Below are 144179 nucleotides of genomic sequence, written 5' to 3'. Positions count from 1 at the left end.
TCCAGTGTCTTTAAACCTTTGGAGCCAAAGAGCGCTCTAGGACCATTTTTAATCATAATACATATTTCTGACAGTGCCCTACATCAATTGATAAAGCATCTGACTTCGAGTTCTTACTAAGCTGACTGATTTTGTTTTGCACAGAGGAATTTAAGAATTAAATTTCTCTTTAAAGGGAACAAAGATTAAAAAAAAAAAAAAAGTATAAAGGGGAGAAGAGGACAGACAGACCTGTAGTTTATAGTGCTTTATACCTTCTTTTTACACTGCTGGATAAAAATATTACCCAAATTCCTTTTGTTGTACAGCATCATCCTAGCATTTTCTGTGAATGTAGTAAAGTATCCTTTGTCAGAATGCCTTCAGTAATTTACCTTGGTAAAACTGGGCTTATAGGAAGATGTAACATGTTCAATTGGCTAGCTGTTAATAGTCTTAACAGGCTGTTTCAGTGGTAACTGAAATAGCAAACTTTTGGGGACTCAGGTGCACACTTCTCCCTCAAAATATGTGTGCTGCAAGTATGTTCCTCCCCCCAACATTGTCATTTTTTCATAAAAGACATTCTCTCAGAAATTATGTCTTGTGTATACTGTTAGGTCAAATAGAGCTACTGCATTTCTAGCCTATCTTTATACTTTGCTTAACCTCCCAGTCTTCCTCATTTTTTTTCTAAATGTTTTTCTTACTTGTTATTTGCTTAGTTCAATAATCTATTCTGATCACATGGTAAATCCCCTAGCCACCTCCTTTTTTTTCCCTTTTGGCAATTTCAGCAATGTCCATGGCTATGGTCTGTTCTCAAATTCACAGCTGCATTGTCTTCAGACAGCCCCTATTCACATGTAAATTGTAAAATGCATGCATTATGTTTTCTGGCTCCTAATCAGACTGCAGTAAGAATGCCAGAATATAGGTAGGCAAATGTAGTTTTGAAGAGGACGTGTACAGCACTGACATTTCTTATTTAAGATATAAACTATTAGTTAAGCTTCTGGGAAGTGAAGGAAACTGTATTATTTTTTTTTTTTTAGACGGTCTAAACTTTTCAGACATCCTACTGCCGTTGTATTCTAATTAGTGATTCTCTGACCATAGTCAATATCCAAAATCCCTCAACACTCTGAAACAGTATGCCTACAGTGAAAGTGGTGTGCTCTTTTTCCAGTGTAGGTATTGTTTTGTAGGCAGTTGGTTTCTCTCAGTTTTGCTGTTTCCCTTATCATGCAATGTTAAGCTAATTCTTTCAGATGCTCTCTTTTGAATATGATAAAATCCCCAACTATGGGGAAATAAAATTGGATATTTCAAGTGCAGCTGATGGCAGTGATCATCTCTGCATTTTCAGCCCCATTGTTGCATAAACTACATCAGCCCTGGCATGTTTTACTAGAAGACTGGTGGGTCAGCACTACTTACAAAGATGATGTAGCTCTATCCAAAGTGATACAGCATCAGAGAAATGCATTGATAAGAAGCAAAAGAAAGGAAGCACACACTCATTTGGCCTGCTTTCTTATAGCTAAGTGGGTTAAAGATCTTTCATTTTCAAAAAGTACTTAGGAGTATTTTGGTGTTATTTGAGAGCATATTGGTCTACACTGCAGACTGCAGCATAGAACTTAGAGATATCACAGACAATTTCAAATATCCTACCTTTAGTACCAGGAAGAACCTTGCCATGACAGCAAAAGTTAAATGTAGGTCAGAGAACCATTTCAGGTGACAGAATGCCATACTAAATTATGAGAAATAGCGTAGGTAAATGCAGCATAACTCATCTGGGTGGTGGAAGCACAGCCAGAAGAGAACACAGCACAGCACAGCATGCCCAAAAAGCAATGTGAGGAGGTGGCTCACCAGAACTAAACTGCATGATGCTAAATCCATACCGTTGGCAGAAATTAAACTTGTTTGTACTTGAAACTAGATGAGGTCAACAAAAACTTAAAGATGACAATCAGTGACCCTAGTATTTGTATATCTTTAACTTTCACAGTGCACAAATATGGTTTGAAAATGATATTATCCTTTAAGTCTGTTGGGTTCATTCAAAAACTCTAACCAGCAACATCGGCTCAGATACTGTTAATACCAGTGGTCCTAGAAATGAAAAAAAAGTCTTTCTGAGGACAACTACATAAAATATGTGCTCAAATCAAGGAAATTATTTAGTCTTGCTATTATATTCATGCTTTATTGACTTACTCTTATTAAATGGAGATAATGAACTCCCTTATATAAGACAGTGCTCTCCAATAAAGGTGGCTAGTTGAAACTTTAATTCAGGAAAGCTCTTAATTACACACTTAGGTTCATTTTTGCTCATGATTTCTCGTAAAGCTGCAAAACCAAGCAGATTTCTTGATTTACTGAATTTCTAAAACAATATCCAAAATTTTTAGGTATTTTATTAGGCTATTTTTTAAAGGAATATTTAGTTTTAAAATGAAAAAAAATTTGTCAAGATGGACTGCATTTAACTTAGCACAAAATTCAACTTATCTTTCTAAGAAGTTACAAGAAATTATAAGTTAAAAGTTACTGCAAAAAAGAAAACCAAAGTGAAACATGATTTTTTTTCACAATTTTACCAACTCCCTACAACTAATAAAACCTCATAAACATCATTATCATTTATTGGCAGCAAGTATTTTAACCACTGCATTCATGTTATTTGATTAAAAAGTAAAAATCTACAGTTTATGCCTAAATCACCTTGGAAGTTGTTGTGTAATTTCACTAAAAGCAATATAAGAAGTTTCTACTCCCTATCCTCCTGCTGAATATTCTTGTCTCTTCTTGATGTCATCAAGAGGTTACATGTCTGTGCTATAAAGCAGAATGGATCTCCTCCTACCACCCAGTTTTACATTTATTTATTTATTTATTTAGTTACTTACTTACTTTAAACATGATGTGGTTAGTGAGGGATCACTCAAACTCTTAACCTGTCAAACTCTTAACCTGTCAAAACACGTTGGGCTTTACCCTACAGTATAGTGAGGAACGCTTCAGACCGTAGCAATGATTACAATCTGTGTTTTTACAACAGCGTATTTGAACTGTATTGTAACTGCATTTTAATAATATTATATTTTTTTACAGTGACAGTCAAAGTTGCAACTACCTCCCCAGCCTTATGTCTGCGAAATAAGAAAAAAAAAAAAAAAAAAGCAGATGGATTTGTCTGTAATATTGAAATAGTTATTAAACTAAGCACATAATTTTTTAAGAACTCTCATGTCTAGTACATACAGTATTAGTATATATCAGTATGCTTACAATAGTAAAAGATTTTGGGATATATTTTCAATGCTATTTTTTTCAAGTTCCTATTTCTAATCTTATTCTGACTATAAGACCTTAATCTTATTCTGACTCTGCTTAAAAGTAAAGTACTGTCTTGGTAATAAATCAAGTAAAATAAGAGAAGGAAACATATGAAATTGCAACCTCTGTTTCATTCCATGTGATGTATTAAGAACTACCTTGCCAAATATACCTGGTGAACTGGTACTTAAGGCTCTCATTCTTATCAATGATCAACAACCTGTAACCAGACCATTTCTTTTTATAGGTTTGGGGTTTTAAGAAGTATGTTGTCATGTCGATGAATATAGAATCATCCACTATGCGTACATGTCAAAACAACTCTGCAGAAACATAGAAACTTGTTCCGAATGGGAGGTTTGCCCAGAGGAGCACTTTACTTTGGATCCCAGAATAGAATTTGCTTCTGGGACTCATGTATTTTACATGAATAGGTAGTTTCAGGAATGATACATTAAATAAAGTCTATTCATTTTTTAGCATGTATTCCTTTTCTCTTTCGGTTATATGAAGAAAGTCATTTGATGATTTTATGTTTTAAACATTATTTGCTCAGGAGTCATTTTCTGTGGCCTTCAGAGCCTGAGAAGAAACTGAAAATGATGGGATTCTTAAGAAAACAAGTTTTGTGACCTAGTTCAACCTTTGTTTTCAAGCAGTGCCACATTTCCATGTTCTCCATGGACACAAGATAAGAATTGCCAGTAGCACCACTATTTTTTTTTTATTCAAAGATATGTGAAATGTCCTTATAGAACACCTCAGAACAAAAGGGCAATTAAACAGCAATGATTGATAGGATACCCTGGCATATAAAAAAGAAGAATATTTAGGTTATCAATACATCAGAGTAAATTTGGCAAGGATACTGAGAAAACATAGGAGGCAGCACAAATTATATTAAAATACATATATTTCTGCCTCCATGAAGTCCTGAAACATTGTCTCATAAAAACATCATGTTTTCATACCACAGAAAAAGTCTTTTAGCCCATACTTTTAAACATTATGTACTATATGCCTCTATATTATCATATGCTTTACACACAGAGACAACTTTATTGAATTTATTTAAGCATATTCTGATAAGATTACTGACATAGTTACACAAACCTGTAAGATCATTGGTGGATGAGATTTCAGTACATTTCATAGTTGCTAAAAAATGAGGTTATAAAAACTGAAAATTACTTGCATTTTCCAAAGTTTTAAATCAAAAAGTGAAACAGATCTAAGATGTATCCCTCTACTTCCACCGACAACCCACCTTTTGTCCTTTCTCTGCCAGGTGTCTCAAAATCCTTGCAGGGGTAATCTGGTGGCACTGTTGCTGTGCCTAAGAGTTATTATAAACTCTGTGTGTCATTGAATCTACAGACCATGAAAATTAACTGTGCCATGTGTTAGCTAGTGGAGATGTCACTCCACTTCTGAAGAACAATTATGTCAAATTAGCAACCTAAAAGTAGAAGTCTTCCTTCCAGTTTTGTTAGAGTAGATAAACTCTTTTTTTTTTTTTTTTTTTTTTTTTTTTTTTTGGCATCATGTAATCTATAATCTATTGGCATTTACAGTTTTAGAGGATTAGCTAGAATTAAGAAATGTCTTTTAAATTGCAGGGAGAAAAAGACATAGCTGTGGAAGTTAGCAGCTTCCTTTACTTGTATTAGTTCGCATTTGTACTGCAGCAGGCACAGCGAATTATTTTTGCAGCCCACTTTTTGCTGCTTACTTTTGTGGTGATTCCACAGCAGTTTATTCAAATACAGTCACCCCTGCCCAGTAACATGGCAAGCGTATGCTCAGGCAAGGTATGCATGAATGCCTGCTCAGGTGGTGGGTGCGTCTGCAATGTGCTCATGAGACAGGGACAGATTTGTGATATGTGACCAAAGCATTCTGGTGGCAGAGCATTTTGCTGCTACTCCTGTCTCACGACAGAGACCACAACATTGGTTGTCGTGGGATGGGTATGTGACTGAGAAGACTGGCAGTACATGACCTTCAAAATCCTCCATAAGAGGCTGCGTAGCACACCTCTGAAGAAAGTTTAGTGCCATAGGGTATTAAAGGATTCTTCACATGTCATCCTGGGTGATCTGCAGCTTGCAGATGCAATTTATCCAGCTGGTTTCCCCTGCCTGAAGATTCTTTACCCCCAAAGATCCTGAAGGGATTAAGGACTAATGAGAAGTAGGTGAATTGCTTCTGGTCACTGCTTACTCCAGGGGCATTTCAGCTCATCTCTTGTCATACCAGGCTTACTGATCATGCATTATACAGCAGAGGTGCACTGCTAAATCCTTTTCCACTCCCCAGGAAATTTGTATTTGGCTGTCAGATGCCACCACCACAGCAATTCATCTATTCCCTTGCTTCTCTTGAATGTGTCTAAAAAAAAAAAGGCTGCTAAGAACAGGTTGCATGAGGTTTTTCTCTCTGTGCAAGCTAGCTGCCAAACTGCACTCTTTTGTTACGAGGAACAAATCAGGAGACATCTGTGTACATGCACAATAAACCCCATGCTTTCGGGAGCCTTCAGCACACATGCAGAACAACCTTGCTGACTGGGCACAAAAGGTATGTTGTTGAGGAAGAGGAAGGCTGGAGAATATGTCCTTCCCTAATGAAAAGAACTAGGTAGAGTACCTAACGAGAAGGGCTGGGCAATGCTGATATGTTGCATCACAACTAGCATTTCTGCAGGGAGTTAAAAAAGATGAGGCAAACAGTAATTAATTAAGTCAAATACCAGATGATAAGCGTAGGTTTCCCTTGTTGAAAATAAGATCACAATGATCCTGTAGATAAGGACAGGATTCAAGCATCTCCTTTTGGAAGCATATGATCAAAACATTCTAGTTTCCCAGCTTTAGAAGTTCACTATATCATGAAACATTAATGATACAGATAGAAGAAAAATCATTAAAAATTCTTCTTCCATGCCTGTTAATGACATAAATAACCAACAGAAAAGATCACTTGTTATAGCACATTGAAAATGGGCAAAATCACAGTTGTTATGTGTCAAATGAAGGGGAGAATATTCTGTTCTTTTCCCCATTTTCATTTAGTTGTTCTCATTTTTTTTTTACCAACTTTGTAAAATATATACCAATATATTTCCATTAAAAAGAAAAAACTATAAGAATGGCTTGCATTTGCTTGAGCCCAAAGCTTGCAAACATTTACTTGCTTGTTTAACCCTACTGCTGTTAAAACAGGACTACACATACTTGTTAAGGCCATAAATCACTGCAGCATCATGCTTTTACCTAGAGAATGGTGTAAGAAAATTGAGAATTTAAAGTGTATTGTGTCTCATGTAGTCATGCATCTATCTCCACAATCTTACTTTAAAATATTTATATTGTAGAGTAAGGAAAACAAATTATGTGCATCCCACACATAAAGAGCAGAAGAGTCCCTCAGTATTTTTTATATTTAAGATTTCTCTAGTTAGCCTATTTGCTATAACAGTGATCCTGGACAACATAGAAATACAGCTCTGCAGGGAAAGAAAGAAGCCAGATAAGGTCAGAAAAGCTATTTTCTGGTGAATCTCATCTTTATTTAATCTCTTATCCATCCCCTTTAGTAAAGGTGATGCATCATGTTCCAGTCCTTTTCTAACATGGCATTAAGAAGCTTTTATACAAGGTTTTATACAATAGTTTTTTCTTTAGCAGTAGTTTAAAAACTATGTAGGGAATTATAACATAAGTTTACCAACCACCCTCAGGAAGAGGTAGACAAGGGTGAAGAACTCATAAGGTTAAACAAGCTTGCAGAATATAAGCTTGTGAAATCCTGACATGGCTCTGAAGATTTCTGTCTACTTTCTATAATATCCTCTAGAGCAAGACCAAGCAGTATGCCCAAAGCAAAGTGAAACTGGTGAAGTATGGTACCTCTTCAGGAGAAAAGGACCTTAACTCATATTCTTGAGTATCAGATTGGTCAAGACACAGTCTTTCAGGTTAGCCTATATCCATGGCATACACTTTTATGGTAACAGAAATTAGTGTCCTGAAGAAGTTCCAATGTGACTTTGTTTAATTCTTATCCTGAAGAAAACATGGTCTTTTCAGCTTTGGAGAAGCTATTTGTAGCAGAAGTTCTCAGTTTGATTTATACCCCTCCTTATCACAGTGTTGGATCTGTCTGCAAGAGATGGAAAGGTTGTAAGTATCTGCTTTCATCTTTATACACTGTCCCAGGCTAAGAAGCAGTCAGAATCTTAACAGATTTAGCCTACAACTATGTAAGTGTAAGATATCCCATAGCTGGATTGTTTTAGTAGATCTTTAATGAACTTAGGCAAACTTTTAACTATTTGGAACTGAGAATTCCCTGTCTTTGATGCAAAATTTTGTGAAGCACATGCTTTGTACTGTGTTTTAAATAATAAGAAAAAAACCCAACAAAAAACCGAAGAAAAAACCCCCACTGCTGTTCCCTTGTATCTTGCCTGTGTTTCAGAGTGAGCCAAAGATTAACAAGAGAACCTCTTGGTGTTAAGGACATCTCTGTTCTTATGGAAAATGAAGCAAGTTGGCTAAATTATAAGGATCTGAAAAATCTATGTTTACCCATCATCAGGACTGAGCTAAGAACTTGGCAATCAAATTCTCCAAATATGCCGTCTGCAGTCTAGGCCTGTAGGTGCTGAGCTGCTTTCTGCTGTGGACGACTTGGTCCTGGCTATCAGTATGAAGAACAGAGAAGTTGCCTCATTAAAGTGCTCAGTGTCCCTTTGCTGACACCCAGGCTGCATGGGAGACAAAGTAGGGAAATGAGAGGTAGACCTCTCAGAGAGGGGTGAGATAGTGGTGGGAAAAAACCCAGAAGGTATAATTAGGACTGAAAATTCATAGGAAAGAAGGGAGATACTGGGATGAGTGTCTGTGGTGGAGAGATTTGAATGTGAGAGGAGAACAGAGAATAGGAACGGAATAAGAAGCAGTAGAGAGAAGAACCAGGTAACTAAGAAAAGGACAGACTGAAAAGAATAAGGACAAAGAGAATGTTGAAGAACAAAGGACAAAGAGAGTGTTGAAGAACAGAAGTATTTATTATTACTATGTCCCAAGCTCCTCCACAGTTGTGAGTAATTCAAAATTAATGAGTCTCAGCTTTTCTTTTTCTAAGGAAGCCTCCCTGAAACCTCTGTCTTGCTTATCTCAGAATTTTGCTGTACCTGTGCAGGACTTACACAGCCAGCCATAACAGGCTGTCCGTAGGAAATAAAGGAATGCCATCAACATCACACTATCATCAGTTTCTCAGCTGTAAACATCAGCTGGGAAATATCTGTGATAAAGATCTTCAAAATTCCAGTCTTGCAAATATGATTCCACTTGGCATTCAGTTTTAAATATTTATTTTTAAATAATAATACTCCCATACTACATTGACCTTCAAACAGAATTACAAAAAGTAACAAAATTGCCGCAATTAAAGTTTCAACCTCAATTTCTCCTCTTTACATTTTTTTTAGAGTGATAACCTTTAATAGTAGTAAGAGTAATAACTTTCCTTATTCCTTCTTGCCTGGCTTTTAGAAATAGATTACAAGAGGCAGTCCTTAGATGTTTGAAGAGGAGAAAACACATAAAAAGGAAGAACAGCTAAGAGTAGCCAACCCCCCCGCCCCAAAACAAAACCAAACCGAAAAAAACCCCAGAAACAAGCTTTCATATCTAAATATATGCTAAGGACTAAATATCAAGCTCTGCAATTCCTGGAGTTAATTCTTAATGAAAATACTGAATCTAGAAAAAAAATTGTGACACTATGTAATCAGGAATGAACCCTCAGTCCAACAGGAAAAAAACAAAGCTAATTAGAATCTTTTCAGGATCATCTAACAAACAAATGTTTTATATGTTTGTATTTTTCCCTAAAGTGTTAATAATTTTTATTTTATACAGTATCCTCAGACTGCTGAAATGTGAAGCTCATTTTCCCATGGGAAGTTATACTTTTAATGTCAAATGTAATTATGTATAAAGAAAAGAAGCCAAGAGAAAGTGTGTATTCAGAGAACTAGGGCAGGCAGACTACTATAACTCTAACAGAAAAAAGTTCAATAAATGGATACTTTAACCAGCTGTGAAATACTGTCTGTATGTGCGTGTCTGAAGACATATTTACTGTGTCTTTAGTTAGTAGGGGTTTTTTGGTTATCAGAAAACAGGCAGCACTTTTGTGCAAAAATGACCCTTCAGTTTCATAACTGAAATCTACCTAAGAAGTAATACATGCCATAATTAGATCTGATTCCAATAATATGTTGGAAAAATCATCCTGACATATTTTAAAATAATGGATTTTAAATATATAGTCTCAATAAACAACTATTAATTATAATCTAAGCCACTGTACTCTTTAAGGCTAAACCCCAGTGTTTTTCTTCAAATATCTAATTATATATTTCATGAAAGTAAGTGATACATGCCTTTTTATCAATAGTACAGATCTTGTTTTTTTAATATACATGATGATTTGCTCAAAAAGTGAGCAAAGGAGAATTCAAATAAATTATGATTTAATAAAAGTCAGCTTTAAAAAGTATGCCTAGTTGCATATGCATCCAAAAGACCAGTTTGAGAGACTAGCTTCAGATAAATAATACAATACTTGTAGCATCTTCCATGAAAGATTTACTTTAAGGAAACCACCAAGGAAATTAAATACTTTAAACTATGTTTAAGTACCATGAAGGATCTGACAGGCTGGAAAAAAAAAAGCTCAAACCCTTGAAAACACATAGTTAGGATTGTCCTTAACTAACTCTCCTGTTCATAGCAATGATGTGAGCTAGGGCGTGTCTTCCTTAACATGAAACTCCTTGATTTTGTTAATTTAAGTCACATTCTTTCTGATGTTTACACAGAGTTTTGGGGTATGTAATATTTATATATGGACTCAATTCCCACATGCTCAGCAGTTTTCTGTAACAGCTGAAGCATTGTCAAGCTTTTACCTCTGCAAATGTCGGCTTTACTCTGTTTTGAGGGCATGGTACTGTGAAATCTGAGTTTTCTGGGGCATTAAATTGATGTGGTATTTCATAATGCACATCTCTCAAATACATAATTCTGTTGTCTGAATCAAATGGTGGAAATGGTCACGCTACTACAATGTAGTAAGTTGGAACGATGCTAGAAAGTGGTACATATGACAAGCTCCATTGCTAGGGAAAGGAAAAAGATTGACTAGGCCCATATTTAGCAATCCCTGAAGATGCCAATTAAGAGCACAGAGAAAGTTAAAGCTGTTTAGGCTAGGTGGTTTGCCTTTAGGACAGGGAAGAAAGAAGTGAAGAAAATGTTCAGTTGGAACATAACAGTTAACTCTTCAGAGATCTGAAAATGCTCCACTGTAGATTTCATTTTAGATCACTCACCTTAATTGAGATAGAAAAAAGCCATAAAAAATGCCTCAAAACCCAAAGACTTCAGCATGCTCTCTGCTCAATAACATTTGAAAGACAGAATCATTAATTCAAACCAGAAACTTAATTCACTGCGCCAACAGAGTACAAAGTGGGGGAATGGTTTTAACCTAACCATACATTCAAAATTAACGTTAGTCCACGACACTAAGTTGTAGAAGAAAAGACAACACGAAATCTTAGAGCTGGAAATTCCTATACCACAGGTCTCTGTTTTCTTGAGTATCACTGCAGCCACAGTTCCATAAACGTCACTTTATCTCAGCCTCCTCCTTTTTAAATTTGTAGTTCTGCTCTCCATGTTTCATTTCCATTTATAAGTATGGTAATAAGTGATTCCTGGATAATTTAAAAATCAGCCAAATAACTCTTACAGAGAAAAGGGATAGTTTGTAATAGTTCATTTTCTTGACTGACCTCTATTATTACAGAGTCTGAGAGATTTTATTTTTAATATATTTATCCTACCAATTTCAAATTGCAGAATGTTGCTGTTATTCAGTCTTTTCCTGTAGAAAGCCAACACACAGATGACTAAATTGACAGTTCTACTGCTTAGCAGAGTCATAGCTATAGCTGTTGAACCACTGGCTCCCATTCAGCATTAGATATGAATATGGGTTCGTGAACTTACTTACCCATATTTCTGATTAGCCAGACAACCCATATTAATCTACTGAGTATGGAGAATAAAGTGACAGTAAAAATACAAAAGTCAACAACTGTCAAATGCCCACTACCTCATCTCACAGTTCAGTAAAGCCAAATTGACAGCAGATATCACGATCTGGGAGGGATGCCCAGCCTGAGCTTTTGCGTGTGGCCCATGCCATCTGTGGGTCATAGATACAGATGCTTAGCTCTCAAGAGGTTGCCTCATGCAACAGAATTGCTCATAGGACGTATATGCTTGTTGGTTGCATATCCCACATCTTGCCAACATATATGGGTTCTGCACCGAGGGGAAGGAGCTTCTCTCTCATGTCCTGTAAGCCACTGTGGAGTACCACAGGAATTTTATCACTGTTGCCATCTGGTCCAAGTGGTCTGCCAGAGAGCATGATCCTAGCATTTTTCATGTATCATTGCTGTGTAAAGCCAGTAGCACAACCATGTTGCAATGGCTGGCAATCTCTCCTGCTCATTGATGGCCTGGCTGACGAATCTGAGCATGGAGCATGACACTCTGGCTCACAAAGCCTTGACTAATGCCAGGTGTCCTTCAGCAACTTCCACAGCAGCTGCAGAGCAGGCGTTGACTGTGCTTCTTGTTGTTGACAGCTCTTTCCATGAGAACTGCATTTCCTGACCAGGTTGATGTTTACCAATTGGATACTGTGTATTGCCTAAAAAGTGGAAACCCAGACTTACTTGCATATTGGAAGGATCATCTCCATGCCTGTCTGTATTTACATCTACAAGGATGAAAGGTTTTGTGTAGGAAGAAACATTAAGCAGGTCCTGGTGAGGCAGTGGATATAAAGAAAAGGGCAATCAAAATGGCAGTTATAGTGAGCTCTGTACCACAGTGCTAGGATACTCTTTGCACTTGTGTCAGACTGCACAGATGAGTCCAAAGCAGTGCTCCTTTTTGTTCTGTCTGAGAACAAGGACCTGGCATCTCAGAAATTGCTTTATTGACTTATTTGATTTTGATGTATCTTCCTCTACTTTTTTTTCCTGTTCAAGACAGTCCACATTTTTTCTGAGTACTCTTCCTTGATCCTGTCATCTGGGGTTGAGATCTAAGGGCAGATACTTACAATTTTAAAATAAAACATATGACTTTAATACATTTATTCTTTGTCTACCTATAATGTCATCATAAATTACTATTTGCACTTGTTACCTATTAAAGTGTTTTGTGAGAACTGTAGTAAAAGAATGAGCCATTTTGTTTCATTAATCTGCTAACAAAATTTCCATACCTGGTTATTGTTTCACTGTTCTTTTATAGAAGAACTATGCATCTGTGTCTGTACATACTTTCTTAAGATTATGGCTATGTTGTCCAGGAAGAAAAATGGACTGCATTGCACTTTTCTGCATAGTGATCAAGGATGTGATGAAGAAGAAAGAAATTGCTTCAGTAGGAGGAAAGCACTGGAAAGGGAGAAATTGTTTCTTTTCAGACAGGTTTGCTGACAGGTAAAGGAAGAATTTTGCTGCTGTTAGAGGAGTCACCACTGACATGATGTTTGCTCCATCCCATTGTCTACAGGGCTTTTGATTGAAGATTTTTGAAGAAGGAAAGAATCAAGAAAACTCATCCACAATGTGACTTTCTGCCAAATGTTTCAGCCAGGCATAATCCCTTACCAGCTTCTTTCTTGAAAGTGGCAAAAAGATTGTTCTGGGCAATTCACATAGGAAAGTAAACTCCAGTGCAGAAATGCAGATGATAACAAGTATTTCTGAAATCCTGTGAGTAATCCTGTGACCTGACTCTTCTAGGTTTGCCCTGTCTACATCCACTATTTCACTGTTGTTGTTGAACAAGAAGTGTTAAATGACCTCAGATGAAAGGGGTACCCAAGTTCTTTTTGAACAGGTTCCACTGATGATGCCAAGAATATAATACAACTCTTGGAAATGGGTTTGCCTTATTTTTGGAACAGTTTTGTTGTCCTTTAACCTTCTTTGAAATGACCTGCAAGGCATTTCACAAGATCACATGAATACATCCTCTGGTGAAGGCGGGGAATCCTAGGCTTAGAGACACGTTTAGGAAAAAGTCAAGAGATGGCCCAGTCAAACAAATGTGTAAATGGTCAGAGGGTTGAAAGCAAAGCAGGCTCCTGGGCCAGGTTTAGAGAAATTAATGAAAGATTACCCAGCACTTGTTCTAATAAAGTAGATTAGAACAAGACTCAAGCCTCAGGCTGTCGATAAACCAACTGGCAATTAAACTTGTGGGAAGCCCTGAATCTGGAATGATGGAGAGAGAAAGAGTGAAGGAGAACTGCAGCTTGTGAGATAGTCATCTGCTATGGTGATGCTATGGTGTTGCAGGGTGTCCTTGGAACAAATGACACAAATCTTGAACAGCCACAAATCTCCAAATCAGACTGTTGGCATGTTCAGATTTGAACTGTCAAAGGTAATTTCTGCTTAATCGTTAACATTTTTATGCGGAAAGTTTTCAGTTTGTTTCATTATTTATATCATCTTGCTTTTCTATGGACATAGGGGTTTAAGTAGAATTAGGGAATAAACTGGGATTTTCAGAATCAAATTGATACCTAAAGTGAAATACCACTGTCCCTTGAAGATTTGGGTTAAAGTGTGGAGGTCTCTTATTTGACATATGCAAAACCATTGCTCAGCTGACACCTAAACCAGGTACATACCTTTTTTTTTTTTACAGCTTTGCTCTTTCATTTTTAATGTTTACTTTATACGCTGGTTCATTTAACTTAGAAGCATCATTGTATACTAAAGATAGAGAAATCTAATTTTAAAAAATGTCATTCCATAGGCATGTATGTATGTATGTACACAATAACATATGCTTTTAAATTACACGAAATATGAAAGAAAAATCCTGTGTGTAATTTAACAGGTGATACTAGTAATAGACTGCTAAAAATTTCAGATAATTGTCATTAATAACAACTTTTATTCTATTTAAATATATACAGGATATGCAGTATTAAATGAACATTATTTATTTATTATGGCAGATTGATTTATTAAAGTACTGAATCGTACTTTAATAAACTTAGGGACTGGGGTCCAAAGCTGTGAGAATTGTGCACTCACAAGCATCAGGGTGAATAAATGCACCTACCGAGGTAGAGAGGAATGCACTCCAAGTCTTCAAAAAGGTTCTGACAAAAGGCAAGACAGTTGATGTTCTACCAGAAGCAATTCTACACCAATGTGTACAGCATGGGTAACAAACAGGAAGAGCTGGAAGCCACCATTGCAGTTGGAAACCTATTATCTGATGGTTATGACTGAAACTCGTTGGGATGAATCACATGATTGGAATGCTGCAGTTGATGGCTGTAAACTGTTCAGGAGGGACAGGTGGGAGGGGTTGCCCTCTATGTTCAGGAGGAACAAGGAAGGAAAGGTGTTAGGGTTGCCCTCTATGTAAAAGAAGGTATTGAATGCCCTCTATGTAAGAAAAAAGCTGTCATTGAAAAACAATGATGCATATAGCTAGAGCTTATGGCTGAAAATTAGATGCCAAACCAACAAAGGAAGCCTTATGGTGGATGTTTACTAAAGGCTACCTCATCAAGGAGATGATGCCAGTGAAGCATTCTTTTTCACTACATAAAGCATCCTGTTCACAGGCCTTTAACCTGACACGGAATTTTAGAATCATAGAATGGTTTGAGTTGGAAGGGACCTCAAAGATCATCTAGTTCCAACCCCCCTGCCATGGGCAGGGACACCCTCCACTAGACCAGGTTGCCCAAAGCCCCATCCAACCTGGCCTTGAACACTTCCAGGGATGGGGCATCCACAGCTCCTCTGGCCAACCTCTTCCAGCCTCACCACCCTCACAGTAAAGATTTTCTTCCTCATATCTAGTCTATATCTACTCTTCTTCAGCTTAAAGCCATTATTTATAATTTTTTAAGATATATTTGATATTTGGAAAAAAATATAAGGAAAGAGAGAGAGACAATAAAGATCTGTGTTACCCTCTTTGTAAATAAGAAAATCTTATTGTAGTAAAGTTCACTTATTGATATATTTGACTCTTGACAATTTCTTATCTGATAGTCCTTTCTCAAATGAGATATTTTTGTTATGTACAGAGCAGTCTATGAAGACGCCTTGTCAAAGCTGTCAGCTTGCTCATGACAAACCTATAGTAATTTTTACTAAAAAGCTAGTCTACTCACTAGAATCCCCCTCTCCCTAAAGAATTAAACAAACATTTCTTTTCTAGCCTAAAAAAGTATGCATGAGAGATGAAGAAATCATTGCTTAAAGCACAGAGAATTCCTGAGTTTTCTGGGAAATTTTGTTTAGGATTTATTTTAAATGTTTATGGAAGCATCAGGAGAAAAATGTTACCTCTGTCAAGTATTTTGTTTAGAAATGAATTTTTATAAAAATGTAAACCCCCTCCCATCCCTACATAAAAACATGCTAATTTTGCATTTATATTTACAAAATTAATTTATCAAGGTATTTAAAATAATTGCTTTAAAGAAATCTAACCAACTTTCTTTAGCACCACTTACGTTCTTTAAATCTTAATTTCTGTGTACAAGTAGTTAATTCATGCCCTGGAAAAAGAGAACTTAAATGTGTCAGAAACTGGTATTTTGTAAAGTCTGCAAAGACCAGAAGTATAACCATTCATCTAAAACCACCACCACCAAGAAAAAAAAATCTAATGTGAACTGGGCATTGTTGTGCAGTTCTTTGGTCATTAATGAGGAGTTGACTAAATAAAGTGTGTTAAGTGAATTCACATCATTATTCATTAACATTGCATCACAGAAATTCCTTCATGGTAATTTTATGGGTATTAGTATTTTGTGTACAACCAGAACTGAAGACCCCTTGCTTCAGATTAAATTCTATTTTGTGGAGGGTAAAATGGGACAACTATGCAGTTTGCTTGAACACTAGAAGGAGTGCTACTCAGATGTTTCTGTGGCAAACAGCAGCACATCACATGGTAAAAACATATAGCAAAGATTTGAAGCAGGTCCCAGATTGCTAATTGTCTTGACAGATCAAAGCTGCAACAAAAAGCTCTAAGGGAGATGAAGTAATTTACAGAGGATTATTAGATGGCTGCAGGTTCCTAAGGAAACACGAAGAAACAAAAATAATATTGTTGGCAATTACAAACCCTACTTGCCAGAAAGTGTGTTTATATATAAGCCACTGCATCCACCTACATAAACAAGTACTGTGTGAGAGGAGCACTGCTCTTTGCCCTTCTCCATTACAGAATGCCAGACTAGCAACTACGGAACTTGTGAATAAAACACCAGCAATACAGAATTTCAGAATAGAGAATGTACTGTATCGAAAATGGATTTTAAGAGTTCGTCTAATACATGAGCTTTATTCACCAGAATGCAATTTTGTCTTCTGTTTTTAATTCAAATTCATCTTTTACACTGTTTATTGTAACAGTGCTTTTGTACTGCCTGGTCACTTGCATTTAGTACGACAGCACAATTGACACAAAGGCATTGTAGTGCTAAGTCCCTGAGATTTTCATTCAGGGAATGCCCCAAACCTGTAACAATATAGCTTCTGTAACAATATAGCTTCAGAAGGACAAGACCTTGAAGTGGATCTTACCCAGATGCCTATAAAGATCAGCATGAGGACAGAAACCGGCTCAGACTTTGGCCACCAAATCCCTATTTTGGTTTCTCCAGTTGCCTGCCAATATGGCAATACAATTCAGAATTACTGAGTATAACTAATGACAACAACCAACACTCAGTCAGAAATATTATTCTATATGTGATTTTCATATATTAATAAAAATTTAAAAAGTAAATAAACTATTATTTTTACAGTAGTGCATGACAAGAAATTTCATAGTAAGCAATATTTTGGTTTTGCACATCTTTTAGATATTTATCTGCCTGGCATAAGAATAAACAAAAAGAGTATGTATGATGTCTAAACTTCAAAGTGTTGTTGAAAATGTATACCTCTGATTAACAGTTTATTCCAGTATTTTTTCTATTTTAATTAAATGGAATCTTGTGGAGCAAAAAAGTCTCATAACAGTATTATTAGCATCAGGAAGTAGCATATATTTTTTTCCACTCTTAAATCTGCATAGTTTATCCTCAGATCTATTTTAATGGTATTTACTAGGAGGAAAAAAGAATCATTAACCTCTCCATATTCTCATATTGTAATATGTCTGTAAATAGCAAATTCCAGAAGCTAAACAAACACACTGGAGGTAATTCGTGCCCTTTCTTTCTTCCCTCATTAAAAAGGTAATTTGGGATTAACACAACTACAATGGAAATGTTTTCTATAAACCTCAGTATTAATATAAATGCTGATAGTTACTGAGAGAAATATGGTGTGCAATCATTTTTTGTCTTGTGCTCTTCCTTCTGAAAAATTTTACACAATACTATCATTTGTGTATACTGTACATATTGACAGATACAAAACAGGACCAAAGTTACTATTAGACAACCCTTCTGCTGAAAAAGTATTTTAACCATTATTATCTGTGTCAGTATTTAGGGGAGTGGGATAAGGAGCAAAATATTCAAATTTTGCGTTGCACATCCTCACTTCCTTTCCAAAGGTTAGCAAAAAGGAACCAATCATTGAAGTTTTCCTTTGACCATTTCAGTAATAAAACCTTCTGTTCTCTCTGCTTCCCCCTTCTCCAGGGAATATCCACTTTATGAAAGTTTGGAACAGCAGACCCTGGACCAGAATAGCTATGCTATAGATGGGAACCTAGTTTGACAGGACTTTTGAACACATAAATCAAAGTCTCTGTGCTTAACAAGCATGAATAGGAACAATTGGATCTAACCCACCTAAAATCCCTGTATTAAAGGTAGAAATCTACCAATTTAGTTAGCTAAAATAAGAACCAGAATGTACCCCTTTCAAAGATTGTTTCTCACACAATGATTTCTGGATTGGAAGTGTTCGAATATACTCCCTCTAGGTATGCAACCAGTGGAAAAGAGAGGGAGAGAACTCAGAACTAATGAAAACCTCTGCACCAGGGGACAGTGAGACTTTGTACAGACATAGCTGTCTACCTAAGAAAAAGAATACCCGTATTAAAGGATTCAAGGTGATGACTGTTATTACTTTTTAAAGACAGCTTCTGCCATGACCTGTAAGTGCAGCTTCAGCTGAAACTGATGACTACAAAACAGTCATTTTTATTCTGTCTATTTATTTAGACAATGAAAGGCTTTCAAAGTCTGGGACATAAACCCTGCATTTGTTTCAGTGAAGCATGCTACAGCCTTACTGGGTGCACTGGGCATGTGTGAACAGATGCAGGAAAGACACGGTAGTGTTTAGTACTTATGGGGCTGAGTACTAGGAATAAGCCCATACTTGTAATAAGTGCTGATTCTTTTGAATTTTGTGTATTTATACAAGGCCAAAGCTTTGTTGTTTGGGGGGTGTGTGTGTTTTGGGGTTGGTTTTGTTTGTTTGTTTGTTTGTTTTTATCTTCATCTTCTCCTTTCGTCTCCTGAAAAGGAACTTTGAAGAAAAATGTGAGAAGAAAATGTTATCCATTTGAAAAATTTATTGATTTAAACAAAACATCCTCTCCCACTGTTTCTAATCCATTAATTTTGTTCTCAGTTGACACAAAATGATTTCTGCCGCAAGTTTTTCACTTTGGTGATTCCAGGAAAATTAAATAACACAATTCATATGGTTTTAATGACTTATATAGTACTTAAAGGCTCAGAAAATTACTGGATCTAATGAAAGAGTAAGTAATAGAATATAACTCCTTGATTCTTGATAGAACCAAAAGTAGAAAAGCTGAAAGACTGCTAGAAAGAGAGATGACCTTTGATTTTAAAAACACGTAACTCTGTTTGTTTAAAAAGAATACAAATGCATCATTTTTCACTTATGGGTATTTATCTTGCCCTTTAAAGGCCAGCTAGTAAGTGGAACTAAAGTTCATTCCTAAAATGAAATCTAAGTATCCAATACAAACCACAGTTTTCCCTTAGCATTGATTTTGAACCAGAAAAGATTAGGAAGTAACATCAACAAAACCCCATCTGTAACTATTCCCAGTAAAGGGAAAAAAAGAGCTCACAGTATGTACACATGTGCACACGCACACATATTTGATAGGCAGTAGATGTAGAGTCCAAATTTCTGACTACTTCCTGAATCCCACAAAAGGTAATTAGAAGAGTAAGTACCAAAATGGTCTGCAGATAAATAACAGTATTGAAAAGCTAGCTGGTAGTTCCCATCTGGTTTCTAAGGAATTGTCATGGAGAACATAGAAAACTATATTTTTTTTCCTCCTCTTGCCACCCATCTCAAGACAGATCTGCCATAACAAGCTGTAGTCTTTCAAGCAAAAGCAGTTTTAGAAATATGTCAATCCCAATTTCTAAACAAAAAAGATAAACTTTCTGTATACTCTCACAAACATAGATACTTGTTAGTTAATATATTATTAGAAAAACACAAGCATGTTTTTGAGGAAGACAGACAGTTTCCCTTCTGGAGCTCAACAGACTGTAGTCACAACTTGGCTTTCTGCTTTCAGATATAAGAGATATAGATATTTCCCAATATACTGCTTTTGTAAGAATAACTATTTTAAAAATGTTCTTTGAAGCAGAATTTCTGTCAAATATTAGTTTAGGAAAAATATTCTGGCAGATTTTTTACATTTAATCTTTAAAATGTGCTTAATTCTTTTATTTCATTAAACATTTTTTAAATACTAGTAGGAATAATAACATGTTATGTACTCCCAGGAAGAAATAATACGTTGATGTATTTTAAACTGGAATATACATATCTTAAAATTAATAGTAGCTTCTGCTGAATACTCAAAGAAACAATTTCTTTAGAAGGTGAAATTGCTTTCTGCAGGTCAGTTATGAGACACAGTGCTGATATGAACTACCAAATTTTTTAAAAAGGATATAAAAATAGTAATTCTGAAAAGAATTTTTGATTTTTTTAATGAAATTATAATTTAAAAATACTTTTAGGCAGGGAATATCATCCACATATACATGAATAAGCGAAGGTTATGCAATTTTAAATTTCCATCTAGTTCTACAAACTATTTAACTGTTTGGACATGGGAAAAACTCACAGGCCAAAAATCATTTATACATCATTTCAGGCTATGCCAAAGTCAGTGCTTATTTAATTTGGTGTCTGTACCAAGTGCCAACGAACATTTTAATGCAATGTTGAGATATCATTTCTGCTGTGGTATAGCATTTATTAAGCACTAGCACAAGGAGCCTTTTCTCCTGTAAGAATGTGACTGCCCACACTATAGCAATCAAGACACCTGCATCCACTTCACCCATCCTAATGTGATGATAGCAGCACCAGGGAGCATGGGAGCTGCACAGAAGCCAACTCTCATCTAGAAGGAGTATGCCTCAGCTAGCAAGGCACAGCCTGTAAGCTAATAAACCCTGGCACTTTTCAGAGCTCAATAGCTCAGGGGCAACACTGCATGAACACGCTATTCTGCTTCTAGAGCCAAACAAGTTCACCTGTACATCTCTGCACCATGCCCCATGGACTTCCTGGTGAATGTTTCTGCCAGTGCAGGCATCTCTGGCACTGTGACCCACTGGGCACTGTAAACATGCTTACCTCTTTTTTTTGGTTTCACTATTAAATGCTTGCCTGTTTATTTGAAGATGGCTGACTTTTTACCTCTTTCAAGAAAGAGGTGTGTTTTATAATCAGAAACACTGACATTCAAGGCTTTTATTCGTATATACTGACACTGGCAGATATCTACTGTTCAGCTATTATAACTAAGTTCAAAGGACTATTTTTACCATCATCTTATATCCTCTCTTCTAAACCAACGTGTGCATGCCAGGTGGAATACCCGTGATGAAGGTGAGACATTCAATATAAAGAAATTCTTAAAATTAAGGTCTTGTTTTCTCAAACCCTTGCACCAAAGTTATGTTTGCTGAGAACTGCGGAGGTTCCACTTAACTATTATATAAACTTCTTATTGCTAAATGTTTTTAAAGTAATGCAAGATATGGGGGAAAAAAAACATCTTAAAGTATTGAACAATTCTTTTATGGAAGATATTTTACAGAAAATCTACTTAAGATCCAGGCTGGATTCAAACTGTATCCCTTGAGAGTTAAAAAAAAAGAAAAAGTCTGATCCACTGAGTTTATCACTTATGTGTATAATTATAAATTAGATACGCTTTGCTCTCAGACATACTTTAATCAGTCTTTTAATGAATGATTAAAACAATACAGATTTTTTTTAACTTCAAGAAAGTCTTTCTGACATGCTAACATCAGTAATTATAGAAGGTCAGAGCACAGGAAATATTCCATTTGACAAGACGACATGAATAATCTATAATGCAACACTACCATAGATCAGGGTCCTTATACACTCCTCCAGATTCTGTGTGGATGATAACCGTGTTATGCCTGTATGGCCCTCTTATTGCTAATATTAATATTGCAATTATTTAGGAATTTTATGTTATGTTTATATTCACAAATGAGTGATTGTCTTCTAATCACAACTGTGAATTGCTCCTTTGTTTTCCATGCAAGTAGAAAGCCTTTAGCTGAAATGTAAAATCATAATGAGAGCCAGAGATAAGACTTGGCAGTGATACCATCTTGCTAATTTTGAGCCTCAAAAAAAAAAAAAAAAAAACAAAAAAAAAACCCAAACAAAAAAACTTGAGTCATATATACGGAACTGAATGCCTAGCCACTTCCCTACAGAGACCAATACTTAACCTAGATTTTAAAATGACTAACAGAAAACAAGTAAACAAAAATCCCATGTGCATCAGAAACAAAATATTAGTGTTACTGCCTTTAGCGGAAGCAATGTAGGTCTTCAGTGACAACGATGTGTGTGTGTAATGAAATAGTGTCTATGTAAGTAATAAGAATGTAGCTGTGAAAAGAAAGGGAAGGCATAGGCAATGACAGAAAAAGCTGTCTGTAAATGTATCTCAAACCTAGTCCACACTTTTTGCTGTGGTTCATAATTCAGTTTCAGGCAGCTTTCCCAACAGTAATGCCAAACAGGTCGTGGTTCTGAGTGGCACCAGGAGAACAACCATCCTGACATCATGAAATTGCTGCTGCTTTGATTGTTCTTCTTCAATTCACTAAAAGGCTAATACCCTCAAGCCTCAAAGCGAAGCTGTGCAACACGAGGCATGTGGAAGCCAGCATCTTTCTCACCCCTCCTCTCAAGCACTGAAACTAAGGAGCACGAGATTAATACAGCATAGCACGTCAAAATTCTTCTTAATTATTTCTGAAGTAATGCAAGATGTGAGACAATCAATTGTCCTCCCTTTTCCCTCTTGAGGAGCCTAACAAACCCAATTTCTGAAGTTTCACACCATCAACCTGAATGTTCCTACTCCTGTCAGTCAGTCCGTCAGCCAGTCAGTCAAAGATTTACTGAAATCTGTCTTGAAACTGTGTTGGTTCTTCCCTGTCACTATCTGGGTGGCTGTTCCAGGACTTCACACATCTGACAGTTAAAAAGAAAAACACAAACACTAAACCAAATACCTACTAATTTTTGTTCTTTATTCTAATTCAATCTGTTAATCTCTGCTTCATTTTATATCAGGATTATAGCTTGTAAATTAGTTTTTCCTAGTTGGCATCGATCTCCTACATACATTTATAATAAGTACATTTATTCAGTGTATTTATACTGCATTTATTTAGCCTCTCAGCTCTTATTTACTAAGTTTAACAAGTCAGTACCTTTTAGGCTGTACTGAAGAGAGAAAAGGTCTCAGTTTTCCTAATTGTCTTAGAGACTTTTTAACACCTCCATCTATTTACTTTCTTTAATCCACATATCCGTGTCATAATGGATATAAAATATTGGCAGAAAATTGCAGTTTGAGATAAATGCTGTTTTGTCTGAGTTATGTCATCTCTGTAGGATAACTAATCTTCATCCAAATAAAGGGGCATGTTTGAGCTACCTTGTGGTAAAATACTCCAAAACATGTTTAGGGATGGAGTGTAGGGGCAGAGATTGATGAGAAGAAATGGGACATTGGATTGCCAAATAGGGGATTCTAGTAGTGAAACTTTTTCAGTTGAAATTGTCCCATAGGAGCACTTCACACAATTTTTCTCACATTCAGAGTCACGTAGCACTCCAACTGGAGTTTCTGCAAGGCACTCTTAATGGTTTAAATACTTCTTTGCTTCTTCTGAAAACGTCACCTGATCCATACTAGCAACTCATTAGCCTTTTCACGTTACAGCGTTTCAGAGTACACTCTGTTTATGACCAAACATAAATTCCTGCCCTCTTCTTCAATTAATTAGATGCCAGGACTGTTGTGGTTTAATCCCAGCTGGTAACTATGCACCACGCAGCCGCTTGCTCACTATCCTCCACCCCCACAGTGGGATGGGGAGAAAAATGGAAAAAAACCCTTGTGGGCTGAGATAAAGACAGCTTAATAGCACAGAAAAAGAAGACAATAATATATATATATGTATAAATATAAAAATAATAATAACTAGTATATCTATAAAAAACAAATGATGCACAAATGGAATTACTCACCACATGAAAAGGAAAGAAAAAAAAACAATCCGATGCCCAGCCTGTTTCCAAGCAGCGATCCCACCTCCTAGCTAGCTTCCCCAATTATACGTGGAGCATGATGTTATGCGTTATGGAATACCCCTTTGGCCAGTTGAGTTAACTGTCCTGTCTGTGCCCCCTCCCAACTCCTTGTGCACCCCCAGCCTACTGCTGGTGGGGTGGTGTGAGAAGCAGCAAAGGCCTCGGCTCTGTGTAAGCACTGCTCAGCAGTAACAGAAACATCCCTGTGTTATCAACAGTTTTCAGCACAAAGCCAAAACATAGCCTCATACTAGCTACTATGAAGAAAATTAGCTTTATCCCTGCCAAAATGAGCACACGTCCAGAACACAAACAAGACCTTAAAAAGAGTGAATAAGTCTTCTTCTCTTTTTACTAGGTTTCATATTATAGGTCTGATAACTCTGCTCTCTTAAATAATATGCTGTTTAATGGTCATAAAGAAATATTTAGTAATGTACTGCTCTTGAATCACAGATAGCTTCCTTCAGTGAACATTTTGTTTTACACAAAACTGGGACAAAGTGGTGAAGGAAGGAAGAAGAATAGCTCTCTCCATGAACAAATAGTAAAATAAACATTAAAATATATTATTAAGCAGTCTAATAATAATCAGTTTGATTGCTGAGAAGAAGTCAGATGAACTACTGCCTGTGATTACAGCAGGATAAAAAAAATAATCCAATAGCAGCATCCAACCAAGGGAAAGAATAAGCTAAAACTTTAAACATGTTATTAAGATACACAGTGCCCACAGCAAGAGAACAGGACTCGCAACATTAATTGCTGGTGTGTAGACCATAATTTGTTTTTTAGTCCCCACAAGTTTAATCCATCCAAAAAAAGAAAATAGCATATTAATGACAGGTTTAATCAAACTCGCATGGAATCAGTCCCAACCATGTTTAGATTCACAGCTTCAGCTAATTTCCTGTCTTGTAAACACAAAGGTAACATGTCAGTTTAATTCAGAACCACTGGAACCCATGGATTATGTCTTGCAATTACACAGTCAGTGCTGAAAGAGTCCTTAAACAGAGTAAATGTTCAGCTGGTACCCATTTAAGGCATCTCCAGATCTACTTTAGTACTTTTATCCAGTTAAAAAATTGTAGAACTCAAATCTAGATATTCACTGTAATAAAAGTTATACATTCATACATGAAAGAAAATTAGAAAAATTCCTATCCCACTAGGAATTCAATTCTACTTCCACGCATAGGGAAAGAGTTTACAGTGAGCTTAAATGTGTGTAAGGAGTGCAATCTTTCCCTCGGCTGTATGATCATATATTCAGAACTCAGTAATGAGAGTTAAAATGGCTGAAGAAACAGATTCTTGGTGCCTTTATGCAAATTTAGACATGAAGAGGTTTTAATTATGTAAATGGTGATGCACTACAGGCAATATAGTGTAATGAGCTTATCAATAACATGAGAAAGGGAACAACTTGTTATTTGTTTTCATTCTTGTGTGCTTATTCCTATTTTAATTGACTTAATGGTCTTTTCCAAGTGATTTCTAACATGATAAATCACTAGCCATGCCTTTTTAATAAATTAATCTGAAGTGGTTTCTTTCTCAATTTCCAATTGATAAAACAATCTCCCTCTGTGAATTTCAAGAGAAAAGACAGCTAACATCCCTACTGTAGGATGGTGGTACAGTTTACAGTTTTTTTCAATACTAGATTTCCATTAACCGTTTAGCTGAAGACAGAGGAAATAAAATACTGTACATTTAAGGTTTATAAAATCTTACTGTATTATTTCAAAATAATAATGATAACTAGAATCTTATTATTACAGTAGTCATTGATGAAATGTTTTATCTGTTCATTCTTGGGTAGTCAAAGTACTTCAAATTATGGAAAACAATGATGTAAGAATATCTCCAAAAGATTAAGGTTCATAATTCCAACTTATTTTATAAAAAGATGTTTATAGTGTTTTTATATGTAAAGGTAATCCACTGAGAAAATTTCGTATAGTTAGAAAAAGACTAATGTATTTATGAAATTTAAGCACACTCCTGCAAATCTTTTTATCTCGACTGGAAAGATACTCTTCCTTGGCTTTCCCACCTGGTGGTGTTTTTTGTTTGTTTTTGGTTTTGTTTTGTTTTGTGGTGGGTTTTTTTTTTTTTTTAACAACATCAAAAATAAGTTACTTGTTCTGCTCCAGTAGAATTAAAATTAAAAAAAAATTAAAAATTTCTGAGTGGGACATAGTCATTACTTATCATCCCACAAATTTTTAAGCCATCTTTGAAAACTGTCCCTATAAAGCAAAAAAATCCCACACTGAACTCTTGCAATTCCAGGAGTGCATTATATAAAATTACAGAAACTATGTGAAGAGTTCTTCCTCTTTCACAACTGCCAGGTAACTCAGTGCTGTAATCCTGGCAGCCTAATAACTTCTCTAATAGAAATTAACAACTATGTCTATGAACTTGGTTAATGAAGTTCTTGATGTGAAAATACTAAGTAAATAATATCAAATGATAAGACATTCTATTTTCTGAAATATCTTATGACAAGTTTATGTCCCAGTGAGTTATCTTACGACAACCTCTAACCTTTTCCAACAAATGATCATATTTTCAAGCCAAAAAGGGCATATGACTCATCAAGGTTGAAGAAGTCATGCTCATTTCCTTTATTGCTGTCCAGAGGTGTAATATGCTTTTAACTGCAATTCTCCTAAATACAGTTCCTGAGTATATCTTTTCCAATAATAGTTTCATTTAATAGCCTTCCATTAAATTATAAAATAAAAAGGATTTAATCTACAGGAAATAAGATCAACATTACTTTGTTGTTTATTCTATTAATATTTGTTGTTTGTTAGACATACTACAGTACTGAATAGTAGTTTTCTACTGAATATTGTTGATATACTATGGCAACAAATAATGATTTAGATTAATAGGGAGTTTGGATGTGTTTTCAATTCCAGTTTTTCAGTGGTTTACTTTATGTATGTGACAGCATTTTATGCATGTGGCAGTTTTGTTTGAAGTTATTATCAGTCATTTTATGGTTAAATATTCTTCTTGTTTTCATTGCAGACTTAGTCCCAGTTAGTAGTGGTAGAAGGAAGTTTGCATTAAAAGTTTTGATCAGAAAGCTGGCTATTTCTAAGAACCTTAACTCAAGAAATAATCAAAGAAATTTAGTCTTGATCAGTAAGCTACTGAATATGTTTCATTTATAATGTCTTCTCAAGATAAATAACCAAGGCGGCTAGAAGAATTGTATTTTTATGATTACATTTACTTTGAAACCCTGATAGTTTATGTTTTGATTAACACTGAAGTTTCTGATATATTAATTATTTATGCTGCTTGTCTTTCCCTCACTCCTTTTACCTTATTTTTTCATAGTGGATATTAACAGCTATTAATTTGCTCTGGAACAGTTAGAATTTTTGCAATTAAAAATAGTAGAATAATTTGCTTAGCAAAAAAGTCCATGTTAAAATCACTGTCCTTGTTTGCTAATTCATGTACAGGCCAGACTTCCTATGATGTTCCTATGATTTATATTTTTTTCTTGACAAAACTTGGGCACTTAAGTGTCTAAATCTAAATCTCAACCAGACAGGAGAGAGTTCTTCTCATCCTACCCTTTGCATAATGCTTCATACTAGGCTAGAGAAAAGAAAAAAAATGTACTATAAATCTGTCAAATTTTTCAATATCCATATCTTTCATGAAGATTCAATGTTTTAAGTGACCTCATTGCTGCAACAGAAGTATGAACAGTTTCATGTGTATCAGGGAAATAGAAACACATTACTTACTTAGAGAATCAAAGTTCCCTGAGATTTCAATAATTCTTTGTGAAGAAATTTGAGACGTGCTTTAGACAGATTGAATATTTTTGTCATGGAGGATCACAAACTAAATGATATCGTAGGGGTTATTTTTTTTTTTTTTTTTTAAATAGGTAACTAGACAATGAGATTTCAGTAGATAAATATAGCTGCATGTAGATTATGTTAATTTTAGATACATTTGCTAAGTCATCTTAGCAAATGTATCTAAAGTATTGGAAATATCAGTACTGTTGTAGCACATATTGGTTTCCCTATCCTCTGTAGAAATCAGACTTTGAGTATTCTCTCACTGTAAAATTTTTTATCATAAGGCTGTTAGATAATCAAAGGCTGCTGCACTTTAGACATCTCACTGTCCTTTGATCTCTATAATCAGCTTCTTCCTACACAATATGCGCTTTACTATAATAAGTAAATTGCAAGCTCTCAAGATCAGCCACAGAGAAGAAATAACTACTGCTGGAGTTAAAAGAGGGCCTTACAGAATAAACAGAAAGTTGGTCCACAGTCATCATGACACTGAGCTTAAGTTTGCTGCAGTGGTAGAAGCATTGTTCAAAATTTGTTCAGTAATGTTGTTTGATTGGGCTTAAAAAATAGTGTTATTTGTAAATATGTGTCCTTTTAATATTAAGCCACAGACATCTTTCACTGTAATTCTTGCTATTGTAAAAACATGTTGTCCTACATTGCCCTGCAGACTATTTAATAATCAGGCTTCTGTTAAAGGCTATAAATGTTTCTAAGCAACCACAACCCACTTTAAATATGCTAGTCAATTAGCTCTAGACACCATCTTCCAGTGTTTGTCTCTATTGTTTCTTTCTGACTTTAAACATAAAGAGACAGAGAGACAGAGGAAATTTTAAAATAATGCCTTGTACTGATCAAGTTTGATGCTATTAAGTAGCACCTTGTGCAGATGAACACAGCCCTCGGACAGCCCCTGTCCAAGAGTCAGTGATGTGTGTGCTCATCAATCCCTTATCAACATATAAGCCAGAGAGACAGAAACTTATCTAGCTAGTGCCAATATGGAAATTAAAAATAAAAAGCAAGAGAGGTATTGGTGTTTGTGAGAAGAATAGCTTCTCCCATTTTGCTCAGTGTTTTCATACTATGATTTTTAATAATTCCACAGAAAAACAAATAAAAAGAATATCCCCATAAAATAAACCCAATCGTTACATACTATTTAAAAAGAAGTCTCCAAAGAATGATTTTTCTATTCCAAAGTTAAATATTACTTGATTACAGAGGGATGTCTTAGTTAGATAGCTTATTCCTTTTAAGCTATCATTTTAATTTTCTTTCTCTCATGTTCATAAGCCCCATTTTATTCCTAGAGTCACAACAACCTTTCTTACTTGGTGTGGTCAGTTTTCCTTCTTATCTGTAAGAGTTTCCCCACTGTGTTATTGTATGTAGACATCTCAGTGAGGAATGTCTGAGAAGAAAATACTGGCATTTCATTAAGTTTCTTATCGCTTAGAATAGCTCCCTCCACTGAGGCCTGTACAAAACATTGCATTTGCTGTGAATACCCAGCACAATTTAACTAAGCAAGGATGAATTTTGCTGGAACGTGATACTTAACAGCAGGCCTTTTCTGATCTTCTGGTGTTGCCACTGCAATTTTACATAGGGATGAGAGTGACTTAAAGTATAATATTACATCAAAACAGGGAGGGTAGAAAGAGACTAAAGTATGTGTCTGGTAACTTGTTTAACTCACTAGATATATTTCTATGTGTTACTTTCCTGTGGATAGCATATTTTATAAGCTGTACCGTAAAAGCAAGAATGGCCAAAGATCTTTGTAACATAATAGCTTCCCTGGGATCTTGAGTGGCTAATAATGGAAATTTTGGGAAATGTAAGAACAGCACAAATATATAGTGATACTGCCCCTGGTCATGTATCCACACAATTGCACCTTAGGGACTTTGTGAAGCCAGAGGGAGTATCAGTGTATTTAGAGCTTTATGGGATTTTTATTCCATATTTTTTTCTGGATTTCCCTTGAGTCTGTGGAAAATATTGAATCCCCAATAACTTTTTACAAGGAGTTTCACATTTTCCCTGTAAAGCGGTATTTATTCTGAACCTTGTACTTGTTACTTTCAGTGTTCGGAATATAGTTTTTGTACCGGAAGAAAAAATGAATGATGGTCCCTTCTTTTATTTTCTACACACCAGACATGATTTTATAAACCTCTGCCTAGTGTTTCCTCAGTTTATCTCTGTTCCAGGTTGAAGAATGCTAGGTATATGCTCATTACTCATACAAAAACTGTCTTATTATTTTGATCATCCTTTTTGTCCTGCTTCCCATCTTGCCCAACATTGCTGTATTTACTTTTGAGATTAACTGTCTAACTCTGAATGGAAATTAACCACCTTTAAATTGTGAGTGCTTGTGATATTATGACTGTTTTTCTCAGGGACCATCATTTCACGTTTACTGCGTGCTGAATTTCATCTGGCAATTTATTGTCCATTCACTCAATCATCTTAGGATTCTTCTGTCTTTCTCTACAACGAAGTCAGCATTTTTACTTCTCTAAATAGCTTAATAACTTCAGAAAAATATGTGATATTATTTCTCACCACCTTTTTCACCTTTACTATCAATGTGTTAAACATAATGATTTAATGTATGAAACTTGAATACTGCCTTTGAATACAGAAATAATTTAGCTGTTTCATAACATGATCAATAACCCCAAATTTCTTATACATTATCATACATATATTATATCGTGTATATAGAGTGTATTACAAATTTCCAAACTGTCTGTACACATATAAAATAATTACAAATTTTGCTGTTATGCTTTACTAGCCATAAAGTTTTTTCTCACTAGGGACTGATCTACTTCATAGCCAGGTCAATGAATACCCTGCCTTATTCATCAAAAAGAGATAGGTCAGATCATACGTGCCTAACTGTCATATTACCTTATACAAAGTAGGTAGAAAGAATATTAAAGGTTTGATGTATATTTTTCTTACAGCTGTAGGTACAAGTGTTCAGTAGCCTTCATTGTTACTCCTGTTACTCATTCAATGCATTCCCTAAATTTCCATTTAATTTATAGCAGGCCTATGAATCACACCATAGGAGTAAGACTTTCTTGTATTCCAACACCACTGCAAAATCTCAACTATAATCTCACTCCTGCACCTTAGGAGTGATATATGCAAGAGTTTATTACACAATCTACTGATCCAAGCATTGTGCTCTGCTTCCTGACCAAAAGAACCTCTTGGAATTTCAAAAGGAATACACTTTCTAAGATGCACTAAATATTGCCAAGTAGGAAGAAGTTTGTGGTTTATCACAGAAAACCCAAGCCAAAAGAAGTCATAGACCTTTTAGAAAAACAAGCAAATGAAAACACAAACAAAAAACCCCCCAAAACAAAAAAACAGCCCCCCCAAAACCCAAAACTAACATTGCAAAAATCTGTAACAATGAACATAGAAAGTGAGTGCATGTGAAATCTTACTTTGAATCTTTGTAGATTTTGCTCCTGTCCACTGAATTTCTCACCTAAGAAAAAAGAAAGGCAAAATCAAACTTTGTGAAATGCATAATATATTATTGCATTAGAGAATTTAAGTTAAAAAGCTTCACAAGCAAGATTCATTTTTACTTTTTAATTTTGAATCCAAGTGAAGGAAATATCCTGTGTATTGAGTATTCAATCTCTAATAGCAAAGAGACAATTACAATTTATATAATAAATTTACAATTTATATTACAATTTATATAACAAATTTATATAATAAATTGTAATAATACAATTGTGATAATACAATTTAACAGGACAAATACTTGCTCTGGTTTCAATATATGCAACAGTAAATCCATATAACACAAACGACAACATAATCCTCATAATACAAACGACAAAAAAAAAATATTCTTCAAGTTAAGACTGATAAAAACATAAACTCAACCTTTTTCAGTGTATAGAAATGGATATTCAGTATCATTGTTGGAAGAGAAATATTTTTTATACATTTGATGGTTAGAACGCATCATGTACTACACTTGTTCTTTGCATACAATCAATAAATATTTTCAATTTCAAATTGAGAAAATGCAATTATAAGCATAGATGTAGAATAGACAATGTGATCCAACACTCAGATAAGGTAGTGAAAAATCTTACAGAGACTCCCTCTAATGAACTCTGGAGGCAGCTCTGAAGAGGGGTGGGTTACTCTTAAAAGGTGCTGCGCCTTTCTATTAAGTAGATATATTTGTTTCCAAAGGATCTTAGAATGACAGAGGATTTATCAGGTTCAAGACATAGAGGCAGAATGTCTTCAGTTTAAATTTGTGTTCTGAACTGTAGTTGAAAGTTTTAAAATGAGTACCCTTTTGTTTATTTAATTGAAAGACAATTACAGAACTATTTTTCCATAATTTTTCGTAGAGAAACAGAGAAAGGACTTTTGGGTGGTTTTGTAAACAGCACAGAGAAGGACTTATGCTGGTTAGAAATCTTTCCTTGATTATGTTTTCCACAGCTGAAGATTTACTTAGCTTCAATTTTCTACCACAGGTTTTAGTGTTTTCCTAGTGAAACTTAAAAGACGATTGGGAACAGAGCTGTTACTTTAATGTTATACTGTAGCTGGTCATAGTTATGGGTCAATAACCTTTGGCTGAACAACTCCTCTACTTCATACATTTACGAAGAAACAAGCAGACAGTTACAATTTTCCTTAGTAAACACCAATATATTTTAAATTCTAAAAATTAAAGTCATGTAATGGAAACCTGGTCAGTGAATCTTAAAAGCCTGTGCAAAGAAATGGAACTTCTCTTGCTTTTATTCTTGCAGAAGGCCTCAGATACTTGTAGGTTTATGTCCAACAGAGGGCAATCAGGTCCTCTTGCCTTCCTTGACTGTTTTCACTCTCCCATTGTACAGGAGTGGAGGATGGACTGGCTTGGATATACCTCATCCTGCTGGACCTTGGACTGGAAACTTGCCCATAGCTGGGAAAGAGAGGATATATCCTATGTGCACCATGCTGCCTTCTCCCATATTCTGCCCATGTTGCTGGCCGAAGAAGAAGAATGAACAGAAGAGATACGGCTAAAGCCAATTTTCATTCAGTTTATGGAACCACAGCAGCAAACACAGAAATGGAAGAAGGTAATTGAGAGGAGCAAATCCAAGCATCTTTCTCTGTGCAGCAGTTCCCCAGGGCCCGAGAGGGGACACCGCAACCATAAACATACCTTTCTCCTCCTTTTTTTTTTTTTTTTGTTCTTTTGTTTTTGTTTTTGTTTTGTTTGGTTTGGTTGGTGGGTTTTTTTTGGTTTTTTTTTTTTTTTTTTTTTTTTTTTCTGTTTTGTTCATAGTTTCATTCTTGATGGAAGCTTCTGTGCCAGGCCAAGCTCAAAAAACAGCTTCACTGCTTGTTCATTTTAATGTGGCCCGGGACCTAGATCTTGTTCATAGATACTGAAGAGAATCTGATTTTATGTCTTCACAGTAGACTTCTACTGTATTATTGAAGACATCTAGGGGAACAATATTCTAAACTGGTTTTAACAATTTATTGTGATATATTTTGCCAGATGTCTTATACTTGGTTTTCTTTTTTTGATGAAACGGCATTAAGAGGTGCACGAAATTCTTAAAGAGAGAGCATGTAAAAGTTGCTCTTCATAGAAATATTGCATTGATACTTGCCAGAGGAAAAAAAAAATTAAGGAATGGTGAATTCATACAAAAGAGAAGAGTCAAAAAGTTAACACCACATCTCAGTATTATTTTTTTTTTTATATTATCTGTTCAGGAAGCATATTAACATGGCTCTTGATTTTATTTCAGTTTCAACCCTCTCGCCACATGCTTCCAGATGTTTTAGCGAAATGTGTAACAAATAGTAGTTCCCATTTAAAGACAAAAAAAGTGCTTTTTACTACTCTAGCTGTTCCTTCCATCAGTAAGTTAAATAAAAGAGAGAAAAAAGTCGACCCCTAAAATAACTCCCACCCCCTAACCTAAAGGGAAGATTTTGAAAATACTTAGATGAATGAGTAATTTGTCACATGTGAATAGCCAAAGTGAAGCTCTACTGACAGGGTAAGAGATATAAATTATACATTGTTTAGCTCCTTCAGTAAGCATGCAATACAAGTGACCAGCTGAGTGTTAAATATATTGAGCAAAGGAATGTCACTGATCTCTAAGGCAATTTAGGATATGTATTTCCAAAAACATAAAAATAATTAATACAAGCATATTTAAAAAATAGTTCAGTGTAAAGGCGTATTTTTAGAAAAGTAAATTAAATATGTTGCCATTGCATAAATAAAATATCTAATGGGTAAACAGCGGGTACAGCCTTTATTGTACTCGGGAGCCAAAATGTAATTAAGATAAATGAAGAATTCTCTCTCTTCTCCCAGAGAATTTTCTTTTCTGCTTGTCAGAATAGTTTCAAAGCACCCGCTCAACTCTTCTTGGAGACCTCCACTGCTGAAGAAGTTCAGTCAGAATTTGCCCTTTGGATGTTTACTTCATATGAAGTTCTTCCAGTAAAAATGATGTAATGTGTTCTCTTTTTCATTCATCAGTCTTTGCTCTCTCTCTTCATCTCATATTTCAACAGTTCTCTCCCTCTGTCTAGTCATGGCAACTACCATTTTAAAAATATTAATTGGAACAGCTCAGTCTTTCTGTTCTTTTTCTTTTCTCCCACTCTCAGTGCCCTGGTTTCAGCTGAGAGGATTGATTTTCTTCATAGTGGCTAGTGTGGGGATACGTTTTGGATTTGTGCTGGAGACAGCATTGATAATATAGAGATGTTTTTGTTCTATGGATCTATTGTTGAGCAGTGTTCACACGGGGCCAAGGCCTTTTCTGCTTCTTGCACTGCCCTGCCAGCGGGATGGCTGGGGGTGCACAAGAAGTTGGGAGGAGACACAGACAGGACAGGTGACCCAAACTGACCAAAGGGATATTCCATACTATATGACGTCATGCTCAGTTTATAAGGAGCTTGGGGGAAGGGGGGGGGGGGGGGGGCAGTGGCGTTCGGAGCAATGGCATTTGTCTTCCCAAGTAACCGTTACACGTGACAGAGCCCTGCTGTCCTGGAGATGGCTGAACACCTGCCTGCCCATGGGAAGTGGTGAATGAATTCCTTGCTTTGCTTTGCTTTGCTTGTGCATGCGGCTTTTGCTTTACCTATTAAACTGTCTTTATCTCAACCCACGAGTTTTCTCACTTTACCTTTTCCAATTCTCTCCCCCATCCCGATGGGGGGGGAGTGAACGAGAGGCTGCGTGGTGCTCAGCTGCCAGCTGGGGTAAAACCACGACACTCAGTAAAGTACTCTTTCCTTTCAATTTCTTTCTTTTTTTTAAAAGAAAAAAAACAGATTCTGTCTTCAGCATCAAGGTATCTGTCCTCTTTACCAGGGTCTCTAACCCACTTTTCTCTTTCAGGCTTTCCATAAAAGCTGATACTCCAAAATTTTCTGATAATCTTTATTATTTTTATTATATTTATTATTGGAAAAACCTAAAGATGCAGTTTCTCTTCAAGCAATAATTTACTCAAAAGCACTGAACCAAATTCTGCTGTTGTAGTCTAGTACTAATTACAACTAGTACCAGCTACAACTCCACTAATTTCAATGATATTGCACTTAACATGTTGGTCCACTTATTGTCAGTAAAATAGTTCCTCTGAGTCAAAAGTAAGGACTGTAGGATAATATGTATTTCATAATACATATTAATTATGGAGTCAAGCAATTTTTTTGTATTTCTGCATAACAAAGTTTACTTAATGCAAATGCACCATTGCACTGAGGGCCAGTACAAGATAAATGCACCACACATTTAGAACACAGTCTTTCTCAACAGTTATGTTCAGAAATGTTATAAAACATTTATGAACACTGAAGTCTATATACATCAGCAAGCCTGCTAAAAATTGAAAAGAGCTCCTTACTCATGCAAAAATAAGCAGATGCTTAAGTGTTCGCAGGAACAAGTTTTAATTTCTGTCCATGGGTACTGGACAGGTACTCTTCACAGGGATGAATTTCAGTCAGTAAAATTATTAACAACAGCAGCACACACTGCAGGAAAGCATATCCACTCCAGGATATGAGTTGAACTCATGTTAGTGGCAGTCTGATTAGTGACATGCAAAAATTTAAATCTCTTGGGGTATATTGCATTATAGAACAATGTCTGTAAGCATTTTACAGCAACCAGTTGTTTTCATGACTTGTGTAGAATGTGGCAAGACTTTCCTCTTAATAAAAGGTTACTATTTCAGTTCATTTCCCCTAATAATGTATTGCCCATGTTTCCCATTTAAAACATGTTTTCAGTCATCTAAAAGTTTTATATACTTCTGCACCTTCTTATTGTGATATTTTGTCTAACTAATTTACAGTGTGATGATCCTCCTCAAATTTGGCTATAATCAAGAGAAATAGCAGAAATATTTTTGAATACTCTCTCCTAATTTGGGAAATTATTCATAACTGCAGATACATACATAAATAAACCTCTGTTACCTGACTTAATATTCTATCTTGACATCACCATATTAATGATATCAGCATTTTAATCTTTAATTTTCCTTTTCAAACTCATTAACTGCTTTTTAAAATCTGAGTTACAATATTCAGCATTTTTCTGTTGTGGTAGAGATGTCATAGGATTGGTTCCAAAATTTACTGAATGCAATGGATAAATTTCCCTAGGCCTCAACAGAGAGTTTGTATCAGACCTTTAATTAACACCAGAAATTCATTTTAGACCACTTTTCTATTTCAGAGCCATGCCAGAAATCTCTATCCAAATAGTAGTTTTCCAATTCTTCCATTATTAAAGCCTAAACCCATTGTACCTGTTTTCCCCAAAGTGATAAACTAATTCTCATTCAATATAATTTCTCTCTAATATTTTCTTCAAAGATAAATTTATCAGAATAAATTTTTAATGTGGCATCTCATTTCTCTAAGTGGTGCCAGAACACCTCTGCCATTTTGCAGCAATTGCAGATTTACCTATTTCTTTTGATAAAATACCATTTAATTGTGTCTTAACCTGCCTTTATATCCAGAGAATGGATTACATGATATTCTTTCCTTTATTCTCATTAAAATTTGATATGCAAAATTTGTAATTTTGGTATTCTGAAATGTGAAGTGCTTACAGAGAATAGAGGAAATAGCAGGTTATATGGTGATAAGATATTAAACTCTGACTTCTACTTCTTCATGAGCAATTCCCGAGGTCAGATTTCACAATGTATTGACTGATTCTCCTGATTATCTAAAAGTTGTGTGTATCTGAGAATATATTCATATTTCTGTATAATTGTATGGGTTGATATGCAAGGTTGTTTCATCTGAAAAAGTGACTTCATGTGATAGCACGAACATAGGACATAACCAGATGTATTAACACTGTTTACATATACAGGACTGTCATACAAGAAATTACATTCTTGTCTGATACACTAACAGAATTTCTGTATCTCATAAAGAACAGCACACAAAGACAACATGAGTCACTGAAGGATAATAATATTGATAATAAATAATTTATTTCACCATATTTTGTCATATATTTTCTTATTCAAACAAATGTGCTACTTTTAATTAAGAAAGAATTTGGTTGTTTTTTTTTTGTTGGTTTTTTTTTTTTTTTTTTTTTTTTTTTTAAGTGCTGTAGCTTATTGTTGCTATGAGGCTATTTTATGATCAGGAGGACCTTGTTTTTAATAAGCTGAAATTGAGTCTATTTAAGTGGAAATGACTGTGGGAAATGGAGACATTTCAAAGCACGCCCATGATAACAATAAGCAATGCCCTCTGTGTCTGGTTGATGATGCAGAAAGGATATGTAGAAATGACTGCATATGCAGAAAAGGATTGTATACCTTTTCAATGTGTACAGTGTATAAAAGAAGATCATTTGTAGATAGAATTTGGAAACAGATTAGTGCTGCATGGTAAGGTAAGAGGAGTAATATTACTCAGTGTGTAGGCAAGTCCAAAATCACAGAATTAAAGACTGCATTACAAAACATGCTGAAAAGTTACTGTGCTTGTAGGTCAGATTACTTTTTTCTTTCAAGTCACTTAGCAGTGACACAGTATTTTGCTTTCTTACCAGCACACATACAGTGAGTGTGTAAAATTATTTTGTTGTTTAAAAAAAACATATGAAGACTATCAAGGCTGTGCAAGCAAAATTCAGCACTGAAAACTGAAAAAAAGGACAGAGTTCATATGCAATGCAGACCATTAACTGTACCCCTTTATACATACATACACACACACACACACACACACACACACACAGAGTTTCTTATTGCAATGGAATAAAGAAACAGATAACAACCAGGACACAAACGGAATAACAAGCTCTGGGATCATTCACATTGCTTTTAATTTTCCTCTTCCCTTTTCTTGTTTGAATTCTGTGGTACACACTAATATGTTTTAACACGATGTCAATTACTCTCTCTTAAGAATGCAATGTGGGATCATATTTCTTTAAATATTCAAATAGAGAATCCAGAAGGCTCTTTAAACAGAAAAAGAGAAATGTGATAGTTTCAATATAGTGAGATAGTGGTAGAAATTGAAAATTATTTAATATACTAATGCACTGAAGAACCACTGCTAGATGAATATTCACCACAAGATAAGTATCTGCCACACTACAAAAAAATTGCTGAGAACTAGCTATAATCAAAGGGGATGTTCGTCATAAGAGACTTACTGTATGATTTTGGCTGATACTTCTGTACCAATGGATAAGTAGATGGGACACATATGAATGGCAATAAAATAGCAGTGTGGACTTACTACTTCCTTCAGGGAGAAGGTATTTTCTCCTCAAAGATTACAGTAGAAGAATATGTAGGTCTTTGTTATCAAACGATATAAAAGCTTGCTCTGGCAGGATGCAAGAAGCTTGATGGCTGAAATCAATGACTTTTGTACATGTATAACACTCAGAAAAATTTGTGAAATAGCAGCTATATGTAAGTATGTATAAGGAAGTAGAAGAATAACACTAAAGTACAGCTCTACCATCTTACTTTTCGTAACTCTTAAGGCATAGATCTAGAGCACTACTGTACAATATTGAATTCTACCATTTATCCTAAACTAGGAAACAGTGTGAAACACTGAATTTCATTAAACCTAACAAGGGAATCCTCATAGTTGTTCCCAAGAGGTAATTTTGAACAGGAAAAAAACCCTGAGTTTATATTCAGATTTTCTAGGGAATTAAATGAGACTGTTGCTAAGGCAAAATAATACCTGAAAATTCCTGACATACGTTGTCCAAAGGTTTCTATAGTCTGATCTTCTATTTTGGCTCAGTGTTACTAGTGACCTGAATAAACACACACTGTTGCTAAGGGCTGATGCTGTTGCCAGGTGAAAATGGCCCATATTACCCTGCCACGAATATCTGAATATGTTGATAGAAGTGTGCTGTTAAGAGATAGGAGAAACATGTCTTGGAAAATTGGATGATCTATTATTTCTGATCCACCATATAGCAGCGAAGTGATTTTACTTACTATTTGCGTACATGAACTCTAACCCATAAAAGTAGCAACAAAGTACCTTAGTAACTACGGTACTATTAAATGAACATTGTGTTCTATAGAATATAAATCTTAATCAGATATTCAATAGTACCTATCAAACTGTTACTCAGGGAATATAACTGAAGTCAGCTGATAGCCCTGTGTGTAGTTCAGACTAGCAAAGATACATGGCCATTGCTCTTTTACCTTTAAAATGGATTCTTTCAGGCTGTTCTTTCTTCTTTACAGTTACGAAATTTGAGTACCATTAACTCAAAAGCAACTAAGAATATGCTTCAAATAAAATAATGAAATACATATTTCAAATGCAGATGAAGAGGTTCTTTAATTGCTGTGTGTCACATATATAACATTCTTTCTTAGGTGCTTGTTAAATTGCATTCTAATGCCTTTCTGGCAATTTACATAGTATTGCCAGTACTACTTTGTAGTATAATCTTGATTGCAAAATCTTGTAATTCTGAGTCATTTCAGGAAGCAGCTCCTTGCTTATAAATCAGATAGAGAAAGGAGACCAGTAGAAGCCATTAGATGACAATATCCACACAAGAGTGTTTGAAAAACAGTTGCAGCATCCTGACTTGATAAAGTCTATTAGAATAGCCAGCATATAATTCTTGCTTTCATTTGTCAGTGTTGAGTACAAAGCATTGACCTACACTATGCTACAGAAAAATCGATTATATTCACATGAAATTATAAATTTGAAGAAAATTAGTTTACACAAGGGAATTGAATGGCCAAGTTACAGTGCTCAGCTGCAAAGGTTTTCCCCTCCTTAGGACCCTTTCCTGAAGCTATTCTACCATCTCTTATGCCTTCCAAGGCAGCTTTGTTCTTGCTTTGTTCTTGCCAGGCTTTAAGAGAGACTTGTAAAGAGTCACTTCAGAGTATGCCCTCTAGGAAACATCTGTCTGTTGTTCTACCCAGACTCAGAAGAAACTGTTGAAGTCACAAAAGCTAAGAAAGCACATGACTGCTCTTGTGTTGTGGAAGCTTATGTCTGTATGCTTAGCTTTGATTGACACATTATTTCTTCTGTGTACCCCAATCTATTTTCTGCCTCAGTAAGCTTACAAAACTCTGCATAAATTTTCCTTCTCAGCTTGTTCTGTAATCCTATGAACACACAGTCTTCCTGTTCATTCCTTCAGCCAGTAAGTGCAGCTGTTGGGTCCTGGAAACAATTTTATTTATGTGAAGAAAAAAAGTGGGGGAAAAAAAGAAAAAAAGTAGTTGATCAGAAAGCTGTGAAAACAATGAAAACCTTGTGACTGTGCTGAAATATTTGAGTCAGAGTGTTTGACTCAAGTAAAAGAAATTATTATGGTTTCCATCAATCAACTCACAAACCAACTTAGACTAGGTAAGTTTTCCATGGAAAGATAAAACTGAGTGTTTTCGGTCTATAAACTAATCAATTTTTGATTGTTCTGTTATGCATGAAACAGAGGTCATTCTGAGAGATGAAAAAAACCTGAAATGAACATAAATTAATTATCTTAATATATTCTGCCATATTGCATCCGTCAAAAATGTCCTCATTTTTAACGGGAAACATGCAACACCCCATGCATGCCCTCTTCGTATTTTTACAAGTTATAAAACGTGTTTGCATTTTCAAAACCCAGAATGGAAGTATTTAAAATATTTCAGCAGAAATCCATTAATATGTGCATATATGATTAACAGTGAGTAACTATTTGTATGAATTACAGAAGGCAGTGCCTCCACAGAGTGGCAGAGAAGCTGTTTTTTAGAGATGCACTGGGAGGGTGGTTCACCTTCACATGGATCTGCGGTCCCTGCTGCAGAACTTGAAGTTATATGAACACCTATGATACAGAAGGGAATGACACTACTGGGTAGCAGTGGATGAAAGTCCTGTCTTGCTCATGAGGCATATATTCCTTATCGCTTCCTGGCAGTAAGAGACACACAGCAATTCTCACTGACATACGCAGTAGCAATGGTATCTCCTGTCAAAAGTCTCGATTAAGGTTTTGTATAGGTTAAGGAAGTATCAAAAATGGTAGCTTTCTTAGAGAGTCTACCATGTACCTGTTTGGGCAAGAAACAAATTGCTGACAGTACTTCCTTGTACAAAAGGTGTCATCTTTCGCATTCAACACTGCTTGGTATTCCCAAGTAACAAGTCCAAAGTGCGTAAGAGTGGTCTATACCTCACCTCACCATGTGTTGTCCAACCCCTGCTATCTGGTGACGGGAGTGAAGAAAACATGTTGGCCTTTTATAATCATAGGATATGAAACCTCAGCATTCATCCCTGTCAGTATTTCCACTTGACCTGTTGCTATTTATCAAGACGAGAGACATGTAGCAGATTTACTAAGGCTTAAAGAGTAGCCTTATTCTTGAGAAGACAGATCCACTTTTTCCTCACTAGTTTTCTTGGAAACAGCTGATGTCTGAGCAAAGAACAGAAATGGTGTGTGCAGCTAAGGAGCCTGGAGAATCCAGAAGGACTTTTGAATTGTTAGGAAGATATGTGTACTTCTTTTGAAGACTTATATAGTCACACATGTCCAAACAGAAAAGTCACTTTTACAGTGCCACGTGCCAACAGTTCCACAGCTGGTTCCTGGACCACTCCAGGTAACATCTTGAAATTCTTGTAACCTCTGGAGTCTGGAGACATGTGATTGTTATTTTATTTTCCAATCCATAGTGTTTAATGGTAACCGCCTACCTATTTCTCTTGCTTTCAGAAATTATGTTCCCCAAGGGAAAAACAGTTGGGAAGAATAACATAGCCCTTTTGTGTTGGCTTGTAGACATTAATGGGCTACTAATAGGTAAGGGAGAAATGCTGGTTTAAATTCAAAATTGCTATAGCTTACCATCAGAAAATAAGAATATAGCATTCCTGTTGTATTCCTCTGTCTTTAATCTGTGTGCCATGATACATTACGCCTTTGTGATATGTAAAAGAACAGGAGGCTGTTTATTTGTGTGGCTGTTTATTGCACTAACAGTAACATTGTAATATAACAGCTCTGAATAACAATATTACAATGAATTCAGAAGTCTGTTGAAGAAAAGTACCAGAGATCCAAACAGATAGAGTACAATGATAAAACACCTGAAATAATCTTATATTATGAATAATTTTAGTATTTGTGTGGAAAAAATAAAGTATTTACTATTGTGGATATATATTATTATTCATAAGTAATTTTAGTATAATTTTAGAATTTGCTGAGTAGAGGCAGAAACTATTCAGTGAAAAACTTGGCAAGAGGGAGAGCTGCTAACTAACCAAATGCCTTTCACATCTGTTTTGTTTTCTTACTAGCAAGGCTTGGGTGATGTGATACAAAAAGATAGTAAAGCCTAAACATTCATTCAACCTTTGGCCTCTGGGAAAGGCTAAAAGGGCTCATCCAGGTAGTCAAAATCAACATGTACTGCCACAAGTACTGAGCTAATTAGGAAACCTCAGGCTTTGTTATAAGAAGTAAACCAGGTCTTCTAGACAGACCAGTCTGGTTTTCCATGGTTTCTGGAACTGTGAACCTTATCTTCAAGATGCATGTGCAAATATGGAAACTTCCTTTTATTGCTGCTCTGCACAGTTGTTTTTCAAGCTTCTTGCTTTATTCTTGAGTGTCCTTGAAAGTAGTCATCAAAGCAAACCTTAAAGAGGTCTACTCATAAACTTGATAGATCAGTACTGCACCAAATAACATACTGAAGCGTTAGTATATTTTGACATGACTGGATCATACATATCACCCTATTAAGAAGGAAAAACATCATGTGTCATGTCTTTGTCAAGCAAATCCTAAGCTCTTCACCTTTTATGCCTCACAACTACATGATAAAGAACCATGTAGGGCTTTTGTGTTCACAATAAAGATTCACAGAAATTGATCCATTCTTTCAAATCTGTCCAAAGTAAGGAAACAGGTTGAAATCATCATGTTTACGTTAAGGGAAAGGAGATGCATCATCACAGAAAATAGTCTTCCATCTGTGTCATCCATCTTCAAAATACAAAATATGAATCTCCCCTCTCCCTTTATCTATCTTTTCCGCTTTCAAGATAATGGTGGAGGAATTCTGATACTCTCTAGAAAGATAGCAAGGAGATATCACGGAAAGAAGGCTGGAGAGATTTTTTTGTATTTTTTGTATTCTTTTCATTCAGTTCTGACAAGACTTCTACATAGTTTTCAAACATATGCATAGCAACTGCATTTCAATATACCTAAAAAAATATGTATATATCATAAAAAAATCATCAGATGTATGGAATGGTGTATTTTATTTAACTGATGGAGACAGAGTTCAGAGAGATCTTATCATAACCAAACCAAAAAAACCCAAAAGCAACTTTCCCAGTTCCAAGGGAAAAAAAAGAAAGCAAGCAAGAAATTCCAAACAACATAAAATGAAGAATCTTCTGGGTTTAAGAAATAAATAACAATCATAATAAAATAATAAAATATACAGATTTATAATATACAAACAGAAGAGTTGTTACATAAAATTACAGCATGTGGCAGATCCTGGGGATTTTGGAGTATTGGATATCATTTTTTATCTCAAAAGCCATGACTGAAAATTGGCTGGGTTTCCAAGTAAATCTTTGTACAGGCAGGATCTATGTATATAAAAACCCCCAAATTGTATTTTACTTTAAATTACTAAACAGATCCTTAATGAAAACAGAAAAAGAATGAGAACGAACACTTTCAAGTGAAAGAAAAGAAACAGAGAAAACTAAAATTCAGCTGAAGATGAAATTGAATGACAAAATATTACAATGCATCTGTGCATTTTTTGATTCTGGAAATGAAGATAATTGTTTTCAATGAAACAAAATGAAAATCCAAATGCAATCAAATCACTAATACTTCTTAAAGCTAACAGAGTTATTTATCAGGCTGTGTCCCACGTAGCACAACGCAACTATGAAATAAGAACTTGTGCTCAGTGCTGCATCTCAGGAGTCAAAAAGTTGCCTGGATTGCAAAGAGAAAATATTTCCTGTCCTTACTACTAGCCTCTACTATTAGCCTCTAACAGAGATTGCCCCTGATGTCAAAAACTGTTTGTTTTCCAAGCCTTTTTTCAATCTTTCAATAATTCCATGGAATTACTATTTTACAAAATTCTTTGTTTTCTGGAATGGAAAAGTAAAAAATAACATATTCTTGTGGAAATAAAATTCAACTTCTGGAACCGGATTCCAGACAATATTAGAAAACGGCATGAATGATTGAGTATAAATTTCATGTATTTTTCATAAATTCTTTACAATGGTAGTTGGTTATTTGTAATGCCATATCTCTAACAACTTGCAGTCATCTTCCAAGAAGTCCAAAAGAACAAACCAGAAAGTTATAGGTTGGTCAGGCTCACTTTGGTCCTGGGTAAAGTCATGGAACAAGTATTCTTGAATAGTATTTATGGGCACATGAAGGAGAAGATGAGTGGAAACAATCAGTATGGATTTACCAAGAGTAAACAAGCAACCTGATTGCATTCTGTGACAAAAAGACTGGATTTCTGGACAAGTGGAGAACAATTATCCCAGACTGCAGCAAGCCTATCAATATTGTCTGCAGCAATATTCTTGTAGCATCCAAGTTAGGAAGTTACAGTCCAGGTGTGGGGACACCAACTGGATAAAAATCTGGCTTGCTGTTCAAGCTCAGAATATCATGGTAAATGGGTCATACTCTGCCTGGATATAGCAAGTGGGGTACTGCAAGGTCTGGCATTTGTCCTGCTCAGCATCTCTGTCAATGACTTGGAGAAGGGGATGGAGGGCACATGCATCGAGTCTGCAGATGACACCAAGTTGGGGGGACCAATGAACACTACTGGGACTAATGACATACTGTCCTGGTTTTGGCTAGGATAGAGTTAATTTTCACAGGGAGCCAGGACAGGTGAGCCAAGCTGCCCAAGGATCTATTCCATTCCATATGACGTTATGATCACCATAAAAGGGGGCTAGTCGTGGAAGGGCAGCTCAGCACGGCTCCGGGATAGTCTGAGTGTGGGCTGAGAGTCCAGTCAGTAGTTGGGTTGGTAAATTGCCTTGTGTTATCACCCGTTGTGAACATTCTGTTATCAGTACTGCTGTTGTTGTTTCCCTCCCCCTTTGCTGTCCCAGTAACCTGCCCTTACCCCAACCGACTGGGTTTGCCTTTGTCTTCCCATTCTCCTCCCCGTCCTGCTGGGGTGTGTGTGTGTGGGGGGGGGGGTGGGGGGTGGGGTGGGGGTGTGTGTGCGTATGTGTGTGTGTGTGAGAGCAAGTGGCACCTGGTGCTCAGCTACTGGCTGGGGCTGAACTATGACACATACACATAGGGAAAATGTTAAAAGCTAATATACAATATTGCAAAATGTGAATACTCTGCTTAAGATGCTGGATCCCAGTATCTCTTTTCTTTTCTATAAAGTAATTTTTTTATGGTTCATAGCCTGTTTCACAATTTTTCCTTCATAAAATTTTGATGTAGGTGTTTTTATATTATAACCAGAATCCTCATTGGAAGAGTTTTATAAAGTAATGATCCCTCAGTAAAGGCCTTGACAAGTTAGCAATATATTTCACATCAGTCCATTCAGAAATTTCAGCTGATCAGTGTAGCTTTCAATATTTTATTTATTCAAAATGAAATCTTTGCCTGAATTAGCTGGGTTATCCCTTTGCTTCAGTTGATTAGTCAGATTTATACCAGAGTTGAAAAAGCAATTTTTGTAAGTCAGAGATGCCAGCTTGTCAGAACCAAACCCAAGGTGTTTCTTTTAAAGCTCATTGTGCATCAGGAAGTCTTCTGTGAATACAAGGATGGCATGCTCTTAATTTGCTCTCCACTTCACCCCACAGATATGGTAACAGAAACTTCTTTAACTGACACAATGCCTTTCCTCTTCTGTTCTTACTCCAAGTTTTATTATTTTTCCCTACTTCCATGTTTTCTCTTTTTAAAAATAAATAATGTCTCAGGTGTCATTGTGAAATCAGGAGATTTAAAGGAGGTTCAAATTAATTGCTATGATTATTTCATTAATAATGTATCCAAATTCAGAAGGACCAAGAAGCAAATTTAAAATATCATCCCATAATAATTAAGCAGCAGCAGCATTTTCTGTAGTGTATTACAGATGTCCATCCTCCTTTAAAGTTTAAGATTAAGAAATTATTAATCTGCAGTGTAAAAGTCCATAATATGTGTTCTAAGTGAAACTTTTGAGAAGTCTTTAATACTAGATCTAATATTGGATGGTTAGTTGATTGAAATAAAACCCTGTCTTTCACATACATAGAGAAATGATAGCCTAAAAACTCATTCTGTCATTAACCCCTGAAATCAACAATTGTGCCTACAGGACTGAAATCTCTTTTCAAATGAATCAACTAGAAAATACCTAACACCTAAAACTCCCAGTGCCTTCTGTGAGAGCATGATTTTACCTTTAAATTAATAGCTTTGTAAACATCCTTATTCTTATTTGGTTACTGTGTTCGTGTTAAAGAAAACTAAGCAGTTTTCCAGAAGATACTGAAATAAGTGTGTAAAATGAGTTTCATGAGTACTCATCTACTATTGCTTAAACAGTCAGAGACTGATGCATGTATATTGCTACAATCTTAGGAAGATCCATGAATGAAAATCTAAGTGAAGGCTTTCTCTTGACATTGAAATTCAGTCTAGTTACATACTGCCAAAGAATAGAGAGTATTGGATTACTGAAAACAATTGTTTAACTTCACTTTGTTAATTTTCACAATAGTTGAGTCAGTGAAATATATTATGAAAGAAGAGATTTTCAAGAACTTCTTGGGGAATTTGGTACAATAGTTTGAGACCTTAAAAAGTATCTATTTACCATATTGTTAATCTTCACTATTTCTGTTTCATACAATAATAGTAATAATTGAGTGGCAATGTTATTTACACAATTGGATTGCTGCACACAGTAGCTCATACTTAATAACAGAATTCTGACTTGAGAAGTTTATGGTGTAAATTAAGGGAAAAAATACAGGAGTACCCATGCTGGTTTTTCAGATTCACAGATTCACAGAGCGGCAGGGGTTGGAAGGGACCTCTGGAGACCATCTAGTCCAACTCCTCTGCTAGAGCAGCATCACCTAGAGCAGGTTGCACAGGATGGCATCCAGGTGGGTTTTGAGTATCTCCAGAGAAGGAGACTCCACAACCTCTCTGGGCAGCCTGTTCTAGTTCTTGGTCACCCTCACAGTGAAAAAGCTTTTCTTCACATTCAGATGGAACTTCCTGTGCTCCAGTTTTCCAGTTTGTGCCCATTGCCCCTTATCCTGTCACTGGGCACCACTGAGAAGAGTCTGGTCCCATCCTCTAGACATCCACCCTTTACATATTTATAAGCATTGATCAGACCTTTCTCAGTCTTCTCCAGGTTAAACAGACCCAGCTCTCTCAGCCTTTCCTCATACGAGAGATGCTCAAGGCCCCTAATCATTCTTGTAGCCCTCCACTGGGCTCTCTCCAGGAGTTCCCTGTCTTTGCTGAACTGGGGAGCCCAGAACTGGGCACAGCACTCCAGGTGTGGCCTTATCAGAGCAAAGTAGAGGGGGAAGACAACCTCCCTCGACCTGCTGGCCACGCTCTTCTTAATGTACCCCAGGATACCATTGGCCTTCTTCGCCACAAGGGCACATTGCTGGCTCATGGAGAGCTTGTTGTCCACTGTCTGCTGTTATTCTGCTATCACTGACTGCGATAATAAAATTCCCGCTGACTTAGTAAAAGTACAGCCTGAGTGTATGCTTTTCATACACTCATGCTCAGTATATAAACTTTGAGGAAGCTGGCCAGGGATGTGATCACTGCTCAGGGGTGGACTAGGCATTGGAAAACAGGCGGTGAGAAATTGCTTTGTGCATCACTTTTTTTGTAAATGGTATTGTTATTGTTGTTATTATTATTTATAATAATTTTATCTTCCTTTGCTGTCCTATTAAACAGTCTCTATCTCAACCCATGAGTTTTACCTTTTTTTGATTCTCCTCACCATGCCACTGGGGGCACAGAGGAGTGAGCGAGCTGCTGTATGGTGCTTAGCTGCTGTCTGGGGTTAAACCATAACAAACCTTCCCCCATGCTTGTATGCTAAGCATGACATCGTATGGTAGGGAATATCCCTTTGGCCATTTTGGGTCAGTTGGCCTGGCCATGTCCCTTCACAGCTTCTTGTGCATCACCAGCCTCCTCACTGGTGGGGCAGTATGAGAAGCTGAAAAGTCCTTGACTTGGTAAACATTGCTTGGCGACAACCAAAGCATCAATGTATTATTAGTACCATTCTCATCCTAAATCCTAACCACAGCATTATACCAGCTACTCTGAAGAAAATTAACTCTAGCCTAGCTGAAACTAGGACAAATACTTTCTCCATTGTCTCTACAAAATTCTGATACCAGCCATGATCTGAACAACATAGGTGAACTGCCTTGTAAACTACTGTGTTCCTAATATTTACCTCTGAAGGGTGTATCAATAATTTCACAATGTTTATCTTGCAAAAGCTATCTTTGTGAATTCAAAGCCCAAACCCTGGAAATACAAAAAAGACTTTTTGAGCTGAAACTCTGTTATGGGCTTAGCCAACAGGACGTTGTAAAGTACAGTGAGGATTCCTGCACTATTAGAATTCTTCCCAAATTCATGTGGAAATAACACCCTATTCAGCTGAAGTTAGGCTACACGGATCCTGTTACTGAAGGTAAAGAGTATGCACCTTGGTTTGAAAGTAAAGGGAGTCTTTGAAACTACTTTTCTATTTTGAATTTTGCAGTGTTTCAAGTTTATATTCTCACAGTGGCTTTCCTATTTCCTTCTGTATCACACTTTTATTCAAAATGATTGAAGTACAGCATGCTTGAAAACCAGTCATTTTCTATAGAGTTACTCCACTGCTCTTTCTGTCCCTATCACCATCTTGTTCCTCAGGATCCCAGGTGATATAATGGGAGATATTGAAAGACTATATGAAAAGCCTTTCAATGCTCCATTCAGTCAAGTGAGAGAGTGAAGAAAAAAAGGAATGAAGAAGACTGGAGGCTTTTTTTGCCTCAAGAACAGTACTACATTGCCACATCACATCTGAGAAACACAGAAATCTTGTTTTAATAATTTGGATAAATTAATTGGTTACTTGCTTGAAATGACCTGAATAAATTAATTACTTTAGAAATTCAAATTTCATAAATTAGCTTTTGAATTTATTGCTAAATCTATCTTACATAAATATACCTTCTTACAAACAGTTATTTATAGCAACCAGAAAACCCACATGAATAAATCTGAATCAGTTTACTGATCAACGTTTACTGACATACATTATTATGATATGCAAATTTCAACTCAGTTTTAAGAATGGCATTGACATTTTCGTAATAAAAAAATGTGCACACTGTCTATGTATTCACATTTCAATACTATAATGCTTTCTATTGCTGTAGTGCTTTATTTTGTAAGCATTAATAATCATCTCTCACAGCATTCCCAGAGGCAGGTAATATAAGTATTAATATCCCTAGTGTTCAAAGAAGAAATGGCACAGTCTTTTATCAAAACCTGTCTGATAAGATAGCATTTGGTGAGGGGTGAAAGTGGAATTGAATATTTTATGGCAGCAATCATTTTAAATATTTTTCAGAAACACGAAGATCTACTGCAGTAATTCTCACTTTAAGATGTAGCTGCTTGATTCAAAAAACAGCCCAGAGACTAAAAATGATTTCTTAGCTACCTGGAGGCACAACTCTTTGTTGCAGAACGATTTTTTTTTTCTTTCCTAATCACAAAATAAATCCATTTGTAAATCTTGGAGTCCTTAATTTTATCTATTAATTGAAAAATAATGTCCTCATTATAAATTGCACTTTAATATGAACCAAAGCCATTTAGTAAAAATGCTGCAATTGAATGAGATCACCAACATTTGATGTTCAGTCCCAACATTTTTTCTCTATAATTGCCTGTTTGTCTCACAAATGCACCAAGGCTCTTGCAACTGCCGTCTTTTTTTCCTTTTGAGAAAGCTGCACACATTTTTTCAGTATATGTAGACATAGAAGGCCACTTCTTTTTACTGTACATTGAAATTCTTACTTTTTTTTTTTCCCTAAATGTAAAAGTATCTACTGCTCAGGGCAAAGTTACACATAATAATATTCCTCATCTCTGAATCTCCAGACTCAGCCGACATGCTGCTTGCTTTCCAAAAAATGCTACTGTGTTTTAGGCAACTGGGAACTTCATGAAGTACCTTTTGCCATTCTAATAAATAAGGACAGACTTTCAAGATGTCTTGATAATGAAAACTATTCAAAAGACAATAAATTTATAGTTTAAAACCATCATACTTCTGGAAAGAAATAATATAAACAAGCTGAAGCATGAATATTCCTCTTGCTATTTGAACTGAAAGAAAAACAACCAAACAAGCCAAACACCAAATTCCCCTTTTTCTGATAATGAATAACTTACATTCCATTGTGGAGTTCCTGCTCCTCCTTGAGAAATCCAGTTAAATATGCAATGCATGTGTGATACCTTGATTATGCTCTGTCCCATGGCCCTGGCATACAAGAATTTTCACTACAAGAAACAAATTGAAATCCAGAAATAAAGCTCTGATGCTAATATACAAAATGTTCTGGCTTCCACTGAATCACTATTTGCAAGCAAAACGATGCAGGTTTTGACAACACAAGCCACAATTACCTATCCCTAATAATCCTACAACTGCACCTATTGGTGCTACCCATGTTGTATGCCCTTGGATAGAACCACTGACACAACAATTCCCAGCTGTAAGAGAAATAGTTAATGTCTCTTTAAACAGCTTAGAAACCCTCCACTAGAGGACTAGATTTAGCTGTTGTAGGAAACATATGTCACTAGGCTACTTATGTTGCATGTAGCTGGTAATGCTGAATGAAGCCTGAACCCATCTGTTTCACACTCTATCCTGTGTACACAGCCAGAGACTCAAGTAAGGTCTTCAACCTGGTACTTGGTTTTCCTTTGTTCTTCTAAAACACAACTCTTTTAACAAATTTTGTCATGTTATGAAATTCATGTTCTTGCGCTCTACGTATTTGTGAAAGAGCATGAGCATCAAGGTGAAATTGGTAGAGGTTTTTCCACTAAATGGTGTCTCCCTAGCTGTAGACTTCTCAGCACCAAGATTTTACAGCAAAACCTGATCTGAATCTTGCTTGGATCTGCATATTCTTTTCTTAGCCCTTCTGTAGAATGCATGGAAGTGATTAATATTTAGCTTATAGTTGAATATTACATATTACACTTCAGCTTGTTTAAGGCTCAAATAACTTCTTTGTGCTGTGTGATGATAATACTGCTGATACTCCTAAATTACCAAAAGTCCCTAAGAATACACGCATTTATATATATATAAATAATATTCCTACTCTAACTATAATGATAATTATTACATATATTAATATGTTTAAAGATAATTAACAAAACACCCTTTCCTATAGTTAGCCAGCTAGCAGTGATTCAGACTGCTCTCTCATGTTTATATGTGCCAAATACTATGTCAGATAATGACAGAGTATTGAATGTTACTGGTGCTTTAATTTATAAAAAAAGATAAGCAATGAAACCCATGAAAATGTGAATTTTCCTTTCATTTTTCTCTGGAGCTTTGCAAACTTTGCTCTGGTAGATCATAATAAAAACTAATCCAAAGTGTGTTACTCAGTACTGAAGACTGTACTATACACTTTTCCACACAGTTTTGTCATGTGTGGTGAGCTTAAGCTGAAAGCCAAAGTGAGCTCTTGCATATTCACAATGATTTTTGCTTCAGGAAAGCTGCACCTAGAATGTAACTTTCACATTCACCTGCTTATTTCTGGAACTAAAACTAAGTTTCAGTGATCTATATTATAAAGGTATCACTAGAAGTTGCAAGGATCAACAGATTGTCCTGTGCTAAGTAATCAGACTTCTCGCACGTGCTTCCTGCAAGCGCTCCTTGCTGTCCTGCAAGGGGAGGGGCAGGGGAGGTATACTTACCTGACTTCTTCGGTGAATCATAATTTCTGGTCTAATTCTAATTTCACAGTTAATTGATAGTTTTTTTCTATGCTTTGTGGATGAACCTCGAAACAGTAGCTGAAATCCATTTAACTGATTCTATCACTTCCAACTGTGGCCTGATCTTACCTTAAACAGTCTTAGATAATGGTATTTTTAAAATAAAACATTTCAGTCCTAAGCTATCTGAAAATACTCATACTCAGGTTTGATTATAAAGTCTTGAGAAACTTTTTTGTAGCTAAGTTACTTCTGAACAGCAAAATGGCTGATTAATTGCTATCACCTGTTTCTCAAAGGTAGTATTTTTCAGGGAGCATTTATAGAGTGCTATTTGCATATCAAGACTCACTTCTGTAGTACTGAATTATGCCCTCCAGAACAAGAGTATCCAGTTTTGAAGAACAGCAGAAGTGCTACTAGAATTGTATGTTGTGTAATGGAGGCAAACTTTACTATTTTGTGGTGCACAGTTTCTATGGATAAAATTAGGTAAGCACGAATTATCACCTTATTGACTGGACAAGTCAGTGTCATCCACAAATGGAGATCAAACACACTACTTTTCTGGTCTGAATTAATTAGATCTGGAGAAGGTAACATTTGTGAGTCTGGAAAGCATTGCAAAAAATAATGAACCATGTTTTAGAAAATGAAATTTTATTTTGGCCTTATGTTAGACAGAAATTGGGAATACCCACTTGGATAAGTTCACCAGGAAATCGCCAATGGTGGTTTCCTCTTCCCTACCAGGAACCACCTTTAGAATTAATTGAGTCAGCTGGCATAGCAAGCAGATGTCCAATTATGTCATGGAACAGGGGTCGCAGTGTCTCTTCTTAGGCAAAACTTGTTAAATATTCAAAATACAGCATGGTGCTGATGTCAAGCTTACATATTTACACTTAGCATCTTTTTAGGAATGCATTTTAAAAAGCAGCTGTGAAAATGAAGATATTAAACAGTATTATTTCTAGGGAGAAATACTATTCAGCAAACATTCAGCAAATGTTTTTAAATCTGGTAACTAGTCTACTCAGAGGGGGATCTGTCTTTACTTGAGAGTGTATCCCTAGGTGGTGAGTAAAGAGAGATGCTTGGCTTGCTATCATATCTCTAAACACATCAGATAACTATGCCCACCAGCCTATTTGGACACAGCAGTGGGTTTGACCATCTGCTCCCAAATATGACTACAACTCTGCAGTTCCTCAATTTTGGCACTAGAATTCATGAGAAAAAGCAAGGGGTACTAAGAAACACTGGGTTCAGACAGGTGCCTTGGAAATTTACCCTTGGTAACATGTGTTGTTTTAACAGTGATATGCATTCATTTCCACAGTGCTATGAAAGTGCACAATTTGTGTTGGCGTGGGACAGCAGAAGGTTGTCACTTCTGGTTAGTATTGCTTTCTGTAGAAACTACTGTTCATACACTGTGTACTCTAGACCAAAAGGTAACAGAAATACTCTGCTTAATGCAAAATAAATACACCCCACTGTGTGATGCCGCATATCATGGAAAGGATTGTGTAGGAGTCAAATTTTCATTCCCTGCTCCCTTCTAGCAAAGGACTAAGAGAATACAAGGCTCAGCTACGACCCCTCCTCCATTCACTTAGTTAATCAAGAACCTTTTACAAGTGATTTTGCAAAAATGTGGATAGAGGTCACTATCTATGAAGCAGTCATACAAAAGTGATGTAATGGTCAACCATTGCTCCCTCTTTGTTCCTTCAAGAACCATTCTGGAGAATTTTTTTGCTTTCCTGGTCTTCTAGCAGGCACTCTCCTGCCCTTTGAAAATGGAGCAGAGTAGTATTCTTAGAGATGACTTTATAAGCCATTTCACAAAATAAGAAAAATAATGCCTAATGTTACAAGGAAGCAATCAAGTCTGCTTAATAAAGGAGGGAAAGTAAAGACATGTTATGAGAACTGACTTCAGCTGTTTGTTCTCTTCTCTTAGGTTTTGTGTCTCCTCAGGTGGCTGAAAGAGCTCTGGCCCTAGTGATCAGAAACATGTCATGTGGCCTATTTGGGAAACTTCTTTCTGTTTTTCTTCCAGTTTCTCATGTAATATGTTTAATTCTACTCTAGAGAATAAATTTGAAATATCTTGGCCAAGATTTACTAAATGTGAATGACACTTAGAAATTCTAGATAGTTGCCTGGAGAGCTTAACCTCAGGAATACATATTTTAGAAACTCTGAACCTGACAACTGTGTGTAAAGACATAACTGCAGTCAGTCCTAGTTGTTTTTTTACTGATTCCTGCCACCATCAGAGAACAAAAATATCTCCATTTTCTCAGAGGAATTAAAAAAATAAAAAAAGGAAAACATATATTCCCTTTGAGAGAGAGGAAACCAAAGCGAAAATTATTTCATTTTTCTATTAGTCCAAATTCCTTTAACACGAACAGATTTCATTGCCGGAAGAGGCCAATAACTTACTCTTAAATCACAAATACAGTTGAGACCCAACACCTTCAGAAAAGTTCAGAAATATGTTGAAAGGGATTAAGCAAGAAAGACCAGAAAACTAGATAGCTGACTAGAAAAAACTAGAATGTGAGAGGACAATGTTTCCAGCTCAGATGATTTTGTTACTGCCTTCCATAACTAAAATGAGAAATAGGGAAAGGAAATTCAGTTACTAAGTTTGGGCTTACTCTGTGGTATAAAAGCTGAGGAAATTGAGAAAATTGAAGAAATGCAATACACAGAATGAAAGAAGTCATGCTAACCCACTCCAAAAATTTTTTCTGTGGCCTCTAACACTGCTGTGAGTGAAACCACAGAGGAACACTGGATATCTCAATGACCTCAGCAAACTTTGTCTTTAACTTCTCCATCTAAGCCTCATTTTGTGTCTATTTTATTTACTTTGGAAACTTGTCGATTTTGCTTTCTAATACTCCTTTAAGGATCACCTGTAACTAAGTCAACATATATATTTGTTAATTTTTGAATAAGAGTCTTCTTTTAAACAAAGAATATTTTCATTCAGTTAACACACATACTTATACAGGAATTGAGCCAGACAGCATGAGACAAAGAATAACAGCCCCACCATCCAAATCCTATACCAAAGAAAATTTTCTTCATCTTTTTTTTCCATCTGACTCATAATGCAGAATCAGTTCCTGGCAAAATATACTGAAATAACAAAATCCAGAGGAAAACCTATTCGAATAGGATCCTCAGTAATGACTGCCAGGACGTGGATGCTGACCCAGCGACTTGACCTCTCAGCTCGGGCTTGGACCTACCTCATCACTGCGGGTGTGCCTGGTAGTTGCTGGGCTCCTGGTGACCCTGACCACTATCAGAGACCTGCTGGGCTGGCCCCGGGCAGACAGAGAGGTTCTCTGCTGCCCACCCCACCTCTCATCTCACCTTCTTTTGCAGTGCTGTGCCTACCCTTGCTGCTACCTGGAAATAATATGGGTAAGACTAAAAGTGCTATGATGCCTCAAGTGTTGCCCTTTGAAGAAGGCTTAGGAGGAAATAATGAAAGGAATTTGATATTCTTGAAAGCAGAAAGTTTTTGTTAGCAGCTATGCGGAAACACACCTGGAAAGGTGTGATTAACTGTGTTACTTTCCATGAAATCCAGGAAGGGGAATTGAAATGAAGATTCTAGACATTCATGACACTATAAGGCAAGAAATGAACAAAGTTGCTATGGAGAACAGAAAACACCAGAGGCAGCAAAAGAGAACATTAGGATTGATGTTAGTAAAGAAACAGGGAGATCAAGTGGTGGAAGTAGTTTTCCTTGTCACCAGCAGAACAGAAATTCAGTCTGTTTCAGTGTCTACAGAAGGCAAATGCAGGAGAGGAGCTGGGAGCATGTAGTACTCTAAGCTCTACAATACTGTACCCTTCCCCTTTTAGGAAAATACACCAATGAGAAAATGGAGCATCACATTCAATTAGAAAATGGTTAAGGATCTAGAATATTGTATGGTCTGATTTCATGCATTTTATCTCATGCATTTTGTTTCATTTTATCACTTTTTAAAAATAATATTTATTCTTTAGCTTTTTAAGCACTGTGTACCTTTCTAGTTTAACAACAAGTCATTCCCTGCTGGCTAGCTCATTTTATTAGCTTGCATAGGCTATATATTTAATACAATGTTTCAAGGGATAAGAAACATTCCGTTATTTTTCCCTAAAGTAATCGGATTAATTAAACTTCCTGGCTAAATTCCCCTGAAATAATGAGTAAGCCACTTGTTACCATGTTGGATCTCAAATGAAACGGAGAACAGATTTTTGAAAAGGAGGCATTCTGCAAGGTCTATCTAAGAATTTCAGTGCAGAGCTCTCTGCCAGCTCGGTGGGCTGCCCTGGAGGTTGAAATGCTGCCTAGATCTTTCAGGGAAGTGTGGTCTGTGGCCAGATCTCAGAATGCCCATATGCCATGTTTTCTCAAGAAGGCATTAGGAGGCTGTCCTAAAGTTATTTCTTATTTTTTATTTGTTGGGAGGTTATGAGAGCAACTATTTAAACCTTTCACAGAAGACCATACATGTGACATTCTTCTGCAGATTTCCTGTTTTGGAGTGGTGAATTTTTTTCCAGTGCTCATTTTCTCTCTTAGGCTGATAAGCAGGATCAGTGTCATCATTGTCCCTCGTGAGTCCTCTGACACTGAGATAGCTAACTATGGGAATAAAACATTCCTTTTCTTGTATGAATTCATACTTAAAATCACCCACTGGCTGCGTATCCTCAAGAGAATATGCAGTATCTTCTGTCTCACCTTCCACCAAGGTCTATTCTGAAATTCTAAATTTTGTGTCCAGTATGGACACATCTCTTGTAAATTCACCTGCTGTTCAAGATATGCATAGATAAGGTAATGAGCTCTCTCCTCTTGGATTCATGGCTTCAGCTAAATGATATCTTGCATTAAAAGTGCTCTTTTCTCTTTTGTCTTGATAGAGGTACTCAGGAGTGGTTTTGTCTTGGATGAGGGATAGACAATATATTTTTTATTTTCTTGTATTTTGTGTATAACTTATTTTTAACTGTGTAACATTAACATCTAAAAGGCCAACATTTATTGTTCCACATGTTGCAGGAGAGTCTCCTTGCCAAAGCTTAAGCCAAGTCAGAACACATTCAAGCACTGTGACTGTAAAGGACATTATTCTACCCCTTCTACACAGGATGCTGCAACTGTGCTGTGTGCAAAGCAATGGAGAATAAGACTCCAGGATTTCCACACTTGCCACAAGTTACAAAAGACAGCTATGATTTAATGATCAAAAATGTGAGACTATCGGGATTTACAATCCTGACATGAGTTGCATTTTGACAATGACTATAGAGAGCATTTTTCCTCAGGTGGTCCTCAAAAAGATGTGTTTTATAAGTATCTATTGTCAAATAAGAATGAAAACCAGCTGAAGTATTTGAAACTGGCTGAGGGTGCACTCTGTCCCTTTATCCAGGTCATTGAATATGTCGAATGAGATTGGAGACACTATTGACCCCTGTCGCACACCACTAGCTACACGACTCCAACTAGACTTATCACAACCGTCTGAGCCCTGCTATTCAACCAGTTCTCAATCCATCTCACTGTCCAATGATTATCTACAGCCCTTATAATGCATTTAACCTTAATATTGTAGTAAGATCACCTCACTGTCCACTCATCTAACCCACATTTCCTAAGCTTGCCTATAAGGATGTTATGGGGATGGTGTCAAAAGCCTTACTGAAGTCAAGGTAGGTAGATGACATCCACTGCTCTTACCTCATATACCCAGACAGTTATGCCATCATAGAAGGCTATCAGGTTGGTCAGGCATGATTTCCCCTCAGTGAATCCATGTTGACCACTCCTGATAATGTTCTTTTGCTCACATGCTTAGAGATGACATCCAGAATGAGCTGTTCCATCACCTTTCCAGGGGTGGAGGGGAGGCTGAGTGGCCTGTAGTTTCCTGGGTCCTCCTTCTTGCCCTTTTTCAAGACCAGAGTGACACTGGCTTTCCTCCAGTCCTCAGGCACCTGTCTTGTTCTCCATGACCTTTCAAAGATGATTGAGAGCAGCCTAGCAATAACATCTGCCAACTCCCTGAGCACTGGTGGGTACATCCCAGTGGGGCCCATGGATTTGTGGGAGTTTACCTAAATGACCTCTAACTTGATCCTCCTTGATCAAGGGAAAGTCTTCCTTTCTCCAGACTTTCTCTCCTACCTCCAGGGTCTGGGATTCCTGAGGGCCAGCCTTAGCAGTAAAGACTGAAGCAAAGAAGGCATTCAGTAACTCTGCTTTCTCTATATCCTCCATCACCAGGGCACCCACCTCAATCAGTAATGGGCCCACATTTTCCCTAGTCTTCTTTTTGCTGCTGATGTACTTGAAGAAGCCCTTCTTGCTGCCCTTGGCATCCTTTGCCACATTTAATTCCAGGTGGGCCTTAGCCTTCCTCATTGCATCCCTGCATACTCTGACAACGTTCTATATTCCTCTCAGGTGGCCAGTCCCTTTTCCCACACTCTATAAACTTCTTCCTTTGAGTTTTTCCAGAAGCTCCTTTCTCATCCATGCATGTCTTCGTCCCCCTTTGCTTGTCTTTGTATTTGTCAGGATGCACCGATCTTGAGCTTGGAGAAAGTGGTACCTGAATATTGACCAGCTCTCTTGGAACCCCTTACCTTCTAGTATTCTAACCATGGGATTCTTCCAAGTAGGTCTTTGAAGAGGCCAAAGTAAGGTCTCCTGAAGTACAGGGCTGTAATCCTACTTATTGCCCTGCTCCTTCAATGCAAGGTTCCTGAACTCCACTGTCTCATGGTCACTGCAGCCAAGGCTGCCCCAAAAATTCACATCCCCAACCAATCCTTCTTTGTTTGTTAATAAAAGGTCCAGCAACACCCCTCTTGTTGTGGGCTCCTCCACCACCCGCATCAAAAAGTTATCATCAGTGCTCTGCAGAAAACTCCTGGACTGCGTGCCTGGCTGTGTTGCCTTTCCAGCAAATATCAGGATGGTCACCCATATTAGCCTGTCCCTTAATTCTTACCCATAAGGTTTCAATTCATTCTTCATCTACCCTTAGGCAGAACTTGACACATTCCAGTTTCTCTCTGCAATGAGATCATGACCCTGTGAATGCACACAGATCTCTACTTCTTCCTGTTTATTCCCCATGCTGCATGCAATGGTGTACAGGCATTCCAGAGAGGTAATCGAGCATGCAGGTTTCCCTGGAAGGGTACAAGATGATCCATCATAGCCAGACACACCCTTGAGGTGGTTGGCCTTCTGGTTCTCATCTTGGGAGGCAGCTAAGGAACTTATGTTGCTGCTCTAGTTGGCCTGGCTTATTCCCCAGTTGGATGTGATGGCATGAGCATTGCCATTTTGCATCCCACCTGCCAAGTCTTTCAGTTTAAAGTCCATCTCACCAAGATGGCCAGCCTGCTGCCAAAGATTCCCTTACCTCCTCTAGACAGGTGGATTCCATCCCTCTCTAACATGTTATGGCCATCAAAGAATGCCTTCTTGTCATAAAAGTCAAAACCCTCATGATGGCATCAGCCATGTAGCCAGAAGTTGATATGCATTGTACGTCTATTTCTTGCTTCTCCCTTTCCTCCAACTGGTAAAATGGACAAAAAGATAACATGGTCACTGATATATTTCACTTGCACCCCTAGGGCTTTATAGTGATCTGTTCATCCAATGTGTCTCAGCTGCTGCTTCCTCGTCAGGAGGACGACTCCTCACACTCTTCCCCTGCTCCACGATGAGGTCTCTCCCATGGGGTGCAGCCCTTCAGGAACAGACTGCTCCAGTGTGGGTCCCCCATAGGGTCACAAGTCCTGCTGGCAACCTGCTCCAGTGTGGGCTCCTCTCTCCATGGGGCCACAGGTTCTGCCAGGAGCAGAACAGAGCAACGTGCTCCAGTGTGAGCTTCCCACAGGGTTACAGCTTCCTTCAAGCATCCACCTGCTTCAGCGTGCAGTCCTCCATAGGCTGCAGGAAGATATCTGGTCCACTGTGGACCTCCATGGACTTCAGGGGGACAGCCTGCCTCACCATGGTCTTCTCTGCTGGCTGCAAGGGAATCTCTGCTCCAGTGCCTGGAGCACCTCTTTCTTCACTGACCTTGATGTCTGCAGAGTTGTTTCTCTCATATATTCTCACTCCTCTCTCCTGCTGCTGTTCCCCCAGCAGTTCTTTTCCCCTTCTTAACTATGTTACCCCAGAGGTGCTACCACTGTAGCTGATGGGCCTAGCCTAGGCCAGCAGCAGGTCTGTCTTGGAACTGGCTGGCATTGGCTCTGTTGGGCGTGGGGTAAGCTTCTAGCAGCTTCTCACAGAAGCCACCCCTGTAGCCCCCCTGCTATGAAAACCTTGCCCAATACGCAAACCCAATACATTACTCCTCTTAGTAAGAATCTTATGTGAGAATAACTACTGCTAGCAAAGTGAAAACACTCTCCGTTAATGATCCTTTAGATTACAGTAGATAAAATGTGAGTGAGACTGTTGTTCTTAATAATTTCTAACAGTAAAAATACAACTATGTGAGATTTCTTTCCTAGCTTATTGAATTTCTTTTTCTGTCAGTTATAGCTATAGTCTTTTGTGGCTCTCACAACTTCATAAAAGAATATCAGGCCAAATCAGAATTTCCCTTAACACAAAAGAAGACATACTGCTTGAATATCAGGGAGAGAGGATTAAATGCATAGAAGGAAACAGATATATACAGAAAGTATTCAGCAGAGTACCAGTTTAACTTTTCAAGTCAGCTCAGAGAAATGAAATTCATGCTACCCAGAGCTAATATGTCTGTACCAATTGTGCTTCGGATCATTGAATTATGCTTTTTCATCACAACTGATTCTTAAAGTTAATAAATTAATTATATGCAAATGATCCATATTTCCAGGAAATCTTAAGACCTAATTCATTGCTCCTTGTAGACAATGAACTAGTTCTCCTGGTAAAAATTTTTGTGAAAGCAGCAGTACTGACAATCTCGGATAAGCTCTTTGTCCCACACTGGACAAGGAAGTCCTAGAATTACTCTATCTTTTGGTACAAAGATATTATCACAATATTTCAGCATTTAGGCCAACTTATTCTGCAAAAAAGAGTTACACCAGACAGAAGTTGAATAAGACCAGTATCAATATGAATTAAAATCCACTGGATTTAGTATTGAGCAGGGGCCCACCATATCTCATTGCACTGTGCAGAAACCAGATTCATCTGCCTCAGCTTCCCTGAAAATTCAGTGGAATTTTCTGTGCACTGTTATGACCAGAACTGATTTCCTTTCCAAAAGTAGAATGTTTAAAACAGATCACAAATGAAAATCTGTCCCAGAGTCTTATGGCATGTCTGCTTGGCAATGTTTCTGACAGCAAACTATGAATGGTGATAAGCACAGACAAGCAAATAATGGTTGTCTCGGTGTAGAGGTAATCATGTTTTATTTCTTATAGTCATTTTATGCATTGTACTTTGTTCTCAAGTTGTACTATTTTAAAATGATTTAGTGTATTTTCAGAGTTTCTTTTTGTTTTCATATAGACAAAAAGAATATTCAGACAGTTTGAAATATTTTGGTGCTTGGGACAATTTTTAAGTTTCCTCCAAGTGAACAACCCCAGTAGAATATACTTTAATTTAGGGTTTTTTTTAATATTGTCAAAATTTTATCTGGTGTTGAATATGAAGTTAGTATCAGTAATTTTGTATAAATATGCTTCTAACTTAGGGAACTAAAGCAACTGGTTAAACAATGGGGAAATGTGAATATAGCAAAAATATCTTTCTGATTCTCTCTGGTCCTCCAGGAAATGGAGAAGTTGGTATGTATTTAAGCTCAATCCAAATACAATCTTCTAATACTAATTTAATTGCATTTCCTCCCAGAACAAATGACTGATTAGACAGGGTATTAAGTATTCATTTTTTAGCTGTCTCCAGTCTCAAACTTCTAACACCCAATGCCTTTATTGTTGAGGTTTTTTGATGAGGTTTTGAAAATACAGCAGTGAAAAACTCATACTTGGACAAAACAGCTTATTCAGGAGTACAATTCCAATGAAAATTCTGTACCAACATGTAAAAATATAGAGTTCCCCTGAGTACTTTTTCTGAGGTGTCATGCTAGTGGAATATATACACTGAAACAAATAAACTGTATGCTGTACTACTGTCTGCCAGATTTGAGAAGAGTGGGTCAATGATGCCCAGATGGTCTTTTGCATTTCCTATTTCTGCAGTACATGAGATTTATTTGCAAAAGAGATAAAGAGCTACACATTTGCAATCAATATACTTACACTAGGGAAGAGGCTTAGTAACGTTTACAAAATGTTCTATCCTGAGTGAGAACAAAGCCATGGGAGAATACTCTTCTTAATAATGAACTTTCATACTTGCTTCCAAACCCATACTTAACATAGCTAACAGTGTGCTCATGTTTAAACCACACTAAATGGACCCTAGTTGTTAATGTTCTTGTATGGGAATACAAGTATTTTGCTATAATTTTATGAAACAAGGTATATCACATATTCAATTTAAAACAATAAAAATTATTGTGGATACAAATATGCATCTGCCAGTTTAGGTATTGCCATGCTCACACTGTTGTTCTGGTACCAACAAGCAAGCTCAACGTATAGGTAATATTTTAACACTGCTGCCAAAAGGTCTATGCCCTGCTCTTGACCTGTGTACACCGCTGAATTCTAACATTAAAAGTCATGATAGGTTTGCAATGAATACTTTTGACTTATCTTTTCCATAGTTCAGTCTGTTTTATTATAAATAGCAGTATTTGTTTAGTATCAGAAATAAATATGCAAAGGGAAGAGTGAAAAAACCACATCTTTTTCTTCTGCTATTAAACAATACATATAGCTGATGTGAAATAAGAAAAGATGTAACAATATTATCCCTCCCTTAGGGGAAGGAAATATGGAATATGGATAATCCTTGTAGCATCCTTGTAACAGATTACAGTCCTGTAGCTTAAATCCTGCGTCTTGTTTTGCTCTGAATTCCCTCATGCCCTGCCCCATCCCCACCTGCCCTGTTCTGTTTCCTGCTGCCTCTAGCTTCAGGTAAAATTCAGATTCCTCCTGACTACCTTCCTGCAAAGGCAACACTGGTATTAGTCACATCTCACATATGTGGCATCGATCTTTCTTGGCATGAGATATAGTTGCTAGGGAGTTGCTCACATTGATCTTTATGACTTTCCTTCCTTCAGCTAACATATTCTTACAAATCTTCTTCAGTTTAGCTGCAAGTACTGTTTAGACTGCTAGTTTCCCTGTCATAGCAGTTTTAGGTGGCTATTCTTGGAAATTTGTCACTTTTTTCCTTGCATTTACTGACTTTAAACAGTCTGTCTGATATTTCATATTACATGTGTTGCTGCTGTCACCTAACCAGATTTTCTGTGGCATGTCTTCACCTGCAGCCCATCCAGGACCCCACGCTGGAGCAGGTGGATGCACCTGAAGGAGGTTGTGAGAAAGTGTGGGAAAATATGAAGCTCCTGATTTTGAAATTGTTGTGCTGAAAGACAGCATTACATGAACTTTTACATAAAGCATTAATCTAGTCATTCTTTCTTGCAAGTGGGATGAGTGCCCTGGGATATAAATATATAGAATTTGCCTGTTTGACATCTCTTCTGCAGATACAAGAAGTGTAAAAGGTTCACGAGCTGGAATGTTCTTCCTTAACCACTACATCTAATTTCGTTTAAATCTGAAAAGATGATGAGTAACAATTTTCGTGACTTGAACTACCCTGGAAACATATTTTAAATAGATGTATACAGAACTGTATCTCTAACATGCTAACTGTGGAATGCTTTTAACAACCACCCCAATGATATAGTACTCACAAGAAAGGTGAAAAAGTCAGTCATTGCTCACTAGGTAGGTAAAGTGCAATTTCTAAAGGCTGGGGTTTAGTTTTGTGTATTGTAGGCAGTATTTCTTTCCACAGTACCTCAGAAAAATAGAGGAAATAAACTAAGAAAAAATTATCATTATTTGTTTAAAACATAAATGTATCTCAGCTGGAAATGTGAGTTAATAAACCATTTAGACTATTAAATCCTATGCAGACTTTATGTGAATGTATTGTGCAAAGTATGGTTAAATTATGATGATTACGTGGTTCTGAAAATAATATGAAGCCCTAAGCCTCATAAAAGCTTGTGGAGAGTCAACATATCATGGAAGCATGTAGATTCTGTCTCACTACTACTAACAGTATTAATAATAATAATCAGATTTAAAGATCTCCTGCTCTCCTTGGAACAAAGAGCTGCTTCTTTTATTAGTTCAGTGATATATCTGAAAAATGACCCAGGACCTCTAAATAACAATATGCACAGATGAGGTGCACCTAAGATCAAAAGGCCTTTTAAATCACTGAGACACATGGATATTCAAGTAATATGTTTCCCCTCTTTATTTTTTTTTCCTAGAGTACACTGGTATAGGTGTAACTAATACTACACATTTCTGAAAAAAATATTTTTTAAAGCAAATTAAAATTTGTCTTTGTGTCACTGTCAGCTTGTATTGGGTCTGGCTGAGGTGGAGTTAGTTTTCCCCACAGCAGCCCTGACAGCGCTGTGCTGTGCACTGGTAGCCAGCAAGGTGCTGGTGACACACCAGGGTTTGGCTGCTGCTGAGCAGTGCCAGCACACATCAAGGCTGTCCCTCCAACATTTCTGCCCCCCTCAGCAGCAGGCTGGGGCTGGGCAAGACCTTGGGGGGGGACACAGCCGGGACAGCTGGCCCACACTGGCCAAAGGGACGTTCCATTCCATGTGGCGTCTGCTCAGCGACAAGAAGCTGAGGGATAGGGGGAGGAACAGGGCGGGGGAGAGGCATTTGTTTTTTTGATGACATTTGTCTTCTGGAGCAACTGCTATGGGTACTGAAGCCCTGCTTCCTGGGAAGTGGCCAGACATCACCTGCTGATGGGAAGTAGAGAGTAATCTTTTGTTTTCCTTTGCTTCCACACACAGCCTTTTTGCTTTTGCTACATTAAACTGCTTTTATCTTGACCCATGAGTTTGGGGTTGGTTTTTTCCCATCTTGTTTTTCTCCCCTTCCTGCCCTGCTGGGGAGGGCAGTGATAGAACGGCTTGGTGGGCACCTGGCATCTGGCTGAGGTTAAACCACCACACAGCTTTAGAAATTAAAATTAAAAAAGAATCAACATTAATATAAAAAATATTTGATTTCTGACTTCTTTCTAGATCTTTACTTACATGGCACACACCACTTTACTAAAGTTGCACGTCTATATGTTAGTATATATAAATAAAAATAAACTTTGGTTATACAATAGTAAATCTGATCATACTACTGATTTTCTTCAGGCTTATAATGCACTATCCTTCTAAAACATCTAATGCAGATTGAGCAGTTTTCATTTCAGGTTCTGCAAGCTGCATCTGACTGATTGTTGTAATTCCAAAATATCATCGTATGAAAAGGTCTAAATTTCAGATTTTCTGATATGAATTTGCTGTATTGTCCTGGAAGGCAGTGCCATAAGACACATTTCAAAATATTCCTAAGCAACGTTCTTGTATTCTAGTGTGGTTATTTATCCATAGTATAGGGTGAACTCAAATCAATTGTTCCAATTTCTGTGAGAGCAAAACTCTGGAATTTAAACTCAAAACTTCTGAAGATTGTGAAATGTGTTTCAAAATGTCATGAACTTAAAAAAATGCTCACAAGACTTTTTGAAATGTATCATCATCTTAGTTTCTTTTCTAGTGACTTCTCATGTTGATGTATGCATGTATTCCGCTATGACTACTTTTAGTATTTTAGTGAATTCCATATTTCAGTGAATGCCATCATTGCTTTTTTGTTGTTGTTGTTTTGTGATACCCATGAAGGTTAGACATACAGTCGGGGGGGGGGCGGGGAATAGAAAAAAGGCCTGGTTCCCACACAACTGTGATTTTAGTATCTGGGGTTTTCAGAAAAGGAGAAAATTTCTGAAGGGCCTATAATTTAACTCTCTATGTTCTGGGTCTGGTTAGGATATAATTAATTTTCTTCAAAGCAACTCAAATGTGTTAGAATTTTAACACCTAAACAGTACTGACAACGTACTAATATTCTAGCTTTTGCTGAACAGCATTTGCACAGCCTCAGGGACTTCTCTGTTTCTCATTCTGCCCCCATAGTGAATAGATCGGGAGTGCACAATAGTTTGGGAATGGGCACAACTGAGCAGATGACCCAAACTAACCAAAGATATATTCCAAACCATATAATGTCATGGTCAGTGATAAAAGAGAAAAGGGCGGGTTTTGGGAGGGTTAGCCATCTTTTGCTCTGGAACTGGTTGGGCATTGGTCTACTCACGGGAGGTAGTAGTGGTTGCCTTTACATTACTTGTTTTGTTCTCTCTTCTTCCGCTTGTCCTTCACTTATTAAATAATAATAACAATAATACAACAACAATAATAATAATAATACTGACTCCCCCCATAATGCTTTTACTCTTCCTTTCCCCTGCCCCCATCCCACTGGGGATGGGGGTGTGGGGAGTGAGTGAGTGGCTGTGTTGTGCCCAGCTGCCTGCCAGGATTAACCCATACCACCAGCTCATCCAGACAGGTGCCTCCTCCTTCCCCCTTCTCAGTGCACTGGTTCTGCCATTCTTCCCAGTCAATTTTATGTTCCACCACAAGTATTATTCTAGTGGAAGAGAGAACTGTGGCCAATAAGGGTATTCGTTGATGTATAGAGAAGATCTTAAATATCCAGTGTGTACCATAAAATAGATGTGCATAAATATAAGCACGGAGGCCTTCTTTTCATTGTATAGTAAAATGCCCAAAGCAGGAAAAAACAATTTGACTTATTGTTAGTCACACTCATAACAAAATTTGTACTGGAACACCATTTGCTGCCTTTGGTTTTTCGCTGGCTGCAAGACGGGAAGGCAAAGCTTTCCAAGTCCTAATTAATGATTTTCCACAGACCTCAATGCAGTCACTTAATTCCTACTTAATGGACAAAACAAATGCAGACAAGGACAGAAAAATCTTTGGTGATGAAAGACTGCCTAACATAACCAAAATGCAGACAAATTCTGTCTGTTAGAAATAAAGTACAGAGTCTCAGAACTATTACTGTTATTATTTTGCTGAAATGCATACATTGACTTAATTCCTATACACGCAAGATCATGCTGTATCTGAAACATATGTGCTAAGAATTACCCTTTTTCAGTTCCAGTTTAACTGTTTCTCACAGAAGATAAAGAAGGAAGGTGGAAAAGCACACTTTTGTACTTAATGCACACTGAAATAGTCTTCTGTTAACTTTCATTTTTTTCTTAGCCAGGTATTAACAGTGCAGGGGGTCTTTTAATAGTACCTGTGCATAGAGAATTTAAGCAGCTATTCCCCCTTTATCATTATTTGGAATTAACCCTGCAAATAGCCTGCACTTTTGGTAAGAGACTCTCAAGTTTTTGTTATTCCCCATTCCATTTTTATTGACAAGAGTCCTGAACTGTGTAAAGATGCAGTCTTGCTCTGTTAACATAAAGATTCCCTGCTGACTGAAGAGCTACAGAGAAGTATTGATAATGGTTTCTTAGACAGACCAAGACACAAAACTAATGAAATCCTTTACAAATTTGACACAACATTTTTAGTATTTCAGGTCTTTTAATTGGCATTTTAGTATAAAGAGATTTACCTGTCTGGCTGCAGACAAGGCTTAATTAGCAAGTCTAGTGGGACTGGTCTTTTAGTGTGGATAGCTCTCCTTTAAATGGGAAAGGCATATGAAGAATAAAACTTTAACAGGTCTGTGGTGGACAGTTTTGCTTGTGAAGTTCTTGTGCATCTTAGCTTAAGTGGTACAGAGACAGAGGTACCAAACATTGTTTGGAAATGTCAAACAAAGAAAAATGGTTTTTGTTCAAAATAAGCACTACATGTGTGTGTATGTGTGTGTGTGTATGTATGCAAGTTGTAGTCTTCAGATTTAACACATTAGTGTTGAATTAGTATTAGTGTTTTACACAGTGTTAGACTAAGTATTCCAAGGATTCCTTGAAGAACTGGCCTTAGAAGTCTGGAGGATGCATTATTAAATACATCCTTCTTTGTATGTATTAGTCTGTCACGGTTCATCTGTATTATTCCATGGAGGAAATATTTAAGATCAAACACCCCAATTTAGCACAGAATGCCTAGGGCACCTAAGCAACATTGAAATCTATCTAGCCATTAGCAGTATAAACATGCAAGAACTTCCACTCAAAACCCAGCCTCATCTAGAATCTTTATTTGCTCATTTTTAATATTGATTTTTTAAAAAAATATTTTTATGGTTATGTAAATGAAAAATAATCAGTGTTTCTGTTTCTCTCCTAGTATTCCCAGTAATTCATATGGTTCATAGCTCTCATATGCCTGATCACCATGGCTGTTATAAATATATTTTAATTTTTAACTTTCTTTTTCTTAGATATTTTTCTATAGTATCATTCTGTCTGGGTCTTGCCATTTCAAAAACAGTAAATGCAAAACCAAAATTACAAAACCCAAATGGAACTGCCCAGTTGAACAGAGAAGAGAGAAGAAAAGAAAAGAAAAACAGAAAAGAAAAGAAAAGAAAAGAAAAGAAAAGAAAAGAAAAGAGAAAAGAGAAAAAAAGAAAAGGAAAAGAGAAAAGAAAGAAAAGAAAAGAGAAAAGAAAGGAAAGGAAAGGAAAGGGAAAAGAGAAAAGAGAGGAAAAGAGAAGAAAAGAAAAAAGAAAAGAAAAGAGATGAAAGGAAAAGAAAAGAAAAGAGAACAGAAAAGAAAAGAAAAGAAAAGAAAAGAAAAGAAAAGAAAAGAAAAGAAAAGAAAAGAAAAGAAAAGAAAAGAAAAGAAAAGAAAAGAAAAGAAAAGAAAAGAAAAGAAAAGAAAAGAGAAAAAGAAAAGAGAAAAAAGAAAAGGAAAATGTTTTTTTACTAATCTTCCTAGTTGCCATTCCTTACCTTGGACATAAGACAGCTTGATCATACATAAAGAAAAGTTTCCATACAAGTAAAAATATTTGTTATTTGCCCCTATGAATTAAAATATGTGTTTCTTTCCTAAAAATGCTTAGAGTAATAATTTTTTCATCACTGATAATACATATTTTCAGGTGACGGTGGCCTTTGTCAGAACACTAATACTGTTGTTTCTTTTTTTTTTTAATTCTGTATGTGCTATTTAAGCTACTTGGCCAGATTCTTCATACAATTAATTCCATAACAGCAACTTGAATGCTAATATACAGAGATTCAGTAGGATCCTGACTTGAGGGAAATGATATTTGAAAGCATTAATTTGTAAATTTAACAGAAATTGCAGAAGTGAGAATGCTGGAAGTGCTTTTAATTCATGCTTTGAATTTGTCTAGATTCATGTGTCTAGGATGGTGATGAGGAACAAATGATTTGATGCTATGTTTGTTCATGAGCTTGCACACTCAAAGGCACAGTCAACTACATAAAACATAGATCATTATCTGCAACATTATCTTTGTTGCTACTTAAAAATATTCAAGTATCAAATACATGAGCTTCCTGAAATTGCAACGTGCTGCTTCTTAGCCCACTACTGTGCAAGATGGTACATCTTCTTTTCTATATGAAAAACAGTTCATAATAATTGCTAAGATTTCATTTTCAGCTGTGAAAATTTCAGGTGTCATAGTTTGATATTTTGTACATCCATTTAAATTTTCTGTAAAAAGATACCCTGTCAATCATATTTTATTCAATGTATTAAGATATATACACTCAGAATAATTGTGAAAGTCAGGTATAATTAGGCAAAAACTAGCTTAGATTGAGTGTTAAGTAGACTAATTAAACTAAAGCAGACTGAGCAGAAGCTCTGTTTCTTTGAGTGCTGTTGGTTAATTTACAGAAGGAAAGCTACTGAGACAGGTACTTGCTCTATACAATCAATTTTTCCTTTGGAGATGCTGAAAATTTCAGTTAAATTGGATAGATTATAAGTATTTTAAGAATTACTTTGGTGAATAAATGTTGCATTTAGCTAAATTCTATTTACTTTTTAGGAAAGATTAATGTGTAAAAATATACAGTAAAATAAAGGTCTATGTGGACATTTACCAGCACCTTTGTTAAGAGGTTTAAGATGCCAAAGACCTGCAGTGTGAAAAGCACTACGTGAAGTTTTACCTATAACTAGGATATTTTGCTCTTCATAGCTTACAACTCAGGTCCTTTCTACCTCTACTTGAATTTAAATGTTGTATAAGAATGTTCCAAGGATGTTTTTGAATGGAACAAAGTACGTATAGCATGAGACACTGACTACACTTGAATCGAAGTCTCCTTTCAGTCACTTTTAAATTGGGCACTCCAGGAGAACTATTCAGAACATTTTAACAGACTTCCCATCAATTAATGCTCTCTGAAAAAAGAAATCAAACACTACAGATGTTTTTAATTTCTCTTTCTCTGTGCAAAATGTGCTCTTTTACCTCATGCAGATTTGCACTCATTTTTAAAATTCTTTTCAGTTGTCCCAGAGGATAACAATTTCATTAATCACCATGTGCTAATCACAATTTTAGTAGAAAATAAAATATTACTTAGTCCTGTAGTTGTAAGCTTGTGTCATTTTTGCGCTTGCATGGGAAAAAGACAATCAGGAACATAGGTCTCTGTTGACGTTGTGGGGCAAGAGGTAGGTTGACAATACTTCATCATGAACTTTCCAGAACTAACTTCCTTTGGTGAAGGTTCAGGGTGGCAACAAAATTACCAGGTTGGACTTTTGTCATGTGACATTAGACTAGGGAAAGCTTTGCTTGTGGCAGAATACTAAAGAAAGGAAAAATGCTGCAGTTCTTCAATTCCTGCTATTGATGAATGGAGATTGTGAGAATACAGCTCTCCTTATGTGTCTGATATAGTCACAGCAGCTGCTCTATTTCCAGCTATTAATTTATTCTCTATGTTTAAATGTGACCTTGCAATCATCCTTCATAATTAGTCCTATTTTAACAAATGTGTTGTATTTTGTAGAAGTTGATGTCATTGACATAGCCTTGTCAAAGAGCTTTCTGTGTGGCCCATAATTTGACTGGTCTGTGACTCAGAACCTGCACTGAGATGGGAACCCACTGGTTTAGCAGTACAGAAAACAGAAAGACACAACAGGTTAAGCGGGGTGGGGGGGGTGGGGGGGGGGAAGCTGCATTTTGTTAAGTCTTTCTGCTTCTTAGCACCTACTCCTGGCATCATTGTTCATTATGCAGAGAATGGACCCAGCAATAACCTCATGAACCCCAGGAACAAATTCAAGTTTTAGCACAAGCTTTCACTTACAATCTTAAGTTTTGAGTTCCTCCATTCTTCTAACTACTGAAGTGAAACATTTTCTTAATGCCATGAAAACAAGTCCTGGCATTATGTTTCTTGATAAGGAAATCAAAGACAGAAGAGAGACAGTTCATTTCAGAGGAGCTGTACAATTAGGAAAATGCCTGTGTATGGATGTGAACACACCCTCACAGAATGAAGACTACTGGCTATATTTTATGTGTGAAGTGATAACTACTACTAGTATTATTTGGCCTTAGGATCCTATTGTAAAAGCTCTGTCTAATGATGAGGCAGGTAGTTCAGGTAATGGCCATCCAGATGGGAGTGGCCTGGCACAAGAAAAAATTCCCTGGGACAATGAACAGAAAAGGAACTTAGTGTAGCTGTGATATCAAATACCATCAGGCTAGAGGAAGTGCAGAGTGCCCTCACAGAGCCCAATTCCTCTTTTTTTTTTTTTTTTTTTTTTTTTTATTAAAAACTTCCAGAATATTAATTTTAATTCCAAAGCAGAAAACAAACATTCAAAACCAAACCAGGATTACCATTCTGCAGTCTGTTCACTTGTGAGTTCTTTCAGTTGTGAAGAAAATGATGGGGCTACAGCACCTTTTTAAGAAGTCTTTCCCCCTTGACTTCACAGGATGATCTCTTTCAAAATAATCAGTGACTGATGACAGTGAATAGATTCAGGGCAGTAGTGAGAATACTAATGAATATTCTGATGTGTGGAACATGGGCTAAAAGGATCTGCATCCTGGTCTTCTATTTATGAATTATATTGTTGGCCATTTGACTTTTTTCCTGTTGGCATGCTTAATAACTCTCAAAAAAAGTATCTACATTAAGTTTCTTTTGCATGTGTGCTGAGCAAGTGATTTTACTGCATATTTCTCAGTGATTCATGCATCTGCTTTGTACAGAAGTAAAAACATTTAAGGCAAAAAAAAAATAATTTTATTTGGATAGATTGCTAAAATATTTGTCTGTCAAACATTAAGATGGAAAAAGACCTGAAAATCAGAAAACCACTATAACCTTTTATAAAATTAATATATTAATCTACAGTGAATTTGGGGGGTTTCTAGAGTTTAGCATCTTGTACAAAATGCTCAGAATATTTAACAAAACCCTTCCCATTTGTATGACTGGAAATTGTGCGCATAAATCTTTGAAAATAAAGTGTTTAAGCTTTGAGGTATCATATATCTTTGCAGAACTTGTGGCAGGAATAAAAGATGACCTTTCCACTGAAAGTATATAGTAAATGGCTGTGAAAATAGGAAAATAATTTTATAAAGAAAATTGGCCTTTTCAGACCTAACCGATTTAGATAATTTTGAAAATCTCAGCTTATTTTAAGAACACAGTTTTCCATTATGTACTGTTAAAAATCTGTTTGATGTTTTATTGCAGACTGACTAAGATATTTTTAAACCTTAAAAAAACAATTGATTTTTCATCAGTTTCTCATATAAAGTTAATCCTCATGATGTGTTAAATCCTCCCTGTATTAATAAAAAACAAACAATATCAGAAAGGAAACAGAGCCCTGATTCTCTACTTTAATTACTGAAATGTTTGATTTTGAATGCCTCAGTGCCTTTTCTTTGTACTTAACCAAATGTAAGATTACCGCTTCATGTACTGCAGAATTTAAATTCTACTTCTTTTTTTCCCCTGAGGGAGAAAGATGATACTTTAAAATCAGGATTGCTGTCACCATCCCGAGGTATTTGTTTTCACCTTAGCATACCATTAGAAAAAAATATTGAAGTAGCAAACCATTTGTTGGTTTTCTGATTGAAAGATCAATTTTACATATTTTGTCCTTGTGTGTGTGTAGGCTACAACAATAAACTTTGTCACTTAAAAGTCTGCAAATATTTGTGGTTATTTTCAGAACTAAAGTCAGAGCCATAGCAAACTAATTTAATTTAGCACAGGAAACTATTTTTCTCAACTACTTTTCTAGCTATAGTATTTTAAAAATAATTCAACATGAATATATTTTGTAAAGTTATTAGGTTTTTATGAGATCACAAAACCAATGTGGTTTGCTCCCTCTTTTGGCTTTTCTGAGGTGCAGCTGACAAATAAACAAAAGATATCTTTTGGTTCATGTAGCCCATTCTGTAACTATCTGTCAAGCTGTTGATCAGAGATATTTTCATATAATAAGGCTTTCTGAGCACCAGGAAATAGAAATGTGCATTGTTGTCAAATAAAACAGCAGTGTCAATTTTAGGACTATTCAAAAAGGCAAAGAAAGATCAATGCTTGCCAAATAGAAAAGTAAAATTGGCAGGCTTGGATGAGGTGGGGGATACTTTCTTCAAGCTTTTGAGAGGGTAGCACAAGCAACAGTGAATAAACAAGAATTAAAACCTTCAGAAAATGCTTTACAGCATCCTTTTGAGGCAAGAGGACTTTAAAAGCCTCATGATATAGAACTAGATCTGTCTGATAACTGAGATTACAGTAATCATGTTTATTCCACGTCAGTACTTTGTATTATTTTGGTCAAACTAGAACACAAAAAAATAAAATCAGAAATTAAGATGTACATCCTATGTTTAACTTATTACTGTTTTCCAAAGAAAAGGAACATTACATTCTCATTGTCTGTTGGTGATCTTTGGGCAGAATAAACCCACAAACCTAGATCTTACTAAAGGCAGAAAAGTATGATTAGCTGTGCATTTTCTGGATCTAGTGGCTAAAATGAGAACTCAGAATTGTCATAATGTTGTATTAGAGACCATAATCTGTCTGTCCTATCAGAAAAAGCCATTGCTAGAGTAAAGAGCATTAGCTAAAAAAAAGTCAGTCAGTCTGCTTTCCAGTTCCTTCAGGAATAAGCTAGTGAAGAGTTTTTATAGGCATGGGACAAAAGAGCTTTTCTGTGTTTTAACCTATTTAAGACTTCCTAAAACTAAGCATTCATCTTATCTTGCTCACATTTCTTCTGTTACATGAGGGATTAAAAAGGATATATTGTGACTGGTGACATTACAGTGTGTTTTACAAAGCCTGGGAAGGAAGACAAAGGATACAGTACTACTCAAACAGAAAGAATACAGTGGTGGTGGGGTTTCCCCCCACAAAAATGCATTATAAGGCCCTTAGTATTGTATCATGAGACCTGAGTTTGATGTGGGAGTATTTTTTGATGTGAATGCTAATTGCTGTGGGTAATATTTTCAGGTTTGAAAAATTATTTTCTTTCTTTTTCTTAATGTATGCAAGGAAAATAGATTTCTTTCTCCCTCCTTCTCTGCTCCTCTGTGAAGTTGAGCAACATAACATTTCGTTTCTTGCATGTAAATGAAACATTAGTGTTAATCCCCTGGTGTTTTGATGCCTGGAGGCATATTTTCAGCTTTCACTACTTCATCTAGTGTTGTATTGTAAGTAATTGACTGTGGCAAGAAGTCAATGCTCATGTTGCAGAAAGAGACAATGGCATCACTGTTGCAAGTGCTTTGCTTTTCAGATTAATTTTTAATATTTGATTAAAATAATATTGTAATGAGAAAAAATATGGAAAAGTAGCTTTTTTATTGTAATAGTTACGGTCAGAAAATTACATATAGGAAGCCAAAACATTTTCCACCCATTTATTATGTGAGCTTGAGGTCAATACATGGTATTGTGCACTGCCCCAGTCTAAGCAACAGCCCTGCCTTAAGGCTGTGCAAGGGGAAGGTAAGCTGGAATTCAACCTCAAGCTGACTAACTCAAGTAGCCCACAAGTCGGTGGAGATTGGGCCCTTCTCTCTGCTTGGGGCAGAAAGAAGAACCTGCCTCCTTCCCCTAAAGTGCCCCTATATAAGATACAGCACTTGGAGAATGGAGAGCATGTGAATAACAGACAAGAAGATCCAGGAAAAGTCAGTCCGACCACTCACCCACATCAGAACCAGTGCCACCAGAAAAGCATGTAAAGTATTAGTAATTGGAGATTCCTTACTAAGAGGCACTGAAGCACCCATTTGCTGTCCAGAAAATTTCTATAGAGAAATTTGCTGCCTACCAGGAGCTTGCATTCATGATATCACTGACAGGCTGTCAAGCCTGGTGAACCCTACAGATTATCATCTGGTCCTACTATTCCATGTAGGAATGCAATGATACTGTGACGAGACAATTTCGAACTATCAAATAAGACTATAGGTTCCTTGGAGGAATGTTAAAATGACCAGGAGCAGAGATGGTGTTCTCCTCTATTTCCCCCCAGACAGAGGAAGGGGTTCAAGAAGACGACAAATTGAGCATGCGAATACCTGGCTGTGTGGCTGCGTGGCTGCTGCCATACCCAAGGTTTTGTCTTCTATGTTCATGGATTTACTTTTGAGAAGCTGGGTCTGTTGGGAGCTGATGTGATTCACCTCACCAAGTGGAACTGGAGGGTTTTCAGCAACAGCCTTGCTAGTCTCATAAGGAAAGCTTTAAACTAGATTTTGCAAGGCAACTGGATGGAGTTTTCAGTAACAAAGAGTCAGGGGCTGCTGATATATTAGGAATCAACAGGAAAACACCTGTGAAATGCCTCAAAGGAATTAGGGCTTGTTCCTCTTAAAAGGTGACATGGTTGTTAGGCCAGCTGAAGTGCCTCTATACCAATGCTCACAGCACGGCTAACACGCAGGATTTGGAAGCCACTCTGCAGCTAGAAAGCTATGATCAAAATGCTATCACTGACACCTGGTGGCATGAATCACGTGACTGGAGCACTACAATCAATGTCTAGAAACTGTTCAGAAGGGATAGGCAAGAAAGGAAGGGTGAGGGGGGTTGCCCTCTATGTAAAAGAATAGACTGACTGCACAGATATGTCTTTGAAAAACAGTGATTAATGGGTTGAGAGCTTTTGGATAAAAATTAGGGGCCAAGCCACCAAAGGAAACCTCATGGTTGGTGTTTAATACAGGTTGCCCGATCAGCAGGATCCTGTTGATGAAATGTTCTTAATGCAACTACAGGAAGCATCAAACTCGCAGGCTCCAGTTCTGCTGGGTGACTTCAATCATTCTGATATCTGCTGGAAAAGCGGCACAGCAAGCTGTAGGCAATCCAGGAGATTCTTGGAGTGCATTGAGGTTAATTTCTTAATATAGATAAAGATAGACAGCCCAACCAGAGGAGAAGGTTACCAACGTGGATGGAATAATTTGAGGTGTCAAGATTGGCAGAAGCCTAGCCTGCAGTGACCATGCTCTGGTGGAATTCACAATCTCAAGGGATATGGGCCAGGTGAAGAGTAAAGTCAAGACCTTGAATTTTAGGAAAGTGAACTTTCAGTTGTTTAGGTAATGAAGATGGGATCCTCTGGGAAACTGCCCCCAGGGGTAAAGGAGCAGAACAGAGCTGGAAGCTCTTTAAGGACTTTTTTTCTTACAGCACAAGAACTCAGGCGAGGAAGGCAAGAGATGAGCATGGCTGAGTAAAGTCCTCCTCGTCAAACAGAAACATAAGGAAATGCATAAGCAGTGGAACCAGGAACATGTATCCTGGGAAGAATATAGGGATGCTGCCCAGATGTGTAGGGATGGGATCAGGAAAGCTAAGGCACAGTTGGAGATGAATTTGGCAAAGAACATGAAGAATAATAACAAGGAGTTCAAGAGGTTTGTTAAGCAGAAAAGGAAGATTAAAGAAAATTTACCCCCCTGATAAATAAGGCAGAACTAGTGAGAACCAACACGGAGTAGGCTGAGGTACCTACTCATCAGGGGTTTTTGCCTCAGTTTTCACCGATAATCACTCTTCCCATCTCTCTCAAGCCTCTGAACCTCAAGGCAGGGACTGGGGACATGAAGTCCCTCCCATTGTGAGAGAACATCAGGTTTGAGACCACCTGAGGAACCTGACCATACACAAATCCATGTGACCCAACAAGATGCATCCCACAGTCCTGAGGGTACTGGCAGACATAGTTGCCAAGCCACTGACCATCATATTTGAAAGTGAAGGCTGTTGGGCAAAGTGCCCAGTGACTTCAGAAAAGGGAATATTGCACTTGTAAAAAGGACGACTCTGGGAGTTACCAACCAGTCAGCCTTATCTCCATGCCTGGTGAGATCATAGAGCAAGAATCCTGGAAAACATGTTGAAATATATGAAAGACAGGAAGGTGATTGGAGACAGCCAACAATGGCTTCACCAGTGGCAAATCATGCCTGACTAATCTAGTCATCTTCTCTGGTGGAGTGACTGCATCAGTGAGGAAGGGAAGAGCAACCGATGTCATCTACTTGGACTTCTGTAAGGCCTTTGACATGGTCCCACACAACATTCTTGCCATTAATTTGGAGAGATATGGGTTTGATGGATGAACTGTTGGATAAGGAACTGACTGGATGCCGTTATTTGAAGAACTGCAGTCAACAACTGCAAGTATATGAATTAAGGATTATAAGGAAACATTGTAGAATAAGAGCTGAAGAGTGGACATTAACTATTGGCAAGGCTGTGTTGAGACTGTGTTGAGGCCAGCACAGCTTCCTCTGGGTCTGACCAATGCTGAGGGATGAGGAGAAAAAATATATTCTTCAAACTATTGGTAATTCTCTGAGACTGAACCAAGCCCAGAAGCATGTGTGCTCTTTGGATGTTGGGGTTGTGTCAATATCCTAAAGCATACTCAATTCAGACAAGGCACATGGAAGTTTTATTAGCAAATATCTTTGGTTCTACAAAACAAGTGGAAAATGAAGATTTTCAGAATCTGGGGGAGATCTGTAAAACAGAGGAAGCAGAAAAATCAGTTATGATTCCTTCATATCCTCCTTCCACATATCAGGTTTCTATTTCAAACCTCAGAGGTGCCAAAAATTCTCAAAGAAATTGTTGCACTTTTTAAACACATTGAGAAATTCAACTTTTCCTCTGAGACTTGCTTTTAAAAGAGGTATAGTCCTTTTTGTTTGTTTGATTAAAAGTGGTTTGTTTTTAATTTGACGTGAGGCAGAAGATAATAATGAAATATTCAGAACAGTTAATATGTTAAGAGTTAACAGCACAATGAAGACTAAGATGTTAATATAGGAGGTGTTGTCAGTTATGCCTAACTAATTCAACTTGGTGTAATCTAGCATGTCCTGTTAAAATTAATATGGCATAGGAAATAGACTCAAGCCATAAGTCTTGACATCTTTTGGAATTTCCCATGCACTTTATGGACTCTAAAGAAAAAGTAGTCTATTAAAATGAATCAAAACAGTAACAGAGATTTAACTTCTCACACAATAATGTTCTGCAGTTTGTGCAAACATTTCTGAGCTAAGCAAATAGACCAGTGGGCAAAGACTACATTTCATTTTAAGTTTTTCAATGAATGGCATGTGCGTAGCAAAAATCCACAAAAGCAGGAAACTGCAGGTATGCAACCTTTGTAACTGTACATGAAGAGCACAAACTAGGCAAAACCTTGATACTTCATATCAAACAATTATCCTCGTCTTTAGATAAAAATCTTAGGAAGTGTATTTCTGATAATTAGACTGATCATGGTTTCCACAATATTTTTCACTATATGCTCTGAATTTTCTCTTAGCATTCATGATTTCCCAATATTTTCCACACAGAATGGGACAATTCATTTTCTCAGGATGCAATTTCATCTTCTGGGGTTTTTTTACCCACTGTCACTTATGTCTGTTTTCTGTCCTGACTTGCATTCACAACTCATTCCAAACTAATATTGTCTGTAAATTTTACCAGTGTCTGTTTACTTCTGCACAAAAATAATTTAAGATTTTAAACAGATCTAATGTTGAAACCAGCTTTTCCCATTCTTCCAATACTTGAAAAATTATATTATTTCAGTCTGTGATCACTGTAATATTATATACCTTGGTCTTTGTCTGGCCCGTGAAATTAATGGAATATTTTGTGAATTCAGTTAAGCTTAAATAGGGAATCCTGGCAAAAAGTCCCATGTTTGGGACTTATAATTATACTTAAGATACAGAAGATACTTAAAAGCATCTGTTGGTCTGATGGCTACTCTTCTCTTGTAGTAGTTTTTCACAATGCAAATGATTTCTGTAGGAAAGAACATGATGTATCATGTAGGGAGCAAGCATATTACTCTTCCTCTAGCCTAATGAAACACTTTGGATGGAAGTTGAATTCAATACATATTACTCTTGTCCTAAGCCACAAATGTCAGAAAATGTTCCATTCATACAGGCTAGTAAGGTGTCTATGATGACAAAGTAACCTGGAAAGCCTCTTTACTCCCTCAGAGGTGAGAGTGGCTCTCCTAAGCATAGAACAAAAATGGTGAGCCTGTTTCCTTCCTGCGCTCATTCTTACCTCTGGTATGTCCTGTCAAAAACACTGGCAGAGATGACTTCCCTGATTTTGCTAACAGAGAGTAGCAGAAGAGAAAATGCAGTCAAAAACAAAACCCCAGACATTAAATTTAAGAAACTAGATGTCATGGAGGTTCAGTGCTCCAGCCTTTCTCCACTAGCAATTTGTGTTGACATTTATACTGGGTCACACTTGCAGTGAGTTTGGTTCTTAATTTAATCTTCAGTGAACATTTGTCTATATCACAAAATCAGAATATATTTCTGCTAATCTGTGCTCATGAGAGTCTCAGGACTGAAAAAGCAAGGGTTCAAAGGTCAGAAATGAGATACACTGTTAGAGCTGTGCAAGAAAGCTTGTCTAGCACACATGGTATTTTACCTGCCATTTCAGCTCTGTGATTATTTTAGTATTGAATGTAGATTATAGTATTGCTATCCCCTCAGGCTTTTCTGTCCAGGAAACAGTTATATGCATATGTGCATTTATTTGTATTGTCTATGTTGTGATATTATGTCTCTGCTAATGGCTTTCAGTATGAGTGTTCTCTATCTGAAGAGATTCTCTGGAGTCTGGAAGAAGCAATACTTGCTTCCTGATATAGCCATAAAGTTTTCAAAAATAAATTTTCACAATTCTTTAGTAACATTGTCATCAGTGAAGTAAGATGCATAAAATTCAGTTGGTATGATCTTTGAATCAGACTTTTAGTTCAAAAAAAGACAAACATGGATATTAAATTGTGGGCAGATGACGAAATAAAAATAGACCCAGAAAACAATTTTTTTTTTAAAGTGGGTATTATTAGTGAATGTCATGTATCATAATTTGAGTGGTAATCCAGGATTGTAATTTATTATGCCTTATTGTATTTTTATTTTCCAGGAACACTACAAATAATAAGATTGCACTTCATGATATTTTGAATGCATCTTTGCACTTAATCTTTGTATCTTTTGCACTGAATAGTGACAAGTCATACTCAGAATCCAGTGGAAAGCTCTTACATGATATTATCTAGATTAAAAATTTTTCAAGGTGATAAAATTATTTCTCAGTCTGTATTGCATATGTGGTCCAGATGGAAAAACAAATAGAAATTCAATTGATTTTTATATTACATTTAATGATTATAAATGGTTTTTAACAGGCTTTCACCATCTACATAATTTAGAAAAGTATTTTCTACTTCTTAGCCATAGCTCTTCTATGTCTGAAGACAACAGGCAACAATAATGTGGTCAGCTCTTCCATGAAAACTCTGGTATCACAGCATTCAATATAAATTTCTGACAAATTAATTTAGAAACTAACTCTTCTCCTCATTACAGACTCGTAATTTGTCAACACGAGAAAATGTTGAGGTGATATGATGGAAAAGGGAAAGTTTCACCAAGACAGATTTTTATTTCTGTTGCTTCTGTTATGTGACAAAAACACAAGTTGATATGCAATCTACAATGATTTACAAAGCAACTCATAATACTTTATAATTGTAGAAATGGTGCTGGGGTGTCTCAGAATGATTTACTGCAATTTGTCACATTTTGAAACTATTCCAAAATAGGCTGGTGACATATACTAAAGAGCTTTCAATGAAATCTGAAATGGTTCATTTGTTATGTCAACTGGAAGGCATTAAGTGATATCTGAAAATCATTTTAAGATTTATTGAAGTGATTTAAAATATCCCTTAATGGTAATTTGGCACACTGCATAGGCAGCATTGTCATTAAGCAAGATAAGAAAATCGTTTCATCATATCTTAAAATTATTCATATCATTCTGTGGTTGTAATAGCACTGCTAGTGAAATCTATCACTTTAAAAATACAATTGCAGTAGACTAAAGAACTTCTGTCAACATAAAAATTGGTGAACAATAAACTGAAAAGGATGGATATTACATATATATACATTAATAGTACATCTTAAAGAAAATTATATTTCAGAAATCGCAACTAATGATGGCTTTTGTAAAAAAAAAAAAAAAAGTGCAACTACTTCTAAAGTGAAATATCTTGCCTTTAAACAGTAGTGATGTTACTGATCCATTAGTAATTTACACAAAAATTTCTTGTTGCACCAAAAAATTAGTAGCTCTTATCAGTATGCTGTCTTAAAGCTAAGATAATACACTCTGTACAAAAACTGGTGCTTCCTCTCTTTTGCATTGGATGTACAGTTTGTGGTCAATTCACATACATGTTTCCAGCTGATGAGGATATTTTCCATTTAACTTTTTTTTTATGAGTACATTCAGGTTACAGATTGTCCTTATATCATAAGTACAGGAAGAACATATGTGTAAGTGCACATGCTCACACATACCTGCAGCCATACTGGTATTTATACTGCACATCCAACAGTATGGGAAAGTCTTGTGGATCTGGTTTTGTTTACAAATGTAGTGTTACTGAGTGGAATAGACTACAATGACCAACAAGTTTCTGAAAGCATTAAAAGAATGCTTTCAGCACACAAAGTCACATACTCATAAAAACTGAATAAATTTTGAAGTTGTCACTCACAGGCTCATTGCAATGCAATGAAAAGGAATTAGCTCTTGAAGTTGGTGTTAAAGTTGATAAGCGGTTTGAATAATTTTATTAAAAAATTAATATAATTCAATATATTTAAAATCTTTTGGATAAAATATTTTCCCCATATTAAAAATACCCTTTTTCCCCCTCTGAAAATGCTGGAAATGTTAGTATTATTAGAATTATTTTTAGCCATTTTTCAGTTGATAAAAATTCACCATTTTGTTAGCTAGACTATATACGCAAGCACAAAGAAGAAGTACTGAACTATCTTTTCAGTAGTAACAAGACAACCAGGCAGTTTTCACGGGAGAAAAATGTTACATAGGCACACACATATTATTTTCACATCTCCTCTAAGTAACAGCATCCTGTTGAGCAGGTTAGAGGGCTCTTTTGTGAATGGTTCTTACATTTGTTTATTTCTGTATTGCCTAGAAACTGGTGACTGATGTACATAAATACAATGGGATATTTTATTTTTTACACTAAAAAGTGATATTAGAATCTCTTTTCAATGAAAGAACCTGCTTTAGAAGCATCAGGATATTATAAATAAAATGGGATTCTTTTTAAAACAATGCTAATTTTTAAAGATATGAAATGAAGTGGCTCCTTTAAAATTGAGAGCTATTCAGTTTTTGGTAATGTAACTATGAGAATGGTTTGGACCTGTGCAAGATTTTGTCTTTACAGGAATAAATGGCCTGCAATGAATTTGAGCAAAGGTCTTTGTGATCACACTTTGCACTTTTGTGAAGCCTTATGTGAGTCAAAAAGTATTTAGATTCATCTAATAAGAGCCAGAGTTTAGTTGACTAATTTTTGGTGATAATAAAAAGAACCAGGAAGCTGTTTTTTATCACAAATGTCCTCCATTCTATACTAAAGGCAGAACAATTTTTGGAAAACAAAAATCCGTTTACTTTTGCCCTGAATTTGGCTGAGATAGAGTTAATTTTCTTTCTAGTAGCCAGTATAGTGCTGTGTTTTGGATTTAGTATGAGAAAAATGTTGATAACACACTGATGTTTTTAGTTGTTGTTAGGTAGTTGTTGTGTCTACACTAGGTCAAGGACTTTTCAGCTTCTCACGCCCTGCCAGGTGCACAAGGAGCTGGGAGAGCACAGCCAGGACAGCTGAGCCAGACTGGCCAAAGGAACATTCCCTGCCATATAACGTCAGGCTCTATATAGAACTGGGGGAGCTAGCTGGGAGGTGAGAACACTGCTCAGAAACAGACTGGGCATTGGGTCGTTGTTTTTCCCTTTCTCTTGTTGTGAGCAATTGCATTTGTGCATCACTTGTGTTATTGCTATTGTTGTTATTGTTATTATTGTTACTATTGTTATTGTTGTTATTATTGTTATGCTCTTCATTTGCTGTCCTATTAAACTGTCTTTATCTCAACCCACGAGGCTGGTTTTTTTCATTCTCCTCCCCATACCCTTGGCAGGGGAGGGGTAAATGAGTGATTATGTGGTGCTTAGTTACCATCTGAGGTTAAACCATGACAACCTTTAATGTCAAAGATTCCCTTTGTAAACCTTTGTCCTTTGAACTTTCCATAGAAAATTGCAAATTACTTTCCTACTGTACATCATTTAACATATTTTAATATTCTCATAGTACAGCAGGTCCTGATTTTTATTTCTTCACTATAGAGAATCCATACTGTAAAAAGAAACTAAATTTCTAGGCCACCTTCTGGAGCACGCAGACTCAAGATGAATCTCTTACCACTATCCTCCAAAACTTGCTTCCTTTTTTCTTTTCATCCCTCACCCACCAGTAACGTGACAGAATATTGCAAGCAAAATATACTAAAGTTCTTATGTGAGCAGACTCCAAAAAGTGCATCTAAGGACTCTATGGGACTTCAGGTCTAGGCAATGACAAACCTCCCTGTTGAGGAGGAGAAACTTCCCCATGCCATTTTCAGTCTCACTTTGCTTGGCTCTTGGCAGCCCAAGCTTAGCCACCAATATGGACCTTCCCATTTTGAAAACAATGCCTTCAAGCTTTTCTTCAAATTTGACCATCGTAGTATTGAGTACTTATTTTGACAAAAAATAGAGAGAATATCACTGTGATCCATGATGTGAGGAAAATTGTGGATCTTCAAATTAGTTTAAACTTTAAGGTTTATGTTTTGAGATTTGACACTTAAAAGCAGTATTTCCTTGGCTGCTGTTTAGATAAAAGCAGAGACTGTGTGAAAGAAAATTTCCTCTTTTCTGGATATGGAGAAGCTAGCTGTAGACTTCACTCCCTATAAAATATTTCCTATGTGTGCACTTTTAGACTTTGTTAGACAATGGCACCTTAAAACTACAACGATTTAAATTTTTTTCTACTTGGATATCACGGAATGGATACAGAATACTAATACTCTCTAACATGCTTTCTGTTTCCACCACAAATACTCACTACGTTTCAGAAAGCTTGTGAAGGTTGGGTTTTCTTTGTCTTTTTGTTTGTTTGTTTGTTTTTTGTTTTTTAATTTCTCAACATTTTTGCAGGAGTTCATCCTATGGATTTTGCAGTAGTTCGTTGCTTTAACATCTGAAGTCCAAATAGTGAATCAACTTCAGACCTGCGGCAGGTTAATGTCTCATACTATGCCATTATTCCTCTTATGAGTGCTTCAAAGATATATTAGTAACTCTGATAAAGTATTACTTGCTAACTTGTGTTGGCCAAAAGCGAGAGTTCAGATAATGCAGATGGTTGCTCAGCAAGAGTATTTTAAAGAGAATCAAGCAAAACAAGCTTTGGAGTTAATATGTTTGAATTTTTGAGGAGATATTGTTTTCAGAGATCAAGAAAGATATTTTTATTATTTCCATTAGTACTTCTAGAGATTAGCATATGTAAAATGTTATTAGTTTCATAAGCATCCTACCTTTTGGGGGAAATATCCTATTTCTCTATTCCTCTCAGTACTGATCAATGCCTCTGCATGATGATAGAGGTTCTTTCACTAACCTGAACTCTTCCAGATATCCTTGTCATTTGTTAAGTATCATTAAAAGGACATAAAGGCATTTTTATAAAAATAAGGAAATTGAATCTTGCTTCCTTGAGTTCATCCTGTGATTTCAATTGGAATACTTTCTATTCCCTTTGCCAAAATGTCTGTGGTGTTAAAATGATTGTATTTCATGTGGAGATGACACTTTGTACGTAATTACACTGTGATCCTTCAAGATAAAAAGAAAGCACTATATAAGTGATATTTGTGATCTAAAAACATTACTAGACTACTAAGCTCAGCTTATAGAGTGCAAGACAAGTTCTGCAACCCAAAGTAAAATTTTGTTGAGATGAGCTGACTCCCTGGCATTTTTATGCTCCCTAATAACGAATGACACAGCCTTTGGACAGGCTTGTGTTACAATGTCATGTTCCATGATGGTGGTTTCATTATGTTAGTTTAAAGGGAAGAGAGAAAGAACAAGGAAGAAGCTGCAGGAGGGAGACTCATTTTGGTAAGGACACCATGAATCATGTTCAGTGTGTGTGTTCTACTATTACATGCCCATTAAAACATCATAGAATTTTATTACTATAGTTATTTAAAAGAAAAAAACTCTGAAAAGAAGTACAGCGAACTACAGATAGGGTAGTTTAAGGTTCTTTATATTAAAACACTGAAGGCCTCCTTAGTAATTACAGTAAACCCAGCATGCCTTGGCTATTGTATTATCATTCGCTGAAGTGTATGCATGCATACGTTATTTTATATCTATATAAATATGTAGAAATATTCAGAAAAAAATTATGTGTAAGACTTGAGCCTTTCACTAGACATAGATTTGATCAGAATTTAGCCAATTAGCAATGATGAAAATTTAGCAGATGATTGGTAGTTTTGCAACTTGAAAGTAGTGCTTGAATATGCAACTGTGGAAAGGAAGAACTAATTAGTATATTTGTGGGTTGGGTTTTTTTGTTTGTTTGTTTGTTTGGCTTTAATTAGTTTTGTACTTCTCACATAGCTGGTTGGTTCCAGGGCACGCAAGGTTTTCATAAAACTAGGATTTGCGTGCATCAGAGATCCAGCCATGAATGATGTCAAAGATCTTCAACAGTTAAGTGAAGGGTGGGAATAATTCAGCACCAGGACTGCAAGGATTAAGAACTCAGCAGGACTGAATCTTCTTTCAAGTAGAGCTTAGGAATTCCGTAGGCACAGAGATTCAGGTTAGGCAGCCAGAGGCATTCGATTAACAGGATTTAACCTTCAGAATTTGCAAAAAGTATCAAGAATTACTCATTATTATCCTTTTCTATAATTCTGAAGAACTTATAGCAATATATTTGAAGTGGAAGTATTATCGGGGTACATCTGTTACACTATTTGTAATAGATGCACAATTGTATGTGTAAATATAAATCAACATTAGAATATTTGCTGAAATAACTTTAGTTTTAAAATATCATGCAAATAGTTTTTCAAGATTTCCTATCACTCCAAAATTGGAAAAAAAGAACTGAGGAAAAAAAAATAAATCATTTAATATATAGCATTTCACTATATTTTCCTCTGATTTTTTCCAAATTAAAAAATATCCAATTACCTCCAGCTTCCCTCCTCCAAAACACTACCAAATTCCCATACAATTCTTTTAATATTTTTCTTTCAATTCTGTAGAAAGAGGTCACTTGGTGTAACATTGAATGTAATAGTATTGATGCAGTCATGTCTATCTAATGGTAAAATGTTAACTGAGAAAGATTTCTGATTTACCACCTGCAGTTTTTTTGATTGAGGAAATACAAGGACAAAAGCACAAGTTATGATTTCTCCCCTTCTTTTGCTGCTTTTTGTATCTAAATATTTCTCTTCTTCTTCTGGTCAAGCTATCTGTCCTCTATCCTCATTCCATTTAATCACCTTTGCCTTTTAGTGAGAAAAAAATCCCAAGAATTTTTTTTTTTTTAATGCCTGTTAAAACATTATTACTGACATTCTCAGAAGTACTACGCAGGCACTTGCTTTAAGTACCAACCAAATCATAACAGAAACCCACCTCAACTGATCTGTTCTTTACTCTGGTTTTAAGATTGAAACCTCAAATTTTTTATCAGTAGAAAAGGATAGTTGTTAATTCCCCATTCAATAATGACTTTAATAGTTTGATTCCTAAGTCAGTTTTATAAATGCCATTGATAAAAAGAAAACAAAATGTAAATGATGGATTAGGAAATCAAATTCCTGAAAGATATACTTTATTTGTACTCTTATGTATTTTCAAAATACTAATGAAAATTGAAATAAGAAGAGAAAAACTTTTCTAGTGTTAAATGTTTTCTTAGAAATAAGTAATCATTTGACTTCATAAATATAGCTTTAATCCACATTGTTGATTTTCTTTACAGGAGACAGAGGACAACTCGTTATATTTCTTGAAAGTTATTTCCACTGGGATTTACATTTCTTAATTTTTTCAATGTGCAAATGAGAGTGTGTGGTTTAGACTTTTCACTGCTAACAGGACAAAAGGGTTTAAAAAGCAAAGCCCCAGTAGAAAGACATCAAACTACAAAATTAATTAAAAAAAGGTGCCTAGAAGTTTCAGCTTCTTGTTCAGCAATGAAAACCATCTGTCTCATATTATTTGTCTTGTAATATTGAGTATGTCACAGGATGAATGTCTAAGGACATTTGTAGTAAGAACACCATTTATTTTACATTTCAAGTATTCTTTATATTTTTTGAAAAACACATTGCATAATAATGGATTTGAAAGTGCTAATGTATTTTAGCACTTTTAATAAGGTATTAAAACTACTGAGAGAATGATTTATTACAAAATACCATTGAAAATATGTACTTGAAAATATAGACACTTGACATAAGCATCTACAGCAGCTGTTGGGCCAGCTGCAACATAGCACTATTTTCTCCAAGCTCTTCACAGAAGCTTAACCATACAGTCATAATTTGAACAAAACATATTCAAAAATACGTATACAGTAAAATCCATGATTTGGTGGAACTAGTCCCAGGACTCAACAGGAGCTAAAGTCTGTTAGTGTAATTTTAAAGCATATTTGTATATTGGACAGTGTCTTTGGTAACAGTAGCTTCATATTTGACAGAACTGTATTCTTGGGTTTATATTCTGAGCTGGTCTTTTTTAAAAAACAACTCCGATTAGCCCTGCAGAACATGAGCACCGTTAAAAGTGAGTGAGCTGGAGTCTATTCTTGTCTGTGTATTGCCAACATAATTGTTTATTGAATTCCAATTATAATGTCATTTGGTTCTGGTGTGTAATTCCTTCTGCTTTTCTCCCCACAGGAGGAAATGAGAGGGGTCATCAGAGCTGAAGCTGAAGGCAGAATTGCAACACTAATATCATATATGTCCTGCAAATCCTTCCGTACACATTACTGCAATTCTAATGAAGGAATCCAAAAGAAATTTTTGATTGAGAAAAGAACCCCAAACCCAGTCAAATTCATTTTAATCATAAACTATACCTATCTAATAAGTCATTAAGGCACAGTAAATGGAATCTCACATTTTTCTGTGAGAAAATCTTTAAATGGGAATTACACTGAAAGGATATAATAGTTGGTGTGAAAGCTGAGTACAGTTATTTTGGAATAGAGTGAGGTCTTCTGGATGACTATTATTCAGGATTAAGAAGAAAATAAGAAGTGAAGAGGACCTTTTCTTAAAATAAATAATAATAATAACAACAATAATAAAATTTAAAATTGACAGCATACATGTTCCCAGTCAATCTATTCCTAACATTCATACAGCTATAATGGATGCTAACTTGATTATTGTATAAAGGCCTTTTTCTGTGGTACACTTGTCTTTGTCCCACTTCTCCTGTTCTTTTGAGTTTCTCAAGCTTTGAAGTAATAGATGTATCTTCCTCTTCAGAGAGACAAGACATTTTGGAGGAAAAAGGTGATAAGACAACAGGATAGATAAAATAAACTGGGCCACAGGGTTTCCCTACTCTTCTTTCTGGAGAAAGGATAAAACAGGCTGATTATATTCAGTACAGTACCAGCAGAGCCATATAAAAAGGTTTTTTCTCCTCCCTGTGTGTGGAGAGAAAAATGTTGCCACTTTGCTGGGATGACTGGCTCCACTATCTTTGAAAAAATAAATGAGGTAGACTATATATTAGGCTTTCTGAGTTACTTGAAGCAATCCATTTTCCAATGAAAGCTTTAGTCAGGTGTACCTAAGTGTATCCAGGGAACTGGTCAATGGTCGTGATACAGAGCAGCAGCTTTTTCCACTCCAAAGTTTCTTTTTACCGGTAACAACAGGGTCTTCATACTGACTGCTTACAGTACGATGATAAATTAAAGAGTACTATACCACTGTTCTACCGACTAATAGTAGTCAGAGCAATTACAGCCATTTATTACAACACCACTTTCTCCCTGCCAAAGTGAATCATCAGCTGCATTAAAGCAGAAACTAAAACATAAACCTTTAACCATTTTTTTTAATCAGACTATAAATCTCAACAAAAAAATCTGTTCAGGATGTGTGGCAGTATATAGGATATGCATATGAAATGTTTCTGTCTGTAGACCAAATGGTTTAGCCACTACATCAATAAGTTTTACTAAAATTAGCTACTGTTTTTCTTTGTAAATACACATTAGGTTACACAAAGTCAAAACAGCTCCCTTCAGTGGCAAAAAAACTTAAATTACAAGATTGAAGCTTAAGAAAAATTAGCTCTGGTGGCCTTCTCATATTAACACCTAAACAACCTTGTGCCTGATACTTTCACAACACAAACGTAACAGGGTAAATTTATCTGAGTTTTAGCTCTATGCATCTGTGTAGTGTAATATAAACTGCTAAAACACTTCTGGAATACATATATACATAGGGACTAAAAGACGGTAACAGCAAGTAGTTATTCTGTGTAGAAGGAACTATCTATGACCCTAGAATAAAAATGCAGCCTAGAGAAGTTCAGGCATGGGATGAGACCTTGAAAGGCCAGGAACAGCATGATACCAGAGGCCCTGGCCTACAAACAACTCACCAGTGGACCATTGCTGGCTGTCAGAGAGCAACCCTGGGAGCAGGGCTGGTTTTTGGTGTATGAAAAGGACAGTGGGAGACCAATGAAGAAGCATAGCACGGGTCTGGATGACCAGAAACAAATTAACTGATTTGGGTCAACTGCAACCTGACTTGGTTCCCTAGGTAGGGTTCCCCCACCAGCCCCAAGGCAGTACTGGTGCTCAGCAAGTGAAATAATTGATAAATGAATCTATGTTGGGGAAATACCGATGCTATTACTCTATATACATACTCTGTATTCTGATGTTGCTCTGGATTGGCTATCATCACAGGCAGGAGGAAAGAATGTAGATGCAGTACTGGCAATTAGTATGTGCAGTACTGGCAAACAGTAATACACTGTGATTCATGTGTATACATAGGTATATACATACATATATGCATTCATATATACATAGAGACAGATCAAAGAGTGAAAGGCAAGAGGTGCATACGTCAGAACTAACTGTGTGATTGATCAGTTGATTATTCGATATATCTATCAATCAAGCTAAACTATATTTAAACTAACAGTGTATGCATTAACTAGTAAGTCTTAGTTAAAATTTGTGTTTCAGTAGACATTTATCTTTTTTCCCCATCCCTGCTCCTATTTTAGGTTTTTGTAACCCAAGACTGAGTTTGTATTCTGTAACTTGGATGCAAACAATTGGTTAAGTTAGAAATTTAATTAAAAAATTAATATCCAGAAGCCAAAGAATCATGGAATGCAGAGCATAGCCTTGCAAAATGAAAGATAAGCTTTCTCCTTTACAGCTGTCACTCCTGTATTGAATTGAGTCATAAGTCCCAAGCTATATCACCTATTTCTTCATGACCTAGGTCTTACAAACTAGTAATTGCAATAAAATTTGAACTGTCAATGAAAACCAAACCAAACCAAACCCACTCATTGCAGTTAAAAAAAATGTTAAACATTGTTGACCAGCAGTTGGAGCTGGAAAGTTACTAAGAAAAAAATCCAAACCCAAAACATCTCATATTTTTTCATTGCTTTTAAAATAAACTTTTTAAAAGGGAATCAGAGAATAAACTAGGGGGTTTTTATTCTTAAAATTGACAATACTTCATCCATATCCTAAAAACCCCTCTATGCTACTCTATATACATCAGAAGCCAGTGAATCAGGCACCACAGACTTGAATGAATCAATGTAAACTGGAAGGTAATCTGTTTGTTTAATCTACAACATTGTCAGTGTTTCATGTAAAATTTAACATCTATTTTTAAAAATGTTATTAGGTATCAAAAAATAGACAGAAATCATATAAGATCTTTAACAGGGAGGTCACCAGGATAATTCTTCCCCTCCTGGAGACTGCACAAAAGTTTAAAAAAGTTAAGATTGGTTTTCCTATAGCAAACTGTTCTTTTAAAGTTTGGTTTTACTGATACGGAAATGCAGATCTTCAGAAAACTGATTTACTGTTTCTTAAGACAGAGACTCTGATGATTTTCTTGCTTTATTATGGTAGCATTCTGAAATGTGTTATGCATTGAGAAAAGCTTTTTGTAGACTACACCTGTGATACCATTGTTGCTGCATAGTGTTTTCATCAGGTACTATTCTTAAACTCAAATATTTTGCAATTACATTTTGGTTTACCAGAAAGAAACTGCTTTTAACTGGGGCAGAGTTTTCCAGGCCGTTGTCTGGCTCTTCTGAGAAGGTGTTGACTCCTGCTTCTGAGCTTAGAGCCCAGACATGAACAGCTGGAAAAGCAACTGCACACACAGCACCATGAAAGGTACTGATAAGGTAACCAGTTTCTGTGTAAAAAGAAATCCCACCAGCCAGTGGGATTTAGACAGCCATTTTTTTGCAGGTTGGAGTTTATGCGGGCTTGATTACCCTGCCACTAATGACTAAAATGGCTTTACTCCACTTTCACATGCAAACTACTACAGATCCTGTGTTCTTATCTTACAAAGAGGCAAGATTAAACCTATAAAATTCTCAAGATAAGGTTAAGACCTTGATTATGTAAATGTATTTGTTTACTTCTTCTTTGATAAAGACGTATCTGAACCAAAAAGTCCCAAATAATTCTAGAAAACACTGCAAGTATAACCTGCATGCATTATATTGCAACCCTTTTGTTTACTCTAAAAAAGCATTGAATCAGAGATATATCAGAGCATACATTTAGAGTGTACCCTTGAGCAGCTCAAAACACACAGATGAAAGAGGCTGCAATATCAAAACTATTTAGTAACTATTCCCAAATCTATATCTTGTGAACACATTGCTTACCTTGTCATCCCCATGAAGACAGACCAAGGATGGAAGCATAGAAGAGCCTTGGTAATAAAATGATAGAATCTTGCAGGATTGAGACATGAGACATAAATTTTAATCCAGTCTTGTCTTTGCTTTACCTAATTACAGTGTTGTCAGTGGGGCAATATTTGGTCTACTGAGAAACTAACAAAAAAACTACATATGCTGTTTCAAAGGTTAACTTGAGAGACAGTTCTGTTTATTCAAAAAAGCTTTGTGTTAACAACACTGTGATAAATGGTATTTAGCATTTTTGGGAAGGAAGTCCTGAAACCATGAGGTTTGACCTGGACTTCTGAAAAAAAGCAAAACCAATATGCAAGGAAAAGGGAAATGCCATATTTCTCTAAAACGCAGTTTTATATTTTCTTATGAGACAGTATGGAGTCTTGCATTGAATTAGCTTACTTCAAACCAACAAGCAGATCTATGAAGGAGATGCTCCTAATCCATCAGTGATAAAGTAATTTGCACTTTTCAATACTCTGTATTTACATTAGTATTTCACACTGACATATCTAAGTTAAAAAAAATGACAAAATAGTGTAGGCAGCTTGATCTGAGAACAAAAAAAGTCTTTAAATGAATCTTTAGTTTGTCTGCTCTTGCTACCTCATTAATCCTAAAAGGTGTCAGTCAGTAAGTCTAATAGCTATGAGTGTTAGTGCTATGGTCAGTTCCAAATTATAGTATTGATTAATTGATTGTCTTCTTCCAGTTGTGAATTATATTAGTGCTGGCTCAGACTGGCTGGCTGAAGGCCAGAGCTTAATTTCTTGTGAAAGACAACAAACAGCTCCACAGTTTCACTGCTGTGGTTGAGTGAGTGATTGGGAAACTAAAACTTTTTGAATGATTATCTGATAAAAAAGAATATGTGAGATATAATTAATACATAGTTGGTGATAGCCTAATTCCAGCTGCTGAAGCAAGAAACAGGGTCCTTTTGTCTCCAGACTGGTACAGCCTGGAAACAATACTACAGCTGCTGAACTTTGAGTCTATATGATGGGAGGATAGGATAGGGAAGAGAAATAAAATAGTCACTGGGTGAAACTACTTTAAGAAATTAATACAATCAGGTTTGTGTTTCAAACTAAAATGAAAATTGGTAAAGGAAATGCAGGTCATGACTCAAGTGTTATTATTGACACTGCTGCCTGGAGAAATTTGCACAACATCTATCTTGTGAATGCCTAATTTTCAAGAGCATTAGGCATTCTCAAAATTAACATAGAAGAGAGAGAAAACTTGAAGTGTTGTTCCCCTTTTTGATTTAATAAGAATGTAAGCTAATTGAGATAGTCACCATTTCATCTCCACACCTTCCATAACTTATAAGAGAAAAGGTTTGAAGAAAAGTTTCTCCTTATTTTTCCCACAACAGGGAAACATCTGTCTGTTATGGATAATATATTTATCTATTCTTATTTGGTTTGATACATACCTGAACATATTTTTTTTTTCTCAATTAAAAACAAAATGTAGGAAGAGTAAGTAATAGTTTTATTTTTTTTGTCATTTGTTTTTTCTTAATCCAGGTCTGATAAAAATAATGGGAACTGGTATCTTTTCCTGTTGACTCCACAAACCAGTAATGTTGCTTTGCTGAGATTTAACTTCATAGAAAAGTCATGAAAAGTTCTCATTCAAAGGAAATCCTTCAAACTCACAAAAACTTAGTAGGGCAGGAGTGAGGCTGGAGCACTTTCGCTGTGAAGACAGGCTGAGAGAGTTGGGGTTGTTCAGCCTGGAGAAGAAAAGGCTGTGAGGAGACCTTATAGCAGCCTGCCAGTATCTGAACAGGTCCTACAGGAAAGCTGGAAAGGGACTGTTGACAAGGGCACGGAGTGAATAGGACAACGGGTAATGGGTTTAAGCTGAAGGAGGGTGGGTTTAGATTAGATAAAAAAGGAATAAATTCTTTACTGTGAGGGTGGCAAGACACTGGAACAGGTTGCCCAGAGAAGCTGTGGATGCCCCCACGCTAGGAGTGTTTAAGGCCAGGTTGGATGAGGCTTTGGTCAACCTGGTCTAGTGGAGGGTGTCCCTGCCTGCAGCAGGGGGGTTGGAACTAGATATCTTTAAGGTCCCTTCCGACCCAAACCATTCTATGATTCTATGCCACAAATAAGTAAAAAACCAAACAACAACAACAAAAAACCCAAAACATAAAAAATTACTTGTAGAGATATTATTGTCCAAAATACTAAATATTTACAACCTTGGACTTCTTTATGTGCAGAAATTTAGAGAAATTGAAGAACTCAACCCTAAAGCCAGCTATCTTGGACATAACTAAATTCTAATTCAGTGCAGACAAATTATCTAATTTTAGATTTAAATCATGACCATTGTTAAGAGTTAGTATTAAGGTTTAGTAAACAGCAGTAAGAAAAATACCAACACTATTTGTAATGAAATTAACATTACTGGACACCATCTATAACATCAGTCTTACAGATTAAGAACAAGATAACAGTTTTGCTGCCTTGGGATATGGCTCTGCTTTGTCTGCTTCCTCCACAGTGCTAGGATATCATGTAGGGCCCTTTTTCTCCTATTTCTGAGGAAATAGAAGTGATGGAAGCAGACTTGGATGCAATTTAACATAGTGCTGACTAAGAATGACTTAATAATTTTTAGAATTATGTTGGTTTTGTATCTGCCTATATTCACCATCTCATGTGCTAGGAGAAGGGAGCTGCAAGGACAGGGTTCCCCAAGCACTACAACAACCAGAGGTGGGAGTCCCACAGATCATATCAGGCCACCAGGGCAATCGGGGTTTCTATATGGCAGAAAAACAGATGGGCAAGAATCATTTGCCTAAACATAGATGGCTGTTTGACTGTCTTACCTACCCTCCAGCTGACACTCAGAAGGAGGATGGTCCCCTGTAGTCATTATGTCATACCTGCCAGTCATGCACAAATGTTCACACATTTTAGTGCCTTGGAAATGGCATTAGGTGCCTACTATAGGAAACTGATTCCTGCCTAATACATACCTGCAGCTTACTAGGCAAACTGAGGAAACAAAGTTGATACCTGTAGAGCACATAGGAGGTTTAATACCACAAGTTTTGCCATGCTGGTACATCAGCCTGGAAAGTACCTTGCTTATGGAGAAAGGGTAGGGACAGAGTGTTCAGCCAGGACCATATGACAATTTATTATTCAGGTCAGAATGCAAAGATGCAACTAATGCATTCTATAATTCAGTTACTGTTGGTTAACAGAATTTAGAATACTTGCAAATACCATTAATATATGTGGGGATTTCTTTACTTGCTTTATTTCACTCATTAACAGCAGCGTTGTTGTTCTAAAAGCACCAAAATAAAGGATGTATTTGAGACTACTGCCCAGGGCTAATGAATTTCATAAAAGCAGCAACTAAATTCAATCAACCTTGAGATCTATAGGCATCTGCTGCTTCTCTGAAAAGCTTTAACTCTTTAGTTCTCATTGCTTTCAGTTTGCCTGAATCTTTGAGATGTCTGTTTAACTCTGGTTTGTTTCTATTTTTAATTTCTTATTTGCAGTAAGGAAATACATGTTTGCATCAGAGAGAAGAAAGTCCAAGTAAGTCCAAGAAAGTCCAAGAAAGAAGTCCAAGTACTTTTATTTCCTGTATGAAGAGTGACAAGCATTTAACAGATTTAAAATTCTAGCATTCAACAAATTGAGACGGATTGGGTGGGATGCAGGATATGCAAGCCAGCCAATAGAAGATAATGACGAGAAAGATAGATTCAAAATACCTCTTCCCTAGACAAAGGCACACACTAGAGACATATATTGGGAGCCAGAAACTTCCTCCTTAGCTAATGTGCTTACAATATCTTCCTGTGCACATCTTTTGTCTCACTCTTCCCTTATGAAGCAGCTTATAATGCCCGGCTCTACGTAAGAGGGAAACAGCACAAGCACTTTGTCAAGAAATGAGTTTAACACAGGCCCCAGCTTAGGGGGATTAAATCTAGGGTTTTCTAAAACTTCACTAACTGTCCATAGTTTAGTTATACTAAAGAAGACCAATACATCCAGTTGCTAGAGGGTTATTTAAGGAAAGCCTTTGCACAAATGTATTTTTGATGATCTAACAAAATGGGCGATAAATCCTTAAAACCAGAGAGGAGGAAAGCTAAATTCATGGAAATGCTCATTGCCAAGGAGTCCCATGCCAATAAATGGCTCAGGCCACATGTGGGTAATGTAATGAAACAAACAAGAGAGAAGAGGATTTTGTGGAATAGATTATTGCAGGTCCACATTTTCTGCCAAGAGTCAACACAACAGTTGTGGTTTGAGAAAACTGAAATGTTACAGAACATAGATATTTTTCCAGTGTATAACTGGCCAAAAGGAAAAGTTCATTTGTTTTTCATACCATGTACAGTAATTAAGTAATTACATGCATCTAGTGAGAAAAAAATCCATGAATCAGTTTTGACTGATTAGAAAACTAAACCACAAGATGTGTTACTTTTCCTAGGAGTTAGATGATGAAGACTGAATGAAAACCTGAGAAAACTTAATTTAACATTTTTTGTCACTTACAATGAGCAAACACATTTTTAATGCTTAAATCTTCATCCCATATATTTTAGTCGTGGTATGCTAAAATGATTAAGTGTAGTAACAGAGAAAATGCTCATAAAATGTAATACTTTTCTTTGTGACATATAAAAAATTGTCATGTTAGTCTTTTATCCAGTACATTCAGACATTTTTGTCTTGATAACCTCTTTTCCCCATTTTTTTTTCAACTAGTGCAACTAAAGACCATTTTCTTTGACTACCTCTTCTCTAATATTTCCATGGAACAGGAGTGTTACTCACTTGTTCCTTTTTGTGAAGTTTTCTGTTAAGACAGGATTTTTTTTAATCCCTTAACCAGTAAACACTTTAGGAGACATTAAGATTAAAATATATGAAATTATTGTAAGGAAAAATAGACATTTGAGAGTCCTCATAAGGACTCATGTCTAGAACAGGTGGGATTTTGTATATTGAAATTCGCATAGTTTATATTCCACTTTTGCACCATTTTCTTAAGGCATTAGTAAGGTTTTTTTTAGCTAGCACTCACAAACATTAATTTGTTTAAATAGACTACTCGGCTGTATCAGATTCCTTGTTTTTCTAATGCCAGTTTTTGCTAACTGATAATAAATACACTAAACATAAAAAACAATTTAGAAACATGAAAATGTAAGGAAGTGAATAGTATTAAACATGTAATCCTTTTAGGAACTGTTACATTTTTAGAAAATTGCAGCAATAACTGGGGTTAGACTTGTACAGACTACCTTACTTTTCATATGCATCATCCTTAAAATATCTTAGGGCAAAAGGATGCTCACAATTGCGAATTTGTTTTGAAAGTTCTTGCAATAGCTACTTTAGAAAGTCAAATTATAACAAAGCAATGTACAATCTTTTGTAATAATAGGTTAACAATTAAATGACTTATTTAAGAAAACATTTATAAACTACTAAGTATTTATTATGCACAATTTAAGACCAAAGTCTTAATTGAAGAACTGTGATTTTTTACAAGTTCATAAGACCAAAGAGCTGAAATATTACATGTTTAATTAACATGATTCATCACACAGTTGATTTCAGCCTGGTTACTATTATACTAGTGAGAAGTTAGTATGATGCACTGCAAAATATTGCTTTTTTTGCTTTATTAGACTTAAGCATTTGAACTGATTATAAACAAACATGTGACTTCACCTATTTCTTAGCTTTGTACTAACAAGAGTTCTCATGCTGATACACTCTAAACTTCTAACCACAGCCATTCAGCCTGCTACATCATTTACCTGCTTCCTTCCCTCTAGTTCTGCGTCTGTCACTGCTCAGACAGGCCAGAGAATCTAGTACAAATTATTAACCATCTGGAAGGCACAGCTAGACGTCTCTTTCTTTAACAGGGAAATCAGGATTTCAGTAGGAGTCTTCTATAGGTACCAGGTCTGAAGGCACATTCATATAAGTGAATCTGTGTATGCAAGGCTTGCACTGAGTGAGGGTTAAAAGGCTGGAAACCTGACTGAATTTCTGCCTGCATTACCCCTGTGTTACTGATGCTGAAGAGGGAATGGTCTCCTCATGCTCTCTTCTACTCTGTGAACATTTACTGTCACAGTTTTCCATCTAAGCGCAACCAGAAGATTTCTGTTTCCAGGACTTCAGTCAGCTCAGGAATGCTCAAGCTTTGGTTTTAGTTTTCCAAATAGCCATGTCAGGATTATTATTTTTTCCTTTCTTCTTCACAGTGGAAGATTTCTCATACCTGTTTGTTTCTACATGAATAGCAGCCATGTAACATTTTATTCTACCTATTGTCACATGTTTTTTGTGACAATATAGGTATAATTTACAAGTGAGTAATGGCTTTTTATAACCTCACAAAAACTGAACAAATATTTTTCTTTTGTGGGTCATTCACTTTTCTCACAGACTTGTTTCACAGATAAACTAGTACAAGCAAGATTTTGACAAGAACAATCTTAGGCAACTACATAGCAGGAACTTTAGAATAGCAGCTTGAAGAAGTAAGCAATACAGTAAAACAGGAAAGCACGAATATTTAATGTAATCAGTTCTCATGTCAGCAAATGATCTGAGATTTAGTTCTACCAGGAACAATTTTTTTTTTATATAATACAGCTCTTGTCTTTTCTGGGTGGACAATGACATTTTAAGTAGCTAGCCAAGACTTTGTATTTTTTATCAATTTCTGATCAAAGAAGATACCTTTTCTAATATGTCTTATTATCCTAATTAAAAATGGGGTACATTATGAATGACACTTTCCAATTCCTGCAAGATGAGTCACAGAAAAAAAGAATAATGAAAACCCAACACACTTCAAAGGCTAAAGGCTATCTTTCACAGAGTAGTGAAAGATATGAGACCATGAAAATTGCAAGCAGATACATCTGAAGCAAGAAGGGGGAAAGATGATTTTTTATAATTATTGAAAGCCTTGCTGTGGAGCAATAGATTACAGGACTCTTGATGTTGCCAGTCATAGATGAGAGCATTCACGTTCCTAGGACACCAAGCTAATGTGCAGCTGGCCTCTAGTTTTATAGTAGACTTCCTGAAGATGCTGTATACAATTGTGTGTCTTACAGCCAGCCCTGCCTCTCTTCCATGTAAATCTCTAATGAATACTAAATTTTCTCTTGAAGATATAATTAATCATTTCTGTATTTTACTGCAATAACTACAAATTCTCAGTCTCGTGGGCTTTGACAATAATGACCAAGGGAAAGTTGAGTGGGGGAGGAAGTGGAGCCTCAAATACAGACTGTTACAATTCATATGCATGGAACCAGGACTGTAGCACTCATTACAAATGCTTCTTGAAAACCAGTGATAAAATAATCTTTAAGGAAATGAGAATGAAAAAGAAGGGCAGATGTAGTTTTCAGGAAAATAATTGATTGGTGGGATGGGAGAAGAGAAACAGGAAAGAACAGCATCTACAGGAAATCAACTGTTAATAAATATCAGAAACTGCAGTCAAGTGACAAGATAAGCTGCAGCATATGTTCCTCCAGCTACAAAATGGAAATCATTTTCTATAGAAGAGATGCTGATAAGCCTGCCTCCTCCCCAAAAGGCAATCATTTTACATTTTATATTAGCTGAAAAGAGCTTGATTATTTTCCTTTGAATGAAAAAAGATGATTCACATTTACCTGTCAACAGTATTTTCAATTCATGTGTTTCGCCTGCGTACTTAAAGGCGTATGACCCAACCACAGCATGCTAGGGGGAAAACTTTAGTGAGATGTAAATAAATAATAATTCATAGCCAGAAATATTGCTTTACCTTTGTACTACTTCAAATTACTGTAAATTAAAACCCAAAGAGTCTATTAAATGTGGATTTTTTTTCCAGTAATGGATAATACTTATGTACAGTATTCTCATCAAGGTCAGATGAGATACCCCACAAAAATAACACCCACAGTGGAAGGCAACATATGAAAATTATAATCATGTCATTTGAAGTCTAGATTTAAAATGACGATAAATATCCCAGGTATGTTTTGCAGTTCTCTAAGTAGGGTTGGTATAGTAGTGCGTGCACAGAGTCTGATTGGAGGCAGGGAAGAACAAATGTAAAGGATAGACAGTAAAGGATTAATTGGGCATCCAGTTTTCATTACCAATAGATTAGCATTCAAACTTCCCTTTTATTAAGTAGGAAAGCTTGAAACTGGAGTCTGATTATGAGTTTAAAGGTTTGTGAAATGTTAATATCTTGACAATATTTTAATGACCTTCCTTCAAGACTCATGATGCCCTGATGCTCCTGCTTCTTGTCATATTTTAAGCAAGCAACAGACAGACAGAGATGACAAATGCAAAGGGGGAGTTGGATTTTTTCTTCTGAAAGTGTCTATAAATCAGTAACTGAAGGACAGGAGGATTCTCTTTTTCCTACCACACAAGTCAGAAATAACAACATACTTTCCATGGAAAGCTGGAAATCCCAAAGCAGCAGTCTTATAAAAGACCAAACTCTTCATCCCTGTGGACAGGCTTTACATAAGAATTTTCCAGTGATGTAGTAGTAAGGGTACTGTATCAGCAGTGCTGTCTTTCTCCAAGGAGTTCTGGGCACAGTGTATGACCCACTCCCAGCCCTGCCAGCCTGGCACTCACATCCCTGCACCTCCCTCTTCCACCAGTGCTGGTGCCCCAGGCAGCTGCGGGAGAGCTCCTCTGCTGGCCCATATCACCCAAACTCTGCCCTACTCCCACTGCATCGAGGATTTTCCTATCCTAATCAACATGGGCAGCATCTGACTTTAGAGATCTGTCAGGAGAAAGTACAAGTTACACTTGACAGAATCTGGGAGAAAAAAGAAATATGTTGGTTTCCTTTTGCTTGAGCCAAGAGAATACCACAACCTACATAGAAAACTACATTGCTAACACGCATTAGAATAAGAAGCTAGTGACTCATGAATCTGTATCACAATGAGCTTCAGGACACTTTTTGGTTTTTTTCAAATATGATTCATTCATATAACAATAAATAATGAAATACAGAGCCTAAATTCTTTTGCTTACTGAAATTAGACAGCTGGACTGACCAGACTTGCAAAGCAACTTTTTCTGGATAACACAAAAATTAGTCCTGACATGAGCAGTAATATTAGGGTGAATAATAACAATCTCATAGAAAGCAGTAACATATTTATTAAGTACTTATACAACATCTACTTCTCCTTATATAGTCTGACAAATTAAGTTACCTAAAATAAAAAATAGCAGCCTTTTTGTAGTCCGATTTGTGTCAGTTTTTACAGCTGACAGTTTTCATTCACTGACACTGACTCTAGAATGCTATAAGGACAGTCCTCAGAAAAATGAAAAGTCCTTTCCTAAACCAAAAAAGCTTTTCAGAGAGTGACAAGTACAAGAACTATTTAGCATGTCAGTGAATTTTAATAATACTTAACCATAATTACAGAAATGTGGCATTTAATTTTTAAAAAGACTGTATGTAAGTATGACTAATGCTAAATATTTTTGAAAGTTAATGTATAGCTGTTCCAGAGATGACTGTGCCAATGAAAAGTGTTATGCAAGAGCAGATGCTGAATTTCAAAAATTTCTAGCCAGCATCTGGTTGTGATCACCAACAGTTTTGCAGATTTGTGTGAAACAGTTAGCAGAGCAACTGTAGAATCAGCTACTTGATGTTTTATTTAAATTCCACAAAACTCTGAAACATCACCAGTCCTTACCTTATATCTATTATTATTAGTCTGCAAGTTTCACTTCTTGAAACAAAATTCATAATTATGCTAATGGCGATTTTCTTTCCTGGCAGAGGGACTTTGAAGTATGTTTAATGGTGATTTTCTGATTGAATTTGCAACTTATGCCACTGTGACTTCATGTTTTTACTCCGCTCTGTGTGTGACAATTTCATTCCCATTGAGATGACCCACAATCACTAATATAATACTTTAAAAGAGGTTAATTGAATAGGGAAGTCATTATTGTAATTATTCCACAAGACACCAGTACTAAAGGGTTTTTCAAGTGAATTTAATTTCAGGAATATAAAGATATTGTATTATCACTCCTTTTATAAAACATTAAGGCTTCCTACCCCCACAGTCAGAAATGTTTTAATTCTGCCTTTGGGCACATTTCTCAAACATATATATATAGAATATGGCGAGCCTTAATATAGCAAGGGAAGCTAAGTGAAACGGTGTCCATTCTCTCTGCAAGATAGCCCCTCAACACAATGTACCCAGTTAGATTTCAGGGTGAAAAAGGCCGAGGACCAAACAGGCAGATCTGGACATAAGCCTTCATTAGAAAGGATCATCCAGGATGACAACACATCCAAGGAATGCTAGCAAGCACAGGAGACAGAAGTTCAGGTACTTTTTTTTCCTGTATTACAGTGAAAGGTGTATACAAAACAGAAGTTGGACACCTCCTTTTTAGTGTCCTGATACATTCAGACCTTGCTGGCTTCACACTGTGTCTGTGCTGTGTTCAATTACATCAATTTTTCAGTAAAGGAGGAAGTGTAAAATCAGGGAAAAGAAGATACTCTGTGGATAGAAGGCTTTTTTACCTAACTGAAAATCACATTACAGGGGTGAGTCCTGTCCTTGCGGTCTGTATTTAAACACAAAGAGAACAAAACAAATACTTCTCAACTTGGATTCTCCCAGTGCTTTGACCAGTCTCAGGGCTGCTCTTTGGGAGTTTTGCAGCACTCTATCCAAGTTCTACTGCACTTGTCTTAAATAAAAGTTCCTTCATCTACATCTGTCTTAAGTTCAGGTATGGCTCAAGACAAAGAGCTTTTCTTCCCTTTACCTGCATGTCTACTCTCAGGAACACAATGGGCAGGGAAAAAAATCACAGCCCCTTCATTCTGTGCATCCTGTTTCAAAAGTTGCCCTGCATGAACAGGAAACAATGACATCTTTGCCCATTTTTGCTTCTGCTATTTAAACAGGAAGAAAATCAAACGTTTGTGTTCCACATGTCTGTATAGCCATGTACAACTGAGTCAACTAAGCTTTGCACATTGGAATTACATCTATTTTTTTCATTTTCATAAGGAAGTCCCATACATTTTTTCACATACTAGTACCAGATGCTCTGGATGCTCTGGTTTTCTTTTCAGCTGTCATCTACTCCAAGCCCCAGAACCTGGGAGCAATATGGTAACATTAATGGTGGTTCGGCATTACTTAAAAGTAAAATCCAAAGAGCTCAGCAAGTAGAGAAGCGTTTGTGCAGCAGTCTCTGGACTCTGCTTCTGGGGTGTCCTAGGAACTCCTCTAGGCACCTTGGGATGCCTGGAAAGAGTCGCCACAGGAAGCTTTCACTCTGGGCAAACCCTAGCACTCATTTCTGAATCCTGTCTGCTGTTCCCCCAAAAAAGTCTGTTGAAGGTTTAGTCTGCAACCAGCTCCTGCCAAGGGAGGAACCCAATGGCTTTTGGTATTGGCAAGGTCTGGTGTCACAAGCAGGGTTCAGTTTGTGCCGCTGGATGTGAAGAAGGGGCTGCTGACCTCCAGATGTAGCAGGCCCATGCTAAGTAGCAGTGGGGATGTGCCCCAGGGCATGACCATGGGGTCAGCTCTGAGGATAAAGGACTGCAGAAGGGAGATGGGATCCACCTGCTGAAATGGAACAAGAACACCTTTATCAAAATACTGGCCAGTGTGGGGAGGAAAGATTTAAACTGGTGAGACAAGGGAGGGACATCATGATTCAAAGTCAAATGAGAAGAGAGCAGATGGGTTGGATGGTGAATAGTGCAGGATGGTGGGAACAAGGGAGACCTCAGGAGTGATGAAACAGGACAAAGGGACATCTACCTCAACTGCATGTACACAAATGCTCTTGGCCTGGGAAGCAAAGCAGCAGGGACTAGGGCTGCAAGTGCAGCCAGAAAATAATGGCAATGGCGGATGCTGTGGGTGATCTTGCACAACCAGTGTGAGCAATGGGTCGATACAAGCTCTTCAGGAAAGACAGGCAGTGAAGACAAGAGTGGAAGCTGCCCATGATGTGAAGGGGCAGCTCAGATGTGGGCAACTCATCTATGGGACAGTCAGAAGGCTGGCTGAGAGCTTGTGAGTCAGGGCTGGAGGATAAGCCTCTAAGCGTGACACTGTGGAAAGAATGTGCTACAGACCACTCATTCGGGTGGCAAAGTGGGCAAAGCCTCCTTGAAATAACAGTGTCATAAACTCCTGTTCTCATGGGGGGCTTTCTCTGACATCTGCTCAAAGGGCAAATAACAGGACACAAGCAGCCAAGATTTCTGGAGAGTATTGGGCATAACCTTGTGAACAGACGTTGCATGCGTCAACTGGAGGTGATAAGCAGTTGGATCTGCTATTCCCTCAAAGGAAGGAACAGGCTGGAGATGTGAAAATCAATGTTATCTTGGCTGTAGCACTCAGAGAGTTCAAGAACTTGAGCAGAGTGAGGAAAGAGAGCAGAAGAGTGCAGGGCTTCAGAGGAGCAGATTTTGGCTGATTCAGAGATTTGGTAGATGGGCATTCACAGCACAGAAAGGCAAAGTTGCTCAGGAAAGCTGGCAGATCTCTAAGGACAGCATCTCCAAGTGTGAGAACAGTCCACCATGGTACCCAGGGCGACAAGCAGACGTACTGGAAGCTAGCTTGGCTGAGCAGGGAACTCATGACAGAGCGCCAATGCAAAAACACGACATGCAGGAGCTGGAAGCATGGACAGGTTAGACAGGAGGAGTTTAGAAACACTACACTGTCATGCAGGATTGGTGCAAGGAAAAGAAAAGTCCAACTAGGTTCAGAAATGACATGGGAAACATCAAGGGCAACACGAGCTTCTACATTAGTAATAAAGGACTGAACAAGGAAATGCCGAGTGGGGTAGGTGATTTAGTGTCTGGAGACACAGATGAGGCTGAGGTGCTCTGTGCCTTCCTTCCTTCTTTTGCACCATCTTCACCAGTAAGGTCTCCCAAGCTGCCATACTTAATTAGAAGTGTACAAGGAGAAGAATGGCCAGCAATGGATGAAGTTGAGTTGGGGATTACTTGAGACAATTTGACAACTCTGTTCAATCTGTTGAGCTGCATCTGCAGTGGTGTCTTTGGCAAGGCCATTCTCTGCCATTTTTTAAAAGTCAAGGAGAGTGGGGGAGATTGCCAATCACTGCAGGAAGGCAAATGTTACTTGCATCTTTTATGAAGTTCAAAAGAAACAAATGCAGAAACTACAGAGTGGGGTTGGCTTCACTTTGGTGCCAAAGAAAATCAAAAAGTGATTTCTCTGGGAACACATTTCTGGATTCAGGAAGGAGAAGGTGATTGGAAACAGTCAACATGGATTTTTCTGACTTTTAACCTGACTGCCCCTGGTGATAAAATGACTCGATCTGTGGACACGAATGACATTTACCTTGACTATAGCAAGGCTTTTGAACCTGTCTTCTGCAATGTTCTTGTATCCAAATTAGGAGATCACCATCTGGATGTGGAGACAAGCAGTAAACCAGTTGAATGGTTCAGGGTCAGAGGGCCATGGTTAACTGAGTTATTCTCTGCCTGGAGGCTGGCAACAAGTGCTGTAGTGCAGGGTCTATCCTGAGACTTGTCCTATTCAACATCTCTATCAGTGCCCTGGAGGAGAGGATGGAGAGCACGGTCATTATGTTTGCTGAGGACATGAAGGGGGAAACAGTCGACACACTTCTGGGGACCTGGATAGGTAGAAGGAAGGGGCCGCAAGTGGCCCTGCAAAATTCTGCTAATACAGAGACCGAGCCCTCAAACCGGAGTCCTGCAGCAATGGCACTTTGGAAATGGTGGGGCTGAGGAGCAGTTCTGTGGAGATGGCCCTGGGCATTGCTGGGCAGTGAGCTGCAGGAGCCAGCTGCTCCACAGCCAGTAGGGACAGCAGGACCCAAGACAGTGTGAGCTGGGGTATAGCATCGAGGGATCACCCTTTATTCAGTGCTTGCTATATCACATCTAGATACAGTGTCCAGTTTTGCACTTCCAATACAAGAAAAAGATAGATATACTGGAATGAAATCAGCAGAAGCCACCAAGAGGGGCCTGAAGGCCTTGCTCTACAAGGAGAGGCTGCAATGCTTAGCCTGATTCCACTGGGAGAAGGGATGGTTTTGGGCACTCAACAGCATCCCCAGCATCGACAGTAGGCGATGGAGGAGATGTATCTGGGTTCTTCACAGTGGTGCGTGGCAGGGAGGTGAGAGGAAGTGACACAAGCTGGAGCACGAGAGGCTCAGGCTGGAGATAAGGAGAAGCCTTTTGCCCAAGCAATGGGGCAAAGGCCCAAGGAGGTTGGGGTTTCTCTGGCTCTGGGGGGTTTTCATGCCCCAGCTGGGTGAAGCCCTGAGCAGCCTAGTCTGCATCCAGAACTGGCTCTTCTCTGAGCAAGGGGTTGGACTAGAGACCTGAGTCTCTTGTAGCCTGAATTATGCTAAGATCTGAAAAGATCAAGCTATGACAACTAGTCAAATTTCTTTAACTGAAGTTGAAACTTCAATAGTTAAAATAGGAGAGTACTTTTACAGCCTCAAAGATGTATTTTTTTTCAGGATAACATGTCCAATAATCGTCTAACTGAAAACAGCAATATTTGCTTATGAGCTTTCTAGTTGAGATTGTATTATCAATAGAAAAAAATCTGCAAATTTAATGCTGCTGGGATTTATTTTTTCTTTAGCCTAATGCTTGAGCATGGATATCTAGTGGATTTGTCCTGTTTCTATTTATCTCCTTATCAATAGGAAGTGACAGAATGCATACTTTCCTCACACAAGCATTATTGCAGAGCCCAGATGTGTATAAAATCTGATTAAACATGCTCAATGTCAGTATTTAGTCTTTTAAGGCACAACATGGTTGACTGTTTTTTCCAAATCTGAGGACATTTTCAAGGCTGTGAGGTCCCAGCTGCTAGGTGACAAAGATAATAACAAAAGCTTTTCCCAAATGAGAGCCAGGAACAGTGAGCAGTTACTGTACATGCATTTAATAACCTGACTCAAGGTTTTTAGCATTCCTGTAGGAATTCCTAGGATAGGTATTAATATATCATTCCTTTCACATCATTTGGGAGTGATATTAGTAGATAGCCCCAGCCTAACAGTGGTACAGTTCCTGAGGTCATATTTACAAAAGGTATTTAGGTACCTAAACAACCAAATAAATATCTAATGCATTTTCAACATGCTGCCATTTTAGGCACAAAGCACAGAACTCAAGCACCTTAATAGAGATAATGTTAAAATGGCTTAGGAGTTAAATCCGGGAGGGAACATAAATAATGTAACACTGTGCTTTCTGTTGTTAAATTTCAGATACCCAAGCACAAGAATGAAATCCAGTATCCGTGGGTGGGTGTAGTCCTCTCATGCAATCCAAATGGATTTTGGTGTCTCTCAGTGATGTCACAGATAGCCAGTGCTCCAGCTGATTTAATGTCTAACTACAAGTCTTCTCTATAATGTCTCTCAGCCTTTTGATCTAACATCTTTACAATTCCCAATCTGATTCTTCCTGAGTCTGCTGTATTTTGTGGTAGCTGCTTATAATTCATTGCATATTTAGTGGCTAAGGGGAAAATCAGGCCCATCACCAGTTTCACAGAGACTGTTGCAATGTGAAAGATACATACTCCATGACAACATTGAATATGTTTTTTTAAGAAATAGATTTAGACCTAGATGTGCAAATGGTGTTTTGTTCAGGTTTAAAATCAGTTTAATTCTAAATTAATATATTCATATGTAAATATGTTTGTTAATTTTTGGTTGTGGCTGCCAGTGTTAAAGGAAAACAAATAATAACAAATATATTAATTGATACTTTAAATTTGAATTTATAGGGTACATATGGGTTTCCTTTGCTCATTGTGGCTGTGTCAGCAAAAACATACTGAAAGCAGCATTTCCCAAAGCAGCACTGATACCTCCAAGTTCATGGTCTGCTTTTGTGTTGTTGTCATTTCATAAAGTACTGTGCGAAGAAGTCTTTTGTGGAATGTTGATACTCAGAGTAGAGGAGGGGTCTCTTCACAGAGACCTTCCCACTCCATTCTCCACTGGGATGCAAATTTCTCCCGGTGGCCACGGGCATGTACATGTGGAGAATCAAGATTTTTATATCTGCTCATCTTTCATTTTTAGTGCTTGTATCTCTGCAAGAGATAAATTGTTATGGTTTTGCAGACTGGAAGAAGTTCAACCCTCAATTTATCTCGTTCATACACGGTAGCTAAACAGATTACACAGTGATTAAAAAGTGCTATAGTTCAATAGCACCCTATTTTTCAGTATGGAGTGCCATGTATCCTAGTTCTTATACCATATGCAAACTGATGTCAGATATTTGGAAAGTTAAAAGTTTTAGAAATAGAAGCAGCTTATTAGAGAAAGGGAGGGAAAAAAACATAATGAACAGAGGATGATCTTATCATTGAAATACTTTATCCTGGAAAGATCACTGATAGCATTAAAAGATCATTGCTGTGGGGGAATATGCCTTCCCATCACTCTTTCGTGCATATAGCAGTGAACAAAAGATGGAGCCTTTCTGACTGTTGCAGAAAATAGGCGAATAGCAAAGACTAAATGTGGCCAAGAGAGACAGGAAATAGGAATAAGTTTATAAAAAGCATGGTGGCTGTGTCTAAGATTGTTTTTAGTTTGAAATGACTGGACCCAGAAATAAAATCCATTTTGTAACTAAGGGCTTCTTGAAAATACCAAGATAAAGGAGTATTAACAGAAGTTTTGTATGCCTATTAAAAATTATGTGAGAAGTAAAAGAATGTGTTCTGAGTAGAAAGGGGAGCACAGATGGGAAGGTGGCAGACTGAGCTGTCACTTACAAAACCAGAAGTCAAGAGTAAAATTGCCTTGGACTTATGTGTCCTTTGCTACCTAAGCTACACAAAGATTCTGATTCAGCAAAATGTTTAAGATAGTGTTTCTTAAGTCAGCAAATGCAACCTGCAGAACATATTACTTATGACATATGCATACAGGAAAATGGAATTAACTATGTGCTGAGGATTAGTACAGATAAGTAGAGCACAGAGACTAAGGGCGCTAGGTAACTGGTGGATTTGCAGTGCCTTTTTTTCTTCACTTGTTTTGGTTTATGATTTATCTTCAGCAAAGTTCTTCTTAAGAAGGCCTTCAAATTTAATTAGTGTTCTACACAATGATGGTGATAATCTATAGAAAACCAGTACCATTTAAGAGATTAATACTGTTGTACTCCTTAGGTTTAAATTAACCAATGCAATTAGACAGTTAAGACAACTTGGCACTACATTCTATACGATTATTCAGACTACGAAGAGTTATGTTTTAATGCTAATCTTTCTCTTGTCCACCAAGACATCTTAAAGACATTTCAGCACTTGTTGAGAAATAAGAATAAAATAGAACTAAACAAAGGTGTGGTCTTTACTCCTTCCTTTAAACAAAAAACATATTACTTGTAAGATCTTCATTGTTAGCATGATGTTGCTAACTTTGAGAAATAGAACCAAATTTTTAACTTATTATTTTGCTTTAAATTTAACAAAGGTACATAAAGATATATATATATATATGCAAGGTACTGGAAAAGGTACATCACACATTGCATGCAAGTATTTTAAAGTTTGTGTGGTTTAAATGCAAAAATAGACTTCAACATATGTCTCCGACAACTTACAGCGATAGCTTTTTAAGAAATACATTGTACTATAAATTAGAAATACTCAACTGACGACTTGTCTAAATAAGGTGCTAGTGAGCTAACTGCATATAATTTTCAGCACATGCATACACATGCATATACTTATACATGTATATATATAGCCAGCAGTAAGTCAATTTATAATTCCTCGTGTTAGTTGCAGCGTAGAAACTCTGTGTTTCATTGTTCCCTGTGGATATTAATCTCTAGTACATGCTGTATCCCTACATTTTTAAAATGTTGGAGAACAGTTACTGTAGAACAGCTATTGCTCTGTGAAGTCATACCGCAGGTTTCAGTCCACTCACTTCACAGATGGAAATGTTCTGTCATTATTCCACAGGTTCTTCTTGTTTCTAAGAAGAACTTCAAGGGAGGTAGCTTCATAACCCAGTAAAAGGGAGTCAAATCCATTCAAGTTCAAGAAATGGCAATATTTACTACGATAAGCTTTTCAGCTTACTCATCTGAGATTTAGAATGGGCAGCAAGAACAAAAGAAGGTGTGTATTTTCCTCACAGTGTTAATGATTTGGAAAAAGGCTTTTAAAAAATGGCTGGAAACAGTGCTTCTTTTCCAGACAAGCTGCAACTGATAAATAATTGGGATGTCATTAGAAAAACATTCCTGGAGGATGCTAGACTGTCACCTGGCCCAGTAAGGTCTAGACAGATATGTGTGAAGTATAAAGGTTATTTCGTACTCAAACTCAGCCAAAGAACCCTCAAAATGAATTGCGTCTTATTCGTGTATGGAAAGGACTCTTAAAAGAGCATTTTATTTTATTATTCTTTTCTGAAACAAAGCTTCACCCAAGAGAACAGGGCATATAATTTGACCTAAGAGTCTTGGTCTTAGCATAAAGACCAAATAAACTGCTGTAGCACAAACCTTAAAATTACCAATATTTTTAAAAATAGGTGAAATACATAGTTATTGAAAGACATAAATTAATTTGGAGTAGTTTTCTATATCTCTAAGGGTGTTAATTTAGTCTAATGGGAATTTAATAACTCATATTAAACACATTACTAATCTGATGTTTTGCTTACAGTAAATTAGAACTACTGAGATTATAAATCACTTATTTAAAAGGAAAAGAAATCTCAAATTCTACTGAAAACCTCTTAGCTGACAAACAGCAGGTAGGAAGAAGTCTTGTTTTCAAATGAATTTCAATCAATTTTTGTTTTTGTGTCTTGTACATAAGTAAACACAGTTAATTAAGGCATCTTGCTTCACTGTCTGTCATAAATGCAGCTGTAAAAGCTAGATTACTGCATTTAGTCATAGCCTTGAGCTAGGGCCAGCACAGTGCAGCACTGCTTCAGGAGGCAATTTAGACAATTTTTGGGAAGCATCTGTACAAGACAACGTGCTGTATCTCTCAGAAGCAGGAAAAACAGTCTTCCCCTGGGCACTGTAAAGTCCTATATACTTTTGATTCCCTTCCCCCCCCCTATTTTTTATGTTAAAAAACCCTTGTGTAAGAGCCTCAAATCAAGCTGCTGTCAGTGGGTGGTAGCCCACTGAGAGACCAGTGGAACTGCTCCTGCCCACCTCATTAAGATATTAGGAAAGGTCACGATCTGCCCCTATATAAGCAAAAGAAATTATTCTTAATATGCATAAAGGTATACGACACCTGCATAAATTAGAGGTGTGTGTATGGTAAAGAATTGATGTTTAGATTTCACTTGCAGGCATCATATTTTTTACTTTGAATAACAAATGTGTAACTTTATAAAAATTAGAAATTTAGACAGGTTAGTATAGATGATACTTAGACCTTAATTCACTGATCTGTGCAGCAAGTCAGCAGCCTTGTTCATGTTCCCATGAACTTTCTCACTATCACTCTAAAACATAAATATATTAGACAAAAGTATTTTCAGAATAACAGCCTTTGATTCAAATTTTTTTGCATTCCTTAGATTCTTCAGTACTAATAGTTTAACTGTCACTTTTTTAATACCTTGATTGCAGGAGCAAATTTAGTAACTGAAGAAAGAGTCATATTCATTAATGCATATCTATTTTATTTTCTCTGGGCAAAATTTTAGTCACAACATTGCAGCATTTTGTTTTTTGCAAAATCAGTCACACAAAATATACATAGGAGTATGTGGTCATAGAAAAATTAGTATGACATAGTTATAATTTAAGATTTTGTTTTGTTTTTTTTTTTTCTTCTGGGAGGATATTTAAAAAAAAACAACTATGTATATCTCTGCTCTGGGAGACTGACAACAGGGAGTCTAAACTGTGGAAAGCACAAACACGTGAAGTGCTCACTGGAACACTGGAAGACTGAAGGCAGCTTGTGAGATCTGCCTTTGCTACTCATGTTCACATAGAGATACACAGTCCAGTTTAAAACTTAATATACCAAATATAATATCTGTTTATTCCCAAGCAACATGTGGCCTGAATGAATAAAACAGTGGCCAGCGTGCCGGTAGCTTTTTGACTATAAGGCCATGTTCTAAAGCAGTTTGAACTTCACAGTTTGGACTAATTTTGTTGAAGTTACATCTGTAATTCACCTCAGGTAATGTTAATGCCTTAAAGAATGGGTTACAGATTTTTTAGAGATGAAATATGTAAAAATTAGAGACAAAAGTAAACCTAAATAAGCTGTCAGTTTCTTTTGTTTGACCAATCATATCTGCTTTGATAGAAAAACAGGTTAACTAACCAACAAGCCACTTTCACATAAAGAACAAACATTATAAAAGGCCATTAAAGTGAATTCTAAGTACAACTCGAAAGAGGCAAACAGGAAGTGTGACAGTGACACTGATCAGAATCCAGAACATCAAACATGCACTACTCTTTTTTTTCTTTTTTTTTTTTTTTTCTCCTTCATTTTGTCTCTCTGCAGGAGGTATCTAGTGAACAGTCTAAAATAAGATTCATTGATATGGGTAACTTTATAGGATAAACAGTGCTGGGTTAATGTATTCTGGACAGCAGAACATAAAATTCAGATGTATCTTGATCTTTATGAATTGATGACAATGAAGATAAAATTCTTGGAGTGTAGATATCAGTATCAGGATAGAAAAAGAATTACTCAGAGAAGATTCAGAAAGAGGACATTCACCTTATTAGCAGGTCCTTTTTGGTTTAGAAGTATGAACTGAAAATGTATTCATTGTATGGAATTTCTGGGTATGTTTGCAATGTGAGCTTTTGCAGTGCATCTACATAGGAGGATTCTTAGGGCTTGAGCTTCTCTGAAACAGCTTATCTTCTTATAATTCTTACCTAAAGCTACTTTATGGATGATGAATGACAGCATGACAAACTAATACACAGATGTAAAAAGAAATGTTTATCATCTACTGGAAAAATAATGGTTGGAATTGGCAGTTGCTGAGAACTCCCATTTACAACATAACAGGATTTGGGGGCACCCTGCTAAGGAGAACAGTTTTAGATATCCCCATTATTTGCTGATGGACGTCATGCTTGCTCCAGCTGTCAGGAACACAGCTGTTCTGTTTCCCTTTGAGTGATCAGTGCTGCTGATGCCCTCCAGCTAGCATGTTCTTTGATAAGGTCCAACGGAGAGCTGCGAAAGAGCTGAACACTGGGCTTCTAACAGCAAAATGCAAAAACAAATTTCACAACAAATTGCATTTTCACTGCTGCCTGATGTCACCCAATTAGAATGGGCTGAATTTGTTCTAGTACAGTGGCTTGGGAGGAATCACAATGGAACAGTTTCTTCTTACAGTTGTTAAAGCAAAGGGAAAGGCTGCTGTGTATTAAAGATGGTGTCATAATATTCTACGTAACTTGATAAAGCTACCTAAAATGAAAGAATTAGATCCAAAGATCCACATTTTGTAACTTCAGTTTGAAATGTGTGTGGTCTGGATCTGATTGTATCAGTAGCAAGGAAAATATTGATAAGAATGTGTTAAAACAATCCCTATATTTTCCTCTTCAGAAACAATCTTTTGTTTCTTTTCCTGCTGCTTCAGAAATGTATGCTCAATTATTTAGTCATGTAGTTGTAAATAAGCATACAATGCTCAGAACAATTTCTGAAGTACTAATTTGGTGGAAGTCATGAAGAACTCTTGATGTCAAGGAAAGTAGTTATCTAGGTGTATAAAGGATATTTAAGAACTACAAACCATTAAAACAGTGGCAGAAACATAGAAGAAGCTACACATGTCATATCTGAAAACAGTAAATGATGCTTACTGGGAAGATAGATACAAACTAAGGAAAAACCCAAGGGTTCTCCTGACTCTTCAATCTGAATATATTCTATATACAGTAAGCTTAATGCTTCTTCAAATGCCTTTTTCCCAATGCTTACATTTTGTAGTGTTACAGTTTTCGTGGGCTGAAAATCATATTGCATAAACCAGTGCAAGTACATTTATTTACAAGCAGTGTATCTGTCTGACTATCTCTGACTTAGTATGTGATGCACTAAACTCTCTGGAAGTAGTTCTAATTCATGTTTGTGTCAAGAAATTCAGAATCTTACTCTCCCAGAAGTAAGAAATGTTTTCAAACATCATCATCATATATATTTTTCAGTAATAATCTTCATCATATATATTTTTCAGTAATAAAATTGATGAGCTCTACATTGAAATCATCCATCAGGCAGAAAGAAATTATTTTCTCATTCCTAAATATTCCAGGTTTTCTGGTGTACAATTCCTTACCTTAAAATCAACTCTCTAACTAAGATAAGTTAAACATTATTACAAAGAGCATCCTTCCTTCTCTTTTTGCTGTCCATTTTTTAATATTCTTTAAATACTCACTGTTGGTTTACAAATCTGATTACTCCTATACTGATTGGATTGAACAACTTTTTCTTCTAAAAGAGTAATTTAACCAGTTAAATAAAAACCTGGAAAAATTATTTAAGTCAGTCTTTTTATGTCTAATAGAGAAATGTCTTTTGAGGTTTCAAACACCTGTTTCAGTTAAGGGTAACACCCACCTGATAAAAGGGTGTTTGCGGTTTTCAGAAGTTTGGAGGTTTGGGTCTGTTTAGTTTTGTTTGTTTTGTTTTGTTTTTTAATTTTTATTTTTTTTTAAGACTACAGTATCACCCACATACACAACTGCAAAGCACTATGAGGAGAAGGGTCCAGGAACAGGCAGCAGTATAAATGACAGTACAACTGCAAAAGGAAGGAAAAAGTTTAGAAAACAGAGAACACTAAGATAAATAGTGGTGTATGTCTTCTAGAAGGGTAAGATAGTGCTTTTCTGACACTTTCTGAAAATAGGCTTTGATACACCTCTGCTCTAGTTTACTGAGACATATTATCTCTGGCCTCATATGCACCTTTCTCAAACTGGGTGCAATTGTACATGCCAGAATCATATGCAACCAAATACCATAGTCCCTGATATATCCTCCTCCATCTCAATGCCTCCCCATCCTCTCTTCTCCTGCAGACACAGCCTTGTAACATGCATGGTGCTGGGCTGCCAGGACAGTAATGAACAGAGAGTAGTGAGAGAAACTGCTCCAAATCTCCAGCAAGTCATCCAACAGTGCCAGAGACTGCCTCTCTGGGAAGTCAGTCTTGCAGAGAACATGAGTGCCTCTGCACTGTTTTGCAGTGTGACCCTTAGCAGTTATGAATCTATTCAGTAAGACAACATGTGAAAGTAGGACAAGACATTGAGTGCTAAGTTAGTACAGTGTGAAATATGATCAATAAAGTCTCTAGCAATACAGTAAACTATTGAGCTAAAGTGACTTGGTGTGGGAGGCTGGGAGCACAGCAGTGATAAATGTGGAAAACACCTCATTGCATTACCTTTCTCAGTACAGTTGCTTACAATTCCATCTTATCCCACTAACTCTTCAACAATTTTTCATTCTTTTTTTCAGCAATTTATAAGAAATTTAGCAAGGGAAATTTGAGAACATTACTGCTACCTAGGTGTTTTTTCCATGTTCTCAAATAATTTTGTATTCGTTATTACAGTTAATATAAGAAATAGTATTTCTTATTATTTCTGTAGGTTCAATATTTCTGACAAGGCAAACAAAGGTTTGTTGCATTTGGTTCGGGGGTTTTTTTTGTTTTGTTTGGGGTTTGTTTTTTTTTTTTTTTTAAATCTCATAAATCATGTCTCAGAAGGCATTCTAGACAAGAAAGATGCAAATAACCTTCCAGGCCTGAAACTGCCAATATCCTACAGAAATCATAGAATTACATAATCATAATACAGTCAATTATACTGGAAGGGACTTCTGCTGAAGAATAGAAGAATATGCAGGACCTGAGCAGGTTGTCCAATTTGCTTGTTAAGTCAAGTTTTGAATATCTATAGAGATGGGAATTTCACAAAATCCCTGGTTAACTTCTTCTGATATTTGATTAACCTCTTCAAATGTTTGAGCAGTATTTGTTAAAAACAAAACAAAACAAAAACCAAAAACAAATAAAAAAACTTCCTAAGATTTCCTATATTCTGTGTCTACTGCTTCTTCTCTTCTCTTTGCACGTTTCTGAGAAGAGTTTGTCTCCATCTTCTCTACATCCTCTCATTACGTAGTTAGACAGCAATAAAGTCCCCCCCTGACTGAGCCTTCTCTTCTTAAAGCTGAACAAATCCCAGAGGACTTGCTCCATGATCTTCCTGTGGATTGAGGTGAAGCTGACGTACCGTTCCCTAGACCTTCCCTCTCATATTTTGTTAAGATGTACATTTTTTTTTTTGTTACCTACTTCAACATGGTAAGAGCACCATTTCCTTTGGGAATTGCAGACACAGATTTTGAGATATCTAGAAACTATAACTTATATGTAATCTGTCCTCCCGGTCTAGACTTGGTTCTCTCATTAAAGGTGTCGTGAACATGATTAAAGTTCTTTTCACTTCCTATCAGCTATGAAAAAGACAAAACCAAATCAGATCTTGAAACATTCTTGAAACATTCTTTGTAGATAGTTGTCAAATGAAATTATTGTAGTTTCTGCAAAGTCATAAAGTGTCTCATAATTTTCATAATGAACTTTTCTATTTTGTATTGCATGACAGCGCACTTCTCTTTCAGAAGTAGAGTAATTTATACTGTGGCTTCTTTGTTTTTGTTCGTGGAGGAAAGTTGGATGGATGGGTACAATACGAGGAGGAGACTATTTAGGTAACTGTGGCCCATAAATGCTCTCTCCCTCCACCTAGTGAAACCATGTCAACATCTGCAGAGCATGTAAAGATGGGGCTTGCCCAAATAAAGAGACAGTTGTTTCAACTCTGGTACTGGAATATTCAGTAGATACAAAGTGCTATCTGTATTGTTAAATAGGAAGCAAGTTAATTTTTCCATAATACACATACTTCACAGAGACCTTCTGCTTTTTTGTTAATAGTCAGCATTTATTCATTTATTTTTAAATATAATTGGTCTTTTTCTTGCTGGTGACATTTACAGATATCTGCTCTCTATTTCCTTAATATTCTATGTAAACATCACATTAAGTATTTATGGAATGCACAATTTCAGGCTGTGCTGCCAAAGGCAAGTAGATAAGACACCAAAACTCTTAATTTCTAACATAAACCATGATGAAATACTGAAAGAAAGAAAGAAAGAAAGAAAGAGAAAGACAGAAAGAAGCTCTGTTCTCAAAGTATGAAAATTTAAAGAGCAGGTAGATATTTTTCCACCTAAAAAACCAGAAACATTTGTAGGATTTTATTTTTAGTCTGCATACACAATTAATTTCATAGACCAATATAAAAATTTATGCCTGCATCTTTCATGGATATTTCACTAATAAAACTATGCAGATGAATAACAGTATGGGCATCACCAATGTATAGGAAATAGTATCAGATTGTACAGGTCATGACATTAACAGGCTGCTCACTATTCAACTGTAACAAGCTATATGCAAGTGCTCTGCAACTTGCAATCCTGGAGTCTCACAGATCTCTTTAACCCATGGAAAAAAGTGTCTGTTCGCAAAAGCACAGCTGTTATTACAGAGTTGCTGTATTCAGGTCACAGGACCAGAGTGAAGGTGATGTTTCATAACAGTAATAATCAGCCAAGGAATGGGTCACTGGAACCTAGTAGATCACTGGGGACATGACGGATCAGATCTGCTGTGCTGTAGGATGCTGTATTGGCTGAGAATCATGAGCACCTTAATGAGGCTGTCCAGTCCTCAGAGCGCTGGGCTATCAGTAAGAGATCTGGGCTTATTCTCTCATATGAAGCACAGATTTCTCTGTAGAAGTTCTGATAGCTGCAATTCAGTTTCTGTACCTGTACTGAAATCTGTCTACCCACCTATTTATCTGCCCGCCTGTCCACCTTAATCTGTGTAGTGGGCCATCTGCCTGATTTTTGCATACACCGACAGAAGATGTGAAACACAATAAAGGTCATGTCACAGATTATGAAGTTTAATAAATGCATTGCTTATCTAACCTTAGACAAATGTATAGACAGAATGTCCCAAGTAATAATTAAGCTATAAAGTTGAATGGAAGATATTGGATATTGTCACATACTCATATCCTTAGGGAGCTGTGTAATATAAGACAAAATGTCTAGTATTTCAAAGTGCAAACACTTCATGATAAACATTCCCCATAGAGATGCCTTATTGCTATTACAAAGAGTCTTTATTATAGGAAGTTCTTTTGTACAGGGAGAAGATGAATTTGGCACTTTAGCATGTTAAACAGCAGTTTCATCAGAGCTGTATGGTTCACAAAAGATTAATCTATCCCCTTGGAATATTCATGAATCAGTAAGAATGTTCCCTAAGTCCAAGCAATATTACTGCTGTTGACTAAACAAGGTGCTCTACATTCTGATGAACCAGAACTTACTCCTCAGAAATTACCTTTCTTTTGCAGGTTTGTTGTTTGGGTTTTTTTGTTGGGTTTTTTTTTTGAAGGGAAGGGAGGAGTGGGTCTGCATGCTTCATTCATACTTTGCTGTGTCAGATACTCTGTGTCGTGTTATTATTCAAAGGATGCAACTCTACTGAAACAAAGTCAGGTATAATATTTGCTTCTACTGGAAAGAAAATCAGAATAAAAACTAGGTGCCAGCTTCCAGAGGAGATCACTGCTAATGCTAATCATATGTACATTGTTCAATTATAGTGGCATGCTAAAAAAAAGTGGGATTGTAAACACTCTCTCTCTCGTGTAGAGTTAGGCTGAATAGTTTTGTAAATTATTTATTCATTGATTCCTTACTTTTGTTCTCTAGAAGTCCAGTTTCCTGAAAATTGGCTTTACGCCTGCATGACTGAAAGTAATGTATCATATTAACATTAGCATGTTAATACAAAGAAAACTAATTAGAAATACAGCAAATACATTCTAATCCAGATAGCAGCATCTTATTAACAGGACAAGATACTTCTGTTGTTTGCTGTCCGGCGTTCATTTCAACAGTTGACAATTTTTAATAAGTGCACTTCACTCAGTTCTCCCTTCAGAAATTTATTCTAGTCTAGGTGGAAGCACTGTGATTTATTCCACCTCTCCCTGACCAGATGAGGAATGAAAACAGGAGCAATGCATCAAAGGGTCTCCTCTCCTCATTCTCAGGGTAAGTCATGATTGCTTCACAATGTTATGAAAATTTCTACTGAACCTCATTGTTACAGCAACATTTCTCTAGTTACAATGCAGTGCTCCTAGTCTGTAAAAGGAAAGATTTGCAAGGTCAGAAAAAGTCATTATATTAAGGGGATGGGATCTTGATTACAGAGTCACTTAATGTTGAACATCTACTGGGGCTGTATTATTCCTTTCATGTTGGTACTACATGAAGGAGGACAAAGAGCCAAAGCTATGCTAAAGTGTTATAGCAATTTAATAGTACCAGAGGTACTGTACTAAAGCTTTAAGTGTTTGGCGGGGACCAAGGCAACTCAATCCCATGAACTGCTGAGAACCATGGGGAAAGACAGTATGCAGTCAAGGGGCGAGGAGGTTTGCCCTCATTGCTACACCTCTGGCATCTGCAGAACAGTACAGAATATGTGGGAAAAGAGCTAGCAGATTACAGTAGGTGAGTTTTCTGGGTAGTCATTTAGTTGCCATCTGAATTTCAAAATACTCTGCAACAGCAATGTAAAGTTCCGGGGAAAGGATCCCAGATAAATGAGTGCTAATTGGAGTGGCCTTCTAGTAGATATTCTACACAGTTAACCATGGGATTGCCAAGGGACAATATGAAAGGCAGCTGTTGTCTCATACCATCTGCAAAAATGCCCATCCTACCCGATCCATGTGCTCCTATTACAGAGGAGTTACAGATTTACAGAGAATAAACCAGTGAAAAACACTGAAATGGAAGTCTCTCCTTTCTGAATCCTGCCTGAAGTGGTTACCCCCTGCTCATGTAAGTGGAGGGGACAATCTGTGTATAAGTGTCTTGATTTGCTATTACTGAACTGCTAAAAGGCAACGGCAAGCTGAGCAGGAGGAGGAGCTCTTTCAGACGGCTTTCATCTGGTTTCCAGGGAAACCCATTTTTCAGTTATTTGCACGTTCAGCACATCTGGTTCATTTGGACTCTGGCTTTTTGAAAGTGATGAATGTGTCATGGGAAAAATGAATGGAAAAATAATTTAAGGAATTAATGGGATGGAAGGAACATAGAATTCTTTTAAAAATGCAGCTATGTTTTCGTCTCTTCTTCCCTTCATCTCCTCCCTCCCCCCCCCCCCCCTTCTTTTTTCAATACAAACTTCTGTATAATATTTGTTCTACATTTTGAAAGGCCTCAAGGCACTCAAGGAAGTCCAGCCCCTTAAATGAAGTAATAGATTTAAAAATCATGTATATCTGCGTATTAGTATTACTAACACAAATAATGATTGTTGACTCAAGTGGCTGCTACAAGAGGAAATACAGGTTGAAGAGAAATGGAAATTTGAACAATATAAGAATATGCTTGTTTATATGTTGACAGAAAACATCCTATTATTCTCAAAATAGAAACCATTTTATTTTCAGGAGAACAGCTACATTAAAAGATTGCTAGCAATAAAGATATAAACATCTGAGAAATACAAGATCATTATCTAGTCAAATGGTCTTGTATAAGGACTACACAGTTAAGCAAGGTTTTGTATTACACAAATTTTTAAATACCTAGTCTTTTCATTGTAAAGACTAACTGACTTCACTTGACCCAAATCCCATTGAAGTAAATGGGAATTTTCTATGCTACTACAACAGCTTTTCGTGCTTAATGACCTTGTTTCACAGAATAGTATTGAATGCTTTATGCAGTTCTGTTGCTGTCTGTGCAGAGCACTGCACAAGGCAAGAGGTACAAAAGAGACAGAATTTGAGACTGTTATTTTTCTGTTCTGGAAAATGATAAAATAGTTTATGACAAAGGAGGGATGCTAATCCTACTATTATTTGATAAAAAGAAAACCTTTATAAAAAACCTACGGCTATATAAATGCCACAGAGGTTTCTGTAATTCACATATTCAGAACTTTTTTATGGATGCTGAGTCCTCAAAAGCATTTTAGTCCTTGCTTTTGAAAACCCTGACATGCATGCAGGTGACTATTTCTGAACTCTATTTCCGTAGCATGACATAGATAACACAGACCTGAAATATACAGATAGGATGCTGTCATGTCAAGAATACCTTGCTCATTTAGAAATCTGAAATCCTTAACATTAAGATTCCAGTTATTATCTGCTATTTATTCAAAACATGATGCAGAGTAAAGACAAGACAGAAGTCCCTACCCTAAAACATCTACAATCTGTCTCAGATTTATCAGCCACAGGGTTACTGGTGAATGATAGCTGTATGTCAAACCTGCATAAAACTGTGCTGGTATACTCATGTTTGGATATTTTTTTTTTTTTTTTTTTTTTTTTCCACTTGGGAAACAATCATCCTTTGAGAAACAATCATGCAAAATGAAGGATCTCAAAAAATATTATACATACTCATATCATGATCATAGTATTTTCATTACAGTCAGAGATATTTAGCACCATGTCAGGTCACAGCAGTATACATTAGTGATGTTGGCTGAAGTGATGCAATAAAGCAAAAGTAAAGTCTATGCCTTTTTGTAAGCTTATGTACTTCTGAATTTTCCTCTTCTTTCTCTTGTGATTTTTTTTTTTAATTTATTTTAGAAACGTGCTGTCGTTCCTTGTCACACCCCTCTTTCCTCAATTTTTAGTTTTCTGATTTTGTTCAGTTGTATCTCATGACTTACAGGGCCTTAATGAGCGTGAGCTATGCCAGAAAATGCTGTAGAAAGAGCTCGAAAGGGATTATTCTATATAGTGTTTTACCCAAAATTCTGAAATGTTTGCAAATGAATAAAAAATCTTATAAGAATAACATTTATTCAGAAAATGAAACTATGTTTTAGCATGTCAAAATAAAAATGTTAATTTAGTACTACTTCCTAAAATTAGCACAATATTTGGCTATGTAAAAGGTTTGTTATTTCTTATACTTCACCTTTTTTCAACTGACTAGTATAGCTATCAATCAATGCATATTGTTCTTTTAATTATAATATGGTAATTACTCAAGAGGCTTAGTACTTCACTGATCTCACCCAAATATCAGTCAGAGTCTTTCTATTGCCTTAAATGAAAGGTCTTTTGGACTCTTTATTTTTTATTATTTATTGGACTCTCTCTCTTTTTTTTTTTTTTTTTTTTTTTTTTTTTTTCCCTTCAGCAGGGACCTAGGCTCCTTAAATAAAAATGTGGTAGTAGATTTATACTACTAACCCATGAACAGCATAATGCTGTTAAAATTATTCTTAAAGTATAGTAAAAAGTTATTAAATACATAAGAGAAGGCAGCCATCTAGCAATCAGTACTACTAGATGAAATCTGTGTAAAAGGCGTACTCAAGAATGATAATAAAATAGAAGTTCAGGAGTTTTTTTCTACCAGTCTTTACTTCCGAAAAATTTGGAAAGATTTCTATATTTGTCTCTCTCTTTGGGGGGCAAATTATAGATGGATTAGATGAAATAGAGGAGTTGGACGCTGGGAACAGATCACATTCACTTAAGAAATCAGAAGGATCTCAAACATGAAATTGTCAAGTTCCTGCCTAAGGTGTGCGACTAGGCTTTTGCCACATGGTCACGGGATGCTGGGTTGTCGATGTTACTTTCATCTACCAGAAGAGCTCTAGAGATGACCCTGGGAACCAGATACAAATCACTCTGACTTCAGCCCTTCAAAGGGTCTACAGTAATTAAAAAGGTCACTGAGTGCATGGGTGAATGCACTCTGTTGATAAACAGCACAATTTCTAAAAAGGGAAAGACTGTCACACTGAATTGCTGGAGCTCTGGAAAGTTGTTAACCAACATGTGGATAAAGGCAACCCAGTGATTATAATACATTTGGATTTTTGAAACCCTTGATTTTTTGTTGCTAGCCAAATGTTTCTAGAAAAATTGATTTTTTGCAAGATTGGAGGAATTGTCCCTTTTATAGACTGAAAGAAATTAAGAGATAAGACGTGAAGGGGAGGATTTAGTGGTCACTGCTCAGGATAGAGAAAAGTGCCATGTGGCATTCCCCAAGTGTTTGTAGTGGAAATACTTTTGCTCAATGTCTTTCAGAGATCTGTAAGTTTCTGGAAGTCATTAGAACTGAGCTCCTTTGGGCAGCCAAATGCTGTATTGCTGGTGAGAAAGTCTTCAAGGACCTCACAACATTGAGTGAGAAAGCAAAAAGGTGACAGACTTCAATATAGATACATGTAAAGTTTCTAGGGAAAAATAATAAAAAATGAGTTACAGGATGCTGAATTTGGAATGGCAGTTGTAACTCAGAAGGAATATCTTGGAATTATCATTGACAGCTCTCTGAAATCAATAATTTAGTGTATAGAGGCATTCACAAAAGCCAAGAAAATGCTCATCACAATCAGAAGATGTAGCAAGAAAAGGATGGAGGGTGTCATTTTGATGCTATATAAAATCTTGGTATGCTCTATTTTGAGTACTTTATGCATGAGTCTTCGCTGCACCTCCATGAAGGTAAAATGGGGTTAAAAAAGGTACAGACCATTAAAATGAGGGAGAGAATAGAGGTTAACGAGGAGAGGCTAAAAAGGCTGCAGCTCTTCCATTGAAGAGGCAAAGGCAGACACAGGGTACGATCGAGCCAAGAGGGTGAAGCATAAGGTAAAGACAGCACTGTTATTTACTAAATACTAGAATTAGGAGCAGTCAGGTGAAGTCCCCAGTGACTGGAAAAAGGGAAACATCATGCCCATTTTTAAGAAGGTGTCCTGGTTCTGGCAAGGATAGAGTTAATTTCACAAGGAGCCAGGACAGGTAAGCCAAGCTGGCCGGGGGCTATTCCATACCATGTGACGTCATGCTCACCATAAAAGGGGGGCCAGTCGGGCAGAGGAAGGGCAGCGCAGTTTCGGCGCGGTTACAGGACGGGCTGAGCGTCTGGTCGGTCGGTTGTTGGTTTGGTAAATTGTTCTCTATTATCACCCATTATTACTATTTGTTATTGGCACTGTTGTTGATTGTTTTTCCCTCTCCCTTGTTGTCCCAGTAATCTGCCCTTATCCCAATCCTGGAGGCTTTTGCAGTTGTTTTTTTTCCCGTTCTCCTCCCCGTCCCGCTGGGGAAGGAGTGAGTGAGCGGCCGCGTGGCGCTCAGCTGCCAGCTGGGCCTAAACCACGTCAGAAGGGTAAAAAGGAGGACCCTGGGAACTACTGACCAGTCAGCTTGATCTCCATGTCTGGTAAGATCATGGGAGTAGATCCTCTTGGAAGACATGTCAAAACATATGGAAGATAGCAAGGTGATTAGAGACAGTCAACATGGCTTCACAAAGGGCAAACTGTGCCTCATTAATCTGGTGACCTTCTACAATGGAGTAACTGCAGCACCAGTAGACAAGGGAAGACCTGCTGATATGTACCTGGATTCTGTAAGGCCTTTGACACAGTCCCACACAACATTCTGACCACTACATCAGAGAGATATGGGTTTGACAGATGGACTGTTAGATGGATAAGGAACTGGTTGGAAGGACACGTTGAATGAGTTGCAGCCAAATCTCCAAGTGTTGAACAGCGTCCAAGGTTGGAAACCAGAAATCAGTGCTGTTCCTCAAGGGCCCATATGAGGACCAGTGCTATTTAATGTCTTCATAAATGACATAATGGAATTGAGTGCAACCTCAGCAACTTGCAGATGACATTTAGTAGGCGATGGTTGGACTTGATGATCTTACAGGTCTTTTCCAACCTTAATGATTCTATGATTCTATGATTCTATGACACCAAGCCAGTGGTGCAATTGATTTGCTAGAGGGAAGGGATGCCATCCAGGGTGACCTTGACAGGCTTGATAAGTGGGCACGTGAGAACTTCCTGAAGTTCAACAGGCCAAATGCATAGTGCTGCATCCAGTTCAGAGCGGGTCCAGAGCTGGGCCACAGAAATGGTCAGATGGCTGGAACACATCTCTTATGAAGAAAGACTGTTAGAGCTGAGGTTCTTCAGCCTGGAGAAAAGAAGACTCTGGAGAGGTCTCATTGTGGCCTATCAATATATAAAGGGGGTTTATAAGAAAGATGGAGATAAACTTTACCAAGACCTGCAGAGACAGCACAAAGGGCAACAGTTTTAAACTGAAAGAGGGTAGGTTTACATTGGACATAAGGAAGAAATTCTTTACAATGAGTGTGGTGAGCCACTGGAACAAGTTGCCCAGAGAAATTGTGGATGTCCCACCCCTGGAAGTGTCAAGGCCAGGTTGGATGGGGCTTTAAGCAACCTGCTCTAGTGAAAGATGTCCCTGCACATGGCAGGGGAGGGATGAACTAGATGATCTTCAGAGATCCCTTCCAAGCGAAACCATTCTATGATTCTGTGGTTCTATTATTCTATGAATGGATGGAAACATCTTCTATTGTCACTACTAGAGAAAATGTATTGTGCTGGACAGAGTATAGTTCTATCTGAGTAGGGCATTCCTGATGTTCTTATGTAAACTAAGAAGTAATAACAGACTGAGATAAAAAGCACATCTAATAAAATACTTTTTTGTCATTTAGTAGACAAATTACACTTTAATAATGAGCAAAAAAATGAGAATCTACATCAACTACAAAAAAAAACGCCAAACCCACCAACCAAACAATATTTTGGCAATTGTTAATTTTCTTAATTTTCTTGGGCCAAGGGTACACATAACATAAAAGCCCTTTTTCATTTTGCAGTTCTTTAATAATTTCCTGTGGAAAACTTATGAATACTTTTGATATGAAGAACAACTTTTATTGGGATGGTCTTGTGCAGTAGCAAAGTTAGACATTTTTATGACTGATTTAGCATACTTTCAGAAAACTTTTCTAGAAGGAAAAGTTGTCTTAAAAAAAAAGAAAGCAAAACTGGTCTGAGTAAAAATAGAATTAGTCTACTAATTTGTATTATGAAAGCTATGAAATAAAGATAAAATAACATCTGTAATAAATTTCTAAAGAGCTTTAGCTTCACTCATCTTTTAGAATCATTACATTTATATAGTGCTATACATGTGATATTGAATAAAACATTAGGCTCAAATGAGACATTGACAGAATGCAATTTGATACTAAAATAGCATAAAAAGAATGTGCAAAATTCCACAATTTTCAATAAGATGAGGATAAATTAGCAATGCAAACACAAAACATAGGGCTTGTGATTGGGCTTCTGCTTGCAAAGGTTGGAGGTTTTTTAAAATCCTTTTTATAAAGAAGTCACTTTGAATTTCATTTTCCAAATGATAACAAATTTGAGCATATTCCCCAACACTCCAGCTAGGCAAAGTATCATGAGTGTGAAAAGAGGCATTTTAGGAATAAAAAACTAAAGGCAAAGTTAAGCCCACAGTTCCATATATCCCTTAATGATAGTTAAATATAACTGTGTTGAAAGCAAAAAGATAAACAGCATTTCTGCATGTGCCACTGAAATAGGAACTGTGAAGTAAACAACTCATTTAATCCATAGTGGTTTACCTTTATCATCTACTATTTAAGTATAATTTTGATGTCAAGAGTTAAAGTATATTTCAATATGTATGAATGTAACATTGACACAGGATCAGGTTACAGTTTGGAGATCTTGCCATTAGTGAAAAACAAGGGAGAATCTCTCCGACAAACCCCATTGATTCAGCTTTGAGCTGGGAAATAATGTAGGGTTAAATATCATATAATTTTTTGTGGACTTTGCCTGTCAACCATGCAACTCAGAGAAACAGAAACCAAAAGGGTTTGGAATTTAGACATAGTCCACATGATTCTTATTTCAGAGCAGAAGGTTGTAGCACATGGATGTGGATTGTTGATTTATGCCATCATGGTTGCTCACTTTTTATTCCTTTAAAATTTGTGTTCTGAGATCAGATTTCAGAAGACAGGATACAGATGAGTATTGAGCAAAGTACCCTACAATTATCAGCGAAGTGGAAAAATATATGCTCACCATGTAATGATATTTTTTTTTTCAAATTTATTCTTTAAAGAGAAAAAGCTAACTACATCTGAGCATTTCACAATAAGTGCAATAAGTGATCTGCCTTTCAAGGAATTTATCAAATTCCAATATTTTCTTTGTTACATGCAAAAAAAGCATCAGTGATTAATTTTTATTTTTTTTTTTTAATGAGAAGAAAACACTGCACTGTATTTTTTTTTGTTTTTCTTTAAAAGGCCTAATTTAGCAAGTGGTTTTCTAGGACAGAAAATAAAAATTAAAAAAAATGGAGATTTGGAGATTTTTGCCTAATTCCAGCTAGCCTGACACTTCCTTGCTTTCCGCTGCCATTTTATTTTTAGAATAGCATATTCTCTGAGCATGAAGCACTAAGTCATCACATTTCCTACAATTCTGATAAACTGAATATCAAGACACCTCATTTACATTTAAAACCATGTATAAAAACCCTCTGCAATAAGAGAAAGGAAAATCTACTACTTCTATGACTGCAGAACTTTTCTTCATAATTTGTAAGATTTTTCATCCAAATGAAAGTTCCAGGAGAGCAGGAAGATTTTGAAGGAATATTTGCTATTCATTTGTAATGTAGGAATGCTTCCTCTAATATGGCAAGTTTCACAGTCCTCTGTTTCAGGGACTGGTACTTTTCTCACTTAATTTAAGCCAGAGCACTCTAAAGCAAACTGTAGTCTCTTGATGTTACTACCATATTAAGGTTAAATGCATTATAAGGGCTGTAGATAATCAGTGGACAGTGAGGTGGATTGAGAACTGGTTGAATAACAGGGCTCAGATGGTTGTGATAAGTGGTGCAGAGTCTAGTTGGAGGCCTGTAGCTAGTGGTGTGCCCCAGGGGTCAGTACTGGGTCCAGTCTTGTTCAACATATTCAGTGACCTGAATGAGAGGACAGAGAGTACCTTCAGCAAGTTTGCTGATATATCAGAAGGCTGTGTTCCCCTCAGTAAGACCTGGACAGGCTGGAGAGTTGGGCAGAGAGGAACCAAATAAAGTTCAACAAGGGCAAGTGCAGGGTCCTGCACCTAGGGGCTGACCTGGTGGGAGGCAGCGCTGCAGACAAAGACCTGGGAGTCCTGGTGGACAACAAGCTCTCCATGAGCCAGCAATGTGCCCTCGTGGCCAAGAAGGCCAATGGTATCTAGGGTGCATTAAGAAGAGTGTGGCCAGCAGGTCGAGGGAGGTTATCCTCCCTTTCTACTCTGCCCTGGTGAGGCCACACCTGGAGTGCTGTGTCTAGTTCTGGGCTCCTCAGTTCAAGTAAGACAGGGAACTCCTGGAGAAAGTCCAGCGGAGGGCTACAGAGATGAGTAGGGGACTGAAGCATCTCTCTCATGAGGAAAGGCAGAGAGAGCTGGGTCTGTCTAGCCTGGAGAAGAAAAACTGAGAGGGGATCTGAACAATACTTATAAATAAAGGGTGGGTGTCTAGAGGATGAGGCCAGACTTTCTTCAGTGGTGACCAGTGACAGGACAAGGGGCAATGGGCACAAACTGGAATACACGAAGTTCCAACTGAGTATGAGAAAAAACTTCTTTACTTTGAGGATGACAGAGCTCTGGAACAGGCTGCCCAGAGAGGTTGTGACTCTCCTTCTCTGGAGATATTAAAAACCTGCCTGGATGTGATCCTTTGCAACCTGTTGTAGGTGATGCTGCTTTAGCATTGGACTAGATGATCTCCAGAGGTCCCTTCCATCCCCTGCCACTTTGTAATTCTGTGATTCTGTGATTCACGATATAGACATTAGTTCCCACCTTTCTTCTCCCTCATCAAGAGAGGAGTAGAGAAGTTATATTCATAATGCTCTGAATCCTGAAGCTCATGCCTCCAGCTGCCCTGGTGGAGAACTCTGTTGTGTAGCTGAGTGCCAAGCATTTGACCATTGTGCTTTTCCAATTGGTGTCTATCACAGAGAATCTCAGTTAAAATAATTTCTCAGTCCTTATTGGTTTCTTCATTAGTGACTGTGTATGTACACTAAATCTCATTTAATAGTGGCTTGTGGTCCCTTCTGTAGCTTCTCTGCATACATTGGCAAAAAGTTTCCAGGATACTGCTTCCACACAACTTTTCTCTCCCTTGAGTAAGCACATATAGGCTACTTCAGAGAGAAGGAATTGAAACCTAGGATAGGATGGCATTTGACACTCTTTTCTCTGTAAGGTGATTAAAACTCACAAAAGTCAGAAGTGTAGGTGAGAGGAACGTTTTGATTACGGTTGGTTACAGTTTTGTTGGAGAAGCCTCAGTTAAAGTCATCCAGCCTTTAGTTTTCATACTACCTAAAGCTTCTTCTAGGAGCAAATAGCCTAAAAAAATCCCTTGACACTGGTCCCAAAACGCAGAACTAACCTCTATCTTTTTTCAAATATGTGACAAAACCCCAGCTGAATTCTTCCATTACATGATGTCAAGGTCTTGTATAGACAATTTCAAAGACTTAATTCAGATGATTTCAGAGATCTTATGGCTTTTTAAATAATATTTTTCTGATATACAGCACTTTTATTTCTCTTAGGTGACTGTTAATCATGGAAATATTACAGAGCACTGACAGAAGCATGTCTTCTCTCACACAACCACTGAATGCCTGCTATACCATAGCTGTGCTATAAAGATGGAAATTTGTGCCAGTAGATCACAACAAATATAATAAGCAAATAAATACAGCCAGAATCAAAATATAGGCAATGCCTTTGCTACATGAACAAAGCCAACTGACAGCAGTAAACATTAACAAACTTTTGTAAATTTGAGTCACTGGAACATTCATCTTTGCTTTTAAGTTTTTAAGATAAAGATAAAATTATTTTTAATTGTGTGTAGTTTACAGCTGACACCAGCTATTGTTGATTTATTTTATGTCATCTCAAGCATATCTCTATTGTGAATCATCTCTTTATTAGCAATACTTGCTCTTAAAAGCTACTCTAAAGTCTCCACTGATTTCCCATATATGCATAAACCTGCCTAGAATCAATTATGTTGTCAGAAGCACGGAATTGGAAAGCAGTGTATATAGGAAAAAGATTCACCCACAGATGAGTGCAGAGAGAAAAATATACAGATGTGCAAGAGTAAGATATTTATTAACTAAAAAATATTTGAAAGGAAAAACAATAAGCTCCCCATAGCATTTTCATTTTCGTGTATCACAGTACTTGTAATATGTTGTTAAGAAATCATTGATATTAAAGCTCATGACTAGATGCTAACAGTCAATTACTGTATTAGATTTTAATGATAAAAAATATGGTCTACTATTTTAAAGTGCATCTATTATTTTTCATGCATGGTCAATTAGGCTATTTACCTATGCAATTCAGCTGGAAATTTCAGAAGTTACCAGAAATGTTGATGTACTTATTGGGGACAAATTTTATCTATATTTTTCTGGTAAAAGTTATGTGGTAATACAGAACATCCCCTCAACTTTCATGCTGGCAGTTACCATAAAAGATGTAATATAAGCACCCACACTGTCTGTTTTTCTCTAAGATGACCATTTTTCTTTTTGGCTTAAAGGCTCACTAAAACCAAATGTGGTAACAGGGAAGAAGTCACTCTCAAGTCATATTGGTCTTCTCTTCTTCAGGGACTGAATATTTACTGATATACTTGAAAGAGTCAGCCTATTATTCCGTTAATATTGCTGGAAAAGAGATGAGTGCAGAGATGAGATGGAGTAATAGCAAAAAAGAGAGGGATAAAATAATTGGGTTTTTTTTAAATGTCTACAAAAGCTTAAGACTTCCAGCTAAACAAAATCCCTATAAATGTTAGAATTCCTGACAGCTGCAAGAACAAGAATCTACAATGGCAGTAGCCAGTACTATACAACACTGAACCATGTAATTTACATCTTAGTGAAATTAAACATAGTATAATGGCTTAGCTTCCAGGCAACAATACTATCAAATTTGCTGTAGCAGATTATGACATCATCTGAAACCCCAGGATACACTTTCAAACCAGCTATTATGCTTGTAATATGTGCTGCTTTTCTGGTTAGTTTTTCATTTAATTCATTGCAAGGATTATATTTTTCAATGGCTACATATGCCATCCAGCAGAATGGCTCTAGAATATCTGTGAGCCAAACTAATGTCACTTAGGGAACAGAAGTGATGTAACTGTAGAGGGAAAGCACACAGAGGTTAGTAAATGACTTGATAGCACCCAAACAGTACTTGTTATACTGGTAATAAACCTTCTCCTAAGTTTTCTTAGCCAATATATGTTTTATTTCAAATGTTACACATTTTGCCAACACCTGCTTCTGAAATTTCTATGCTTTTGAATTCCTACTGGTATAAAACTGCTTATTATTTCGTATTGGAATTAGTAGGAAGAAACTAAGACCTTAAGATGTATGGCAAGTAAGGAACTCATGTGTACCAAAGATCTGGTTAAGGACCCTAGATGGAAGTGAAAGTGTGGCTTTTCCTTCTGGACAGCAGCACCACAGTCCCACCTAGGAAGCTTTCCTGTGATCAAAACATCACCAGTGATTGCCTCAGATGCTCATTGGTCTGGGCTCTGCTTCTGTGCTGAGTAGTTCCACAACATGAATAATATCAAGTAGCAAACAGCTGTAAACTATATAGTCTTGCAGTGACAAGAATAATTAACATTATATCCCAGTAAACATTTATATACATGCTTAACTGTACTCATCCAAGGAGTCAGTGAACCTACACAGGGAGTAGTGTTGAGTATGTATGTAGAAATTTGAGAAAGATTATCTTCTTATTTTAAGGACAATATTCAGAAATTTCTGAAATCAGCAGCATCTAACTCACTGAATTTGGTAGCCTCATCCCTTGGTTTTCTTGCCATAAACTGCAAAAATTACATGCCAAAGAAAATTTACATGAAGTACCGCAATGTTTCAAAGTTATACAACTCTCTAGCTCTACAAACAACTGTATGTCATATGTTTCTGTGATCATACATATATAACTTTTAACATTTGTGTGAATCACATAAAATTGTTTACAATTTTCTTTTATTTTTATGTTTAAAAGTTTAAATTAAATATTGAGCTGATTTATTTTTCATACATTTATAAAAACTACTCACTGCTAGAATACACCAGTAGACATTAAACCTGAAGTGCTGGGACTTTAAAAGTAGCAGAGTTTTATGCATATTCTAGTAGAGCAGAATAGCATAAAAGGAGTACGTTGGGACTTCTGATTCACACCTTACAGAAATAATAAAGTAAATAGTTTAAAAAAATTCTATCAGAAAGAGCAATTAAAGTATTTCCTGAGTTCTTTACATTTTTTGGGGGGAGACAGGAAGATTAATAAGGCAAATATTACTATCTTTGAAGTATTACATTACAGTAAAAGTTTTTAATTTGAACAGTTGTCCTCCACGTACCAAAACCCAAGAAGTAAAACAATAATTTCTCTTCTGTATCCCTAATTTTATGTGATAAAAGGAGATATTGGTGCTTTAAAGAACAGCAAGTTGCAAGCATGTGGTGTGACTCAGCAGAAACAAAACAGCAGTTACAGGCAAGGCTTTCCTTTTATAAAGTAAAGACTATATTTTCTACATTTAGTCATTTTTGCCTGTTGATTTCAGCAGCACTTACATATGCCAGCTGCCACAATGCTTTTCTGAGACGGTTGTGAAGTCTGTTAGGGTTCCTGGATAGAAAAACTCTGGAAAAATTTCTTCACTGGCAGCTACAATAAGGATGATTGTGTTTCTTAATTTCTAGTCAAAACTACGTGTTTTAGCAAGGCCTGTTCTTTAAAGATTCACAATTCACTAATAAACTGTCTAGGTTTATAACTTATGTCTTTTGTCATAATCATCACTAAATTATTGAAAATGTCAGGTGGATACTCCACATCTGTTAGATGCGTGAATGTTGCTCATATATCATGGAGATCAAAGAAGGGCATGCAGCCTTGTTATCATTCAGAAGAGGTGGAGACTTTCTCTTCTCTTTTATTGAATGCAAAAGGCGTTTGCAGTTGTCCTTGACAGATCTCCCTGTTGTTACTCAATGGGCGTCAACCTAGAGATCACACATAGATCAGCATTTTGAGAATACATAGATCTTGATTTTGCATTGACTTCGATAGAGTCCATGTCATCTGTTTTTTCTCCTGTTAGTCTTCAACTAACTGTCTAACTTCACTATTTGGGATCCAGTGTTTTTTTCTATACAACAGCTCTCGGTTTGACCTAGGTATAGTGACTGAGGAAAAAATAAACTTTCTGGATATGGCTTAAAGATAGGCTAGCAGCTTTCCATGTAATTTCTGACTGGCTGAGCTATTCTTTAGTAACAGATTAGTACTGATTTTAATGCCAGGAGTGTACGGACCTGGTCTTTATTTCCACTGGACAAGTTTATCAAAAGTTACTCCCTTGTCCTTCCATGTCCTCAGGGTTCACCTGCCAAAGTACTCATAGAAATGTGCCCTCTTTTTCATCACTGAATCAAAGGTATCAGTCACTTTGTCAATAATTTGCCTTTTACACACATAGTATTGTGAAAATAAAGAAATATTCAAATTCAGCCGTAGATTGATGGCAATTTGTAATCAAACTCACTCATGTGTCTGTGTGCTCTTTTCAAAGTTTCCCGTGACGTAATCAAAATATTTTTCTAAGTAACAGTAGTAGTTGAGATATAAACTTATGTTTTCATATCCTTGCATGCCTGCAATTGTATGTTAATAATGCATTGGCTTCTAATGAAAGTAATGAGTAAAAGTAACTTCTCAACTACAGTTACCATTGTTTCATATCTCAGCGTGATGCTTTGGCATGTCCGACTCAGAAAAGTGGTGGAATTAGAGTCCTTTCACTAGAAATAACCAGATGTACTCTAAGAATGCACCTAACACAAGAACAGACTAGAGGTGTTCTGAAGTCTGTCCCTCTTCAAGTGCCTACAGAGTCTTCAGTATCCACTGTCTCCCTTTGCCAAACCAGTCCTATTGCCCTGCACCAGTGCGTTAAAAGACGTAAGCTAAATTGGCCTACTACATTCAGAAAGGTAATTTGGCCACTCCATTGAACTGCCTGATCCAAACTCCTTTTTGTGGTTCAAGTAATGCACAGGGGCTGTATGTGTAGTCTCTGACCGAAGATCAATGCAGTGCATGTTTCCTACAGCTCCTAAGTGCAGCGAGTCATCTTAACAGCTCTTGCAGCTGCCACTGCTATCTAAGTAACTGCATCTGATGCATCCACTCTCGTTCTATGACTTCTTTCACCAGCTAAGGTCAGTTTCTGCATAGACAGAAGTGTTTGTAGATAGAAACAGTGCATGACTCAGAACAAATGAGTCTGTTGCAATCACGACAGGGAAACTTCCCATGACATTTTTATCTCTCATCTGAATAAACCCCAAAGTTAAACAGAAGTAACACAGATAAATCCAGGGATGAATCTGGAATTCACCACTTTTTCATCCTTGTCGTTGGTTCTTCCATGTTTCTGTGATAGTACCAATGTCCTAGTTCATGAAGCATATAATAATAAAAATATACAAATAAATAAACACAAAAAACCACCTACCCCACCCCCCAACAATAATAATAGAAAAATCCAGATCTGTCCAGAAAGGAGAAAAAATAGTTACATTAGCTCAGTGTGTTGTAGGACAGGTAATGCCTTTGTAGCCTGTTGCATAAACACAGAACTAGTTCTTGAAAAATGTCTTTAGTAGTAAAGAAACAAACACATCTACGAGACACTGATGGGCAGCTGACTCTTCCTGTTATTGTCTGTGAAGTTGCTTTTCAGCAGGCTTATAAGATAGGCATGACAGAGATCCAAAAGCAGACAGGCATGAACAGTGGAACCAGTAGCCATAAGCAAAGGCCCAAAGATACGATCCTTTTGCCTTAGACTGCTTCCTCTTCTACCTCCCTCACTGCAAATGATACCACACACCGCTGAGTCACTTTGCTAATTCTCTGATGTTTTTCCTCTTATTCCATTTATTCTTTGATAGCCATTGGTATTGAAACTGATGTTTGCAAAAGCGAGTGAGTTGATTAATAGGTATTTTATACATCTGGTATTTTCTCATAAAAGACTGCTAAACTTATTTCAATTATCATACCACCAACAAGGATGCAATCTGTTCACAATGGCTGTTTACGAATGGCTGCTTTGGGTAATGGCTGTTTTCTTAGCATGGGAAATGAAATATAATATTATTAAACAGAGATATGCAAAATGGTGTGTCAACTTCTCCATCTTCCTGATGTTTATAGGCTTAATTTTTTATAATGTTTATTTTATTTTATGGGACCAAACGTTAAAGTATCACTTATTTGAAAGGATCTAATTTCTTTTATTTTTGTTTTAATGTCCTTGAATATTAACATCCACAAATTCATGTGCGATCAGTGCAGAAAACCTGTGGTAGGTACTGTATTAATTCTATTTAGACAAACGTTATAATGAGAGATATAATGAATCAAGGAGTTTATTTTTTTAAGGTGAGGTATGAAAGTTTTTACCCACAAGGCTAAAGTTGTCTTGTTTAGTGGTTTTGTATTAACAAACCACCTGTAAAACGTCTTAAAATAATGCTTGATAATCTCAAAATTGTCGTGAAAATTCAGTGTAGGTGGAAAAGCAGGAGCTGCGTGTGTAAGACTGTGTAGGTAAAGGGTGATGTCATGAACACATGAAAATTGTAAAGATTTTACACATAAAAATAATTAAAAGTGTGTTTGATTAATACCTCAAAATAGTGGCAGAAAGCACTGCAGTACAAATTCAGCCTGTCAGAATTCACTAAAGAACAACTATTTATTTTTGAACATAGGAACAGTTTTCAAACCTACCCATCACACAATATCTTTTTCAGTTTCAGGAAATAGTATTTTAAATGCTAAATGTATCAGAACACTTTTATAAACAATTTATGATTTTTTTCTGTTTCAGATATTCAGATATTTAAGTCTTGAATTTCTATTCAAACTTAATTTGGGGGAAAATGAGAGAGAAAAGCATACTTCTTCAAATCATAAATGGGTACTGAAAATATAAAGTCTTATAAAATTTTTAAGACCTTTAAAAATTAAAGTTTTTAACAGATGATATCTCAGAAGGAAGACAGAGTTTCCAACAGGTATCACATGCCAATACAGACACCAGTGCTGCTAAGCAAACTGTTTAAGAGGGAATGCTTCCTTTATCTCCTTCCCTCATATCCAGAAGACATAGCTTGAGTTGTTCGGTGTCTACCACCATGTATTTTCACTAGCTTAGTATGTAAACCTTGCCTACTAGTACTGATATCTCCTTAGATCACTTGGCAGATTTGACCTGCACTGTGAAGCATCTACAGCTCTTTATGGTAAATATGGCTGTGGTTCTGCAGCTGTTTGGATACGGTCTCCTTTCCCCTTGAATAATTGTTCTTGCATTACTCGGTTCTTGTTAGGCTTCGGCTTCTCAGCAGCAGCTTAATACAGAACAACAGCTGAGGATTTTTCATAATGGACTATAATTCTGGTTACCTAAGATTAAATAGTATGAGGTAAACATTTTTTCAAAAGCACTGAAATCACTACCTCTAAAGTTAGGCCACTCTAAACATCCCGCATGACTCTGAATTTTGCCTCTGAAAACCTTAGTTTTAATTCCAGTCCGGCAAATGGCTCCTTGTAGATGTAATGTGGCAGTTTTTTGAAGCCCCACTGACTTCACTAATGCTTACCTGAACTGCGATGACTTCAGCTACAAAGGCTACCAAAAATGATGTATCTTTTTGTATCGGGTATGGTTAAGTCCTTTGACTGTATTTTTTGATGTGCAATTAATTAGATTTTTAGTCTCTACTGCATAGCCAAAGATGCTGGAAGGGCAAAGAAGGGAGGTAAATAGTATCATTTAAAAACAAGCAATGAATTGAATTCATTAAATTTATTGGGTGAAACAATTTAATGAAGAAAAATACTAATTAAATTATTAAAATCTAGATTGCAAGTAGTAATTAAAAAGACAGTTGCTATGCAACCAAAAGGATTTTTGTGACGGAGTGCAAAAATATATTTGTTAAGTATGCTGGTATTTTGCTTTGACCTTTATCAGTTCCACACCTGCCCAGACTGTCTGTAAATGTATTTTTGAGAATCTTAACATAAAGATACCTGCAGGATTAAGAAGAAAAAAAGAAAAAAAAAAAAAAAGGCTGTTTGAATCAATCAATGACTTTTATTATGTTTAAAAGGTTAAGGGTAAGGAATTAATGAGAGAAGAATAAATGCATATATATAATTATGTATATAATTTGTGTGCTGATGTTTCATTAGCTCTAATGGATTAATTTCTATCCCAAACACAGGTCCTGATCCTATAAGACATGGGAGCATTAACTTTCATGATGTACTGCCCTGTCCTGAAGGTCTCAAGTAACAATTAAATCCCTTAATTCTATCAGAAACCTAAGCAGCTTTTGTTCATAGGGGCAACTTTTATTTAGCCTGGAATACCTAGAATAAGATACAGGTTGGTTTCTGCTAGAGTTTCCATTGGTACATGTGAAGATCTCAGATGTGGTCATCTGATGTTGATATATGGGAGAGAGGACACCAACATGCAGATAAACAGTGACACACAAAGAATTTTGTTAGGACACATATATTTCTATGAAGAGGTATAAATTATGCCCAACCTATAGTGCTCCCACAGTATCCCCACAGTTAGAGAATATCAAAATCCCTTGGTCCTCTTTGGATTGTGCTGTGCAAATGGAAGGGAGATCTGGTTTGCTGGAGCTAAAGGTCTCTGCCTGGTGGTAAAGGCTTTTCTTTCTTGAAGTTGGTTGCTGGCCGTATGACCAGCCTGAACTTCATTTTCTTTAATTCCCATTAGTCCTGCATTTACATCACAAAACATTAATCACTTTCTTTTTTCAGTAGAGTACCCTTTCCACTGATATCATGACAGGAAAAGGAAAGGAAACCTGAACTAGGTCTAACTAATTCGCCTCTGACCAACGCTGGATCACCATCACCACCCTACATACAGAAGCAAAGGGCTTGTTCTCTGGTAAATCCTGCTGTCTGCACTGCTGCTTGCTTCCTATTCTTACTTTGAACTTCCAGTAAGAGAGGGAACAACAGTGATTCTTAACCAGAAGTTTTTTTCAGATACGAGGTCCTACAGACATTTAATTTGTCTTTTTTTTCCTATTTCTTATGACTTCGTTCGTTTCCAGACATGAATTAATTTAATTGATGTTTTCCAGCTAGTTGCTCCTCACACAACGCATATAGACCTTAAAGCCTCTTTTCAGCTGCTGGAGTAGTTGACCTATAAGATCTAATGCCAAAGTCTATCAATAAAGTGGAGAACTTCTAAAAGGACCTCTGAGAGGTTCACTTGTCATTGGACACACCACTTTGTAATGAACGCTGAGTGGAAAGGCATGTAAACATCTATGCATGATTACCCCTGTATGAAAGGAATCTAAGTGGAATGTTATGAAAAATAGGTTTCTTCTTTTTCATTTCCAGTCACAAACACTGTTACAGGGTTTAGTTGTACCTTGTAAAGATATCACCTTTGATTTAAAATTACTCTTGTTTGGGACCTTTTGAATGAAATGCAGAATTCATGTTTACTGGATAATATAAAGTTATTTCTCTGGATAACAGACTATGCTGTAGAAAAATACTGAAGATTCTCTCTATATATTCAATACTGTTAAGCATACCCTCTATTAAAATAGATACAGAAAGTGTTTTAGGGGACGACTCCCATGCCAGAGGAAATTGTATCTGTCAAGAGAAGCAGCAGTATATATTTTGTCTTTTACAAATGAAATTATGGTAGTACACAGAGAAATCCCTGGGCTATGAAATAGTAAAATTTTAAAGTATGCATGTCTCATATTCCAACAAGAAGAAAGTAGGAACTAGGGGTTGAGGGTAGAAATAAGACCAAATTACACTGAATAAAAAATTTTTACAGAATATTGAAAACCTAATCTGTAGTTGTCAGGGACGTGAAATTATAGCTTATCTAAGTGTCCCTAGTTATCTTCCATCTAGAATTTACATCTAAAATGAAGTTTTTTTTCAGTATACTATCTGTCATAGACATTTATCATGTTACAGAAGGTAATATAGATTGTATTTTACAATAGACATACACACATCCTGAAGACCTCAGGCTCCACAACGGAAGTTAAATATTATGTATATTTACCTTTTAATTAAATGAGTTATTGATAAAGATTTATTGTAGTCAAATATAGCAAATTATTAAAAATTTACTTTTGAAAGTATATATTAGAAAAGGTATTCTTTTTTTTTTTTGGCCAGACAATTTCACTGCAACAACTGATCTTATTGACACTAAAATTTGACATTTAATGGGTGTTTCCAGGTCTGAAAATGATACATAAATAGAACATGTTGATTTTTATTTGTGTATCCTGATAAACTCAACTTTATCACAAATCTGTGTATATAAAGCAGGTTCAGAACTATCATTAGCCAGAAACACCTTCTTCCCTCCACTTTGGCTTAAAGAAATTATAGAGTTCTGGAAAGACAAAAGAGTGTGTTCTACTGCCCAGTGATGTTACAACTCCCTAAAATCTTTCTGGTTTCATAGGCCCCAGATCAGACTCAAATATAAATTACAGGAAAACTTCAGCATTAATGGAAAGATAACCTTGGAATATGGCATTATGCTTCAGAATTACTTGCAACCTTAGAAACGTAGTTGGTTATTTTATATGAACATTTTATCCAACACACCACTGACAAGAAGAAGCCAAAATAGCTATCTATATTGTGGAAAAGAGATTTTGTTCTGACTGTAAACTGCCACACTGAATAACTGCTAGGTACAAATCATAAGAAGAATCACATTATCAAGCTTTAATACTCTTGACTTTGAGTAAACTAGTAGAATTACTCAGTAATAAAATGAGTCTCTTACCTCAACTTTGTGAATTCCAATTCCTGGTAGAAAAGAGAGAAAGGAAAGGATTTTCAGAGAAGAAAGCAGAGAGGAAGACATTTGACTTTGTTTAGCAAATATTTCACAGAAAACAGGTCAACACTTACAAGACAACTTAAGACAAATTACATCAACTAAAAAGTTCCCCTTTTATAAAAAGAAAATAAATAAATACTTTATTTTTTTTTTTTTAATGTAGTCTCCAGCTGTAAGAAGTCATTGCAATTCATTAAATATTTTTGATGACACTTTAACACATAAAGTGAGGTATTCCCATAGGTGAGAATGAGAGCTAGGAGAATCTGTTATCCAATTTGCAGATGAACAAAGAAATTAAAAAAATATACATGACAATTGGAGTTTATGCTTCTAAAAAGTCAGTTGCCTGAAGTGTTATCCTTGTCTTTAAAACAACTAAACAATAAAACTAATCAACTTTTTGAGTCAATACGTAGTTCTCTAAGTTTCTTTCACAGTTTTTTTGTCAGTCATCCTGATCTCCAGTTCTGACTTGCTATAAGTTCTGGTACTATTTTGTACCCTACTATTTCTGTTACAGTCACTGTACATTAGACACTTTCCAAGCACTGTCAAAAGTCTGGAAAAACAGGGTGCAAAGGTAAGGAAAGAGAAATTATAAAATACAATTTTTAAGAACATATGCATAGAGCTGAAATTTATTTACTACAAACCACAAACAATTTCAAGAGATTTCCAAAAGGATTTAAATTTGGTTAGCTCTTGTAAATTTTCTAAGCTATTAGCATGCAAAGCACAATCTTGACTTTTTCCGTAAGAAACTTATTCTCCAAACTTTAGCTACTGCCTTGGAAGAGGAATGAGAAGAACTTCTAAGGCAATGGAAAGTTCTGGACAAAACAAAAAAAGTGCATGGAAGGTAAGATTTAAACTCTTTTCTCCTTTTTGATGGTCTCAGACACTACCAATACTAGAATATCCATATCCAATTGCATCTTTAAAACATTCTAAATTAGTTTGTCCACCAACCTACATTCCTCTGGGACATTTTAGTTTTCTAAAGATTAGGAGTTGATTTAATTATTTTTATAATGTTTATTTTCAGATTATAAAACTTCAGCAACTGGAACACTTTTTAAGAGGGATTTAGAATATAAAGAAAATATAAAGAAAAAGGAATTGCCTAATAGATGGCTGCAGCTGTTAAAAGATGACCAGATAAAATCTCTACACAGAAGAAAAAAATGTGTTATCTGGACTACAGTTATTTATGTATTTATTTATTTTAAATTTTACCATCAAGCAACAGCTTATACTTGACAACTTCTTCAAATCTGTATTTTAGACTACAATCTGCAACAGATTGTCATAATCTTATTTTCTGTAAGACAGTGCCCTGCAGAAATAGTCTTCAGAAGGTTCAGTCTTCTGCAGAAAGCCACTTCATATTTACATTTAAATAAATCAGATTAAAATTGTCTTCTTTCCTATTAACACCTCTGCAAGAGACCAATTTAAAAAAAAAAAAAAAAAAAAAAGAACCCTTCCTATGTATCCTCTCACTCACTCAATATGACTAGAGGTACAATAATGTCAGAAACGTTCTCAAAAGCTCAAGAAAAGAAGCAACTTTGTGGATTTAGAATTTCATATTTTTGATGAAACCTGAACTAATCTTGTCATCTTTAACTTAATCTTACACTTTTATTAAAATTGTTGTTTAGACCTGATATCATATTTCCCCATCTAATAATAGCTCTTCAGAGTATTTTACTGGGTCTTTAGGATTTTTATGTATTTCCTTAACTTTTCTGGAAATAAATCTCATATTTTGAAAAACATTTCTTTCTCATGACTCTCAGAAGGTAGGGTTGATGTTTGAATAGCAAGGTGAACAAGCAATGTAAAATCCTGAATAAGACTACTAATTTCAGAATAACTTTCTTTGCTGTGCTCTACCAGTTCTGTTTCAAATTCTAATTACAAGCTTCATAGTTTTGTGGCTGGTAAGATTTTTTTTTGTTGTTACTTCGGACTTCAGAATATGTCAGTTCATGGGCTTTTTTTTATCTTTTATCCATAGCCAGTGGGAGTCAGTATTGCAAAATTAATTTGATGGAACATAGCAGGAACATCGTGCAGATTATCATTCAGTGAGGAGTCTGGATCATAATACAACAGAGTTAGAAACAATTTAGGAGAAATTACCACCAAAGAAGGAAAGAGATCATCTTGTTTGATAGTGTCCTGAGTCCTGACCCTACTAATCCCTGTGTCACAGAAGAATTGCTGATAAGGGGAAAAAAATCTAAAAAAACCCCCCAAACTAAAGTCAATACTATACTCTTTGGTAGGGTGACCTATAATGAGGAAGTTATTGCTGGGGAGCTCTTGGCAGTGACACTTAACATAGGAAGGCAGGATCATTATCTGTGTATTGTTACACCGCAAGAATTACAGTCACTGAAAAATCAGGTACTACATTCAGAAGTTAACCCTGTTATGTAAACATATCAAGCTATCATGAGTGAGAGAAACTCTTCTCAACAAGTCTATGTTGTTTCCTCC

The sequence above is a fragment of the Balearica regulorum genome, chromosome Z (assembly GCF_011004875.1).
Source record: "Balearica regulorum gibbericeps isolate bBalReg1 chromosome Z, bBalReg1.pri, whole genome shotgun sequence".
NCBI classification, from domain to species: domain Eukaryota; kingdom Metazoa; phylum Chordata; class Aves; order Gruiformes; family Gruidae; genus Balearica; species Balearica regulorum.
The sequence above is the reverse complement of the archived record's forward strand: the minus strand, read 5'-3'. Positions refer to the sequence as shown.